At 38.3% G+C, this 144179-nt stretch overlaps 1 protein-coding gene across 1 annotated transcript; it reads left to right on the top strand.

The window, feature by feature from the left end:
- Positions 1-85841: 85841 nt before the first annotated feature.
- Positions 85842-142209, top strand: LOC141796221 (uncharacterized). Its single transcript, XM_074677208.1, has 7 exons — positions 85842-86240; positions 90851-91014; positions 91237-91382; positions 93414-93521; positions 93645-93927; positions 94149-94304; positions 142107-142209. Exons 1-7 carry the CDS (start codon positions 85842-85844, stop codon positions 142207-142209), a joined length of 1359 nt encoding a protein of 452 aa, XP_074533309.1.
- Positions 142210-144179: the final 1970 nt, after the last annotated feature.

Genomic DNA, 144179 nt, shown 5'->3' with positions numbered 1-144179 from the left:
AAATTGAGGCAAAATATTTTTTTTCTTTTTGTTTTTAGGTTTTGCAAAAGTGTATGTTGGTTTTATAGCTGTTGTCAGTTTGCAAATGGCTGATATATTTGACTTGATTTCACTCAGCTGACCATTATACTATAGAAAGGCTCAATTCAATAGCATTTCAGTTAGTACAGAGTGTATGTGACTGAGGCTGGTGACTCACAGTCATGCACATTCACTCCAAGTCAGTCAGTTGTTCACTAAAAGTACTGAATGGCAGCTCTGAAACAAATCATTCACTGACTGTTGTTCACTAAACATACTGAATGGGAGCTCCACCTCTCTCTTCCTCTCTGTCAGACAGTCAGTAAGTGATTTATGTCTATATCTGAATGTACTAAACAGAACGGTCAGGGGAAATATATGTAATTTTTTTTAACAGCTTTCAGTTTGCACTGTAACTTCATCCCACTAAATTTACATCTCACCGTCTTATTATTCACCAACGGGGATTTTCAGTATGATTGCAAGCAGAACCAAACGTTTGACCACGTTTCAGCTTATTCAGTTCTGATTTGCTGGCAGAGCTGTGTAAAAGTACTGAAAGATTATATGAACAAAACTTTTGGATAAACTAAACTGATACGAATGATTCAGTACACTGAAAAGAACTGCTTTACCCATCACTATACTAAAAGATGATGTTTGTCCATTGTAACAATCTAAGATATTAAAAGAAAGAAATATGATACATTGTGATCCATAAAAAGCTTTAGGCAGCCTGTTGATGGACTATGTTTAATAGAGTGACATTGACACGTCCCACCTGTGGTACAACAAATAATCAATGCAAGTGTATTTTTTTCAGTCAGTAAGAGTGGTGTCTTTTCCCTTTCCTTTGTAATGCAACACAATCATATATATATATATATATATATATATATATATATATATATATATATATATATATATATATATATATATATATATATATATATATATATATATATATATATATATATATATATCCTGAGTTCAGCTTTTAAATTAACACAAAAATCAAGTTCCTGTAAACACCACATTTAATATGGCAGTTTAAGGCAGTACAATGACATGTATAACAGGAATTCTCTGCGAATGTACTGTCCTCAAGCTATGATCACAATATTTGAAAATAAAACCAAAGCAAAAATACAAAACCTTTTTTTAAGCTTGCATAATTGTCTTGCATGCTTTTTAAAGTTCACCCAAAGGAAAAATTATTTTATCTGATTCAGAAAGAACATCTAGAGTGGTGTGATCACTGTACTCGAGGAAAAAAAGGTAAAAGCTCTCATAGTGAAGAGAATCTCACCAGCAGAGTTTGGAGCGTTCTAAAAGTGCATTATATCCACAGGAAGAGGCCCTGCTTAGACATGAAATTGACTCCTGCTGTTTGCAACTTCTTTCACTCAGCTGGAGTCCTTCAATCTAAAGAGCCTGGGGTTTCCAAAGCCCTCTCCCCTTCTGGAGATAAAACTGTGGTCTAAACAAACAGAAGCGCTGCCCCAAAAACATCAAAAAATGCTGAATTTATTCAAAGCAGCAGTTATTTGCATCATCTTTTCAAGTTGATTGATCACGATAGTGTAAAGTTTATGTTTTTAATTTAATAAATGAACAACACGCAACCTGGCATTTTTCATTTTCATCATCAGCTCGGGCTGTATGCCTCATAATTTCTTTCAAAGCTGTTAGCGTTTAGCATTTCAAATGCCCAGCCTGCTGATGAAAACTCACAATCACACAAAGTGATCACTTTGAAATGAATGCATGCACTTTAACATTGGCTTGGTGAATTATTTATAATGAGGCTTTGCTTCTCAGTCAGATTAGCATCAATAAGTGAAAACACTAAAACGGACATTTTGCCAGAATACCTTTTAGTAACCATGTACACAAACAAGTGCTACAGTGCACAATGAAGACTTTAATCAGAAACAACTTAGTGAAAAACCTATTATGAGAGGATGCACTTAAAGAGCTCAAAGTGCTATTACAGATATTTATGTGAGAAGATGATTCACTGTAATGCACTTTCAACCTCCCCTTCAATGGGCTCTTGAAAAGATCTGTGAAAAAGGAGATAGATATTCTGGCTTTGCTTCTTAGAACAAAGCCTAAAATGAAACCTGAGTATATGCCAGAGCATGACAGCAAATTTGCTGTTTTCTAATTTGAACAGAATCGTGCAACTTTTGCTTTTAATCAATATGTTTGCTTTGTTTCCTTAAACTTGTCATAAACTATGCTTAAATTAAAATTTAAATGGTTGTTCTTATATTTTGAAATGTGGCTGAAAAAAAGGGTACATATTTTCGAAAAGACAATGGTGTACATACATACATACATACATTTGTGTGACAACTTCAAAAAGGGACTGCAAGTACTTTGGTGTCACTGTGATTTAAAAACTTGAGCCAGACATTTCCTTTAAACCTGTTCAACTATTAATGATGTAGTTTTGCACCTCCTTAGACACTTCTGACTAATTAAACTATTACTCCATCAGATGAAACTCAATTTACCACTTTGTATGAACTTAGATTACAAATTAGCCACTTTTAGGGAAGACAGAAAAGATTCAGTAACAATATTACATGTAGGCATTACTGAAAAACAGTGATATTTTACAGATATTGTAATGATGATTTATTGCAACGGTTCTAAGTTGAGTTACTTTTTTAAAAACTTTTGCTGTGTACATTTCATTCCTTTGATATTTGCAAGTTCTGCTGCTCTCTGTGATCACAAATCTGAGCAAGGGTCTGTCACAAAGCAAAAGAGCCAGACAAGAACAACAAGAAGTGGTGATAAAAAGAAGGGTTCTTAGTGTACCTGTTGTGTGACAAGGACTGTGTGAAAAAAGGAAAGAAGAAAAACAGGCTTTGAAAAAGTATAGGGCTGTTGTTTTTTTATTATTATTCCACTGCTCTCTTGTAAATATTATGACTGCAAGTAAATTGTTAACTTCATCCTCAACATATTAAAACGCCAGTGAATAACTCGACTTTGCCCAGTTATAGAAACACATGATTACATTTAGACAGAAATGCGCCTTCTGACATTTCTATGCCTCTGGTGAAGGCCGGGACTGCACAAACATACTCTTCATACATCACTCACCAACTTGACTGTGGTTAAAGTGCATCAACTTGAGTATAAGACTACATGAGGGGGGTTAACAAAGCCAGCTAAGAGCTACACTTGAGCAATAAAGCTTGAACAAGTGAGGGTTTCATTCTAGCAGACCCTTGAAACACAGTGATTAAAACACTGTGATGGTCAAACCTGATATGAGTGTAAAGACCTTGAAGAAGGTACATGTCTGATATGTCTGGCTGTGAATTAAAAGGCACAGAAAGCTTGAAAGCATGCAGAATATGTAGCTGTTGAGAATTAAATCCTCATGGTGTATGTTTTTTAGACCCTCTGTCCTCCATGACTTCATGCCATTGATCAAAAAAACTTTCATGCATAAATATAATGGAGGTTGTCAATTGTGTCACATTTTACAATGTGGGATTCTTGAATATATGGGATTTCAAAACTCACATGAACAAAGTCCATGAGAGCACAGTTTCCCTGAGATGGTCATTTAGTGGCTGAGTGGGGAGATAATAATGTTCTTGAGACAAGAACAAAGACAAGAGAGAAATTTGTACTTGGTTCACCATCTGACTTTCATAAAGCTGCCATTGTTATTCATCACCAAGAAACCAAGAGTCTTCTTCTGAATACTTGGGTGTTATGATTGAACATTTGGCACCCTAGAAAGACCACAGAGATTTTGTCTTCAAAAAGACAAAGCAAAGATTGTTTCCTCTGCAGACTAAGCTCTTTTGGGATGAACAGACAAATCTGTCTTCTGATTTTTACTTTGTGAATCTGAGTGTCCGACAGTTTTTTAACACTGTGGTGCAAGTGTCTGTATACCACCTTAAAGTCCAAGTTGCTGCTCTAGATGAAAACCTTGTCCAAGGTTGTGGGGCAATCTCTCCAGAGATTCAGCTTACAAAGACAACATGTAAGAGCATGCTCACAATTAGGGATGCACTGATCTGATCCTGGTATCAATGACACAGGCCTGATCCATAGGGCAGGGTTATACTGTCCTAACTACAACTATGTGCATTATTGACATCAAGCATTGTTAGTTTGCAGGGCTGAAATAACATTAAATAATATCACCACAATCAGTTTTTTGCCTACAACTCTGATGGCAAGTTGGAAAATGTGAAAGTTTTAATCCCCACTTATCCACTCTGAGATTTACAGTCAAGCTTTAATTTTGTGTTAGTGTTAGATATTTACTTACAACATATTAACACATGGATAATCCCATAAAATAAAATTGATGAAGTCAATTTAAATATTTGAATTTCATTTTGGTTTACAAAAGTTAAAAAACCTGAAGTTGCCAAAGTATAATTCTCAGTTTCATGCTCATATTAAGGAATAGGGAATGTTACATTAATTTTGATAGTGGATCGAAGTATTGGTAATTCTGCTTCACAATGTCTGGGTGATACTTCTATTCCTCTGACATTCTTGTTAGTTTTCTCTGTACCACTACTTTTGGACTGACTTTCTCTTCAGAGCCTTTTTTAAAGATTATAAATGTGACATAGGATTACCATAATACTCCTGTCCTCAGAAATTAAGTCCTAACCTTTCTCTATGTTATTCTACTATGATTCATTATTATTTTGGCATTTAAAGGTTTTTAGTTAAACATAGATAGCATTATGCAGTCAAAGAAACAAGGGTATGTAATTATTCCGACTGATTGTATACCAAGTAGTCTTTATGTCTCACTTTTCCTCTTATAGTAAAAGATAAATATGACATGACTCTCCCTCAATATGCAAAGGGCGGGTTATATCTAAGCAACAGACTCTAACTGTGGCTGTTAGGCAGAGGCAGCTGTGTTTTATAATGCAGTTTGCATTCTCTGTTCCCCATTAAACCCATTCCTCGGGACAGGCTCGAACTTGTGACCCCTCTATTAGCCTTCATGCACCCGGCCTGGTGATTAGAGGAACATTAGGAAATTAAAGGCAAATTGCATTTCCACAGAAACAGACGGAGGTGCTGCTGAGGACCCAACATGCATGGAACCTGCTGATGTGCAGACTTTCCGTCCCTTTCATCGGCCAATGTGTGATGCTAAATGTCACCCCGCAGGTAGCAATTTCTCAGGTGGCACATTCTGATAAAAGAGAAGACCTATTAGTGGTGCCAGAGTGTTTTAATCTTAGAGTTGAGTTACACGTAAGGAAAGACTGTAATGTTATTTCAGCCCTCAAACTACTCCTTCATATTAATAAGATGCAAATAACTTCAAAACATGCAGAAACTGTGTTAACACACTCTGGGGTTTTAAGAAAATATGTCCCTCATCTGTAAATAAACTGAGCAGATAAAATGTGATGATGCTGCTGTAAGAAACATGTAAATCGATCCCCAGCAGGATTCATGTTTCTCTCAACTTGGAAATGTGCTGTAAGCATTTTACCAACAGGTAAAGTTCTGCTGTAGAAAAACACTGTTCGTGGCACCAGTAGAGATTATCCTGTAGACCTTTAACTTTTTTGTTTTTGTTCTTGCTTGAGATTGAAACTAACACAACAGTCTAACTCCTGACCCACGTAACAACCCATGTTTATGTTCTTTGGCTGCCTCCACCCACTGATGCAATCGTACCAATTCATGTCAAAATTGCTGCTCAATATGGTGACATATTATTATGAAATTAAGTGTACAATACAAATTTGTGTACACCTTTTGATAAAAATTTTAGCAGCCCCAAAGATCAATGAAAAGTATTTCTGCAATAAACATTTCATTAATATTTCACAAAAACACATTTCTTTTTATTATTATTATTATTATTTATTATTTATTATTATTATTATTATTATTATTATTATTATTATTATTATTATTATTATTATTATTATTATTTATTAATTAATTAATTTTTTTAATGCATAGCTACAGTTTGTTTTCCTTTCTGGGTCCATTCACTGAAGTGTTGATTGCATGATTTCACAACATTATTCAGCAGTCGACTTCGTAGATTCAGACACTGTAAAAGTTGTCGCTATGCCTGTGTTAAGCTGTTGACATGCATTTAAGACTGATTGTAAAAATACAATAACTAAAACATTACTATCTGCAATGATAAACTGCTTAAAAAATGTTAACATTAAATCTATCTACTGAAGTTTGATTTAACTAACTGACAGCTAATGAAATTTGAAAACAGTTTCAGTTTCATTTTCTGAATCCTCATTTTGATAATGTTGCAGTTGGCTCTTAAAATCTTCTTCTCTTCTACAAACCCTTTAATGAAGTTGTTTTTGTGGCTTATATTGTGTGTTTTTTGATTATTATAAAAAAAAATGCATATTTATATATATAGTGATAAAAAAAACGATATAAAATATGATATAAAAGGTTGCACTGAAGAAAGTGTTTAACCATTTTTCAATCATTCACCGCTCCCATGTTGTCCTCTGGCCCTACCTGCTGTGCGAGCTTTATGCAGGAGCTTCTAAATAAATGACCCTTACTTATATGCATAAACAGCTTAATTTACATTTAATAGTCTCATGTATTTGTGACGATGTGTGTCCTTAAGATAGTTCGGTTGCATCAGTGTTAAGTTCATAAGAAAAATAAGTGCTATGTAAATTGCAGAGACAATTTTACACATGCTGTATAGTCTCCAGTCTATGTGACCTTAAATCTTAAGAGCCAGACTAGATTTTAACTGCTGTCATAAATTTGGAGTAAAGCACCGGCAATTTTAGCTTACATAATTTATTCTCAATTTTCTTCCCTGATTATCCATTCTCCTTCTGGGATAGCTTATAAGACTTATTAATATTTTAAATGTTGCCCTAGTAAAGATAGGGCTCATAGCTCATCCTAGGATGGTAATGAAAGTTGCCCTATGAGTCTCTGAGTTAAGAGCCTGTATGACACGCACACATTCTGAATGAGGAGATGCTTTTATAAATGATTTATCAATAGCAAAGTTAAATTCATTCAAACCAAACAGTGTGGCTTTTATACTGCAAACAATTCTCTGCCTGGCCATGCTTCTCGAAAACCCTGCTGCTGCTGCTTCTGCTGCTGCTTGGTTCCCTCCTCAGACTCACAGGGAACAGAATATCTTAAGTTGTGTAGTTCTGTGCTTTTATATTCCACTGAAACTAATAAATATGTATTTTTGTGCTCTTACTCTTGGCCCATGTTCAGTGCCTAGAGATATGCGAGTTGTGCGGCTGCTTTGACAGTGTGACAGGTTTAATGCTGGAGGATTGTCAGATGTCTCTCTTGCCAAATATTGTCCTCGGTATCTACTCCCAGATTTCCCTTGAGCTCACATCTTCACAAAAACAAGCCCCACACAGGAGCACCACCAAGGTGACATCTGTAAACAAAATGTCAGGGACTCATATCACCATACCTTTCAGCCCCTTATAGGTCCTCTTTCCTTTTAGTATACATTAATACAATGATTGGATAACCATGGCAACCATCATGCTGCTGCTTTTTTTAAATCAACACAGTTTTTTCTTACCAAGCTCTCACAACTATAAGCACTATAAGTATGTACACTGATTTCCTGTTTAACTGAAATGAAGAACAATTCTGTTCGTGAAAACGTGCAGGTCAGGGTTTTTTTTGTTTTTTTTTTTAAACAAAAGCAGATGCTTCTTTAACAAGCTCTGTCGCAAGGAATCCATCCATCCATCCATCCATCCATCCATCCATCCATCCATCCATCCATCCATCCATCCATCCATCCATCCATCCAACCCTGAACACATGAATCCATCATCACTCCATCCATTCAATTAATACAGCCTTCAAGTCACTCATTAATCCATTAAGTCTCTCAACCAATTCATTCGTGAACTTATCCATCCATCCATCTATCCATCCATCCATCTCTGGGCGAAGAGTGACAAGAGTTGGCTTGGTTGTTGCTGGGCTAGTGAATTTGTTCACATAGTCACTGTCAGAGGCTGTGGGTGTGCTGCTGCTGGCACTGAGCCAGAGGAGGAGGAGCCTAGTTTCATTTAATTCCATATGTTTGTTTATTCATACAGGTTAAAGACATAACAAAAAAAAAAAAAAAAAAAAGATAATTAAGTTTCACAATCTGTTTAAGCAAAAAAAAAAAAAAAAAAAAAAATTAAAGAAACAACTCTAAATTTTTATACCTTGTTTGAAAAGGTGTTGGATGAAGTCAGAAACTTTGAATGAATGTTTGAATGTTGTGTTTCCTAACAAGTTATATAAAATCCTGCAGACCCTACCTTTAAGTGTCAACATTGTAGTGCAGGCCGTCCCCTTTATTTATTTATTAATTTATTTTTATTTTTTTTTATTTAATCTAAGTCAAAACAGCCCACTGCACTGATAAGCAAGTTTTTAAGCACTGGTTTAAAGCCAGTGAATTTAAACTGAATAGGGTTGAAAAAAAAATAAAAAAAATAAAAAAGTTGTGGGTTTTCAGCAGCATGTTGAGAGTGAGCAAAATGAAGTCAAAAGGTTACAAGTGTAAATACAACCGAATCTATTATAAACATAAAAATGACTTTAAATAGAGCCCTGTGAAGCACTTATTTGGTTTTACATCTTTAATGGGAAATTCACAGCTCTGACACAGAAATTTCGGAAAAAATTGTAATATTTTGGTTAAAACAGTTGCTACTACTCTGTTTTACAATACAGATTTTGTGCACAACCTGCACCTTTTGTATAGAGCAGTGTATGTCATTTTAAGCTATTGTACATGTGCTGGAAATTAACTATTCTGCTGAAAATATGTTTACGGTCTAGCACGCTGTGAACAGGATGCAAAAAAACTGAAAATTGAAAAACAGAGCAGATGTTCTTACTGAGTGTGCACACTTAAGTGGTTTCAGCACATCCAGAGGGATCTAGATGTACATGATTTCAAGCATAATACAGTATTCCTCCATGGGGAATATTATTCATATATTCAAACATTTTATATTCATCTTGACTTCTTACTTGACAGTAGTGAGGGGTTTTATCTCATTTCCATGAAACAAAAGGAACAGGAAAGCTTAAAGAAGGGTGACACTACAAAAACGAAGAACAGAGGGTGCATTTAAGTTGTGAATGTGAACAATTAGGAACAGATGGCTCCTTTACACAAACTTTAAGTTAAACTTTGTTTCTGCCTCTCCAAGAGTAACCTAAAAATACATCAAATCCGCACCTGCTATAGTGATGCAGGTGGGAACAAATAAAAGGAAGCCAGGTTAAAGGGGGGCTGACAGATTTGTAACATTGCTTATTTTATACCCTGGAATACATTGCATTGGAACAGATTCACCACCCACAGCTGTAGGCAATGTTAATAATTTGTGCAGCAAAAGATGCAGTCAGTTTCTGTATATCACAGCAACTGTGGGAGACACTGCAAGGGACTTAAACTCTCATTGTGAATGTAGTAGTTACCTCTCCAACAGCTCTTATTGATAGACAAACAACTGTGAGGAGCACCGCCACTTTGTCACACCCTGTCCATCAAAAAATAATCACTCGTCTTTGATGCAAGACACCAAGAACAAGGGCAGGAGACTTATTTTGAAAGCAGTAATTTATATCCATCTTCTGAACTTTGAAAGACACCCAGAGACTTAATATTTTTTCTTTTGTTTTATTTTTTCCCTACCCTGTCCCCATTCATCAACCCCTCTTCTTATAATCTCTGGTGAGCCCAGAAGGACAGGCTCTGATAATGATGATTGACCCAGTATGTGGGTTTCAAGCAGCAAACTACTCACAGATAATTCTTCCCCCCTTTCTCTGTTCATGATTAGATAGCTGGCACGTGGTGACTCGTGGAGTGCCCAGAAATTTGATTGTGCTAAAGCGATTGGGGTGAGGTCGGGACTGCACAGACTCGTGGTTATCACCACGTGGGGATAAGTGAGGGCTTCAAAGTAAATCAAACTGGAAGGACCTTGTCTCTCCTTAACATGTCCCTGCTGTGATTTGAAGTCATTTTATGGGGTTTTAAGACACATCACGGGAGGCTGTGTACTTCTTCCTCTTTCCATTTTTTCCTCAATGTGCACAAGGATATGCCCATTCAAAATTTTGTACTTGGCTTTCATGTTTTCAATGTTTTTCACAGCACATACCCAGCAATGTGCCCAATGTATTTTAGTGTTAAGTCTCCCTATCTGCTCTGGAGTAGCATCTAATAGCCAATTTCATGCAAGAATGATGAAGACAAAAATGTAGGGTTATTAGGAGGAAAGCAGAACGGTTAGGTGTCACACCTCAGGGATCTTTGATAAGAAGTGAAAAGGAATAACTGTGGGCAGTGTAAGTCAGCGGCGGGGGCTCCTTCTGTCTTGGTGATACAGTAAACAAACCCACAACAAGGCAGAAGCATGTCTCTCAGATTAACACACACACACACACACACACACACACACACACACACACACACACACACACACACACACACACACACACACACACACACACAAGGCACAAGGATTGACAGCCCTATTTGTGTTAGAGCTTACCCACGCGGAGCTACGGACTGGGTTGACATTTTGAATGTTTACATCAAAGCATGAAAGCACCGTGCCTGCCTAGATGACTGGTACACCCATTAGCCTCTTTACATATGTCAACATTCCCGAGAAGAGGCCCACAGAACAAAGGAAAACACTGCTGAGGGTGCTTGAAAAGAGGGTTCTTCTTCAAAGTAGACAAATGAAAGGAAAATGGAGAAAACACATTTAACAAAAGAGACGCATTATAAAAGCTTTTCAATTTCTCAGCATGAAAAGCTTTACTTCTCTAACCCCTCCCCAAACTATTTGATGTCTGTCTAATACTGATTTAACAATCTTTGCTTCTCCGCTTCTCTTAGATCAAAACACAAGTATAGAGCTGTAAATGCATGATTGAGCCATTGTTTTTTCATCACAAAGCATCAGTCATACAAAGTTCAGGTCTAGGAACTATATTTGTTTAATTCTTGACATCACTTAAGCTCCATATTCACTTTTGATGAGCAGAGTGATCTGATTGAGGCTGGACCTACACTGTGCTAACTAGGGTCAATTCTGGCCTTAAGTTTGATACAACCAAATTTGATGCCAAGCAGAATTAGAGCTTAATTGTGCGTCTCACAGTGTATGGGGGGCACAAGAACAGATCTATCAACTGATATAACTTCCTCACTCCCAGTTTTTACAAACTGCTGATTTTTTTTTTTTTTTTTTTAAGGCCAGCTTTATTAACAATTTTCAGTGCTCTATGGGTTAAAAGACAAGAACTCATGAAACACTGTTTCAGTCTTTTCTGGCCACCAACAGCAATTTTACATTGCTAATCACATTCACAAAACATCAACATACCAATGGCAGAGGTTACAAGAGTAGGGACCATCGGTATTAGCTAACGTCATTATCAATCAATCAATCAATCTTTATTTATATAGCGCCAAATCATAACAAATGTTATTTCAAGACATTTTACAAAAACAATTACAGGTCTAGACCCATAAATGTTAATAAAATTTTATTAGCAGAAACCCAACATCAAGACAAGATAAGGAGTCTTATCTTATCTTAATCCACCATGAGTACATTAAAACAAATTCAAACATCTCTGAACAGGAGTGGGAAAATTTGGGGTTCAGTGTCAGCTCAAGACTGAAACTGCAATAAATGACATTGAATTACAGACTTTTCAGTTGAGAGACAACCAACACTACAACTAAGCCACAGACACTATGACATTTAACTAGGGATTTGCTACTCTTTTACTAACTGAATTCTGCCTGAATTACGGAGAACCTATTAACATGATATCAAATAGAACCATGTTTCATGCAGTGGAAGTGTAGGGGATTTTCCATGCTGGACATGAACACAGCATTGCAAGTTTTTACAATGAGAAAAATACACGTTAAATTGAAAAACCTTGAGATTTTTTTATTAAATAAATCAATATTTATCACCACATAAACATACACAAAAGTACCAAAAAATGGTACCATTGGGTACCAATACCAATTGTCAGATACCAGGCATGTAACGGGATGCTGAGCCCAAAACATAATAAAACTGTAACAAATTGTCACATTTTGGGCAAAAAGTTACATATGAAAAAAAAAAAAAAAACATTTTGGATTGTTGTTACAAATCTGGCTCTAGTAAGACTCAAAACATGCAGCTACACACATTCAGTTCTAACCAAATATTATCTGACTTGCCCAGAGGTTTTCTGATAACAGCAACTTTGCTTCAAAAGATATTTTCACCTACTCAGAAATCATGGGATCAATGAGCTATAAGGTTCTTTAAAACTATTATAAGGGATCTTTGAAAGCATGAAGGAGTGCTTACATACGCGGCTAATGGGATAATGAATAAACCATTCATCAGTCTGCCCCACCATCTTCTCTTGTTATTTTTATCCTCCATAGGCTCCACAGACCTTTATGCTTATACCCATGGATCACAGCTGTTGAATGACGCGTAGAATTGCAGGGGGTCTGGTGTAATTTTCTATTTAAGGTTGGAAACAAACAACACCTTTTTCAGTGACTCTTGGTGAAGAAAATCCTTAAGCCCCAAAGCTGAACACCGAGCAGGTGCTTTCACACCTGTTGTGTGTTTGCTTTTGTTTGATTCAGATGATAGAATAATACATCGTTGCATTTCCTCTTCTTTCTTTTTTGTGATCTTACTGCACTACTTTAAAGTGGGCCACAGCTTGCCCCATCACAGGGCTTTCCTTTTTACTAAGTTACAGCCTCCCATAAAAATTCAATGCAAGTGCTCAATCTTTGCATTAAAATATTTTGGAAGTCAATGCTGAAAAAGGAAATTTCTCCAGATTCCCTGAGCTGGATAAAAATACCTGAGTTAAACCAGCTTTTGAACCAATAAATGCTGTGATGTTGGTATACCTCTGCTGATGTTCAATGGGATAAAAATGGTGTGAACCCTAGCAGATCCCTATTGGAGCATGATGAGCAAATATTTATTCTATTCCCCAGAGTCCTTACATTTTCATCAAAATACTGTTCAGTTGGATGCAAGCTTCCTTTCACATGTCCCCAGCAGCTGAGGAGGAAAATGCTCCGTTTGGGAAGGAGGGAAATCAACCAATGACATTGACTGAAAGCAAATCAAAAGTGAATGCTTAAAACAAAAATGTAAGACCAAACAACTACCCCAATTATTATTATTATTATTATTATTATTATTATTATTATTATTATTGTTATTATTATTATTATTATTGTTATTATTATTATTTTTTTAATGAACAAGAACCTTTTTTGTTTTTTCTAGTGACTCGAACTGCAAGTATGATCACTTGAACAGCCATTAAGTCTACCATCTGACTTCTTACATTTCAACTATGTGTATATATTCTTCAGGATATGAGTGTGCACTTAAAGAGAAACAGTCCCTTTTGTTGTGGAATGGTCTTTGGTAAGACTATTAATGGATGGAAGGCATGGAGAAAATACTTGTGCTCTTGAACAGCTTTCTTTTTCTTCATATATATCAAAAATAAAAAGCAGTTAAAACTCAATCTTCAGGGTTTTGGGTGTGTCGGGAGTAGCATCTTTCTTGTGGCCCAAAGCAGTCATGTGGAATGAATCAATTTGTTTTTTAGAGAAAAACAAAGTAAAAATTGGATACTATTAGGCAGGGATAAGACTGATGTTGATTGATATTTCTTGACAAAGTAGGTGTTTTCAGACGTGCTCTACAGGTGAAGGCAATCTTTCTATTTCCAAACAGTGTAGGAAGCTGCCACTGGAGTGCCAAGAGGGTAAAAAGGTCAAGTGGTTGAGGGACATTAACAATGGTAGTGCAGGAAATTGAGGGTCAGGCAGGAGTGTTAGTATGCAGTATGCTTTCACACTTGTGTACAAGTGAAGAAGAAATTAATAGCAAACAATACCAAAATGTCATTTTAAATTTGGTAAATGTCAAAAATGAAAGGGATCACATTTTATTTCACACACTCTGGGCTCAGTTTACATTTAAAAGAACCAAAACTTTTTTCTGAAGGAATTTTGTCAATATTTTCAATTTAAACCATGATCAAGTAAGCAAAAAAAACACAGCAGTGGTAAATGCAGCATAAAACCACCTCATTTTGTATAGCAAGTGAGTGGGCACCTCTCAGTTACACAAAGAATAGCGTGAAATGCAGCTGCTGTCTGCCTGAGAGAGAGCTGACAGGATTTTAGAGCGTGGAGAATAGAAATAAGAAGTGCCATTGGAAATGGCTGCTTCCTTCCTGGAGGAGTTATTGCTGTCTTCTGTCTGCCTCTGATTACCTTTCCAGGCCCCATTTTACCAATTCCATTTCTGTTTAGTTTCCATTTATATTTCCAAAGATCTTCCTGACCAAATCTTTTAGATTTCTTTGAACAATTCGGGCAAACAACTGTGCTGATTGATGAAGCAACTGTAAATTTAGGACAAATGTAGTGATTGATTTGTGCTTTTTTCCAGGAGAGACAGCTTTCAGGTTGAAACTTACACAGATCTATAGTACAGTTGCTTAAGTGATGTTGAAGATGCTGTGAAAGTTTAGTAGAGAGAAAGGTAGTGCTGGGTATACCAGAAGAAAAAAAATGCTGGAGATAATGACTATTTTTGGTTATATTTTGAAGCCGACTTTAAAATGAATCTGTGGCGTATAGGCTTATTTCATGCAACTGTCAAATTAGCAAACAGTTTTTCTAACTCACCAGAGGTATCATCATAGGCAAAGGCACCCAGTCAGAGTTCTCTTGAACCTTGGCAAAGATGCAAATCTACAGCAGCAGCACGGCATGCTCTTTTTTTTCTTTTTTTTTTTTGTGCCCCATGGGGTCTGTTGTGTGCAGATGGTTAATGAAAATAACAGGGAGTTGTTATGCTACACATGAAGGATTTGTGTGTGGTGGGGACAGAACATCTTTGTCTTATCTTTATCTGTTTTTCCGTGGTACAAATTGCAACAAGGAAATACAATAAAATGCACCAGGTATCTGTAGCATGTATTCGGTCCAAGTACAGCCCAGGTGGTAAGGGGCCTTCTTTGGGGTACTGGTAGCATTCTCAGCTTGATCTGTTTTTTCCTTCCCTGTTATTTGCACTGCTGTATAAGTCTCAATAGTGAAAGCTGAAGTACTCTTCAAAATGTTGTCCGTTATCCCTCTATTTGGCATAGTTTGCGCAAAAAAAGTGAGAAAAAGTCTGCTGCTATGAACCAATTTTTATAAGTTGAAAAAACAGTTATCAATAGGAATTTATAGCAATATACCATACTTAGAATAAGCCATGACAAATTGTGAATTAAATGAAACAATATGAACATAAATGTAATTTTTAAAAACATAAAAAACAGCATACTTTACTTGTTCAAATGAGTGTGTGTCCACTGGAGTGGGAAAGCCTGATTGTTTGTCGTGAAACTAAATCATTGCAGCATAATTATATGCTGTGCTTTCTCACCAACCAGACCAAAAGTTCCCAAACTTCTTCAGCAAAATTGTTACTACTCCATATCACGTGAAAAGAGAACAGAGCAGAGGACACTTGTGAAGGACCTGTGCAGGTGGTGTGGAAAGTATCCATGCTCTTTTGCACTTACCTTTGCATGAAAGAGGACTCTTACTCTCAATTTTTTACATGAATTTTTCATCTCTCGCATAAGCACCTCACTTCAAACAGCTGGAAAGCACCACTAAAACTGTACAGCCCACAGGCAACTATCAGCTGTCAAACAACCTCTGCGCTCTCCATAGATCTGTCTTGAAGCAGTAAATGTAGATCATCACAAGGAGAGGGGGACGACAGGGTCACTTCAAGGAGGAAGAACATCTCAGGGGAGTGCACATATTTTAATGCCATTAATTACAAACCTTGTTTTTTTTAATCAATACATTTCTGTTAAAAAAAAAAGCCACGGAATACCTCTTCAAAGAGCTCATAATTGGGACAAATTAGAAAATTATGAAACTAGATAAACGCAGATCATTAGCTTTTGGGTGAGTGTTGCAGATGATATTATCTCATCTCTTACTGACAGCTGTAGAAGGATCTGTTAATCATTCATGTCCTTCTTGGAAGCTTATCTCTCTTCCATGTCTTCAGCTGTCTTACAATTTCCCTTAAGCATGAAGGCATCAGGGAATCTGAGTGCCTTCAGGTAAGAAAACAATTTCTGTTTAATTTGCGGTTTGAAGACTGCAAGAGAGGGTCAAACTAGCCTCCCAGGGATTCTTCTCATGCGGTTTTAACAGATGAAGGCAGCCATATGTTTTTCCTCTCTGTCAGCACTTGACAGAAACCCCCTAAGAGAACGTTGTTAACAACAGGTGAAGGGGAGCCCAGGGGAATAGCCTTATTGGCACAACAGAAAGATCAATTTGACTGCATCATTAGTATGTGGATCTGCTCTTTGGTAAGTTAATGGTGTTTGTAACATTGATACTCGGGACAGAAAAAACACAGTGGTAAATGATCGATTCCACTGCAAGTTAAGACCTTTATTTATGATTTCTAAAAAGCTGAGTGCCTCATATTGTGGTAAGGAACCCCCCCAACCCCCCAAAATGAAAAAAAAAAAAAAGGGGGGGGGGGGGGGGGGGGGGTTGTACAGATGGCAAAACGATGGTCCTTCAGTACAGATCTCTGGAGTCCATTCAACATGACATGTCTGCATATAACATTGGGCAGCAAATACCACCAACAGTGACCATACGTCCTCCTTTACCCAGACATGACCTCCTTTTTGATCACAAAATTATGTCTGTTTTTTTTTTTTTTAAATCCCTAAAATGTCCAGGTTTTTCCTCAGCTTGCTCCATGGACCATTAATATTTATAATAAAGTGCTGCACTGGGCCACTACCATTATTCCGATGAACCTACTTGTCAAGATGTTGAGCATGCACTCTGCATGCATCAAGACCTAGGCTGCTCCTTCTACCCGATCAAAACAGAAAACTTGCTCTGCCTGCCTGTGCTGTGCTCCCAGACAGAAAATGCCAAAGTGTAAATGCACTTTAACAGTTGAACTGCATAAAAAGTATCCCTCTTTTCTTTTGTAAAAAAAAAAAATAAAATAAAATAAAAAGAAGAAGAAGAAGAAGAATACCTTATTGTTTTTGTTTAACTAAGATTTCGAGGTGTTTTTTAGTTTTTGCACAAGAGAAATATATATTTGAGCAAAGGGTTACAACTCTTCTCCATGTGTTTAAGCATGTTGTGAGGCATTATTTATGTGAACAAACTCTAGAAAAGTTTTACTCCAAACTCCTGTTTCACCTAAGGATTGCCCACTTAGTGCTGACAAAACAGATGCAAAAAAAAAAAAAAAAAATGCCCAAAACACATTGCCTAACTCACAAGGTTCTCACAGAAGGTAAGATGCTGTACAAACTCGCTGCACAGTATTTTTTTTTTTCTTTTTTTTTTTGTGTATAAAATTTTCTTAGAATTTCTGTTGTTTGATTCTCAAAGCTAGAACGTAAGCTGTTTATGAAAAGTGAAATTTGTGTCATATCTGTCATGAACCGCCTCCAAAGTGGTCAGGACATTTCCGCTCTGTTTAGCTCACCATGCATGTGAATAGAATATACTGCCACCAGGATGAGACCAAACAGTGTAGATATGTGGCAACTCACTTCAGTTACAATCCAGTGCAAAACTCTGTGGGTGTTTTCATTGTTTGAATATTAATAGAGCAATTTTATTCCTGAATTAAACCTTGTGCAAGTTGTGCAAAATTCTTGTGCTTTTAGTTTCCAGAATCTATTCTCAGTGAATTGCCCTTCAGAAATTAGCACAAGAATCACAAAAAAAGACATATAAATCCTAAAATAAGTGACCAGAAGGAATAGCAACCACACATTAAAGGAGGAAATGACTGCAGTCATAAAATATTGAGCTACTTTACATCATTTGAAGATAGAATCCACATCCCTGACAAACTTGTAGGCAACTGCAAGTTTGCTTGTGCCCAAAATGAAAAAAGGGAAGTGGTCGTTGAAGAAACCCCTTATACCAGTTATGCCCTTATGAGCACCTGACAAGTTACGTAATATAAGACATGCCTCTTAGTTGTGTAACCCAAACAGTGTTGTCCTATTAAACAGACCCTGCCTCTGTTTTCTGTGATCTACTGGCTATTGACAACACTGAAATGAACTACTCTACCCTATCATCACTTATGACCACTACAGCCCACATAGCATTGCCACCTTCACAGACCCAGACTCCATTTATTTGAGCTTTCAGGATACCAACGTGAGCCTGCAGGCAACAGCACATGGGAGAAGTAACCTGCTATTAGCGCTTGTTGCTAATTTGCAATATTATTGCAGGTTTTAAAGACAGGAAGGTGCAGTAGACAGAGAACATTTACTTCTTAGATACACAAACAAAAGTGAAAATAGGATCCATGGAAACAAGCAATATGACTTTTTTGTTTGCTTCTTGTTTACTTTTTTATTAAACATATTGCTTTCACACTGTCTTTTGAACTAGTCAGAAACAAAATGGGACATAGCTAAAAGAACATTTTGTGTTGCAACATGTCTGGAAGAAACACACTTTTCAAAGTTTAACTTGTTAAAGTGTTGTTCATTAAAATGTCTGGATGTCACTACTCTTGCAACATGATTGCAATACTAGCTCTGTCATAGGGGGGATTTATCTGTGAAGGATTTGTAGTTGCTCGCAGTAAATGTGTGTAGGGCCATTATTCCAAATACTGCTCACAGCAGAAACCATCCAGAAGGAAAGAATTGATCAGAAGCCAATTCACAGAAAGAGCCTTTAGATGTGTATGCAAGTGTGAATGGATAAATGAAATAGACTTGCACCCAAGCTATGTTTTCTGGAAGCATCTCAGCTGTGAAGGCCTCTGGGCGAAAGGACTGGTTCAGCTTCCTTGCTTATACCCCCGAGTACCTCCAGCTGTAATGCGTGACAGTGTGTCACACTTTGCTGTTAGCCTTGACGGGGCATGCTTGCGAGACTAATTGAAGTGGATTCTTTGTAATTTGAATTGAAGTCTAGACATGGCCAGTCTTTGCCCTAAAATTGACTTTTGTTTCATTGGTGTATAACTGTATCATTCAACCCCTAGTCCCTCTACATTTATTAGGGTATTCAGAGGGGATTGGTTACTTCCTAAAAGTAACAACAAATAATATCTAAAGGTCCCTTATCATGGTTCTTTCAAACTGTTTACAACATGCCCCTTTTATCATTAAAGAACAGTTTGAATTCAGTTTTCTGTGGTTGATTTCATAACCTGTATAACCTCAGTTTTTAACCTTGGATGCTTGGATGCTGTGACTGACTTATCTGAAGAGGGAGGGCAGGCAGACGCAGAGGCGGAAAAACACCAAACAACCTAAAAAGTAGACCAAATTTAAATGGGAGAATATAAAGTGGAATGTTACTTGAATAAACTTTTAAATAATTAATCAGAAGGTGATATTTCTTATTTCAATCCTGCTGCTGTTGGGGCAAAAAGTGATGCTAAGATCCTTTTATGAGGGTCAGTGAAATGCAAAGTTAAATGACTTTGGGGTCGAGTTTCCTACATCTTCCCTTGTCATTTGTTTTCTGCCTGCATTGTCAACAGACCTTTCAAACCATGATATCACATCTTGTTTTTGTCTAACATAAAAGCCAGTATGAACATAACCCAGAAAGAATGGAACAAACTAATATAAAGAAAGTATTTTTAAGAAAAATTTACATGAAATTTGTTTTAAACTAATAGTTTGACCCATACAGTCATTGGTCCCCACCCTTGTTTTCTTCAATTTCTAGCACATTTTGATGCCTACCCTAACCCAAACAAAAGGACATTTTTTCATGTTCAATTCATATAGTTGTAAAAGCATCAATACTGATGTAAATTTATACATTTTGATGAATAAATGTATTTTTGTGAATTTACGGGTTTGTTTTTGTCTCTTCAAGGTACAAATTGCCTTGTTGCTCCAGCTGTACCTTAGTAGGTACATAATTGGTACCTTTTTAATTGGTACGGTTTTGTACCTGTACATAAAGGTACATATTTGTCACTAGAGGTACAAAAATGTTATTTTAAAGGTACAAACAATAAGGTACAATAATGTTCCTATGTTCAGAGGTACAATGTTGTACTCCACTAGGGTACTGGTGGAGCGACAAATCTCCCATACCCTTCTAGATCCATACCTGTCCCTCTTTTTTTTAGTGTGTGGTACAAATTTATCACTGAAGAGAAAGTTTGCCCAATCATCAACTGTTAAGTCCTTGTGATCTCTGCCAAAGAGTAACCAGGCCTTTCTATGCCTCTCGTTGATGAAGGGCTTCGTCCATGACTTGTGCAACTTCAGATCAGCAAAAAGTCGGTTTCAAACTGCCCTTGCTGAAGAAGTGACATTTCTTGACAGTGCCCACTCATTTTTTTAAGTCCCTGGAGGTCTGTTGACTGTTTCCGGCATAGGAACAGATGAGTGAACGTTCATCTTGTGGGGTACCATTTTCAGCTTGCCTTTTCATGGTGGAATGAACGGCTATCTTATAGATCTTTGGTTCATTGGCTACCTGTCTCTCACTTGTGCCAGCTGCCAGCAGTGCAGAGATGGCTGCCTTTGTTACTTCACATAATTCTGTTGTTTGAAGCATTATGTGAGAGCAGACAACTTCTGGGATATGCTACAGCATATCCCAGAACCATTATTTCCCTTTGCATGTGCAGTGATGCTTATGGCATCTAATGGCCTCTTAAATATCCTGGGAATACAATAAAGCTTAAGCAGTAGAAACTGTGTTACCAGCTGCATTTTTTGTCATGTTCATTGTATTCTTTAGCTAATATACCTTTAGTGGTACCAGACATTAAAATGAACAAGAAGTTGAAGAAAACAAAGGTAGTCTAATTTTTTTTTTTTTTTTCCCATGGCTTTTTATGTTTCACATTTTGAATCTTTTGCCTTCAAAAGCAGCTTAAGGTGGATTGACTTAGATCAATTGCACATAACTTCCCCAAAAGTTAAAGTAAAACATTCAAAGCTCCCCCTTGTGACTGACTGCAGTAAAGGTCATAAAACCAATCTCCCTCGTATAACCAGATTGCATATGAGTCAAACTAAGCGGTAAAACACATCTCAAGTAAATTTACTAAAAAAAAAAAGCTTCATGACAACCATGAATTAAAATAAGATGGGGGTCTTTCTCAATCTTTTTTTTTTAAAGCCAATGCTTCTAACTTTTTATTGTTACTCAGATTATCAAGTTTGAAGTCATAAAACACCCCGTAGTCATTTTTATTGCCTAAAAAAGGTTTACCTGCAAAGAGAGGGATGTCCATTTTGAAGTCTGTGTATATTTCAGCATCATTTTCAAAGTTAAATTAAATAAGTTGTTCGAAATATGATCTCACACTTTGATTCAATGAACCGGTTCGGGTACAAGCTACCTGGGGCTCAGGGAATTCTGTGGTCACATCCTGAGGGAGAGCAAGGCTTCACCGTGTGGCACCCTGACTACTTGTGTGGAGAGGTGGACCCTGGGGAGAGCCTGTGCTAATTGGCTGGGTGGTTAGCTCTGAGGTCAATTGTGGGCCAGGTCTCCAGGTCACTAGAGAGGCTGGTGCTGAGCACAGAGCAGTAGTTGTGCTCCCTGGGGGGGCTGGTTGCAATTGCGCTCATCCATCAGTTCAGTATTGATCTAACGAGCAGGAGTCAGCTTGAGCATCAGGGTCTTGGACTGACAGAGGAAAAAGTAATTTTTTTTTTGCCTCCCAATCTTGTTTTCTGCTCATGTGCATAGTACAGCTGAAAGGTGTTTTATGGTGATTCACTTGTATCACTATCTAGAACGTCACACTTGTCTATGCCCCTTTTCAGGTTTTAGTTCATTTCTCCAGGAGTGAATACAATGACTAAAATACCATCCAATTCAGCCAATAGGGACTTTTGGAATTATATTTTCAAAAGGAACCACAGGAAAAGAGCCCCTGAGACTGGGACAAATCAATGAGGATAAATGCTGTTGATTCGCTGACCGGCCCAATAAATGATCAAACAGGGAGCAGATTTGCTGTCATAGGAAAAGTGTGCATGCATTTTGTCATGCAGTCATTTCATTGATGATAAGATGGGAGACTATCAGTTTTTGTTTTTGTTTTTTTGCTTGAATTGACTAAGTTCATCACAGACTGCATAGTTTTAAATTCAGGCTCAAAAGAAAGTCAAAAAAGTCAAGTAGGAATGTTTTAAACTTTAATCTCTGGTTGAGGACGCCAACTGCTGTTTGAAGGTACAGTGTGTGAAATTGACGTTATTTAACAGTATTTCTCAGCTCTGTCTGTTTGCAATTTAAGTCACCATGATTAGACAAAATCATCGTGGGTCAAGGATAGCTTAAGAAGCTAAATCACCCAGTTTCATGTGAAACCTGTAGTAGCTTCAAACTTTTTGTGGCCCCCATCGGCAGGTTATTTTTACCCATTGCAGTTCATGACAATGAAAGAAGAATTCCAGATAAGAGAAGGTAAGGAGGTCATTCTAAAAGCTCCAAGGGAAAAATCAGGTGATCTGCACCAAAAAATGGAAACACATCATTATTTGTGAGAGTATCATGTTATGAATGAGTAAAAACTCTACTGTGCCCTAGCTTCTTCATCAATCATATCTAAGTCAGTTGAATAAAATCTGAGAGATCACGCAACAAAAAGCAGCTTGCATGTGTTTAGGCCTCTTTTGAGCTCTTTCAGTGTCATCTTTGCATGGCTGGGTTTTTGTGTATTCCTGCACATTTTCTTACCCCAGAATCACAACTTTACAAAGCTCTGATGGTCTGAACCAGTGAAGCAGCAGGAAATGTTTACACCAAATTATTAAACCATCGATTTCACAAAAAAAGGCTGCAAATTGTGACATGCTCTATAAAACAAGAATGTGTGCAGCTTCAACTGTGTTTTAGGCTTCACACTGGACGTCAAGAGAGGCTTAAGATTTCTAGCAATCTGATAAGTATATTAAGTTTGGACAAACGTTTTTGGGCTTTCCAAGCTGTAAAAGACTCTATTCTACTACTGTCAGCTGTCAACCCGTGCTCACTCATCTCTCTGTTGAGGGTCTGTGTGCGTGTCTCAGCTGGATGCATGTTCTTGGGCACTGATAGTCCTTTTGACTTGACAAGAACAGATGACAACATGTCTTTGCACTGCATGAAACAATTCAGTAGATACTGAGCAAAGCTTATGGTACTGGAGTCACACAGGGAAGGAGGAGTTTGATGCTTAGATCAATACTGTTGATAACCCAACATTGATTCTCTTTTCTTTCACCCAGTAACTAAGATACATTACTATTTTGTGAGAGGCAGATTCCAGTGGTTTTCTCCGTCACCATGCTGTTGGTCAATCGCATTGGTGACAATAAATGAACTATTGTCAGTGACAAGGAAATGATTCTCTGTTTTTTCTGTCCCTTTGATGAACTCAAAAGCAATCAGCCGATATCCATCCCTCTTCCCAATGTGGGCAGGCAGAGACTCGATTAACAAGATGAGGCTGCATGGGTGTAAGCAGGTCAAAGTGTAAATAAATGACCTGATCCAGACTAAACTTGTGTTTCCATTCCCACATAGATGATTTGTGTTGCTGTTGTTGTGCAGCATTATTGTGGCCATTTGTCTGCAGGAGAGTAAGACAGAGCTCCATGTTTATGCAGGTCAGATGATAGATTTAGCTTCTAATGGTCTTGGAGAAGCTCATCTTGTGTGCTGCGGCCTTTGTATCTAACTCATTACAGAGACAAGATTGTTAAATACATCATTTTTGCCACATAGACATTATTAAACATGGGGAAAAAAGGTCTGTTATATTCTCAAGTTTTACAAGGATCTATGTTCAGTTAATTTAGTTTTATTCTACTTTTTCACTCTTAGACAGTTGGATCTATCACAAAGATAAGACGCATTTGAGAGTATGAAATTTTAGGGATTCATGAATTATACTGACATTCTGATCTTAGTAAGAGAAGTGGTGCCCCGACATTGAGGAACATGTATAGCTTAGTCAGTCATAGTGACCCTGAAGTGTTCATATTATGATTTTCTTATTACACGGGTCTCTTAAACTGGCCTAACAGATCTTTTTTTTGTTTTGTTTTTTTTACATTATTGGAGTACTGGAAACAGGTGTTGATACTTTCCGCAGCAAATATTTGTATGCAGTTAGTGATGCATCTGGATTTTAAAAGGACAAATGGAGAGAGGTTTTATCTGTGACACTAGTCAAACGTGCAGGACAAACTCAGCAAATAGAGAAGAGTTACCATCTGTCGACAAGGGGTGCAACAACTAGGGTAACCCAGAGTTTCTCGTCGGAGCTTTATATGCATTTCAATGTGCACCATGAGTGGCAAACAACTATAATGGTTCCAGTCACAGTGTTTATACAGTATGTCAAAGAGAATAAGAAAAATATACAATGCATTCATTGAATGAAATAAAACATCCTCAAAGAACACTTCTGCATTCATTTGTTCCCGGAAAAAGGACACAAAGAGTAGTCTAAGGTTAATGGTAAGGTAAAAACCATGAAGTGGTTCTTTCTAGACTAACTCTGAACACTTCTGTGTCACACTTGACACTGAAGTGAGCATATGACAAGTGCTCCTGTAAAACTGTTAAAAACCTTTCTCTGCTGGATAAAAAGTATAATGTCACTAAAATTTCCACTGCTTTCTTTTCTGCCACTTGATAACCAGAGTGGTTCTTATGAAGTGTTGGCCTCAAATCAGATTTATCCTCTACTGGTTTTGGGTCACCTTGAAATCATCTCTGTCTTGTGTAACTTACCAAAATAAAAGTAGCCCCATGTTATTACTGCTTTACTGGATACTGTTGGTTTACTACTCTTTTACATTCCTTTTAAGATCTTACTTAAAATAAATAAAATAAATTTAAGCTTTTCAAAACTTAGTTTTTCCACATTTTACATTGCTACAAATGTGATTGGCATTATTAATAGATAGGCTGTGGTTAACGGTAGATTAATGGTTCAGAATAGTTAAACTGCAGTAAAAGGGTTTTCTTGATAACATTTGTTATGTAATAAACTGTCATTACAGAAATCAAAATAAATGTATCAGAAGGGAAAATTTAAGGGCAGTCTTTTATCTAAGTTATCCCTTTGTGTGGTTTATGTAAGGGGTTAAAATACAGCTATGGATTGTTTTGATTGAAGTTTTATATTATATATGGATATAGATTTTCCCCCTTCATTAAAACTGTTACTAAAAAGGTTAATTAGGATAGTAACATTATATTATGCTCATGTGTATGCCTCCTATGCATATTTAACCACACAAATAAACAGAAATGTGAAATATCCATAAGCTTTCAGTTTGAATAAGTCAGCTCTCTAATTTAAGTCACTTAAACATGAGCTTTTGGTTTGTCACATTATCCTCTTCTGATTCAATGTGTCAGCTTTCCAAGTCATCTGAGAACACTCTCACAATGAATAGAGAGAGATGTCTGCAATGCTGCTCTGATAGAAACGAAAAGAAATGTCACACAAAACTCAAGCCTCCCTGGCGTCCTGAGTACTTGGTTATTCCAGATTACAGACCAGAAGGGAAGATATGTTAAAATTAATCCATGAAACACTGTACATATAGCGTTTCAAGCTACTTTCATCCAAATGCTGAGACATTTGTGGAAATTACAGGTTTTGAGTTGATGTGCAGAGAAACTTTACTTGCAAATGTCATTGGTGAAGACTCCAGTTCAAGTATGTGTGGTGAAATTTACAAGCTTTACCCACTCTAATAAATCAAAGCTATCAAAAATAATGACTGAAAACCACTGCTTTAGTCTAATGGATTTGTCAAAATGAACAAAAGAATAAGGCCTATAAACAAACACAAAAAACCTTTTGTTAGGAGCTAAGAAGCAACAGCTCTCTTGAAAACATTGCTTGGTTATTGTACTGGAGTAGCTGTGCTGCAGCAAAACTTAACAATGCAAATTTAATAAAAACTGTCTCAATCTCACAGGAACACATCAAAACTGTTTTTTTTCTTTACCACAGATGTACAATCATTATTTTCGGTCTTTTTGCTGTTTTTCTGATATATTTGGGTCTTTTTTAAAAGGGTATTATTTGGAGCATGAATTGTGTCCATCTACTTTTTGCAAATGCACTCATTTCTGACTTTAAAAAGGAGTTTTTTTGTTGTTTTTTTTTTAAAGGAAAACACTTTGTCATCTCCTGAGCTTTGAAAAGCAGGGCCTACTTTAATAGGTGGTTGTAAACCTGATAACCTGGTGAGCTTTATTGTCAGAAAGACCAGTCTTTCAGCCTGATTTTTGCAACAGCACATGAATATAAATAAATAAATGAGACATTCCACGCTGAATTAAAGTTCTATCAGAAGCCTCAGACTGCAGCTTTCTTATTGCAGCACACATTATGGCCATCACATCTCTGGGATTACAGCAATTATTTATTTATTTACCTTTATGGAGAGCAGTCATCAATCCTCTGTGACGAACATACAGTGTAGTCAGCTCCCCTAAGGCTCCATGTCCAATGAAATGTACCATATACCTGTCCTCAGTTGCTTTCTCCCTCCACCAGTGGCCATTTGCAAGAGCTTGAAGGCAAGCTAAATCATTCAAAAATATACTTGAGCCATTTAGAAATGTTTTCATGGCCCTTCATGGTTTTTCTCCTCTTCTGTGTGCATGACTCAAACGCAAGCATATTTACTGTCAGGCTTGAGATTAATCAGCTTTAGTGGTGTATAAATGCCAACATGCTGTTATCACTGTCAAGCTGATAGGGAACCAAGTAGCAGCACTTGCTGTGTGGGCAGTTCAAATGTGAACTTACCTTGTAATACAATACTCTGTCAGTACACAAAGGCTTATGACTGTTTCTTTTTTAGGTCAAAAGGAAAAAAAATCTTCATGGTTAATGGAAACACTTAAAATCCTGCTGAGACAACGTTGCCAGTGCAAAGTGTTGCCGATTGCTGAGGCCACAGATGCAGTGCCTGACCTGGAGTTGCCTCCTTGTCACAGGGCCAGAGGGAGCCTGAGAACCAGGTGGCCAGCTAACTAAATGTTTCCCAGAATCTTCCATTATGCAAGCAAAAGCATGTGACTGAGCTTAGCCACTTTATAAACATATTCACAATATTTAGTGATAATTGATATAGTCCCTCTTAAGGTTACTGTGTTTCTTCAGTTGACTCATTTGGTAGAAGCAGAGTACAAAGAAATTGATACTTTACATTAGTAAATGTATCAGTAAAAATAACCTTATTTCACTGAATATTACGCTCAATCTGTAAATACATTTTTTTTCATCACTGGTCTTGGTTTTTACATTAACAAGGCCTGAAATTGAAATAACCAGAAGACTTAACAGCAGGCTTTGTTTGGATTGGAACAGATTTTGTCAAGGACACAACATATTTCTTTGTCGCAACATGTTGAACATAAAGATATCGAAAGAAAAACTTATCCTGCCAAATACTTTTCCCTCCTTTTGTAATATTGCAGCAATAAGCTAGATGGTTTGTAAGTAAAACTTAGGTGTAGGTATGTAAAATGTCAACTGAAAGGGGTGTGAGCGATAGTTTTGATATTTTGAAGAATCTTGCAGGTTAAACCCATTCTGCAATGTCTAAGACAATTCACAATTGTACAATTTTACAACTTTACAATTCTACAATTTTATTTAGCAGACCCTTTTGTCCAAAGCGACATACAACAGAGACATTTCACTTTCACAAGACCTAATGTCTTACAATCAGTTTTTGCCATAGATTTTTTTCTACATAATGTGTCTGTTATATATATATATATATATATATATATATATATATATATATATATATATATATATATATATATATATATATATATATATATGTATAATCTCTAGTACTCGAGTTTTCAAATAATTCCCTCATACTAGTATGAGAGAATTATTCATCTCTAAATTATGAAAAATAACCAAATTTTTAGCAAACACCAGTGATGGTCCATCCCCAAGGAGCACTACACTTGAATGTCCTATTGTGTTAAGGCAGGGGGCTGAAGGGTGAAGGGCTGAAAAACTTTTGATTAAATCAAATTTGAAAAAATAGCATTTGTGACCCACAGCTTTTCAGGCTGGGCAAGAATAGGAAACTCCTAATAAAACACAGATGACCCTATTTGATCTCAAATTAACCGTTCCACTACCCTTTGTCTGTCACGCTTTGCCTTAAGGGTATAATTGTTTCTCTTGTCCTCTAATGCTGTCCTGATACAGCCCCTTAATTCATGAGCTAGTATTTTTGTAAACTAAAAGTTCAACTGCACCCTACAGCCATAAAAGATTATGGCTGCTCTGATTGCCCAGTCTATTTCGTATTATCAGAGTCTTACATGCATACCCCCCCCCCCTTCATTGTGTTGTGTTTTTACCAGACTCCACTCTCCTCTTTCAGTCAATCAAGTCTAAGTTTTGATTATTGCATATGAACAGGCACTTGTTTAATCCAGATAAGAGATAAAAGCAAACACTGCATAGCATCTAGTCTCATTAATCAGATGCCTATTACACCCTCATAGCTAGTGCTGTTGACATTGCGCTGTTCTCTCATCTGGGTTTCTGTAATCTCTGATTGCACATCAACAAAGCATTGTTTTTTTCACAGACCTCGATATCATCTGCAAATCATAACATACATTCACAGCAACATTATACTATGATTAAGTCTGCAGTTCTTATTGGATATAAAAAGGACTGAACAACGTACTTGTCTTTCAGACTGTGGTGGTGATTAAAATCAGGAGGCTTTCTTATTTCTAATGAGTGATGTCATTGCTGCCTGTCAGATTAAATTGTGTCTGTGCTATGTAAAGAGGAAGTATCATTAACAACGGTCTGCATGATTGATATTGTGAGTAGTGACCTGGACATGATCATGGCTTTTGTTTAGTTTAGGGTCTTTGACAACTTCATAGCCTCAACATTTCAGTGACTTAAAAAAGGGGGTTTGTTTATTTCGACAGTTCTAATTGATCAGCCATGAACTTTCTGGCAGTTTGCACATCTTGTTAGGGCCCAAGCCCCGAAAACAGGCAAAGGCCCTCTTAAACCTTTAGGATTATTATCTTCTTTCTTTCTTTCTTTCTTTCTTTCTTTCTTTCTTTCTTTCTTTCTTTCTTTCTTTCTTTCTTTCTTTCTTTCTTTCTTTGATATTGTAGCCTTTTTGTGTAACTTGTGGTTACCTTTAAAAACCCTCTTGCCCCCCATGGCTACAAGTCACAATTAACCTTGGGCCTTCTGGTCGAAGTTGGACAGCTTGGACATCATAAGAGTACGTGAGCTGAGTTTTTTTTTGGGGGGGGGCTGCATGATCTTCAAGCATTAACAAATGCACAGTGCGGCTCTGTATATTTCCAGGGGAGGAGGTTTGTGACTTGTTTTTTACTTGTCAACTCTCAGAACCCTTGCTGATGTTTCCTCTTCATGCAGTGCTGGAGGAAACCAGAAAAATATACAGTACACCCTGCAAAACCACAAAAGCTACATTCCCTTTGGAGCAAAGTATGCCTTTTTTTTATTTTAACTTTTTTTTTCTTTTTTTTTTAATATCTGAACTCTCCCTGTCACCACATACATGCTACAAAGAACAAATTTGAGCTTTGAAAGTTCAACAGAAGGCCGTTCATGATTGAGAGCAAGTTGACCTTCTAAAATTGACCTAAAAAATAAATCAGTGCTGAAATAAAAAAAGATAACTATAACAATAAAAACAACAATAACAATTATTACAATAATTTAAAAAAAAGAAAGAAAAAGAAATAATAATAATAATAATAATATTTGTGCTCCTCTGTGTGTTTAAAACTGCCCTGCTCTTTAGATTTAATCATTTTTTATTTATAAAGACACTATGTACAATATTGAAGATAAATGTAACCATTTGATGCATAGTACCAGATTTAGGTTCAAGCTAATTTACATATATTTCAGGTTAGAGGCACAAATTTGTACAAAAGAATGCACTGATAATCCAAAAATGTTGAAGTATTTATAGCATTGACAGAACATACAGCTGTACTTCAAGATTAATCTCAATGTCAGTGGCATGAGCTTCGCAGGGATAAGCGGTTATTATTATTTTTTTTTAAACAATGAATGGAAGGAAGTTAAAGTGAAAGTGTAAAACTACTTGGCACAACAACAACAAACAAGCAGGATGTGACGTGTAACTCAGAAATGATTGGCTGCCTCCTTCACTGACCATCATTGAGTCTGGGTCAATTTCATCTCCTGTGAAGTCTCCTAATTCTTTGCTGATTTTGTTTATTTTCCAAGAAAATTAAATTACAAAAAAATCACATTGTCTTTTAACAGTGAAAAAAATAGTGTTATTATCAAGGATACTCCACATCCATCACAGACAATAAAAAAGAATAACACTTTATCACATTTGTCAATTAAAACTAAAATGTTTGCTTTAGAACAAAGAAATTACAGGCAGTTTCTTCAATGTGACTCTTGTCATCTGACACTGATTTTCCACATGGTGATCACAAGTTGAACAAAACACAACCACTGTACAGTGCTGTAAAAGATTTGAAAATATCTATTGATGACTCAAAAATCCTATTTTCCATTTTCTTCAATGCCCTTGTTTCAGGCCCAGGTGTCTGAAAGACTTCAAGGTACCGGGCGCTTCTAACTCACAAATGACCATTCACACCATTACAGCCTGCTCTTCCGAGGATTTTGACCCATCCAACCACCATCAAAATGACAGCCCTGCCATAAGCTGAATTCATTTAGATTCCACTGAGCCCAGCACTGTAATTGAGTATGAGGAATGGGAGCTATAACCGTTCCCCATGTTCCCTTGTCCACCCCCTCACCTGCCATCTATGTAACTGTCCATCTATTGTCCCCATGGGAATCCTCTCCATCATTGCTGGTAATGGCTTCAGCTTGTCCAGATAATGGCTTAACTGAAGTTGGGTTGTAATATCTCAACAGGTTGGGATGAATGGCAGTTTTCAAATGATGCATACAGGTGTATGTATTTTTGGACATCCTATGTATGAGACGTTTGTGTCTGTTTCAATATGAAACATAATCAATGAGAGTACCAATTTATCTTCTGGCTATCATAAACCTTGTAGGTCTTCTATATGTTGACAAGACTGAGACTGGATTCCACTTAGCTAATCGAGGAGCCATCTATTGACTAAAAACCACAGAGCTGCCGTCTCAGTCAAACTTGAGCTGAAAATCAATAAACTGACCACATAATGGAATAGGACAGATCATGAATCGACCATAAAGGAAAAATCAACCATGTGCTTTTTAACCTTTTCTTTTAACCCTTTCTTTCATTTGAGGAAGTTCCACTGACATATGATTGTGATACTAAATCAGCAGTGTTGTCACAAAATACACAATACAGGCTCAAATAGTTGTGTTTTTTAGTTATTGATTGACGTGTAACCCTAACCACATGGAGATGATAAAAAAAAATCACAAAGCTGTTGAAATAAATCCACTGTGCCACCATAAAATCCCCTCACTACACCAGAGCTATTAAATTAGGTTACCTAAGCAGCCTTTGACCATGTTAAGCACCAATCATAACATGTTGGTCATCTTGTTAGAAAGCTATTTGTGTGTCTGGAAGACAGGACCTGGACACTATGAAGCCAAGGACACGTTATGCTGAAGGACAGCACTCAGAATGACTCAAATTGACATAAAACCTAATTAGTGTTTCCTGTATACGTCCATGATTGAATTTCTCAAGGGGGGGTGGACACTGCAGCTCTAGCATCTGGCATTGAAATGGTAATAACACAACTAGGTAAAGCTAAAAGAATGAACATGAGAGCATTTGCCTGAGTGAATGGTCTTATCTGATTCTCTTCTCCATGTGGCCAATATGTGGTCAATATCAATTTTGTCCAAATTGCTGCTCAAATTGTTTTGACTCTTCCCCTGTGCACTCAGAAATAGATAGGCAGTTTTGTTTCATTGCCGCTTGACAGCTAGTGGCATTTTGTTTCTCTATAAGAGCTGTCATTCTGTCAAGTTTTAAAGGTAGCAGAGCAGGGATGAACGTGCCGTGGTGCGGGCTGTGTATGTTGGACACAAAAGGGGGAGGCAGGTCAGATTGTTCACAGACAAACACACAATCCTGTTGAAGGGCCAAAAAAAAAATAAAAAAAAAACCTGGTTAGTTCCTCAAGACCAAAAAGGATCTTATTAGTGTATTTTGTTGTTGTTGGATTGAATATTCTAAGATTAAAGATGTTCAGAAAACCTCTGCAACTACATGCTATCAGGTTGTTTTAGAGTGTACACACATGGACGGGTCACAGCATCAATACATTAGTCAGGTTCTGGATATCTGTGTAGCTTTCTTTAAGACCATTTGTTTTCTTTATGATCAAGCTTTTGTTTTTTTGCTCCATGTAGAGCTCTTAAAAAGCACCAGAGTGTCTGAGGGACAGGGATAAAACAGGGCTGTAACAAGACAAACACAAGGCAAAAACAAAAGACAATGCAGCGGGGAGTGCATCCACTTGATATTCTGTTCTTGCTGGTTTGGCATCAGTTTTAGAGGTCGCAGCGCCATATCAGCTTTGCGAAACAAACTATTATAACATCCAAGTTAAGAGGTGACATGATGTGACATGATGTTAATATCATTTATCTCAGTTTAAAGGTTTGAGATGAAAATAATAATAATAATAATAATAATAATAATAATAATAATAATAATAATAATAATAATAAACTCACATATGTTGCAGAAAAAAGTACTTTTAAAATAAAGTTAAAAATGTAAGAAGTGCGATTGTTGCAAACACTACAGAGACAGCATCTTCTTTAGTATATCTGTGATATTGTGTGTGTGTGTGTGTGTGTGTGTGTGTGTGTGTGTGTGTGTGTGTGTGTGTGTGTGTGTGTGTGTGTGTGTGTGTGTGTGTGCGTGCATACGTGCGTGTGTGCGTGTGTGCGTGTGTGTGTGTGTGTGTGTGTTTGAGAGAGAAAGAGACGGATTGGTTTAAAGGAACAGAAAGCAGCTTAAACTGAGACATAGGGCAACTTTGATGGGCTGAAAAAAGGTTTTTGTACTGCTGAGTATTTACTGGGAGCAAAGTGATTGACAGGTATGAGTGATGGTAGAATAACAGTGAAGAAGCTCAGCACAATTCAATGAAATGAAAAGAATCAATTTTTAAATTATTTATCATTATTATTACTTTTGGATACTTCTGCTGGAGCTTTGAGTCTGAGGATACATTTGTGCAGACTCAATACATGACTGGGTTGGGGGAGGGGTAACAATGTACGCAGCTTGCATGGTGAGTAATCTTTGTCCCATTTATTAATTGTCCTCTAGCTGCCACCCTGCTTTTGTGTTAAGATAGTGGTTGTTATATAATGAAGCCGCTGTGTTACAGCCCAAATTAAGAAAATCAAATCACAGGTAGCTTATAAGATGCAGATTTCAGAAAAGACCTGAGGCTGAATCATGAACATATATAATCATGTCTGTATTTGGTCCTCAAAATAACATTTTAATTTTTGAGCAGATACTTCAAGAGGGAGCGGTACCAGCTTCTAGACAAATCTTTGCAGCAGATGTGTAGATGAACAATGAAGCTCTGTTCTGCTTCTCCAGCAGAGGCGTTGAGGTTAAACAGTGTCTGCTCCTTCATGTATGAACAGAAATGTTAAATGTTAAATTTTTGTTCATTTTTGCAGAAACTAATTTAGCAGAGTCAAACATACACTTCAACATATCTTTGCCACAAAGAGAGAACTAAGTATAACCAGATTTGCAGTGGATCCATATGAGAATCATGTATCTCCTTACATCATTCTGCAGTCCAACATACATCTACACATCATTAGGTGGGATTAAAGGATGGCCTTTCGTGTCATCTTCAGAGGCTTTCATTGTGCTTGACTGGCAGGACCTCTTTGCCCCCCTCATGACCATTTGATCTTCAAAAACTCCACCTCCATGCCACAGCACAAAGAGCACTCTGCTCACCTCCCCCTATCCTGAGTGCTTTCACCACTAAGGGCTTTCTTCTTTTACCATTCATGGAGCCTACAGTGCACAGTCCATGCCAAGGTGAGACTGGTAGAACATTATGCTCAGCATGCTTCCTTTATCCAACAGCTGTGAATGTGTAATATTGAAAGAAACACAGCTGGTGAGAACTCACAGAGAAAACACACTGATGCATAGGTGTTAGACCATGACTCCAGGATTTGTTTACAGACATCATACAAAGTAGCACTGCTCTCAAGGCTGGGTGACTGCAGACTCAAACTAAAATGAGAAAAAGTGGTCAAGTCATGAGGTGTCCTCCAATTCAAGACCAGACAGTACAGCCTTGAATAAAGAAATGGCTTCAGGGGAACAGTACACACTTGAAGGCCTTAGACTAACAATATGTGACCGAACTGTGTCACACAAACTTTGAGAAATCAGGCAGGATCAAGTGTTTCTTTATTATTAAAGAGTCTCTGAATGGGGTGCCTGCCCTTACTGCACGTATTCATCATCTGCTTTTACCGGTGTGAAGTGTTGTTGTGTTCCTGTTTGCTACTTTTTTTAATTTCTCTATGGGGTCCAGGTCTGGAGAGTTTTCTGGCCAATCAAGCACAGTGATATCATCATCATTTAAACAGCTTTTGGTATTCTTGGCGGTGCGTGCAGGTGCCAAATCCTGCCAGAAAATGAAATCAGCATCTCTATGAAGCTTGTCAGCAGAAGGAAGCATGAAGTGCTCCAAGATATTCTGGTAAACGGCTGCGTTGACTCTGGACTTCAGAAAATAATGTGGACCAACATCAACAGAAGACATGGCACTCAAAATCATCATTGACTGTGGAAACTTGACACTGGGCTTCAAACAACTTGGATTTTGTGCCTCACCACTCTGCTTCCAGACTGTGAGTCCTTGATTCCAAAATGTAATACTAAATAATATTCATCTGAAAAGAGACTTTTCCTCTTGATGCACTGACTCCAGCTTCAGTCTCCTTGTGTCCAACAAAGTGGTGGCACAAAAATCTTTTGGATTCATTCTCCAAGCGCTTTAAAAAGGAGTAGATAAAAAGTCATATTGCATCTCTGAAATACAAAAGGTTGAATTTAACTTACTTTAACTGAACTTAGAATGAAATTACCCCATAATAGTTTAAGGCTATTGGTGGCTTACTCCTCTTCAAAGATGGGCAGCCTTTTGTTTCCAGTGCTAGAACTGTCTGTTCAAGCTTTTTTGTTTTTATAGATAGCCATATTTTACACTTCAGTGGATTTCACAGTTTAACTCTGGCAGCACATTGTGTATAGTGGGCTGTGCCAACCAAAACTGGCTCATTAGCTCGCTCATTGTTTGTCACACGTTGATTAACTCATGGTGGCAAGTCACATGGGTGTCAGGATTCTTGTTGGCTTAACTAGTAGATGAATAGTGGCAAGCCTGATACGTTCCACAGCTCCTATTATCCTTTTTTCATAAGTTCACATGTGACTGGCAAAATGTCAAGTCCCTCACACAGTAGAAAAAAATAAATAAATCAACAGTCATTGAACTGTTTACACAGTATACCCTATCAACATTTACACTTGATTTCTCCTCCAAAACAAAAAAAAAATCAACATGTCAACAGCTGTCCCGCCAAAGCCGAGCTTCAATATTGGAGTCAACAAAAAAAAAAAAAAATTGGGTGACGTCAGGTTGGTAATTTGTCAGAAGCTGCCAAGCCAGGTGTTAACCTGTGCAGCACTTAACGGATGGCTACATTTTTTAGTTGACTTAAAAGTTGAGGAATAATGATGCTCTTTTCTTCAAACCCCCACTCCAGGAATAAATAAATAAATTGATTGAAACAAACAAACAAACAAATAAACAGGGTCAGGTCAAATTGCATGCTGTCATATTTTGGAGTGTTTTGATTGTTGTCAGACAAGGAGATGAATTTCTTCTTTTACCACTGCCATTTTATATTTTGCTATCTCTTACACTCCTTCCTATTTTGGTTGCTTCTTACTCACTGTTTTCATCCTTCCTTCTTCTCACTGGGCATCCTCTGTGACATGACACGAGCCTGAATGACAGCCAAAGAGTAAAAAAGAGAGCAGTCTCGGCACGGAAATTGCAGTGCCACAACAGGAGGTTTTCACAGTGAGTGCATGACATCTCTCCTGTAAGAGGCAACTTTTCTCTTTGTGAACAATATTGCAGCTTGAAAGCAAAACCTCATATTTGCCAAAACAATATAAGGGTTGTGAGCAAAGTTCATTCACTGCACCCAATTACTGAGAGCACTCTGAGGCATTTTCTGTACTCAACTGTAATTTATTTTAGGCCTGGTACAATGCCCCTCACATAAATCACTTGTTTATGTGTAGTTCAGGGTTGAAATAAAAACGTGCACAAACGTGACATATGGCATACAGCTGCAAAGCCCTGCTCAGCAATTACAAAAAATAAATGAAATAAATAACTGGAAATGCCTCACTGCCTTGTCATAGTTTGGCAAAAGCACTTCACACACTTGCCTGGGAAAATATTTCAAATTCCAAGAAATATGTGTCAATTTTTTTGACATTTAGAGGGGAAAAAACACTCCTACATCAGCATGCCTGTGTGTCTTCTTTTCTGTTCATGGCCTAACTGCACCATGTAGCTTTTTATAGCAGAAAGTTTCTAACCTTGAGTGGTGAATCCTTGGCATTTTCACTCCTTTATCACCATCTAGCTTTATTCACGGGTTTCAACAGGGATGGTTCTGAACTGGATAAATCATTTTGTGTATCCATCCTCAGTGAACTGTACTCTATAGACATACATAATACAGCCATGTCTGAAAGTATTACACAGCTCTCTCATGTGGAGCACCAAGAAAATTGCCTCAGGTGGAGACAGAATCCTCCTCTCATTGAGAAGCAGACAATTTGCTGGGAGAGGCTGTGTCTCCATCCATGACTTGAATGTAGTATACATCATTTCGAACGCCCAAGAATTATGCTTTATATCACAAGAGAAAGAAAGAAAAGAAGAAAAACAGAAGTTAGAGGGATTGTGTTTGGTGGTAGAGTTGTTGCGGCAGATTTAAAAACCCCACAAGGTGGTCATGATGCTGATTTAATTTACAAAAAACAATTTTGAAAATCATGACAACAGCTCCTTTATTGAAAATTGAAAATAGTTGATTACTGCCATTTGGAGATAGTGCTGGGTACCAAACTTTAGTTCTTTTATGGCACCGACCGAAATGCCTCCGTAGTACAGAGTACCAACATGCCTTGTCTATCAGTGCCAAGTTTCAGTTCACGAAGGGTTAATCAAGTGATCAAGATCTGATAATGACACCGGTGATTGGCCATGGTTGCCACATGCTGGTTGCTGCCAATTTGGTGGCTCTGTTGATGTATTTACTGACGTTTTGGACCCCTCTAGCATCTTTACCCACAAATATAGCAACTTTTCTGGAGTTTGTTGACTGACGTGAAAGCATGTTTTATCTCTGGCACACACTACTTCTTCACGAGCAGCAGCTACTGAGCCCCTCCCATATCCAAAACACTAAAACAGACAAGTCCTCCTTTAAAATGCAACAGTTCCCCTCAGAATGTGGTGACACCATGGCCATCCATACCCCCAAGCATGCTCCAATCCTTAAGCCCAGTTTGTTTGGCCAGGGTGACCCCAAGTGTGCCGTGTTCAGGCACAATTCACTTCTCTATGATCCATGAAGCATGCTGCAGAAAAGAAGAAAAAAAACTGTCACTTGTTTGCAACTGTTCTTTTGCACAGGCAATTATTTGTTATTTTTTTTCATAATGTATAATGTTATTTTCTTTTTGTTAAAATAGCCGTTATAAAATTGGTATGGAAAAAATTGTTCAGGAACTGATATCAAAGTGAGAGTATCAGTACTGATACTTGTATCGAAAACTTTGTTGCCCAGCCCTACATAGAGATGTGTCCACAGTTATAATTACCTCCAAAATCTTATAAAAACAAGTGACTCTAGTTGTTACAAATCACATCAGACTGAGCCTTTACATGGTAAGTAACATGATACACTACTGCATGAATCTTCACCGCACCTGTTTTTTTTTTTTTTTTTTTCGTTTTTCTATTTTTTCTTCTTTGCACGGTCATGTCTGTCCTGATAGCACTGCCATGTTTATCCCAAGCTTGTTCCATCCATGTCCACAGCTGGAAAGACTGTCTATTTTTGCAGCAATCTGATGGATATCAAGCCAGACTTACTGGGCCAAGTGGCACCTTTGCTGCTTGAAAGGAGTCCATAACATCTCTTTCTGAAACACAGTTAGCCAGCACAGGCGAAATGGATTTCTGGGAAAAGACTAAATGAGGAGATAAGGTTGAAAGCTTTCAACATTAGCTATTACTCTGCCAGACCCTAAATTGCTTTGGGCAGACTGTTAATTTATTGAAGATTTGTGTTTGTTTTAACATATTTATTCAGAAAAAAATAAACAGTATACACTTATCTAGAAGCTACATGCTCTTGTCCCTTAAGTGGAAACTCTTTTTGACCTTTTTTGACTGAACACTTCCACCAGACTGTAGAATACAGTAAAGTAGTCTCTGTGACTCCACACATCTGGATGCCATATTGGAAATTCTGAAATCAGTTCACCTTTGGCCACTTCATCGCTGTCATTTTTGTGAAATTTCAAACCCAGATCTTACTGTAGACTCCTGGTCATCAGTACTAAATTCAGGCTTTCAACATGCTCTTTGCATGAAACGAACATAGGCCCAGAGAACCAATTTCTACACCTGCACCAAAGGTACATTCTCTGAGGTTCCTGATGTCATGCCGTCATAAGTGCTATTAGATTTATCTGTCGGCTTGCACAGCTGTCTGATAAACTGACAGTCGCCCTTCTGAGAATCAGACCATTTAGACCATCATAGGGTCATTGCTCTGATTTGTGTCATCTTGGTCACTTCACAAGTCAACACAGCCGCACCAGTATGGAGCTTTGTTGACAGCTGAAACTGAGCTGTTAGCAGCTTGTGTCTTTTGGGAGACTTTGACAGTTATGACATCATCACATGCAGTTCCAGTTTGGGTCTTGGTTACAGGTTCCATTTAAGACTACACAAGAGACTGGAAATGTCTTTAAAAAACAGTTAACACTACTTTTTCTTAACCATTTTTTACAGAAAATGTTGTTTCCTGCAAATAATAAGCTCAAATCTATTTGTCATTTTCTTTTACCGTATGCTTGTATTTTTTCATAGAAAAACTGAAATATATAGTGAACACTTTAAATTGATTTACCTTCAGAGTTTGCAAAGTTTTTCTTAGCCCCATGGAAATATGATCCCTCTGCAATAGGAAACAGCTGACCACAGAGCCCACAGTTTATCTAAGTTACTATTTGCTTATCCAGTATCTAATTAAAACAGGAAGTAGTTCCCCTGTGGCTTCTGCAATTGAAAAACAACCCTAGAGAAGCTGGTCGCTTGGAGCCACAATAATGTATTACCAATGTTTGTAAGCCAATACTTCCATTAATTCTCACAGCAGCATTAACATCTCCCTTGCTGACTTCAGCAGAAAAACATTAACTCTTGGCACCATGAATTCTCAGTGACTCTATGTTCCTTTTTTTGCCCTCCTTCAGAGTGATCGGCTATGTGTGCATTTACATAGTAAGCGCCTGTGATTATGTGAGTAATGTGAACTTTAGTGTTGAGGCCCCGGAGAGAACTCTCGACAATAATAGAAAGCAACAGCAAAACGAGAAGCAGGCTACCTGGAGGTAGAGTGGGCTGTGGTGTACAATAAGTAAAATGACAATGGCTCGGCTCCACCTCGGTGGGGGATGGGGTTACAGACATGGAGAGAGTGTTATGCAAAGGCAATAGAGCATAACCCCGTATTACAGGTTGGATTAGATAAGTGTGGTGCTTCAGTTGACTGGCAGATTCAATTTGCTCCGTGGTGTTGCAGAGGCCTGTCTCAAGAATGAGGGTGAGAAGTGACTACATTCTGGCACAACATTGAGGTAATACAGATTATACTCCACAGCTGCTGAAGAGAGGTTGGAGGCTATAAAAACTGCAGTGTTGAAAATATCCATATCTCAGCAGCTTTGAAAAAAATGTCTGACAAGTTTACATTTAAACATTAAGTTCACTTATTAGCCTGTTGCTGGCATTACATCAGTTTTGATTTGAGTAAATGCACCAATATGTAAGCAGCTGGGCTGGTACTGTTACTTAATAGAGACATGACAATTCACATAGAACAAATATCACCTTATTAGCCTGCGGACATTGTGCCCATCCCTTAGTTTAAACTGCAGCAGAGTTTACATACGGACACTGGTGTATGTAAATTTGATAATGTTGACAGATATGGGGGATTTTATATTTATTTATTTTTATACTTCAAGTCTCTGCCACACAACCAGGATGTGTCACTTTGACAGATGGGTGGAGAAAATGAGCATTTGTTATAACCAACAAAAATTCTTAGCTTGTCTGTATATCTCACTTTAGACGACTTTTAAAACTCTTGAAAAGAGACACAGTGCGCTGTGCTCCAGAGACGCATCCAGTATGAATTGGTGCACACCTGAAAACTGTGGCATGGCGCTGTATGTGTGTGTTAGGGGTTATCCAGTGCGGATATCTGTTTCTCTCTGAGTGGATGCAGATATTGTGGGTTGAAGGAAAGACATGCAATTTCATAAAGGATGCCACTGTTTCTTTCACAGTCCTTGGAGCAGTCTTACCGTTTTAGGTAAGACCACCAAACCTTTATAAATCTGACAGAAAAGTCACAAGCATTGTATAACTCTTTTGGGGAAGATTGCAGAAAGTTTGAAGTTGACACATGTCACAGAAAATAATAGTCCCACTGTTTAAAGTAGTAGTCTAATCCATTATAATCAGTGTTAGGCCAGCTAGCCCCTTCTTGGGTCTCAGTTTATGTGATTTGAGTTTCTGCATTTACTCTGAGTCTAACTGTGGTCCGGGCTGCAATCTCTGGTTACCACATAGGCTCTGAGCAATTGAAGTTATTAGCCTGCCTATTTTAGAGCATTACAGTAAAAAATATAAACACACTTGACTGCAAGTCATTTCTGTTGGCAATGCCTCAGGTGGAGTCCACTCATTTAGAAGATTTGGGGAGGGAAGAAAACCCACAGCTCACCAAACATATCATTATAGATAGATGCAGGGTAAAAGGTCTGTTGGAGCTCAGGGCATGCCCTGTGGCAAAGACTGGATATAATTGTCTCGTCCTGAATTGAGATATCTGATCTTTGACAGACCTGTGTATAGGAGACTAAAACAGGAGAGTGGGGTGTAAGAGAACAGCAGGAGAGAGGTGAGGAAATGTTTTTAAAACTAATTAGAGTGCTGAGCTCTGAACAGGAAACTCATGGGCAATCATGACAAGTTAAACTGGACTTTCTTTATTAAAGAGCATAACATAGCATGTTGCATATTATGAGATAAAATTAAAAGGAACAAAAAAAAAAAGAAAAAAAAAGAACAATACTGAAAGCCATCTTTAAATTCATTTTGATACCTCAACCTAACATGTATGTCTGACAGTTGGTGTGACACGACTAATGACTAATCATTAGCAGGGGAAGCTAAATGAAGGCAAGAGGATCACCAAAGTCAAGACACAAGCCTACAGAATCCCCAATAGGTATGCATTATACAGCCATCTGTGTCTGTACATCAATCTAATGAAATGACATACAGGACGTCTGTGAAGGAGACATTTAATGCCTTGTCAAAACATTACCCCTGTGACTGTTCTCCCTAACTTTGACGGACTACCTTGTCAAGGCATGGAGCGTTTTATGTCTCCCATCTGCCTCTTCCTGCTGACAGGTGGCTGAGTCAGACAGTCTGGCTTGAGAACGGATGCATAGCCCTGTGTGCAAACACACACTCACTGACCCATTTTTCTTTTATTTGTTCACTTACACGATGCATAGCTCATGTCATATATCACGAATGTGGGCTATCAATCTCGTAACCTTCAAATTCTGTCATAAAGCTATGATTATCTAGCTATACTATCTGTCTTAATTAAGAATAAACATCAAATGGATCTTCTTTAAGTACAAGTGTTGGGAAAATAACTTTAAAAATTAGTTTTAACCAGTCACCAGTCCTTGAGTTAATGGTTGTTTCCTTGGCCCTGTGAGCTGTTTGTTCTGTTGCACAAGAACACCCAATTTAATGTTTGTAGTGCACAATGCAGTGCACTGAATGGGTTAAACATTTACATATCAAACACTGATTGCAAACGGTTTTAAATCACAGAATCTTTGGTAGCTGCAAAATGTAGAAGACTTTAAGGTACAGCTTAGGGCGAAGATCTAAAAGAATCAGTCACACTAATGGTGTCCCTTAGCAACTATTGACAGAATTACTAAAATAATTCATACTGCTGTTTTCACTCCAGGAAGAAGGAATCTTTTTCTTTTGGTGCTGAAGTGAGCATTTTTACCTTTTGGGGAAATACCTCAACAAAAGTTGCATAGAAGCCCAAAAATATATGGTCATGACAGCCATGATATTAAGAGGGTAATTCATTTTGACTTTGGGTGTTGAAGTTGTAACATATTCAGAATATATCTTACATCCACTGCACTGAATTTGAAATAAATTAGTTTTAGGCATTCATGGTTTCCTGACAGTTGCTGTTTTGCATATTTCAATTACACAACAGTGCTATAACAAAGTTCTGCTGTCTCTGTTCCTTTGTTCTAACACACTGATCCAACGTGACACATCAGGGGCGAAACAGCTTTGCCCCACCATTATGTCCCAGTACATTACACATCGCAGACAAGGCATGGAAGGGGGACAAATACCCCTTAAACTGGCAAAATGAAAAAGACTTATATATCTAAGTCACCAAGGTGATCCAATGAACTCTCTCTTGATGTCTTATGACGTTGAAATGTGTGGTAATTAATGTATTTTATCAGTTCGGGAATGAATGTTTCAAAAGTTGGTACTTTTGGAACATTTACCATGTGTCCTGCAGGGTGACTTTTATTTAGAGTATGAAGCATTGTTGTTCTCTCGACTACCTCTCCTTTAACCCTTTAACTTTCACTTTCAATGCAAGGGATATGAACTCTATATAATTTTTGACACTTCTTGTGTTTTTCTTTTTCTTTTCTTTTTTTTAATTTTAAACTGTCAAGACAACCAAATCAGGTTTGCTCAGTTTAAAAATATTTTCAATGAGATATCGGGACTCAAAGGTACATAGCCACATGCACACTGGCTTAATACTAGCTGTTCAGCATTTTCATACTCAGCATAATTTCATGTTCCTGTATATGTCTTCTGGAGTACAGTTTTAAGGAATAACAGGTTTATCTAAAGCCTCCTGTTACTTATTAATTCTGGCATATTTTACTGTCTTTAGTTATAAGACATTTCAAACCTGTGACCCCTTAACTTGGTTCAAATTAAACCATGCCTCAATCTCTTCTCTTTATGTTGCAGGAATGCTGTTTTGTACGATATTCGCCAGTCAAACCACTTTGAGGTTGTTTTGTGAGTCCTTTATTTTGTTTGAAACCAAAGAAAAATGGGTGAGTGTAGAGAGAAATAACAGTGATGATGATTGCACTGGGGCTCCAGGTTTTGACAGGTGAACATGACCACAAGAAATAACACTACAATTCCACTAATGCACGTGTTCACACCATGTTTGGGCTTAGATGAGAAATTGAAGCAATTGCATCCCCTAATGGAGCCTATGACAGGAATGATATTGCACCCCAGCTGTTATTTCTTCAGCAAGTTTAAAAGAATGTGATTTGTAGCAATAAATGCCTGGCCTTCTATGGTAAATAGGAGATAATGCCTCAACCATTTAAAGGCTGAAGGACTGGAGCTCTCAAGACTGTCAACCTCAGAGCACATCCAGGTCCTCTGGGATGATGAGCCGAAGCAATCTCTTTCCTCGCTGTCCTCTGCTTCTGATCCCCTCCCCACCATACCCCACACTTTACTTGCCATCCTCATTTTCTTCCCCCTGTGTCTTATCCTCCTCACTTACTCCTATCCCTTTCTCGTACCTTTTATTTTTTCCTTGAGCCTTTTCTCTTTTGCCCTCTTATCCTCCTCCTTCTGTATCTCTTCAGTCTCCCCACCACTGGCTTTGTATTGTGGCTGCCAGGAAATGAGAAAGGCACTCAATTACTGTGCTCATTGAATCATTAATGTCAAGGTTGTGGTGCGCGCTCTGCTGCCCGACAGGCAACGGCTAACACAGAGTGTGCCGAGTAGCAAATCTTCCGTTATATGTCCCAACAAGACAGACATGCTTTGATATGGGTCTCGCTGATAACAAAAGGCTGGGATGGAAATCACTGCAGACAAAACGATAAGAGCAGTATTAATGATGGACCTGGCGAGGTCTGTATACACAATGATAGCATGATTTGGGCCTCTTACAGCAGCCACAGAAACATATCAGATGAGAGAATGGCTTGGTAGAGAGACTCATTAAAATGTAACCTTGTAAACATGTCCTGTCTCTGGACATGACGGAGCTTTTAGACTACTTAGACACACATGAAGCTTTATCTGCTGATCACATGAGGTGATGTGGACTAAAAGCTGTTGCTTGGACAGTATTCATAACATATTTCAGTTACAATAGGTATTTTTATGGGAACAATGGATCGAAAAAAGACTGTTCAGTCTATTCTGATGGTGTTGCACACGAATACAAACCTACAGAGTATTTTCATTCAACTCTGCAGTTCCCCTCATCTCTACAGAGAGTTTCAGCATCTTTTAACTCTCCATTTTGGTTTTTCTCCACAGAGAGAAGCTGTTGTCAGCAGAAAAGCTTTCAAATCCCACTGTACCTGCTCAGCACCAAACTGCAGACAGACAAAGTGAGAGTCAAGCCAGTGAACACTGTGGTAAAGTATTTTGTCACAGGAGTTGTATGAGAAAAATGGAGTCTCAGCAAGGCCTACATCCATATCTGTTCACTTTAACACAAAGGCTTAAGTCTGAATTTGAAGTTCAAGTTTATGTCCAGTTAACACATCAATTCAACCCCATATATCACCATCCCACAATTTGACTAGGAACAGTTAGGTCACCTACGATCTCAGACTGGAACTAAGAAACTGTTCCTCACATTTTAATTATTGCCAGTTTACTATACATACACACACCCACCCACTAACACACACACACACACACACACACACACACACACACACACACACACACACACACACTATATATATATATATATATATATATATATATATATATATATATATATATATATATATATACACAGCTCTGGATTGATGCTACCTGAATATTTAAGTTTTCTTCTTATGTTGTTACCTTGGGACTGGAAGCTTGAAGCCTCACTGCCAAAGGTTAGATTACAAAAAACTTGTTACGATGATTATTGAAACTTTATTAATGAGCTTAACAAGGGGACACTGTGCTTTTATCAGACTTAAGGCCACAGCCAAACTGGGCATAAATCTTCAAAGATGCATGTCGAGATTACATACAAAGTCAATGCAAAGACGCATTTGGAAGCAGATTCACCCCGGCCAGCGTGTTGAACGCGTATGGAGCGTTTGGGGCATCAAAAGCCTGCATGCTTGAGTTGAAAATATTGATCTTTCGACGCAAATTCGTGTGACGCTGAGCCAATCAGCGATGACACCCCCCCCTGGTGTCATTGATTTGATGACGTGTGATGCTCCCGCCACCTGCTCCAGCTCCAACCCAGCCAAAAGATGGAGAAGTTGATTTCTGCGGTGTCATCATCCAGAGTTATATGATATGACATGTGTACCCTAAAAAAAGGAGCAGGCTTGGGTGAAAGTCACTGAGGAGACAGGTTTTGATGGTAAATTCCGTAAATCTTTGTTTCCAGTTGGATTTGTCTGCACGGGTCATTACTGAGTCCGACTGTGTTTTTCTCAATGGAGTTTTGTCGTAAAAGATGGAAGAGCCTCAGGGACACCTACCCAAAAGAGAGGAGGAAGGAGCAGGAAAAAAAGAGTGGACAGTGGCAGAACCAGGGAAAAGATGGAGGTACTCTGCAGTCCTCTCTTTCCTCGACCCCTTCATTATCCCCAGTCAAAATAGTCTAGCGTACAGCCTCGGGCATCACACATGGTGCGTCACAGGTGTGACACGTGTTGCCGTGGCATTAGTCTCTCTCTGTCATCCCTTAGCGTTTGCATGATATACGGCTAAAAATAAATCGCTATAATTTTCCTGGACTGTGTTTTAGAAAACTCTTATTTCAGCCTCAGTCTGAAATTCTTATTTTTGTATGCTGTCTCTTTAAGGTTCTTTGCTCCACAAACCTACTTCAATCTGATTGGCCAGCCCCTCTGGAGGTCTGTTGGGAGCACAGCTAAGGGAATATCTTGTGTTTAAAGCTAGTCCCTCCTTGGCCTTTTTTTTCTTTTTTTTTCTTGCTGACTCTCCCACCAACTGTTTTAAAACAGTCCATTCAATTTGTTCTCTACATCAGCCTATATTTCTCTTAATTCGATTGAGAGATAATTAGAAATATTAGGTGTGGGAGAAAAACAATAAAAAATCGTTATATCTGGATTTTTTCGTTTGACAATATAAAAACCAGGATTCTTGGTCAAATTATCTTTTTTTTTTCTTTTTTTTTTTTTTTTTTTATTTCACTCTTTGTTTATAAACTGGATTGGAAAAAAGTTACCACTTTTTTCCAGCAGTAGGTGAAATGTTTCTCTCTGACTCAAGTGATGAGCATTTTATGGGAATATATGGCTCCTGATATATGTAGACATTATTATCATCATTTAACTTTTTCACTTGGTCATGTAATAAAAAGGAATATATATATATATATATATATATATATATATATATATATATATATATATATATATATATATATATATATATATATATATATATATATATATATATATATATATGCAAAGACAGTTAATATCAAAGAATCACAATGTAAATCAAATCAGCACCCCAAAATTCGTAATACAATCAAATCGCAAGAATATCCCTAAGTAATATATTTGATCAGTCAGACGTATTTTGCATACCATCACCTTAACTGGTGTCCAAGGATAACATATAGGTGACAGCACAGGACCTTCATTTAAAAATTAATGTACAGCCTTTATACAATGTTTTAACCTCCAGGTGGTCCTGTCCATTATCAAGGTAACGTAATATACTGTCAGTTCTTTGGCTCGTCTCCAAGCTCCTATTCCCAGCCACCTATAGAGACATGACGGAAGGTTAACTACACATAGATCTGTACCATAGTCCTGTCTTGGCTCCCTTTGCCTCTTGTTCAGCTGTCAGCCAGAAGCTGTGCTTTCATGCTTAGTTACTTCTCAGAAAACTGGATAAATACCATATGAAACAATCAGGGCAGGGAACATGTCTTTCAGACATTTATAAACAGTATTACTTTTTTTAACTTTTCACATGGATGTTTGTCAAAGAAAATTGTATGAAGATTAAGTCGGGAGCTGAAAGGGGAAGTTGCTGCTGAGCCAAATCATCTAGATCACTGAAAATAGTCAGAATTTAGATCACTGCAAGCATTGGGGTTGCATACCAGGTGAAGTAGAGGGGTCCAAACCCTGCTTTTACATGGAACAATGGATCGCAGACAACATGAACAAGAGTTTACGGCCTTTCTGGACAATCAGTTAACTGTGAATTTGACTAAATCTGTGTTTGGATTAAATCTTAAACTGGCATCATCGGGATACCTTTTGTTCCAGCTGCTTGTAATTGTAAATGTTAATGCTAACTGACATTAATTCTGAACAGGACTAACAGATTGAACATTAGCAACAATACAACACATAAATAATGCACGATGACCTTCTGCAGTAAGCTGCTGCAACTTTTTCGAGCATCTGAATGAGAAGGTTCATACTCAACATGAGTCATTGCACGTCAACAAAAATGTAGTGAATGACCTCTCTTTCACAGTGAGAGACAAATGCAGAACCTGTCAAGCAGTGCAGGTCATCAGACACAAGCTGGGGCGATGGAACAATGTAAAGCTAATTGATGAGGATCTTATGGGCGAAAGAAAAGTGTACCAATGGCCAGCAGCCATAAATACCTGGGTGACCCTCCATTTTATGTGTATAAACACAGCAAAGGTTTAAGCTCTACTGCAGCGATGTCAAGGTAAGGGAGGAATGTAGCCTAAACCAACCGCTTTGCTAGGCTTGATGCTAGCAAAGCTTACTTCGATTATGTAAATGTGTGAAACTCAAATCCTGATAATCCTGTTGTTAAATGTCTTAATGAAACAGTTCTGATTGTATGGGTCAAAAACACATGAGTGTGCTCCACATGGAACTTATCATGTGTCCAATGAAGGCAACTTTTATAGTAGTTTGGAATGACATTTCAAATTTTGTGTAATCAGTGTAAGACTTTAAGGGTACAAAGTTTTCTCTTACTTTAATGTGAAGTTTAAAAAAATTTGTTTGTTTGGTTGAAGCCCTTAACGCTTTTGTTGTGTGCTCAGTTACTGTTGTTCCACACTGTGACTGGCTTCCTTCCCTGAAAAAAATGGAACAACTTTCAAACCTTACCAAGACGCTTCCCAGGTCTCCAAATTTATCTGTAACAACACATGAGACAACCAAACTTATGTCCCCTTTAAAAAACATGCTCCCCACACCACAGCTTCTGAAGTAATGATTACATGATGCCGACAAATTGATTAAAAATGTTGTCACACGCAGAAGAGACTCCCGCTGTGTTGTGGGGGTGTACCAAGAGGACCCTAAATATTACACTGATAACTTACCCAGAACTGCTGCCAAAATCCTGTTTGGAACCAGGACAGAACACGTAATTACACACTTGCTCCTCTCATATAACCATTCGCCTCAGACTTGCACTGCCTGTCTGGGCCTTGTGCTCCAGCTGAGCTCACATAATCGTTTCTAAAAAGTCAACAGATGGTGGGTCTTTCTCCTTCACCTCCCATGACTCTAGGAGTTGTCTGAGGTGTGATGACCAATCTGAAGGAATCACCACCTTTTATTTATTCATTAATTATTTAATTTTGAACCAAGCTCAAAATATCACTTGCATAACAACCACTATCATCATTTCCCTCCTCCATTCTGCAGAGCCATGCCCTCATCACCTCCCACCCACCCAGGGCCTTTGTACCCCTGTGCCATCTACGGCACCATCCAGCTGAAATAAAACATTTAGAGCGAGATGAGAGGGCTGTATTACAGTGACTCATTCTTGGCATGAGTATCTGCATGTTCTCTCTCCACCTCTTCCTGCCCTCTTTAACTCATGCCCTTGTCTGTGGCCTTCACAAATTGATGCATTTTCACATTCTCCTGTCTTCTGTTCAGCCTCTGGGGAGCAACATCCCCTCATCCTCACACTGCCTTCAGCCCTATACCAGGACTGCACTATATGTCTACTGGGTGTGTTGCTCCTCTATCCTTGTAGTAACCTTTGACCACCTGGCTGCAATTCTACAATGTCCCAACTCTTTAATGACATCTTATCCACACACAAGGGCTGAGGAGTCACTACTAACAAGCCATCACGCCATTAAAATCTATCTATTCTGACAATGCCTTTCCTGGCAGAAACATCTACTCACTTTAAATATGTGGTTAAGTTCTTCCCTCATTTCAATACTCCTTATCTGTACACTATTATTACATGATGCACTCTCCAGCCAGTATATAAAGAGGTAGAATGCAAACACTATGTGAACATAAAGAATGTCTTTTAACCAAAATTGGTTTCAATTATAGCTTCCATCCATCTTACTTTGTACTAGGGAGGGGTATTGATAACTGGCTCCAGTGAAAAATCTATTAGAAATGGTTCAATCCATTGACATCATGGGCCTTAATGCTTTATCATTCCCTTGTTGATTCTGGGAACTTAATGAAATTTTGTGGCATGGGAAAAATATAAGGGGAAATAGAATTGAAAGATGCCCAAAATAAAAACAGGTTAAAAAAAAATAATAATAATGGGCACAAATATTTGCGCGTGACTGCAGGTACTCTGCACAAAACATTCAGTTTCTGGGAGCCTTGCACTGATAATGTGGGATATATTCATGCAACACTTCTGCATAACTCACAGAGAGTTTTCACAAGGTTATGTGAAGTGCAACTCAGCAGACGTGTCAGTGTGGATCAGTATGTCTATACATGTTCTTCTCTGTGTGCATCGGGGCATTGAAGGCTACTGTTGATAAGGAGACCATAACTTTGACATGCAACCGTCTTAACTTGTCAAACTTTATTTAGTGTTATGTTTGGTCAAAACTGCAGAAATGTAACATCTAATTGCCTGTTCCAGCATGTTTGCCCTGCTTCAACATGTCTCCGTATCAGAGCTTGAGAAAGCGCCAACTGTCAATCATTCGACTTCAGCTGATGCTGACATGGGTTTACTTGCTTGCACTATAAGGATAGAACATTCATTTTACAGGTAAACTTTCATTTTTCAAGTTTATTTATTGTGCTGTAAGACAGTCATTTTATTATAAATCGTAGTACTGATCCTAATTCTTTAGATAAGGGTGCCAGTTATGTTAAGCAAGACCGAAGAATCAGTTCTTTGAGGAAGCAGTGAAAAGACAAGCATCGGAAAAAAAAGCCACTGGGTTTTTTTTTGACTGTGAATTTTCTTCTTATATCATGAACTAAAGTCATATTGTATCACTACTATTTCTTATCATTAGCCCTATATCCTATTTCATATTGTATTGTGAGTCAGCTATTTCGTTACACCCCAAGTCGATTCTTTACATTACGCCAAAGCATTTGGACCTTATGTCGAGTGTGAAGATTTTACATACTTTTTAGTGCTATCATATTTAAAGCATTAATCAGACCCATCATCTTTTGGAAAATTTGAATTTTTTTTTTAACTCAATTAAGCTATCTGCTGTGAAGAATGACTAGAATTCCCTGAAATGAAAGGAGTTTTCTTTTCTGCTTCAGGGCTTTAGGACAAATTAAAAAAAATGCCAAGTGCATTGCAACAAACTCATGACCCATTAATATCATCAAGGACATGGTTTTTACAAAGGTTTAGCAAATTGCTTCTCCAGTTGCATTGTACAAGGCTCCAGCAAGAAGCACAAAGCTGTTTTTGTTTACATGAACTGTTTAAGATGTTTAATCGAAATGTTAAGTTCAAAACTATTTTCTTCTTTCTTGAGTCTGTTGGCTCACCACAATAAAACACGATAAATATCCACAGCAACACTGTAATTAAGCTGATATAAAATTGTAATTGTTTTACAGCACTACTCAAAACAAAATTCAAGTCAGTGGTATTTCAACAGATATATTCTATCAATGGACTTTATTAAGCCCAAGGGAAATGTATGATTGCTCAAAATTAATCAAAGAATAGACATGTGATTAACCTGATTAATTTTCTTAATCACTTGACAGCACTAATATTAATTAATAATATAACTTATTTACATTCAGATGTGTCCTAGTGTTTAATTATTAAAAAAAAATCCCTTAAGAGTCTATGTTGTTTCTAATAGGCAGAAGGACAGAGCAAAGCAGCTTGTTGTATGAGGGGTTGTGTAGCTACAAACCTGTCAGAGTGCCCATGCTGGCTGGTCATTACTGAAAGCAACGGGCATGTGAGCATTAAGCCTAGACCACAGATCAGTGGAGGAGGGGGGCATGCAGGAGTTCATTGTAATGTCTTGACCTCCAAATTCCATAAATCTCTGACAAATCAGGCGTTGGAGTGTGCCAAGCTAAATCCACAAGTGGAGACTTAAAGGTGTCACAGGGTCTGCTGTTGACAAGAACATGACAAGACTTTTGAGGCAGACAGTATTTGGATTGTCACAATATTAAAAATCTGTGTAAATGTTTGTACAAAATTTCATGACAGTTGATCTAAACTAGGTTTGATTTTGACAAAAGTTTGCTTACAAATTCATATGACAGCCAAATAAATAAATTCATGGACAAATGAATGATAGATACAAAAATACCAAATCCAGGATCTTTGATTAAATACATCACGCTGTCAGGACAAATTAGCCCTGACTTTATAACTAAGTTACATCAACACAAACACACTACAGGGACAGTTTGTTGTTCTTTGGTCCATTTATGTCTGTCTCCATACAAATATTTACAGACTAATTCTTGTGAGCTTGATTTTACCCCTTTTTTTCATCAATACCTATTCAGAAAATTCAGCACTCAAACCATGAAGTATTTGTAAATCAAAACAAAATAAACAGCAATTTATGTGGTCTGAATAGACCTGGCATGAGAGAGATGTGATGGAATGATTCCTGCTTTGAAGGAGGGCCTCTAAGAGCCCTCAGCTGCTATCATATATAATCGAGTAATGAAGCCAAACTTCGAATCAGGAGCTGTATTTTTAACACCATTCCCCCCTCAGCTAATTGATATGCCTGGAGGATTTTTTTCTGAAATGTTTACCTCAAAAAGTGCAAACAATTACTGCCTGGCACTTCTATGTTGACAGCTGTTTTGACCTTCTACCGAGAATTTTATTGCTTTCCATTTAGGCGCAAAAGTCTCCAGTCATGATTTTTTTTTTATAGCAGTTAAAGACAATGTCTCTTTTTTTCTAGTCTGTTTAGTCCCCCAATACTAATAAAATTACTCTTTTGGTGTTGTCTTCCATTTTGACAAAAATAAATAAAGAATTGTTGTGAGTGGACGTAGGGTTGCCTTTCCATTTATTTTACCATGTGACATGCAGGAGTGACGCAACTCATCGCTGCAATCTTGCCCAGGTCTGACATTATCTCCCGCCAACATTGAAAAAACCTCTCTTGCCCATAAGGAGATATAACATTTCTGTAAAGTACACAGCACAAGATGAAAGACTGTAACTCTGTTTGGGGGGGAGGTAACAAGACATAATAATCTAAGTAAGCGATGCAAAATGTAAAATTAAAAAACAATCCAGTCAGTTGTTCATGACCTGATTAAGACAGACTTCTTAGCAGGTGTTGATTGTATGCTTTGGAATGGTCACCACTTGACATTTCAACAAACAGCAACACATACTTTACTATGTGATTAAAAGTTTCCAGTACACATCATTTGTATTAAATACATAAGCTAGATGAAATGCTGGCTTATCAAATTGTTTTGTTTTTAGGGTTTGAACTGTCAATTTCTGTCGCTCTCAAATGATAACATTCCTTGACCTTAAAGTGGGGGTGATGTGGTGGGTGTGACAAAAAAAAAAAAAAAAAAAAAAAAAAAAAAATCAGTATTTTCAGATATAGATATCAAAGAGACAGAGACACATTGTCTTGTTTTGTAAGATGAAAATAGTTTATATATAATTAAACTGGGAATACATGTTTTGTTGAGCTAGGTCTGACAGCTGTTTTTGAAAGAGGGGATATTCAGCTTTCAGGTATTTTAAACATGAGAATGAAATAATAATATGCAATAATACAGATACTCCTCTTTTAGCTACATCTCTACTGTGTGCTGTCTCTAGTTTTTATATATATATATATATATATATATATTATTTTATTTATTTATTTATTTAGAGTTCTTAATCTTTGTCCTTTCCCAATTAATCAATTGCATTTGAATAATTCCCTACAACAAAACATTACTGACTAAAAGTGCCCTTCTTTCTATTTTGTCAAAGTCTGGAAGGGTTCTGCTCTTTACATAAAAAAAAGAAAAAGAAAAAGAAAAAACATACAACAAAACAAAAACATTGTGGATCACAAAACCTGTGATTCGTCAACTGGATGGCACTGAATTTCTAGCATTTTCAGTATTCCACAGTTGCCATACATCCAATCTCCTCTGATAAAGAAGGCTTGAGAAGGAACTGAAAACCAGTATAGCATTAATTGCACGTCTTTAGACTTTAGCACTCCACCCTGGGTGACAGCACTCAATCAAAGTACTATTTCCATATGCATTTTGCTATAGGGCAAGGAAAAATGTCAGAGGTAGAAATGCGACTTAAAGCTTTTTAATTTATATATTTATTTATTTATGCAATCTGTGTTAAATAGGAACTTACTCTTACTGATTGGTAATCACTTGGACATCTTTCCTGATAACCAAACAATACAGAAAGGGAGACAGCTTACCTTTACTTTAAATCTACTTCATATTTTGAGCTATGATAATATATTTTTTTATCCATATCTTTCTTTTTATCGTTGATTGAAAAATATTTTTGCGTGTGTTGCAGTGAAGATCATCAAAATGCTTTAGCTTTTACAACCGCCTAAACATTAAGCAGCACAGGATCACTGAGAGCCCCACTTTGCCTCAGAGAGTATCACACTTACCATAAAAATCCCTGCACTTAGACCTTCATGTTGCTACAAGGTTCTTCTACACCCTCTCTGACATCACATACACTACAGGAAGCAGCTCGGAAGTTACGGACACTGACAGTCAGATTTAGTTTGTAGTACAGGCCCTCTGAAAATGAGACAGTTTCAATTAATGAAAACTTTATGAACCATGTTTGGTTAATGCTGTCATTAACTGTACATGGGTGAATGATTAGCAACCTCTTTCACAAGCGTGTGCCTCCTTGAACAGTTAATTGTGTTAGCAAAATTGCTAATCATATGTTAAATATTCATATTTTGGTGTTTTCATGTGTATTCACCCCTGATGTCATGACTTGTTTACAATTTATGAGTATGTTCCAGTGCCTGTATGCAGCAGGGCCCATCACAGTGAGCTAATGTGGGGAGAGGTGGTTTCCTCCATGATGAACTGCTTCAAAACTGATCCCATTATTTCCAGGCCTGTGCCTGGCAGCGGCTGTAAAAGACATAAAGTCTTGGTGCTTAATCCTGTTAGTGCTGCAAACCTGACACTGCTTATTGGCTCTGTGGTGGTGTGTGAACATTCAGGACCGAACTGTTTGCCCTCTAAATATACTGTATGGAATTAAATTATTACAGTCATATTTTAGTGCCAATACACTGATACGGCCTGTTTGCTGAAACATGGGTTGGAAAAATACACTTTAGAATCCTGTGAGGTCTGATTCAGACCACTTCTCCACACTAAAACATGTGTACCTAATTGAAAATTATCTCAAAGATTGAAGAAAAAGTTGCATCAAAATTTAAATGTCATCACTATCAAGGGAGCAGTAAATATTTTAGTGTGTCTGTTTCAGTCTCCTTGATAAAGGGCGTGTGCTGATGACAAAGTAAAGTTACTCTGCAGGTGAAGATGGATTGGCTTGTCAGCTGGGGGGATCAGACGCAGCTGAAGTTTGGCAGGTCTTTGTCAGGACTGGGATCAGGGGACCATGCCAGAGGAGGGACACCAGTGGTTTAAGGTGGTAGCAGAGTGGAAATAGGATGGTTATATTCACTGTGGCGTAAAGACCTCACACTATGATCGCTGAAACAGCTATTTGTCAGCAGTGGGAGCTTGAGAGGCACACTTTAAAACACTATCAAGGTCTTGTAAAGTCAGACTATCTCTGTTACAGTACAGGCCTGCTCAGAAAGTGCAGGAAAACTAACAAAATAAAAAGAAGTTTAGTGTATCAAATGTAAAAGAATCATAGATATTAGTTTAATGCAACAAGAAAATTACTGATAAAGTTTTAAAGCCGCCCATTCTGACACAGAAAATCACAACATCTCACTTGAAAATAAGTGTCCTATTGCTGGGGATAATGGAGCAATCTGCATGGTAATGGATGTATTTGGAACGGTAAGTGAGGAGTTAGACAAAGCTGAAATGGGCTGTCATGGTTTGGTAATTGTCCTGGGGAAAGCACACAATTGTTTCACATGGAAGATGAATATAGCGTTCAAGAGCAGGGGACTCTCAAAGACAAAAGAGATATGTCTGAGTGCATTGACTCTCGGATAAATCAAGTTTGTGAGGCTTGAGCTTTTAAAAATCCACTTTGTCGCTTTAGTTTTATGTCTGCCAAAACAAATAGAAAGTTTAAAAAAAATGAATAAACAAATGTAAAATATTTGAAAACACTGTCTTGTTTGAGTCATTCATCTTTTTGGTGAAAAAAAAAATCAAAAATATTGAGAAAAGTAAATCTTCACTATTACTCTCATCTCTCCGGTTTTAGACATGGAAAGTTATCAATTAATGAAGTCATTTTTAAACATTGTTAAACAATTAAAGACAATATTTGTTCTCTCTGGGATTTGGGGGAAGTGATTTATATACTTTTTGTTTGTTTGTTTTATTACTTACTATTGCAGTGCTGTTTAAACAAGTCAACACAAGGCAAAACACCTGACACATTCAACACCGCTCCATTGCAGACATGTTATGTCTCAACTTTCCCTTTAGAACATACAGTCAACATCTAGTTGAACTGATTTCCTGTGAAGACTAGAAAAAGATCATTAATGTGACTACCTCAATAAAGTGAAAGGGTTTGCTTCGCCACTCACTAATCAGTTTAATCTACTTTTTCAGTTTACTCTATTCCCCTTTCAGGATGAATCTGCTCCCCTGTTTAAATCCTGAATCTTTCTTCTGCTGTATGCACCATACATCCCATACCAGTTGTAATCCTGAGATCTGCCTTTCTTTCAGTCTGACATGGTGTGGAGTCTTCCCCCATGCTTGTGTCTCACCTATGAAAGCTAAATCTGCTGTTAGACAGCAAGAAAGACGTCAACTTCAAAAGTCCACGGTGGCACCAAAAGAACTGTACTTGACTGATTTTGAGTTTAATTCTGAGTATGATTCTGTCTCTGTAGTGTGATGCGTAAGAGACATTATCATCACTGTGTTCTCAGGATAAATCGGTTGGCTGGAAGTGACTTGTATGCACTGTACAATTTAAAAAACACAAGCATTATTGTTGTACAAATAAATAAAATTCTGGCATGAAAATCTGATGATCACAATGCACCGCGTATTACCTTCAGCCTCAAACGCACAACATACAACTCACACAATGCACAGTACTTTGTCAGATTTATTTGGGTTAAGAAAAAATTGCAATCCAATCATCATCATAGACCAGATCAGTTTTTTTTTTTTTTTCAGTAATACAGCTTTCTTAAAATGATTATAGATCACTGAGTTGCTGTCAACCGTAATCAGACAATGTCTAACTCGACAACCCTGCATGCTCTCCTGCTTGAGTTGAATGACGTTTCAGTGAGTGATAACCTATTCAATCATGATGGATCCCTCTTCTCTGTAGGCATTTGTCACACATAATCTGTACCAAGCTGTGTTGTACAGGGCTGTCTAGACTGTTGGAGGAAACTCCTCCCACAGACTTATGGGCAAGAAGTTTTTTTCCACAAATCACCTCAAAATTGATGCTTGTCAAAGCACCAGCAGCCAAATCTGTTGGACAGATTAGTTTGGGTTACTGGGTTGTCTCTTACAAATTGGGTTTAATTAAAGGAGTCGTGAGGAGTTTCTAAGTGACCTTGAAAAAGTCTCTCTTCTAGATATATACCCGATTGTAATCCATTGCATTCACACAGCACACTCTGTGGTCCACCAGTGCCGAACACCAACAGCTGTGCGCGACTGTTACGCTGCAAGTCTGTTTTTGCTGGAGTGCGCTGCAGAAACACATCGATTTCTGCAAAGCAGATCGTACCAAACAGGAAATCAGACACAAAAACGATCAGAGTCTCCACTCAATTTAAAATAAAGCATCATGTTCTGGCTCCAAATCATAAATCTCATCCATGATTACCAAAACTCACTGCTGGATGGCCAGAAGTAATCAGCAGGTCAGATCCAGAAAAAATCTGATGTTTTGGATGAGGAAAAGTTTATGTTTGAGGTGAAAAACTTCATAATTCTATACAACATAACTCATCTTTTCTGTCTGTACGAAAACAAACAGAAAGGAGAAGGCATGGACTGAAGGTGCTGAAGTTTGGGGTGGTCAGGTGGGTTTAACATGCTAATCAATGAAAGTAAGTTGTCTTGAACAAAGAAAGTTTGTTTTGATCCAGTCTCTATTTAATTCCTAAACAAACACACACCTAGCTAAAAGTAATTTACATCAGTGTGCGTGAGACTCTGGGCCAGTAGGTGGAGAGGCAGTCCAGTTCAAACAGTTCCACCTCATAGCATCTTTAAGTCAATTGTGGGTGGTGATATTGGGCATGACTTGTCTTAAGCCTTGTTGGCACAGGGTTGGTATTACTTTGGGAATGATTGTAGAGGACGTTTTTGTTTTCAATATCTTGCAAATGGACTACATGTGTAGTTAATTAAGAAAAAGGGCGCCATTGGCCCTGCAGTTCAAGCGCATGGCCTATATGCAGAAGCTATAGTCCATATTGCAGCTGCTGGTTCAGCTCCTGGCCTTGAACATTTGTCTATTTTCTTCCACTCTCCACTCTTGACATGTCATATTTTTCAAAAGGTGTCCTTTCAGACTTACATTCAGATTGTTTGATACTGTCCCTCTTGTCCCCCTGTAGCAGATTTACATTATGTAAAGCTACAAAGAATTTTTTTTTTTTTTCACCGATGTTTTAGAAAAATATTAATTTCAGCCTCAGTTTTCAATACTGTTTATTGGTTGTTCTTTGCTCTTTAAGGCTCCCTGCTCCATCCCACAACCCTTATCCTCTAATTTGCCAGGGCCTGTTTGGGTAGATCTTTGGGATTTTGAGGCCTGGCCCCTCAACGTATCATAAACCAATTTCGCGATCCTTCTGAGCAAGTCTAGTTAAGATCTCATTTTATTTTTGTTATGTACTGCTTTACAGCAGTGTACAGACAGGGATTTCTGCAACATATGCGTTTGTAGCTGTTTGGTCATGGTTTGGACATTCATCATTGTTACTTTATGTCCTTGTTTAGAACTTGATCAAAATAACTTTTCCTCGTTAAAATGACAGTGTCATAGTAGACATTAGAAAGTAGCAAAGTTTAAAGATATTTATGGTGACAGACTTATTTTAATCCATTTCCATGTTGGCTGGATTTTACAAAATGCCACATGAATCTGTGGCACACACTTGCAGGACTGATGAAGTTATTCATTACATGCATATAGGACAGATGCTCTTAACAGAATAACCATAGTAACTGACACAGAAACTGAGTTTTTTATAAACATGATAACTAATCCATTAAAGAAAACAGAGTTTAAAGAATTCCCTGCCAGGATGGTTTCTGCAGAGTTGAACCACTCATTACACATAAGGAGACATGCTAAAGTGAATGTGAACCTTTCTGATGTATGTTATTGAAGCCTGCAGTTGTTGTCATGCATTATGTTTGTACGGCACATGTTGCTGCCAATGACTGTCCTCTTATTTGTGCCTGTTTTCAAAAGCACACAAAGTGTAATCACTCTGACCCATAATTGATGGATTTAAGAAATACAATACACGTGATCCAAGGATGTTGCTTCTAATCACACACACACAGAGCCACACGTTTGGAGCTAGATACTTTCCGCGGTTCTTTTTCTCTCCAACCTAATTACATTTATTTTACAAACAGAGCACTGTAAACAGTACCCAGACATTATTCCTTTGAATAACTATGGTTCTCAGCTCAGTTCTCATGTACTTCAGCTCCCTGAAAGAGGGCGACCGTAGCAATTACAGGAAAATCAATGGATTTAATCACTGCAGGGGTGGTGGAGGTGGATGAGAGGAGGTGTTTTTATGGCATTTGTTGTGTTTGGTCAGAACACCATGTCTTTATAAAGGTGCACAACAAATTCAGGAACATGGCCGCTAAACAGCAAGGTTAGCTAAAGCCTGCAAACCATGAGTGTTCCCACGAGGTTTAAGTGGGATGCATGTAGTGTGGCTCTAACAAGCAGATTGTTTTGGTCCACACTGAGGTCATGATTTGTTTATCATGATGGTTTACATTTTCGGAACATTTTAACCAAGAGGGAGCAACATGATCACTTTTTTGTTATGTAAAAAATGTGAAACAAATTTGTTTTAATTGATATTTGTGTCTGAAATTTCCTAACAAAAGATAAATAAATAATAAATGTCAATCAACATTAAATCAACAAAGTCCTGTTTTCAGTTTAAACAATCAAAGCTCCTCTCCTGAGCTGAATGCTTCTCCTGGAGTAAATGGTGAGACTCAAACATTTTCAGGTCCCGCTGTTCTGCTGGACCAGAGGTTAGTGGTAGCAGCAAAGTACCACACAACTGTTAAAGCCCTGCAGTTACAATCACTTTGGGAACATAATTACATAACTAAATGGCACACTTCTTGTTCAGTGATTTCCTGAAGTTCTCATAACCCGTGGTGTTTATAGAATTTCCGAAATGTCCGCCCACCCTGGCCTGGACTACAGTTAAATACATATTAGAACATGATTATTTCCAGGGTTCCAGTGGAGTCTACTTATAGTTATACAATGAACGAATTGGCGGAGCTCATTGTTCCCATAGTAGTCCTTCTGCTGTTTTCCGTAATCCAGTGGGTTTGATGTGCTCCTCTAATACCATTAGTAAACTCCTTCTTAAAAGATTATCAATAGTGATTTTCAGGTCACATCTCACATTAACTTGTGTAAAAATAAACTTCTGAAATACAGAAACTAGGTAGCAAAGGAATCAATATGGCTGCATGAACAGAACAACATCACTCGTCTTTGTAAGTTAGTGGGCACCCACGAGCTGAGTCACCTCTTTTGAAAGAGACTTGTGTTACATGAGTGATCTTAACTTTGTTACTTCCTATTATGTGTAAAGCTCTAAAATACATCTCGTACATAATGACTGATCAAAATGCTTGATGCCTAATGGCAACACTATCATCCAGTGTTATGATTGACATGACAGTAGTGACTGCAAATGCTTAATACCTTTGGCCAAATGGAATGACATTGCATAAACATGTCAGCCTTCAGTCTTGGGTGAGGTTCTCATTTTACGTTATCATTCCCATGGGTTTCCAAAAACCCTTGACAAAAGACTAAATTATTAGCATAGTATTATTTCTGCTTGCGTAGTACATGCATATTACTGAATTTTGCCTGTGTTTTAGGTGGTTGAACAACTTGTAGTATAAATGAGTTACGTGCATTTTTTTTTTCTTTTTGAACTTTTTTTCTGCCAAACGTCACCTGCACAAAACCTAAACAATACTAGACAACTAATAAAAATCGGTTTTGTAGGCCAAGCTTGTTAAACTTCTGTTTCTTCCCACCAGCCTCTGTTGTTTTCTCTTCCACTGTGAACTGCCTCTGTGGGAGGTGTTCATCACATGCCAGCAGCCCAACAAGTGAAGCCAAAACCTCTCAGCCACCCCTCCAGGAAAGTGACTGTAAGTGTCAGTAGGATTTGATTGAAAATGCAGCTGACTTTTTATTTTCAGTATCACAGTTAAACATCTTGATTCATCTACTGGAATGCATGAAGCGTGTTCTTATAAAGTTTTAAATTCATCATGCAGCCCAGTTGCATGTTTTCAAAATTTGAAGTGCAGTATGCAGCACCAAGCTTTTATAACCTGTCACATGTTGAGCACAGCAGTCTCATGTGACTTCTGTACATTTTTTTGTATGGTAGTTTAAAGTGAAAACTACCTCTGTACATGTTATTAGAAACAAAGTAAACTAAGCGGCTCTTCACATCAAGAGCAGTGTAATACTACTGAGTATTTGTGAAATGTTTTATGTTAAACTGTGCTCGAATTTTGAGCCAGAAACAGAATAAAATCAGCATAACTAACTTGTTTAAGCTGCTGAAATGACCAGCACTTGAAAACATCATCAGCATCGTTAGCATCTATTGTGCTAAAAACAAACTTCCTGTAATGAAAGAGCTTCATGGATTCAAACTAATCACAACAACAGAGATGGTGGGGATATTATGCTTGTGCTGTCCTTTTATTGACAGTTAAATCGAGTTGTTGAATTAAGCAGGTTACATGTGATACTTCACCATTAGTGCAAAAAGGTACTTTGAGGCCTTAATCTTAATAAGCAATTTTAATATGATAAACTGAACATGACAAACATGATTCTGACTGTAACATTTAAGTGTATCACACTAAGGTTTCAAACATAACTTTATTGACATAAAGCATGGTACTGTTTTTTTTGTTGTTGTTGTTGTTGTTGTTGTTGTTGTTGTTTTGTTCAAAGTATCCTGCCCTAAAGCTAGGCTCTGCAGGATACTTTGTACTTGATAGAAAACACAACATTCAAACTGGGCTCCTCCTCCTTGGCTCAGTGCCAGCAGCAGCGCACACCCACAGCCTCTAACATTGACTATGTTAGCACATTCTGTAGCCAAGCAACCACCTGCAGCATCTCGTTTCTACCTGGGTAAGACTTGAGAGCTGTGCACCTGACTTGTCATGTTAGCACAAGCTAATCACAGGTATTTGACACATACCTGCTCAGTAGGAACCCAACTTGCATCCCTCTTCATCCTACTCTCATCCCTACTCAGCTACTCTCCAAGTGCCAAGTCGAGCCAAGCTTCACCCTTGTTTAATAAAAAACCTTTTTCTTTATTTAGTTGCATTTAATGTATTTATGGTTTCTCTCTGTGTGCTTCATTCACTGTCCTAGCTGCTTGGGATAATTTCTTCCAATGGCTAATCAACATGCAATGTTACTTGTACACTGGGCGTGCTGTGACTACTGCGCTTACTCTCCACGCAGAAATGTCCCTATACAATCAAACAACATACAGGCTGAGGAGAAGGTTGAGGCAAACACAGACACTGACAGACATGTATAGAGGCCCAGAAGAGATGACTGAGCAGGATTATCTCTGTAAAAGTTGACGTTTTATTTTCTAGAAAAAACATGCAGACTCTACCTTTAAGCCGTCATCAGTCTCATCTCAGACATTTGGGTTGCACCAGTTCCTCCATCAAATTAAAGCACTATTATTGGTATTGGGCAGAAAGAAACACTGTGCTGCTAATTTATTCTCTAGTCTTAAGCTTTTGTTAGGGAAGCTCATGCCCCTCCTATTCAGGCATGCTGGAAGCTGTTTCCCTGAGGTGAAGTCAAATTTTAAGAGCTCATTTCCAAATCAAGGCTGATTGCTTGTTAACAATACTAGACAAACCAGTACACCTTACTTTCTCATTAGTTTTATAGAGTTATTATCTATCTTTATTTATTTTGTCATTCAAATGGAGATACTTAAATGATTTCCGAGGCTTAAATGGAGGCTTTCAAGAGTTTTGTCTGTCTTTGACTCATGGCTACAGTCCTTTGAGTACTTATTCTCAGTCTTTGATGCTGAAGCCAAGGAGCACATTTACTCTTTGAGTAATCTTTTTTGTTAATGTCTAGACATTGTTGACTGACAGTGTCCCCATGCTGTTATTTTTTGCCCTCTTTAACAAAAGCTTAAAAAAAGGGTTGTTCAGCTTAGCCCACTCTATCTGTCAAATGAGCAGTTCAAGCCAGGTGAATGAAGCTGAACAGCCGCCACTACAGCTGCTATATGTGCTCGCTCTTGTTTGCAGCAGTCACACTCTGCTGAAAAGCTGCAGACACAAGCTGTTTTCAGGCCTGATGAGCAGCAGGAAGGCCTATCAGTGACACACAGATCAAGTGGCTCAGGGGACACACCAGGGACCGGCTGAAATGACCCGAGCTATACCAACATTTTTGCAAAGTTAATGAGCTGATACATGGAAGCACAAAGCATAAAAGGACATGCTGAATATTGGCAGTGAGAGTCACTCAGGTAGTCAAGATGGATTTTAATTGCAGGTTCCATTCTGTCACACAGGTATTAAGATTGATATCATGAACCAGGACCTTTTTTTTTTTTTACCCATATTTCCCTCTTAAATCCTTAACTTTTCCAGTCTAACGTCAGGTTTGTTGTTATTATCTACTGTTTCTGAGGACAAATGTAGGTACTGCATAGGCTTAAAGATTTGCTGTACAGAAAAAAGCAGGTATTTCTTGGTTCTAGAGATGCACAAAATGTCCTTTCTAATCTACATGAGACGACTGACTGAAATGCCAACTTTTTAACTGAAACAACATGATTAGAGCTCCCAGTAGTGATTAGACCTTAACCATTTTCTTTGGAAGGGCTAGGGTCTGATAGAAGGGTCAAACAATCCAGGACTTTCAGTGACGCCAAAGTACCACAGAAAACCTTACTGTCGAGTTGTTAATCAATCTCGTGATGCTCTTCATCAACTTAAACACAGGCATTTTTTTTTTTACTAAAACCCAACCAAACTGATCTGTGACAAAGACAAACAGTCCTACTTCCAAACAAGTTTTCATACCTTGAAACCCCATACCTTACACAGATACACATTATGGATGCTGCTAAAAGCCAAGCCTGCTAAGGGGATCTGTCACATCTAGTCCCCAGCTCTCATCCATCAGTCAGCTTGTCAATAATTTTAAAATCTTGATTACATTCCAGAGAACTTTTTGAGATACCTTGTCTAGTTGGCTCCTGTGGATCTTTGCTGCAAATTGCGGTGGGCCTGCAAGACTCAAACTGCTGCACATATAGCCATTAGTTTCACCTTTATATTCTGACTATAATCTAAAGGTAGGGTTTACAGGATTTCCCTTAAAAAAATAATAATAAAAAAAAAGGAAAAAAAAAATTACAGGGATAATCCTGCTCAACTGTCTCCTCTGGGCCTCTATACATGTATGCCAGTGTCTGTGTCTGCCTCAACCCTCTCCTCTGCCCATATGTTGATGTTTTGGTTGTATGGGACATTTCTGGGCAGAGAGAAAATGTGGTTACCATCACAGCGCACCCAGAGCACTAGTGACTTTGCATGTTGATTAGTGAGTCGAAGAAGCTACCCACGTGGCTATGATAATGGATGTAGCACAGAGCAAGAAAACAACCCAAGTGGAATGAAACCCCAAACTGATAAAGTTTTGTCTCCTAAACGAGGGTAAAGTTTGGCCTGACCATTGCTCACTTTTGGGCACTTAGAGAGCAGCAGGGTGAAGAGCAATGCGAGTTGGCTTTCTGCTTATCGGGTATGTGTCAAATACCTGTGATTAGCTTGTGCTTATATGCTAAGTAAGGTGCACGGCTCTCTAGTCTCTTACACATAGAAACGTGATGCTGCAGGTGGTAGCTGGGCTAGTGAATTTGATAACAAAGTCCTGATCAAAGGCAGTGGGTGTGCGCTGCTGCTGGCACTGATCCGAGGAGGAGGAACCAAGAATGTTGTGTTTACCAACAAATTCCTTCAGACCCTACCTTTAACATGTTTAACTGATAAAAAATGCTAAAACCAAAATTATCAATCCAACCCCTTATCGTTATCTTAACTGTAAATGCTTATATTGTTGTCTTCAACAGTTTTTAATATGAATACCAGTTTATTACCACATTTTGATATGACCATATGCATACTTGTGTTGTTATTTAACCTCTCTGTTTTCTCCTGAAATAGAAATCTCTTAGGATTTTGGTACTCTCCATAGCAGCACATTAACAGTAGGGTTCAACAACTCTTTTGTACTAAAAATACTAATCTCTGCAACATTTACATTTTGCAAAATTATCCCACAGGTCAGACAGGACCCTCCCACAGGCTGATTTTGGCACACAGGTCATTTGTTTGACACCTCTGTTCTACATCATGGATCCAAGTTCTTGAGTGCATTGCTTTGACAACGTGTGCATGCAGAGATACACTTGACACCATATTTCTTGCAGCTGCACCACCAGTTGCCTCAGTCTCCCATTACAGTTAAAGCTTGCAAATTGGAGAAGATCTTTAGGAGCTGGCACTTGTTATAACTGTGAAGTCCTACATTCATCAATTGTCCCTGACTCTTGCATCTGGTCCCAGGTTTGGAGACTGGGACAGATGAAATGCTGTGCTTTTACACCAGTTAGGGTAAAAAGAGTCACACACAGATACATAGTAAATTGTACTGCTTCTTCAGTGGCAAGAATGGATTGTTGAAGACACTCTTAAGCTCAGTCTGAGCAGCCACTTTGTTGAACACATTAAAGACATCAAGATTTTTTTTACTCATGGGAGTCCCATGTCTTTTATATTGGGGTGCGATAAAGGTTTGTGCTCTAGCACCACCTTTGGTTGGTGATCAGACAACAGCAACTGTCTAAGGGTTGAGGTTGAAGGCATGTCCACATGATCTGCAGATCTGACAAGGATAAAGTTTATGAACTACACTGAAATCAAACTCCAGTTATAAAGATTATCCTTTGTGTGTGTGGACAAAAACTGCTTGCATGGCTTGAATGCCATTCTTTACTTTTGCAGTAATTTCACAGAATTCTGCGCTGCTCCTTTTTGTGTTTATATCTCTGTCAATAGAAATCTTGTTTAATATAATCAGTGTACTTTAATTTAAATCACTCTGAGTCAAAGGCAGTATGATACAAAACACAAGAGCAGAGCAATAAACAACAGTATCATTCCTTTGAAGAGCCTTCTTATACAACTTACAAACATGAACACTTGTAATGTCCTGCAGCTTGCCGAACAATCGACAGTCATTCACCTGGGAAGGGCTGTCTGCAAATGTCAGTTTGCAGACCAGATAGCTAATTAGCTGCTCAGCTACACATTTAGCAGGATGTAAGCATACCTGCAAATGTCAGTTGTGTCTGGCTGGATGATGGTGTGGTTTGTACTCTTTCATGGGGTAAAGAGTAGGTTGACTACCTTTCATTTCAATGAAGTCAAATGAGTACTGAAGTAGCTGGCCAGCTTTTGTCAATAAAGCCATGAGCTCTGCATTCTCAGCCAGCCTAGACAGTGAAGTTCTTACTTTTTATTGAATTGATTAATTAATTCTCCCCTTAAAAAAAAAACAAAACAAAAAAAAAAACATATGGAAGAAACACAAAGCAGCGAACATTCCAGCTGGACTATATTTCTATCCATTTGGAAAATATCCTGAAAAGTGTTCAAATTATATTTCTTGGCTCTTAGTTTTGTTTTGTTTTGTTTCATTTTGTTTTTCAGACATATAAAGGGGGGATTTCTTACATATGGATTGATGAGCTGGGATATGTGCCACCAGAAAATGAATCTGAATTGTGATGCTGAATTTTAAGACAGCAGAATCAGAAATTGTATTTAACATTTTGAAAGTGTATTTTACCTTCTTGAAAATTTAGTAATAGTAATCCAAAATAAATAAATAGATAAATAAATAATAAAATAAAGAAACACTTGCACCCACTGTTGTGAGAGCATGACTCTTACCAGCGTACGTGTTTGTTTTGAAGAATAGGAACTGAGATTGGACCTTCTTTTTAACCCCATGTTTCTTTGTTTAAGACAACTTTGTATCAGATACAAGACAACAAGGTTATGTGTTTATTAACTTTGTGTTATTGTTTGAATAGTGACAACAAGAAAACTTTTTTTTAGCTCAGTTTGTACCCCAGTTAAGTAGCTGGCTTTATTTGGCACTACTCCATACCTGGTCCTGCGAGACATGTCCTTAACTTGTAATGTTAGCAAATCTTGGTTATGTCCTGCCAGTCATCTACCAAGGAGAGCAAATGTAACCTCTCTCTACATTTTATTGGTAGACGCCTAACCCTAACCCATCAAGAAGGGTATTTCTGTGTCCTTGTAAGGCACATGATGCAGTCAAAAAAGGTTAAGAATAACATCAACAGTTTAGCAGTCAGATGAGGTGGGTTTTTTCTAGATAAGAAAAAAATGTTTAGGAAATAAATCAAAAACAACACAAAGGTCGATCTAACAAAAGAAAAAAAAAAAAAAACAGCTCCACAGCAGGCTGTTACCAGCCACACACTCTTAGTAAATGGCTGGCTGCTCCTTTAAAGCACACTCTGGACCCACTCTAATTGGAAAACAATTGGTTACAAGGAAACCCCAAAAACAAAACAAAACAAATCCCACTAAAACATAACAAAACACTGAGTAATTAAACTGTTTAAAGCTGGAAATCACAATATATACATACTAATTTTAAATAAAAGCATAATCAAAATTAGGATTAACTCATTTTGCTGGGAGAACACACTAGGAGCTCCACACTGACCACTCAGGTACAGGTTATGGCTATCAGGTAGCTGTCGAGGAAATGGGCCTCTCAGCTGGGCATGAGGGAACCTTTTCATAGTCTATGCTCACACTGCAATTAATAATGACCGGAATCTGTATTTTGTTCTCACTCAATGTGACCAGTATCTGCTTTGTTTTTGACAGTCTGAACAGCATAAGCAACATTGAATCTGACATTTTTGAGTCAGATTCAGGCCACTTTCAAATGTGGTACTGAACCAGAAACTTTTTGGGATGCAATGACTTTGACGTCATTCTGGCGCAGAGGTCAAGCTCAGTGAACACAAACATGGAAGAAAGTGGAGATGGAGATGGGAGCACACGGAGAAAAGAGAAAGTGAAACTAAAGTACACGGTTCTGGTGGTGCGCTGTGAGAAAAAAAGGCGGGGATTATACAGGCAGCTAAACAAGCCCAAATAAGCAGCCACACTTTACAGATCAAGCCCCAAAACCCTGGGGCCATGTTGGTTTCTGTAAACACAATTCTGTGCATAACATCATTAGTTTACTTTTCTTTTCTTTTTCTTTTTTTTGATGACTTTACGCACAGGACTGTGTCTGCTGAAACCAACATGGCCCCATGTTCAACTGAGCATGTGGGTTACTTCACGAGTGTGAGCAGTCACATCACAGTCCCGAGACGGCCACATTTTAAATGTAATGTGAATGAAACAAAATAAAAACTTGGAATTGCAAAATAAAAATTCATGGACATAGCCATAGGCTCTCAAGTTTGAACAGACCACTGCAGTATAATTGCTGCATGTGGGTTGGAATTAACTTACATTTTTATCTCACTGATATCTTTCTAAAATCTGAATTGTAAAGTCTATTCGTTCTTCTGATTCAATACCAGATTGCCTTTCGGTGAAATTACACTCCTATTTATTGTAGTCTAATACCACAGGTTCAATGTAGAAAATACAAACACTTCTATAAAACTTCTCTCTCAGAAACAACAAAACAGCATCTGCTCCATGTGTTTACAATGCAAATGAACAAACACATTCTTTTTTTATACAGAGGAATGTCAATAATTGCTATTTTTTCAGTTTCCTGTGAGCAACCACAATCGGGTTCCATGCTGAGCACAGTGCAAGTAGTTTTCCACACAACAGCAGGGCACAGTGGAGCTAGTTACCCTGAGGAGCTGGAGGTGTGAAGCCTGTCGCCTGCAGCTCTTCATCTGATGGCGCTCTGTGACTGCTCATTCTTGTTCCATTATGCCCTGCAATATTTAAAACTTATTTGCTGTCAGATAGGGGCCAAAACAACTTCTGTGAAATGTTGCTTTGTTACGTTGATGCATTTCTTAGAAACCATCAGAGTCAGTACAAACCTCAGTGGCTATTAATAATCATGCCTTACTGTGGCTTTACAATAAAAGAACCAACTTGTTTTGCCTGTTAAATAAAATGCAGCAGAGCAATGTTTGTTGTGTAACAACATTATACTACGCTGATACTTATCCAGCAACACTGACAATTAACATTGCATAATTGCATAATTTCAACCTCAGTTTAAAATGTTGCAAAGAAAATGTATCAAATGTTAAAGAAAAAAAAATATTAATAAATAAATAAATACTCATCTTAGGTTTGATACATCAACGTGTGAAAATAATTGAGACAGTGACATCAAAACATTAAAAGGATATGCAGTGCTTAAAGAAAAACCTAAATGGTCATCCCAAAATAATCAGGTTTATTTGCACCATGATTTGGTGGAAAATGGGCCAAGAGGCAGTCTCTTAAGAGTAACGTGGATGGGAAGAGGTTCAACACTTTGCGAGGGACTGTGTGAGCTCATAGCTCAATAATTATAACAGGAATCAAATACTTACAACAGTTCAGCCACCTCAAAACGTGTGTGTGTGTGTGTGTGTGTGTGTGTGTGTGTGTGTGTGTGTGTGTGTGTGTGTGTGTGTGTGTGTGTGTGTGTGTGTGTGTGTGTGTGTGTGTGTGTGTGTGTGTGTGTTAAATACCCGCCTACATGTGTACAAAGACACGGCTACCTAAAAAGCGAGCATCTGTACAGGGGTGCTAAAATACTCTTGGCATAGGTAGATTTCACATCTGGGAAGGTTCTATTAATTCTGAACAAGAGGTACAAGTGTGGCAGAGAGGTCTGGGTGCTAAACTAGCTTGACTGCAGTCCTGGCTTTCCACCCACTGAAAACATGCAGCCCATCATGGACCAAGATATTAAGAGAAAAAAAGAGACACCAGCAGACATCACAATATTTACTGAGTGTTCAAAAAGGAAAAGAGGTGAAATGCATTCAATGTGCTTCTGTACCAACTTTTTGACACATATTTATTTTACATATCTGTTGAACCTCAGGTGTGTTATTTTTACACTGTGTTTCACTGAAATAAGCTTTTAATTCAACCATCAAAAACGGTTTTTATCAACAGTTTACACAATGCCTAAGGTTTTAGGATTTGGAGTTCCATTTTGTAATCAGATGTTATTGAGCAAAGTTTAATGTGAAAAGATAATACAAATGGTAATTCATTATTTCACCAACTGTTATGGAGATCTTTCAAAGGAGTGTAATAATAGGATTAAATATGAGCCCTCTTGTCTTGGAATGCCACTTTAATTTAATGAAGGTGTAATGGAGAACTATGATCTAAGAATGGACTTAGTTTTAAATCACCCCAAAAATAATTTGAGAAGTTATTAGTACAATAACTGACAGTCTTTCTCTTCAGTGTCAAGGACACAAAAGTATTTAACATTTTTTTTTTCTTTTTATGAAAAATATCACAAACAGAACATTATTCATACTATGAACAGGGCAGCTGACAACCAGTGAAAGTGTATATGTCAGCCTGGAAAGACAGCTGGCAGGAGGGAATTGACCCCACTGGGCCTCACATGGGTTAGTTCCTGAGGATAGCAGTGGCACCTGCTAACAGCTTCCTCACAATCAAACACAAGTTACAACCAATACAGAGACAATACCCCTTGAGTTTACAAAAGCAGGAGTGGAAGATTACTCGGCAAGACCAAAGGTTGGAGTTTCAGTGGAGGACAGGGGCACAGGCCTTTCCTCCAAAACTAGAACCTCCAACAACAGCATTAAATAGATGAGAGCACCACTAAATGACAGGCAGATAGAAAAAAAAAGTAGCAGATTTGACCTTGTGTCTGGAAAAATGTAACAACAGTCAAGGATCAGGTAACTAGGTAAAGAAGTAGTGCGTAGTGAAGATAATGCAGTCGCCACAATGATCAGTACTTCTTGAGAAGTTAGTTGTGAGGGTTGGCTGAAAATGAGCGATAGGTACAAAACCACAGAGTGTGGGATTTCAGTGGCCCTGTCATTGTCATGTCAGACTCTTGGGAAGAGAGGCAAACGGCCATGTGCTATGCTAGGAGGTAACAGTGTTGTTACTTCTTGGAGTTTGCATAAATGGAACCTGGATCTGTTGATTGGCTTGGGCTGTTAATCGGGGTGTTCTGACAGTAAATATGATGGATAGTGAGCTAGCATGGAGGGGGGTTGCTCCTGGACACCAGATATACTAAGCCTCCACGGTTTTGTGGGCTGAACTTAAAAAACACCAGGGGAAGGAGGTACCCACTTGATAACCTCAGTGGTGGGCTAGTTCTTGTGGCCCAATTGTCTACAAGTTTTGAAACTTAAGGAGTCGTGTAGCAGGCTATATTAAACTTGTCAGTAAAGGCAGGAATGTAGTTTTTCTTGACTGAGCGCTTGTCATCTGTAAAAGCACAAGTACCATGGTGTAGCTTAAACCATACATACTCGTTCTGAGGCTGTGTGAGGAACCCAGTGGGGTTTTACTGGAAAAAAAAGAACAACCAAAAAAACAACAAAAACATTTTATCTTTTTTACAGTAAGAAACATTTTGTAACATACTGGCCATCTTAGATGAGAACAGCTCACATACAGTGAAGTTGAAAGCAGAGGAAAGTGACAGTAAACAAAGATTAATAGCACAAGAAATCTCCTGTGAGAGTGATTATTAAACATAGAGAGGCTTATCTATAATACAGTTACTTCAGAGTTGTGCATTAATGTTGGTGCACGGCAGGTTGATGCAAGCTGATCGTAGAGACTCCATAATTCAAAACTTGTGTAATGTATAAATCATCTACTTAAGTTGTAATATTACATTAGTAGGTTGTTTTGATTCAAAGCGGCGCAGTCTGCCAAATGATAAGATTAATTTTGTGTTATGAACTATAGCCTCGCTCCCAAATCTTTCTCACCAAATAAACTTGGCAAAGTGTATGAACTCCTCTCTTTCACTTAAGTGCTAATGGAAAGGATGAGTAAATCAATAATGCAACATAGTATTTAAGATAATCCAATTCAGGGCCCCACTTTGAGCCAGAATCTTCTTTGAGAGGCAGCAAAGCCTGCAACAAAAGGAAGAGGATTTTTTTTTTTTTTTTCATATTAACACTTGGCAGGCTCGTACAGAATAGGATGTGAAAAGGCATGCATGAAATCTTAAAAGCGACTAAACATGAAGGAATTCAAGTCTCTTTAAGGTTTAATTCCCACACATTTGTGAGACATGTGAATATGGGGAATCACAGATTCTATGTGATGACAAATCATTCATGAATAGTGATTTCAGGTCCTTGTTTTACCCTCTACTCTTCCACTGTCTTGTGATCTTAGAGAGTAGTAAAATGCCTCCAAACGTTAAAAGATTTCCTGAAAATGGAACCTTTTGAAGTTCAAATGCCAAAAGGCGACAGGGGTGAGTCATGTGAACAAAATCCCTCAAAAATCCTGTTTGATACAATAGCTGCCATCCCTTCTGCAACCAATTGCTATGGATTTATGTGGCAACTGCAGGAAAGGTCATAATTAACTGTGCTAAATTATTAACTCTCATATTCCATTTGCACTTGACCACATGTTTTCCCCTTCTGTACAATGAGCAAGGGTTGAGCGCTATTTTGTTTTATCACAAATCCTCACTTCATTATCATAATGCATTTGCAAATCGGGCAAGTGTTTTAGTAATGCTTGAGTTTGTGTCTGAGGGGGAAGAAAAAGCTCCTGCATTATAATAGTCCTTTCTGCGTGGATGGAAAGAAGAGACAAGGCTCCAGGGTCAATACTTGGTATCATCTGTGGCTTTCAGGGAGGCTGAAAGAAGTGATGAAAGGTAATTTTTTCTGTGTGGCCGTGAGTACATAGAACCCCAGCCTGTGGCAAGTGATCAGATCTAAAGCTCACAGGCCTTATAAGCATCAGATCTTTACATTTACCATCTCCCAAAGGTGATTGCAGCAATGAATACTCAACTGGTTTCTCCTGTATAGCGATTATCCTCACGTGCAAAGCAGCCCCATATGAATCTCTGGCCTGTTTAACGTACGCTGAAAAAAAGAAAAAAAAAAAAAAAAGGAAAATGTCTTCCCCATTGCCGCTGGGTTTAAAAAGTGCTCAGGGAACAGCTCTCCACTGTCACACTCAGCCTCCCATGTGAATAGAAGAACAACATTAGTTAAAGGCTTTTCATTATAAGGCTGGTCATGAACAGATTCAGTGGAATCCATTAATCCAGGAGAGCTACTCGAGACTGAATGAAATCTTGGCAGATTTACAGCTCCTTTAAGCTACCGTTTGCTTAAGCACTTTTGTAATATCAGCTTAAAACCTTGCACATATGAGCCCTTTTGAAGACCTGAAATGTTTGTTTCCATGTGTTTTCTAAAAAACATATTCAACCATGCAAAATAACAGGTCTATAAATGGGCAATTTCCACGAACCTCTCTCCTCTTTGATCAGAGCAGCAACTGTGCACAACGGTGTGCAGAGAGAATCTGTGTGCAGTGGCATTTATTGAAGCGAACAGCAATATTTTACTCAGTTCAAGATCAAGAAACACAGCCGGCGCAATTGGGTAAGAACCTGTGATTACGGGCCCCATTGGGGAGGGTATTCACAGTTGGAAACCAGGCATTTATTGTGAGAATTTAACACATTAAAACATTCCTGGTAGCTGTGCTATATATATATATATATATATATATATATATATATATATATATATATATGAGGAGGTGAGGGATGTGCGTTGTTATTTACCTCTGGTGACATCTTTTGCGAAAAAGGTGTTTCCTTTGCCTTGCCGCAAAAAAACGTCAATGTCCAAAGTTCTGAGAAACCTCCTGATGAAAGCGTAAAAACTTTTCATTAAAATTTGAGTGTTTCCTTTTTTAAAAAATTTGGTGTTTCCATTACCATTTTTATTTTCATTGCAATACTGAGGTTTTGCACGGTTCTAGGTGTAATAGAAATACAGCTGTTGAAGAGGTGATCAGACCAATATTGGATGTTAAACAAAATAGAACAGAAACATTATCCATAACACTGAAGACAGTACCTTAGAAATACCATAATATTGTGGTGTCTAGAGTCAATGGCTGAAATACAATAGGCAGTGTATGGGCTTTGTCCGTATTTCTTTTTATGAGACTGCTACATTTTCCCTGCTGCTCTTTCAGCAATATATTGTGTAAGTAGCTCTGTTTCCTGCTTGTCAATTAACTTGTCCTTGAAAGAAAAAAAGCCATGCAGAAAAGCAGCTTCAATAAATTTGCAGGTTGTGTCAAGAATTAAGTATCAAACAAAACATAGTTTTCTTAAGTGTCCTATGTATACAAGTAAGATTTTTGTCAGTTGGTCATGGACACCAAACTTTTTGTGGCTTCAGCGATATTTTTACTACTTTTCTCCTGTGTTTGTCTGGAGATCCTACAAGTATTCATGGCTGCATTGTTTACATGTGAACTCAGCTGTTAGCAACCTGTAGCATGTCAATGCTAACTAGTGTAAGGATTGATGATTTCCCTCAAGGTGAGGAGGGGGAGGTGAGGACGACGTGCTGGTTCTCGGGTGGGAGCTGGGAGGTGACGACGTGGACCTGTCCTTCCATCCATCGTTGGGAACGTGGGATCTATTTCCGGTGGGATGGACGAGCTAGCCGTGCTTAATGCTGACGGTGCTTACATCAGACGCCGGTGCCACATTGGAGGAGCTTTGCCTGCTGTGAGCAGACAGGATCCAGGAGACAGACTGAACAGACTGCTGGGGAGGCTCAGTCCTGGACCCTGTGGAGGTGGAGACTGGCTGGGCTGGAGAGTGGTGGACGGATGTCGTCATCTATTTTCCTGTGGACCTTTTCGCACTTTCTCTACACTTTCTTACTTTTGTTTTCTTAAATGCTGCTGTGACTCCTGAATTTCCTCTCGGGTATTAATAGAGTATATTCCATTCTATTCTATTTGAAAACAGTTTTATTTAGAATCCATAAATGTTGCTACACTGACACAAAGAGCAATTAAACTGCAGGAATAGGAGCCACACATATGCCCAATTGTATTTTTGTTTCTATTTCATAAAACAAGGCAATTTTTCCTGGGTTCCTCTCTAAATGTTTACTGTTCTTCTCAGCGAATCTGTGCCTCTGCACAAGATATTGGCAGAAACTGAATATACCAGAAGAGTCTGCAGGTCATCACTATTGGCTGCATTCTGAGGTAATCAACCTGTGGTGAAACAGCCTTTATCACAAACTTCTGAAGTGATTCAAAAACCTCCACCTCTGTAGCTCCCTCTTTCTCAGCGACTGGTGTATGTGTCAGTTCAGAGACATGACCAATTATTTTCATATGTCCTTGTCTGTTGTTCGACAACAAAGCGATGTGTCTGGCATGTCTGCGCTTTTGTATGACACACCAGGTGTTGTGAAAGTGTGTATATCGCTGTGTCTCACAGAACCTTGCACTCCATCTTTGTTAGGCCATTTTCTCTTTATTTCCAAAGACAGCTGACAAAGGAGGGGAAATGTGAAGAGAGGGAGAGAATGGAGATGAGATTCAGCCAAGTGTTGCAGGTCATGGCCTGCACCAAGGACTATAACCTCTGTGAACAGTCTGAGCACTTTTGGCTAAAAAAGCACTCAGACATAGAATCCTTCAATCAACTTAATTATATTCAAGTAAACACAACTCCCCTTTCTCTAGGAAAAGACAGAAAAAGAAACAGAGACAGTCAGAGCAAAGAGAGAAAACAAAAGTTCAAATCCTGGGGAGAGAGATGTGTAATGATATTACATATGAGTCTGCATATGTTTGTGTTCTTTTAAGCAGAGTTTACACAACAAGACAGCCAGGCAGGTTTTGGGCCTCTTAGAGCCCAAAATATAACAAAAAGGTGCAATAAAACCCGAAATGTAGTAACTGATCCAAAATGTAAGAAAAGTGTTCAGCCCAAAATTTAATAAGAAAAAGTAATAAAACCTGGAATGTAATAACTTTTCACCCAAAATGTAAGAACTTGTTACATTTTGAGTTTTATTACTTTTTCATATTATATTTTCAGCTGAACACTTGTGTTACATTAGTGACCAATTATCAAATTACAGTCTTTATAACATTTTTAAATTATATTTTTGGTTGTTACATACTGGGCTCTACAGAGTCTCCCATATGAGTCCTGGTTATTTCATGTCTTCTCAGAAGACAACTGCATTGGTCCAATTTGAAATACTTATTTAAAGCAACTTATATGTTTTCAGGCAGATGCTCAGTTGTGTTTTGGGAAACATGGCTGAAGAGAAATTACAGCTAAGCAAGCTGGCTGAGAAAAAAGAAGACACACAGCTGTGGCAAATGAATTCAAAGCTGTGAAAGACAAACCTGATTCCTGGCAACATGACGAGTTTAAATGTTGGGTCCTGAAAAACATACTACAAATCCACCTAAGAGAGAAAAAAAGTTAATAGGTGAACCAGATAGCTTCACAGCTGAACACATGTAGATTTAAAGACATGATTATCCATTAATTACAGTTTGCTGTAAGTGCATGGTTTGATTAAGAAGAAGCCTTATTTCTGCAGTGACTATGTGACTGAAGAAATTGTTCTTGTTTCTATGGATGCAATAAAACATCTAAGTGTCCATGAGATGATTGTGGAGCTTTCCTTTTGGTAGTATGTTTGGAAGTATCTATGTCTATTGTCTGTCTGGGTTCTGATTGTGCTTTTTGTATTTCATACGACACAAGCAGATATTAAAATCCTTGGTAAAAGAAGGTCCCCTCCACTGTACCACATTTACCCTCTGTAGTTCGGAACAGACACCCAGAACAATGGTTTTTAGCTTTCACTGCAAAAGCTGGAATGTAAATAAATGTTTACGTTTATTTTTTAGTAAAAAAATGTCTTATTAGAATTATTATGAGCCACATTCACCTGATGAGTCCTGAAAAAAAAATCTTGTTTCAAGAAATTAAAAGACAAAAAATATGCCTGATTTACATGTAAAGAGTGAAAAAAAAGTTTCCAATGGGGTAGAAAAATGTACTTGTTTAGTTTTTGTATAAAGATATTGTTGTTATGTCAGATTTAAAAGTGTTCTTACTTCATTGTTAATTCAGGCATGATTTTTGTCTTTTAATATCCTGAACCACTTTTTTTTTTTTTTTACTTCTAAGGCATATGTGGCTCGTGTTAAGTCTAATTAGACTTATTTATTTATTTAACCAAAAATAAAACATACACGCTTACAATGATTTCAGTTTTTGCAGTGCGGAAGTAAAAGGTAATGGGCAGGAGTTGAATTATGCAGAATCAGAGCTTGCTCCCTCACACGGGTCCTTTAACAGTTACTGTGTGAATGTCACACTTAATCTCACTCTGTTTGACTCAACTGTCCATACGTGTGTGATATTAAGATTAGCTATCATGGCGTACCCAAAGCAAACTCCACTGACATCCTTCATGTGGTCATTAATGATAAATGATGACAGTGTGTTTGAATTTAAATCTTTGTGTGGGCTTACATGGTCCCACATGACTATCCTAAGTAACTGATGGTTGAGTCAGGCCGAGTACCAGTCAGGCATGATTAGATGATGTGAAGCTCAGGTCAAGGTTAAAGCATTCTATCAGTCGCAGTTTAAATTGCAGCGAAACCCTTCGCCAGTGTCTGCCAACATGGAGCAGAACGTGAGCTCCTTCTCCTGACATGACCTTGGTTTCATCCATTTTTCATGAGACAGAATTACAGAAGGAGGAGGCCACGGCATTCTCATAGTAATTAGTCAGCAAAACCATGGCCAATTTCACCCCTGTTCTTACACACTGATTCTTCCCTGCTGGATTCTTCAGTGGATTTTACTGAGCAAAGTGTGGTGGCATGTCTGAGATATCAAAGAAAGGTCTATGTTTGAAAATAGAAAATAAGGGGAAATTAGCATACATGAATTTTCAATATGTGAGTAATGTACCCGAGCCTTTATACTTATTTTTAACATTCCACATTTCTGTCTGTGTCGGGTATGAAAATTAGCAGCAATTTGGGAGAGAAAAAATATGGAGTGGGATGCATTTGTTCAGGCGAGAGACAGCGAGAGAGAGAGAAAGAGACCCACACACAAGGTCTTTGCAAGCAGAAGCTGTCAACCAGGGATTAGCAGAATGAGCAGAAAACCGACAATAGGCAGCAGCTTATATACTTTAGAGGACAGGATTTCAATTTTAATCCACTATAATGTGGAGGAAAGAAACATTAAATACAATCACCACTAGTAGGCCTAAATACTTACTCTAAGGATGCTTATTTTAGTACCAAACAAGTGGAAAAAGGATGAAAAAACTTCAGTGTGATAATAAAAAAGAGTATTTGTAAATGCAGGAGGAACATGTTGGGCTTTATTTCTGCAACAAATGAGAGTTTCATATTTTTGTCAAACACAGGCAGATGTGATGGGCGAACACACATATGCTTACAGACTGTGAAACATCATCCCCCGAGTCATTACCTGAAGAGAGTGATGTAAATGTCAATGATGCCCTTTCCTTTAGCATGTCCAGCAGACCTCATTCTTCATTCTGGCAGTTCTGTTGGAACCACAAACCTGGCAAAATTAAAAAACTCAGGAGGTCGTTAATGACTCATGGGTCTAATTCTGTTTTATATTCCACATGGCCAAAAACCCATTCCCCTTTTGAATTCAGAAATCACAGGGCAAGGCTTCTTTTTATCCCCTCCATCGTTTTTTTCTGCATCACTCATAGGCTTAATTAGCCTTTTGTTCTCAGATAATAACCTTATAATGTTGCCATCTGCTCACATAAGCCCAGTAATTCACAGAGTGCAGCAACAATATCAAATACCTGATATTCAGTGTGGGAAGGGGAGTGATACCAGGAATGGAGAAATGCAGCAGGTGAAAAAAAAACAAAATGACATTTTGAGAAGTCCTGCAACAATTTTAAAATTGAGCAAAATACTACTTTTGTTTCTTTTAGTGATTTACTTTCCTTTTGAGAAAAACTTTTGGCATGAGGTCAATGTTATAGCTGGAGTTAAAAACACTTTATTAGACCAAAATACAGTCTAAACACACTAAATAAGGGTGCATTTTGCTGACAGTGCTTGTGCAAGCAAAAGCTTATGTCCTAGCATTGCTTAATGCTAGGACTTGATGGAAAACCTAACAGGGTGACAAAATGGTATTGTGAAAAATCTGCAAAAAGACAATTATTTCATTGAATGAGAGCTGTAAAGACAGACCCAAAAAATGTTTGTCTAATAGATAAAAACAAACCTGTTGAGGTTTATACAGGTTATGAGGAAAAATGGTTGCTCGAGACAAGGCAGCCCTCGACAAACGCGTCCACAAACATCAAACTTGGGGTTCCATAACTAGTCAACAAACAAAACAATGCCTGTTCAGAATTTTACTTTGGTTTCAGTCAGTGTTGTGACTCATTACAAGCTAACTGACTACTGGCTGAGTGACTGGTGAGATATTTAACTATGTCTCAAAGAGGCTTTACAGAGAGAGTAACTGTACCCTATAACTTTAAACTTTTCCTCTCACCCTGGTATCTATAAAACGAGAACCTGGAGTGCAAGGAAATGCATTTTATCTACCATGTTTCTAAGTTGAAACTAATTTCAAAGCACCATAAGGTGCAGCACAGCTTCAAAATGCTGCTGTTATGACAGCATGACATCAAGGCTTACAGTGTTGACATGGAAAATGCCTTGCTTTCAAATAAAATTTGTTTTCCGACATAAGTCAGCCTTGCAGCATGGGCATACTGGTCTTCTCAGCACAGCCGGGCATATCAGGTTCCATTAACGTCACCATGATTGCTAAACCACTTACTCATTGGCTCGCTGATTTGCTTTGAAATTGTGCAAAAATGCTCCAGCCGTGCTTTTAGAGTCTCGACGCGAGAGCATCTGTTTTCAGAAAGATCAGCACACAGACAGATCGAGTTTGATAGTGACTGCTAAGTACTTCTGTCCTTAAAAACACTCTGCAGCCTCTGAAATGAACATCCACAAAGGATACTTTCCTATTAAGAGGTAAGGAATATGCTCTATAAACAGAGTTAAAATCTTCATGAGCTTCCCTTCTTTGACAACATTCTCCCCTTTTTACCTGAGTCAGTCAGAGTTTACAGGAACATCATATGATGTGAAAATTACGTGTTGCTCCACAAATATACACATTGCAGATAATGTGGTTGCTGCTCACAGCATCACCATTTAGACAGCATTTTGGCAGACAAGCTCAACTCTAAAAATGTATGCCATTGCTAAATTAGTGTAAGGAATGCAAATTCATGTTTTGGGAAAATCTTGTTGTCAGTGCTTCTTATTTATTTGCTTTTAGTTTTTTACTTTTACACTTTTTGAATCAAAATATTGATGCTGATTGTAAAAAGGTTCAGATTTGATTTAAGATAAACCAAGAAAGCAACTTGTAAAAGTTTTTAGGGATGTTTTGCAGTAAAAGTACAGCCCATTGATGTATGGCGGCTGAAGAGCATTGAACTGATGGTAAAGGTGATCAATGTCAAAAAGATAAAAAAAAAAGAGAAAGAAAGAACCTATGTCTAATGGTCAAAACTCTGACACAGTAAAAAAAAAGATTTCATTAGACCTGTTCACAGGATGGCTCAGAGTCCTGATCATCCCAGAGTGAAAAGATAGTGAGAAAGAGTACAACAATATTTTTAAGTACTGAGACAGAAGAAAGGGAGGAAAGGTTAATTCCTGTTCAGTTCAGCCCGAAGACAGCGCACATTACAAGGGTGCTCTCTAACCACATGGGAGACAAATTGGATTCAAGGCCCCATCTTTCATTAAGTCACCTGGCTGGGCTTTTCACTTGCCAAATAAATCAGCAGCAAACACTAGAAGGGAGAGGGCTGAGCAGACACTTATGGTCTGCCTTCAGGTGCAAGAGGCTAAGAGTGCTAAAGCCTATATCTCCAAAAAAGGAGTTTAAGTGCAAACAGTGTGAAGTTATATGAGGGTCTGTTTGTGAGACTTCCCAAGACGATATCAAGGCAACTCAACTGTGCAGAGTTTGGGAAGGCATTTCAACTCTCAATCAAGAAGCTTTATCAATTCCTTGGATTAGAAGTGACTCTATGCAGTCCAGTTGCCTTGATTTTGAGTCCTTAGAATAACCATGAACTGGATGAATGACAATCTACGTAGAAGTGGAATGTTCTCTATTTATTATATGAATGAAATATTTAACTTGTGCATTTCCTTGTTACTTTTTATGAGGCCTGATGATTGTGTCAATATACAGCTAAAACAAACCCCAATTAACCCAGAATGAGCAATGCTCAACGAAAACACAAGTGCTTATCTTGAGAGTCAAGTGTTGGCAATGCCGTATATTTGTAGCACAAAAAGTAAAGGCAGCCTTTCCGAGTTCAGAGGAAACCTGAGGTACTTAAAGCAGTTAGGAGAGCAAGTTTGATGAGGTCCAGTAGTCCTGTTCAGCACAGATACAATATTTTGAAGGGGACACCCAGATAGAGGTCTGGGGAAAAATATTGATGACTGAAATAATCAAGTGGTGCTTGCCCACAGTAGAAGCAAAGAAAGCCCAGAAGAATATCTAAATGAACAGCAGATCAGCCATAAAAAGACAGGGTAACCTGCTGTCATATTATCGTTCTGTTTAAACATAGTTGGTATTTCATTTTTTTGGCATGATCCAGCAGTTCTCGAGTGATCTTGTGATCTCACATATCTAGCTGCCCAGGGCTGCGTCACTCTTCGGAAAGCCAGCAGGGTATGAGGCGCACTGTCGATTGGAGCCAAACTGTGGTGCAGACAGAACCTGGCACTCATACGTGCTTTGGAATCAAAGAGTAAATGGAGCAGCAGTCAGGACTGAACAATACTGTTGGTGTGTTTGTTTACACAACATGCCTTTCATGCTCCCACAACACCAGTGCTTGAATAAATTCACGCACTGAGACAGAAATGTGATGATGTTTGAGTTTTCCCTAAGGCTGACCTCCCCAAAAGCCTTTTTGCACAAACTGAGTGAAACAGTCTCTCACTGTTAAGGGGGTACATCTCAGAGAGATAGCAGCCTTTCTTTTCTGCAAGTATGGTTGGGGACACAATGCACTGACTGATTTAGAGTGTACACCTGTTTGACAGCAGGGTCGGCTACCATTTACCAGTTTTTAGAGATTCCATAATGTGGTCTAGCTTTCACTGAATCCTTTATCCCCCTGTTTTTGTACAGTTTAAAATAACAAGAACAACAGTCATACTGTCTTGTTTGGAAATTTAGGCTTTCAAAGGTGAAATGCTTACTGTGGCACAGATTCGTGGGCAAACATGTCTGTGTTTCATCTGTGTATCAGAGTTTTAGTGAACACTGATTACAGTCAAACAATGTTTCTTTCAGCTTCCCTGCTGAAAAAAAAACAGTATTGATCAGCTAAAGATGATTGCTGGTTTTAGCTGGTCTCAGCTGGTATTAGGTTGGAAATAGGTGGTTTACCCCAGCTGGGCAAGCTTGTCAGGCAGGGCTTGCTGGTCTCTCAGTATAGTTGGCCAGCTTGGTATGGCTGGTCACCCAGCTGGGCTAAACTGTTGTTTGCTGGTCAAGCTGGTTAGCCAATTGGCTAGATGGACTGACCAGCAAACCCTGACTGGTAAACTGGTTATGATGGTTGGATTGCCTGCCAGTATGTACAGCAAGACAAGGCGACGATGATGTGCATTGCATCATGACGTGTTCCATGCATCTAGATGTTTTCTATGCATTGTTGTTTTGATCAGTGTACCATGTAAAAAGGAATTACTTGGATTGCTCAGGCATGTAAATGGGTTTTTCTGAATGTCTTAGAAACTGGAGTATTGACCTTGGCTACATATAAACGTAACCAATGATGTACCATCACCACAGAACAAAAAGTAGAACAAAACAGGCCAATAAACTCCCATCAAACAAATAGACTTGATGAACAACGCAGCTAGGAGTTAAAGCAAGGCTAACTTTAGCTAGTGCTAAAGAAAAATCCCAAAGTGTCCTTTGGACTGCAGTGACTGTTTTAGTGTTAAAGATAACTTTGTATTGTTTCCACCAAAATGGCAATATGTTGCCTCAGAAATGATGTCAGCTTACCTTACAACAGATGTAGACATCTCATTCATTTTATTCATGTTGAGTTGATGGCGTGGCACATCTTTATCCACAGAAGACACTTTTCTTAGCATTTTAAGCACATAATTTTTCCTTAAATGTTCTAAGCAGTGTGTTCATTTTTACACAAAAGAAGGTATCATATTCTTGAATTTGCCTTATGTTTACTCTTTAACATCAATGCTACTCTGCTACTCAAGGTTTTTCACTGTTTTGTCATGTAGTGTACCTTTCTAATAACTTTAGGATGAGGTTTGGCTTGTTTTTTTTCTTCTCATTCTTATAGAAAGCCATTGAGGTGGCAGAGGGGGATGACTGGAAAATAGTCTAATGCAAATCATGGCTGAAAAGAAAGCAACAAGGTAATCTTGACTTGACTGAAGCAATTATTAAATAAGTCGCAGTAATGTAGTTGCAATTGTGTAAACAAACATGTAGTTTGTGCTCAGCAATCTGACCACGATGCGCCAGTAAATCTCCAAAACATTAGCAACTTTATTTTTATATACCAGAGCAGAATTAGAAATACTTAATTGATCCCCAAGGGGAAATTGCTTTTCCTTCGAGCCTCTCCCATTCAAAAAGTGCTTAAAAAGAAAGTACAATCATATAAAAATATAAGATATAAGAAAGTACAAGATATAAGCAGACGTGCAATGTGAAATTGAATATAAGTATGAACATTTACTGAGAATATGGTCTAAAAAATAATGTCATAAATGACATCATAAAAATATAAAATATTAGCTTAGCTAACACACCTAGTTGACACAGAATCATACTACCATTTGTTTGGAATCACCTCTTCAGTCTCCTAACAAATTGAAGTCCATTAATAGCTCTATTTAAGCTCTCAGTTCTCCAGTCAGCCTTTTGAGAAGACTTTTAGTGTACAAAGCCTTAATACTTAAAATATTTCTTTATTTCAGGCTTTGGTTGCAGATTAATTTGTTGTGTTCACAGATTGTGTTCTGAGACTAATCATTTTGAAATAATGTGTAAAAATTTTACTTTTTCAAGAACGACATTGGAGAGGACATCTGGCTCAGAGTGAAAGTAGGGAGAAAAATCCACCCAACACCAAAGGAGTCACTCTTTGTCAAAGAACTGGCAGTATCCGTATAGGGCACAGGGAACTTGAAGGGTAGAAGTGTGCCTGGGAAGGAGTGCCCCACAAAAAAGAGTGAACCAAAGCCTCCCTTAACTCCAGCCAAGCTGGCAACCCTCAAAGGTGTGGTGCACATCTCCCTACACTGAGTTTCATCTTAAAATGAAAATTAATAAATAAATAAAAATAAGTTGTGTAAAAACATCCAAGGCAGCTAGGTGATGCAGGATACCTGTGACTTTGCAGACTATTGCGACTGATATGAAGATAAGCTCTGGTTGCTGCATAATACACTGCTCAAAAAAACAAAGGGAACACTAAAATAACACATCCCAGATCTTAATGAATGAAATATTCTTATTTAGTACTTTGTTCTTTATGTAGTTAAATGTGCTGACAACAAAATCACACAAAAACTCTTTAACCCATGGAGGTCTGAAATTGGAGTCACACTCAAAACTAAAGTGGAAAAACACACTATATGCTGATCCAACTTTGATGTAATGTCCTTAAAACAAGTCATAATGAAGCTCAGTGGTGTGTGTGGCCTTCACATGCCTGTATGACCTCCCTACAATGCCTGGGCATGTTCCTGGTGAGGTGGCGGATGGTCTCCTGAGGGATCTCCTCCCAGGCCTGGACTAAAGCATATCTGCCAACTCCTGGACAGTCTGTGGTGCAATGTGGAGTGGTTGATGGAGCGAGACATGATGTCCCAGATGTGCTCAGTTGGATTCAGGTCTGGGGAACAACGGGCAAGTCCATAGCATCAATGCCTTTGTTTTGCATGAACTACTGACGTACTCCAGCCACATGAACTCTAGAATTGTCTTGCATTAGAAGGAACCCAGGGCCAACCGCACCAGCATATGGTCTCACAAGGGGTCTGTGGATTTCATCTTGGTACCTAATGGCAGTCAGGCTACCTCTGGCAAGCACATGGAGGGCTGAGTGGCCCTCAAAAGAAATGCCACCTTACACCATTACTGACCCACTGTCAAACCGGTCATGCTGGAGGATGTTGCAGGCAGCAGAACGTTCTCCACAGGGTCTGCAGACTCTGTCACGTCTGCCACATGTGCTCAGTGTGAACCTGCTTTCATCTTTGAAGAGCACAGGGTGCCAGTGGCGAATTTGACAATCTTGGTGTTCTCTGGCAAATGCCAAACTTCCAGCACGGTGCTGGGCTGTAAGCACAACCCCCACCTGTGGACATCGGGCCCTGATACCACCCTCATGGAGTCTGTTTCTGACCGTTTGAACAGACACATGCACATTTGTGGCCTGCTGGAGGTCATTTTGCAGGGCTCTGGCAGTGCTCTTCCTGTTCCTTCTTGCACAAAGGAAGAGGTAGTGGTCCTGCTCCAGGGTCGTTGCCCTTTTATGGCCTTCTCCACGTCTCCTGATGTACTGGCCTGTCTTTTGGTAGTGCCTTGATACTCTGGACACTACACTGACAGACACAACAAACCTTCTTGCCACAGCTCGCACTGATGTGCCATCCTGAATGAGCTGCACTACCTGAGCCACTTGTGTGGGTTGCAGACTCTGTCAGACTCAAATGACAGAGGGTGCCAGAGAAAAAAACTTGCATATGGGGTACAGGGGTGATGATAAATTCAAAGCAGCTAGCACACAGAGGAGGTCTATTCAATAAAAAGGAAGACAGCCTTCACAATTTAAGGTGTTGCTTTCTCTGTAAGTGCTTTGCCAAGTTTATCTGGAAATTTATCTTTTTATCTTGTGTACCTTTTCTGTGACCTGTATAAAAATCATTTAATGTACACAGCCTGTCTCTCTTGCAAATGCAAACAGTCTGGTTCCATGCCCTCTCATGTTGTTTTTACCATGCATGCATAACATGCTGGAAATACCCAATTTCAGTCAGCTGTAGCAATGTTGGTTTTAAACGTCAGTTTTTTTTTTTCTCATGAAGCTCCCCTGCTGTCAAAACAGATCACAAAGGAAAAGCATTATGTCTTGAGTTATATTGAGGGAGACTTAATATAACAAAGTGCTGATAGGAAAAGTCAACCGAGGAAGAGATCATGAGTGATAGGATGAACCAGAATGTGTTTTTGGGAGGATACATGTGGGTGTGGGGAAGGGACAAAGAAGCGGAACAGATCAGGGTTTTCAAAAGAAAGCAAAAAGATCTAAATCAACAAATGTGCAAAACAGTTTAAGTTAATATTCTTATACAAAAGTAAGCTGCAAAAAACAGGTCTTGGAATTGTAGAAAATCCAAATACTGGTTTTGACTGGTGCAAAAAGTAATAAACCAAGGTGTCCAGAATTTTTGTAAAGAGAAGTTTATTCCACTGAAATGCGTAAACACTGTACTGTACATTATGTACTTTAATAGCTGCACTGTATGCGAGGGCTTGCGAAAACCAATTGCCAAAATATTTTTGCGGACCCTACAGTGTCTGCAGACCTTATTTTCTTCTTCTTCTTCTACTTCTTCTTCTTCTTCTTCTCCTCCTTCTCCTTCTTTATCATCATCATCACCATCATCATCATCTTCTTCTTATTCTTTTTCTTATTCTTTATCTTCTTCTTCTTCTCTTTGGAAACCATGCCAAAGACCCTTTGGCATGATTTCTGGTAGCCTTACTCTAAGTTGTTTCTTGTAGGTGCTCTTCAAAATCAAATAGCCTTCCGTAAAGTGTTACCAGGACACATTTTGCTGGGGCAAACAATTATTTGATTTTAACCAGGGGAGTAAGCATTTATTCTTCTAATCTTTTGGCAGTTTGTGCCTAATTCTTAAACCTTGGTTAATAAAAATTGCTAGTGATGTGAAAGTTTGGGGACAAAAATTAGGTTACAAAACAAAACAAAACAAAATCTTAAGACTGGAAGAAATTACAATAATTAGTGTTAAACACTAGTGTGTTGTAAGTAGGTGGTAAGGGGAACTTAAATGTGCAAAAATTATAATAAACTCCCCCCAAAAAACAAGGGCAGTGCCAATTTGAAAAACAAGTGTTGGAACTCAAACTGGCTGTTAATCAGGTGATCAAATTCTTCACCACTTTTACAATTTTTTTTTTTCTTGTTGACTGCTGATGGAGTTAATATTGACTCTTTGGGTGTGCACTCCATAACATGTCAAGCTTGTGACATTTTATTTTCTGGGACATTAAAAAGATATACTTCACCAGAATGTTTCTTACAAAAACAATTGCCAATCATGCTTTGCAGAACACTATAAAACACTTGCTCTTACTCACAGATGATAACTGTATCCAGACTGACTGCGTGATTCCAGGTATGCATTGGCTTTGTCTCTTTATTATCTAACACTTGGTCATACTGAGGAAAAAGAATATTAAGACAAACGGACTGCCCACATTATCTGCATCGTTTTAATAATCAAAGTCAATGTCTGTGTATATTATTTGTATGGTAATATATTTTTGGTTTAAGGATTCACCCTGGTTTTCTTGATTTTTGTATGTGTTCCTGTATGTCTTGTTGCTCATAATTATCCATGCCTTTTGTTGTAATATGCTTTCACTTGTGTTTTATCTGTTTATTTTGTAGTTCTTGCTTTCTGTGTTTCTAGATTACTTTTGCCTCCTGCCCTTGTATTTCCTCCTGTTTGATGGCACCCATTAGTTTCACCTATGTCAATTCTCACACGTGTTCATTTACCATGTGTATTTGGTAGGGCTGGGAGAAAAAAAAATCCCAAATTGATATATCAAAATTGTTTGTTTAAAAATTCAAATTGTTCATCTTAGTCTTTGTTTATAAACTGGACTGGAAACAAGTTACCACTTTTCTCCAGCAGACGGTAAAATGTTTCTCTCTGACTCACATGATGTGCATTTTATAGGGAAATATGGCTCCTGATATAGTCTGTAACCTTTTTCAAATGGTCTGGTGTCAAAAAGTAAACTAAAAGCTGCAAAAATCGTAAATATCAAAGAATCCCAGTTCAAATTGGATCGGCACCTCAAAATTCTTAATAATAGCAAATCACGAGAATACTGTATCAGCCGGGCCCTAGTATATAACTGCTGCCGTTCCTTCATTCTCATTTTCCCTGTGGTTTTCTTTTCAGTGTTTCTGTTTTTTTTTTTCTTAATGTTTTTAATTAGATTATTGCATGTATCTCAAGTTGGGCCCTCAAACCATCTGTGTTTGTTAAACAACTGACAAACAGCTAGACAAACGCAACTAACACACCTATTTAAATCAAAAGAACTATAACGGCACTACAGAATGACAAAAGTAACGCGTTACATTGGAAGTTACAGAGAAAAGTAGTTTCGTTAGGTAACGAAACAAAAAATAAATGTTACTTCCAAACACTGGTTTTAACAATCAATCAGTAATCAATGATTCGAAGCACTTACTGGACATGCAATTCAGTAAGATGTTAAGGCCATCTGAGTGTGAGGTGGAGAAATTCAGGGGAAGTTTGGAGTTGGGTCAGAGAGTGACTCAGCGTGACCTGTGTCCTATGAAGCGGAACTGTGGTGTTACCTGACACAGAGGCAGAGAAATGAATCCTTTACATCAACCAATAATCAAATCAAAGAGTGTCAGCAAAGTTACTAATGATCCAATCAAAGAGTTAACGAATAAGAACTCAACTAAGGAAAACTTGATGGATTTCAGGCAGCTACAACCGTGATTTTCTCTATAAAATGAAACAAAACCCCAAGTATTATCAGGATTCTGCAAGGACTTACCCTGCAGGTCGGACCTCAGCAATGAACTGCTCCCTTCACAGGAGTTGGGGTTTGAGAGCTTAGAAGGGAACACAAAGCTGATCGTACCACTTCTCATTTTAAGTTGTAGATTACAAATCACTATCCTAGAATTAAACATCAAGGTTTTCTTAGCTCTCGCTGCATCACAGAAGGCTGAGGGAACTTTCCATGTGTCCAGAGACCGGCCAAAGACCAGGCTCTCTTGTGGTCACAAAAGGAGGAATGCTGGCCAGCAGTACCCTCCCTTCTCCTCCAAATTAAAAGGACTGAAATAGGACTGATTTCTTAGGTTGGATTTTTCTGTTTAAAATTATATTTTTCAATTAATACATTTATCCTGTATGCTCTTTGCCCATGCTAAATTTGCAGTGACTCATTTAAACTGTATTTAAAGTTACCAAATGATTATTGAATTATTTCTCCTCATTTTCAGTCTTGTGTTTTACTTCTTTTTAGCAGGTTTTGAAAAGTTTACTTTTGCCTAATTTATGTTATTACTGGGATTAACAATCTAAGTATTACCTTTCATTGCTAAAACTTTTGATAGGTGTGGCTAACACTGGGGATTAACACAAGGTTTGTTCTGTCATTTTCCTCATGCAGCTGTTAGAAGTTAGTGGTGTCTCTTCCTCTCCAACATAAGTAGTCCTCATTAGGTTTTCCTCATCTCTTGACCCAAAGTGCAGGCTGAGGATCAAACCCTTTAAACTGAGAAGTGGACCAGTTACTCCTGTATGGGGGGTGACTCTGGATCTAACTCTGATGATCCTCTCGAAAATTTAATACTTTCTAACTACTTCTTGTATCATCTCATGAAAGCTCAAGCTTCATCAACCTCATGAAATTGCAGTCAAACGTGAATACTGTTCTGCTTCTTTTGTTAAGGTTAAAATGTCATTACATCTGTGTCTCAAGTAAATGTGCAAATATGTTTCCACAGAATGAATTCAGCAGTGGTCTTTGTGTTGCTAACTTCCTTGGGACTGGCAAGTGGCCAAAAGGGTAGGATAACTCTTTAAATGACAGAATAAGTATTTCCCAGATCACAGAGAGAAAGTTTTCATAGTCTTGTGGTACTAGGTAGATAACGATTTATTGATATATTCTTTATGTATACCTATGTTTGCCTTTTAACGCTGTGTTCACTGCAATATTTTAAAATCTTATCTAGTTGACAATATTGCAAGAGGTGGGAATGTGACACAGTCCTCCATATTTTCTGGAGCTGTTCCACAAAGGGCAGTTGATGGAAATCGTGCAAGTGACTGGAAGCAAAAATCCTGTACCCAGACAAATAATGACACAGGTCCATGGTGGAGACTAGACCTTGACAGGAGGTTCAAGATTTACAATGTCACCATCACCAACAGAGAAGACTGCTGCAACAACAGGCTTAATGGAGCTGAAATCCGTATTGGAGATGGTCTTGATGACAATGGAAATGCAAATCCCATGTATAGTATCACAACATCAATTTCTTATTTAAAGTCTTATTAATTGTTTGACCTATTGCTGAACTGTTTTACACCATGTGAAGTGTACAATTGCATTGTAAAAAAGGTTATCTAAACAACAAACTTTTCAGTGACTACAATGAATGTCTGCTTCCTTCAGTTCACTGTACTTAAGTGCAAATCATTTTTATCTAATTCTCTTTTCTCTTCCCCTTTCCCTAGATGCACAGTGATCTCTTTCATCCCAGCTGGGAACTCTCAAACCTTTCAGTGTCAAGGAATGGAAGGGCGCTATGTGAACATTGTGATTCCAAACAGAAATGAGTACTTGACTCTGTGTGAGGTGGAAGTGACTGGTGAACCTGCAGGTAACATTCTGTGAGTAGGTGATAGGCCTGGGGGATGTACCAATTTCATTTAATAATTTAAATTTTTGTTGGTGGATGATTTGAAAAAAAAAAAAATTTGTACCCTCCCCCTCTATTGCACACATTTTATACTGCATTTAGCACTGACTCTGCGTGTGTAGAAGCGTGATTCATCAGGTCACTAACGAAACAACAGAAACTAGAATGTCATAGAAATGGTCTTGTGTGTCTTTGACACCGAGCACCTTGACGGACACATGTTTCTTATTGTCTGTATCAACAGCCCACAGAGTTTAACACAAAACCAGATCTGTCATCAGTAAACATTCAAACCCCTTTCCTTCAATACCATGTTTTTCACATGTCACTTTTCAGGAGTTTAAGATCTTTCATTTACGAAGCAGGGACCCTTTTAGGTTCACTTGCAGATTATTATTGATGTGATTGATGCATAAAACCTGCTTCTTTTAAAAAAATACCTGCATCATTTTCAGATTTAGAAAGTTAAAAAATATACATTAGTTTTTCTTAGAACATCCCCACTCCACTGAAAAATTCCCTCTTATCGTGATATGGACGGATCATGATTTGTGAAAATAGACTGCAGGGAGGGAGACAAGACAATGCCAGGTTATCAAACAGAGCGGTGCTGCTTGGACAGACATGACTGAGAAGTTGTCTGACTTTTACCTAGAGAAAAGCTGAGACCTGTCTTTCTCTGTAACTCCCTCTATTCCACCAAATGAGCCCTCCATTCAGCATAAATCCATTTGCTGATGAGCAGACTAACAGAGCAAATCAGCATATGCTCTGACAAGCAGGGGCTGGTCCAGACTTTTAGACTCAGGTGCCCTGACCAGAGAACTGACTTGTGCAGGTGTAGTCATGAATTTGTGTTGCCCACACTGGAATAAAATGAATTTATTTTTGCTTATTTGTTTGTATTACAATTACAGAATTAACAGGCTACCACATTAACAAAAAAATTAAACTAGACTGAAACAAACCTTTTTTTTTTTTTTTCAAATCATGTAAAAGTAGAATATAACTGAACAGTGCTGTAGAGCACTTAACCAGTGTTGTACACGCTTTTCCTGACTGAATGTAAATAAGTCTGCCTCCTTTAAAACTACAAAGTGAAGTTGTTGAAACAAGAGAAGAGCTTAAGCTTTCATCTCAAGAGTCAAATAGAGGTTACTTTGAATAAAGTTTTTGATAAAATTAAAATGAAACTGGATTTGAGTTATCTCTGTCATGTGTACTTATTGTTTTCTTTAAAAGGTGGGGGAAAAAATCGTCAAAAATCATACATCAAATTATTTGTGAAAAATCTGGGATTTTATTTTTAGTCCATATCGCCCAGTCCTAGTAGGTGACTTGAATCTGTAGCTACAATTGAAACATCAGACTACATCAGATTCTTCTTGTAACAACATTGGATTCTTCTTGAAACAATGTCTAACGACAGCATGCATGTCTTTATATTTTTGCTCCAGGTTCCAATATTGCAAGAGGAAGGAAAGTGGAACAGTCCTCCATATTTTCTGGAGCTGTTCCAGAAAGGGCAGTTGATGGAAATCGTGCAGGTGACTGGATGCAAAAATCCTGTGCCCACACAAAAAATGAAATGGGACCATGGTGGAGACTAGACCTTGACAGGAGGTTCAAGATTTACACTGTCACCATCACCAACAGAAAAGACTGCTGCAGCGACAGGCTTAATGGAGCTGAAATCCATATTGGAGATAGTCTTGATGACAATGGAAATGCAAATCCCAAGTATAACATCACGACATCAATCTCTTATTTAAAGTCTTATTGATTGTTTGACCTATTGCTGAACTGTTTTACACCATGTGAAGTGTACAATTGCATTGTAAAAAAAGGTTATCTTAATAACAACAGGCTTTGCAATAACTACAATGAATGGCAACTTGCTTAGGGCACTGTACTAAAATGAAAATTATTTTTAATGTATTTCTTTATTATCTTCCACTTTCCCAAGATGCACAGTGATCTCTTCCATCCCAGCTGGGAACTCTCAAACCTTTCAGTGTGAAGGAAGGGAAGGGCGCTATGTGAACATTGTGATTCCAAAGAGAAAGGAGTATTTGACTCTGTGTGAGGTGGAGGTGACTGGTGAAAATGTAGGAAAAACATCAATAGCAGGTGACTTGAACCTGTAAACATTATCTGCCAACAAGATCGGGTTCAGCCTCAAACAAAGTCATTCAAACTCATTTGTCTTTTGTTTTTGTTAAGGTTTTAATATTGCAAGAGGTGGGAATGTGACACAGTCCTCCATATTTTCTGGAGCTGTTCCAGAAAGGGCAGTTGATGGAAATCGTGCAAGTACCTGGGAACAGGGATCCTGTGCCCACACAAATAAAGAACTGCGTCCATGGTGGAGACTAAAACTTGACAGGAGGTTCAAGATTTACACTGTCACCATCATCAACAGAGGAGACTGCTGCAGGGACAGGCTTAATGATGCTGAAATCCGTATTGGAGATGGTCTTGATGACAATGGCAATGCTAATCCCAGGTATAGTATCACAACATGAATCCCTGAAATGTGATTATTTGTTTGACCTATTGCTGAACTGTTTTACACCATGTGAAGTGTACAATTGCATTGTAAAAAAAGGTAATCTAAATAACAACAAACTTTGCAGTGACTACATTGAATGTCTGCTTCCTTCAGTTCACTGTACTTAAGTGCAAATCATTTTTATCTAATTCTCTTTTCTCTTCCCCTTTCCCTAGATGCACAGTGATCTATTCCACCCCAGCTGGGAACTCTCAAACCTTTCAGTGTCAAGGAATGGAAGGGCGCTATGTGAACATTGTGATTCCAAACAGAAATGAGTACTTGGCTCTGTGTGAGGTGGAAGTGACTGGTGAACCTGCAGGTAATATACCGTGAGTAGGTGATAGGCCTGGGAGATGTACCAATTACATTTAACAATTTAAATTTTTGTTGGTGGATGATTTGAAAAAAAGAAAAATTTGTACCCTCCCCCTCTATTGCACACATTTTATACCGCATTAAGCACTGACTCTGCGCGTGTAAAAGCGTGATTCATCAGTTCACTAATGAAACAACAGAAACTAGAATGTCATAGAAATGGTCTTGTGTGTCTTTGACACCGAGCACCTTGACAGGCACGTGTTCCTTATTGTCTGTATCAACAGCCCACAGAGTTTAACACGAAACCAGATCTCTCATCAGTAAACATTCAAACCCCTTTCCTTCAATACCATGTTTTTCATATGTCACTTTTCAGGAGTTTGAGATCTTTGACTGAAACATTTCTGAAGCTGGGACCCTTTTAGGTTCACTTGCAGATTATTAAAGGTCCCATATTATGCAAAAATCACTTTATTAAGTCTTTTAGTGAAATTTGTGGGCCTTTGGCTTTCCTTCAATCCCACAAAACCTGACATTTAATGGCCAAACCTGTACTTAGAAGTGCTTGGTAATGTCAAATCCTGATCTAAAACAAGCTGTTTAGAATTTCAGGGATTTGTTGATGTTGGTGATTCCCCTTTTTTGACAAGTCTGACCTGATTTGTCCAAAGGAGCAGATTGCTCTATCTTTTATTTATCGTGTTACATGTTCAGCAATGCCAATTTACTTCTTTTCCCTTAGGAGTACTGTGATCACTACAAGCCGTGGATTCTCAGACCTTCCTGTGTGATGGAATGAAAGGCCGCTTTGTCAACATTGTGATTCCAAACAAGAGGCAGTACCTGACTTTATGTGAAGTGGAAGTGACGGGATGAAATACACGATGAATAAATCATGCCTTTTTCATGCCTGATTAATGTCTTATTCAAGCCTTTTTCTTTAGAAAACTATGTCTTCATTTACTCAAGATAAGTCTTAACATATAGCTTCCATTGTATTTCTGACTGATTTTTAAATTTTATTTTATTTTTTTGCCAATGAAGAGTTTCTTGTGATTTTCCTGGGAAAGAGTACTTCAGTATAATCATCTGAATGTCCTGCTTATTCTAATAAAGTTGATTCTGGGGCATTAAAAGTACTGTGTATGATTTAAAAAAAAGTTTAAAGTAACAGTGTTAAAAGTTGGTCATGGGTGACAATAGATGTTGTATAAGCTAACAGTTTGATTTTTTGCTACTTCTCACAAAATATGGATGTCAAACAAAGGGGACCCCAATGTAGCTGCACACATTGCAGTGAAATGAAATCTCTTGAGATGATCATTTTTGTTTACCCTTTTTTACTTTGGTGATCAACCAAAATGACAATCACAAAGAGGACACCTTCAACTAAACAAAAAATCTTAGGAGGCCATTATGCTCAAGAAATTAAAATGTCACTGTTGGTAAAAACCAACAGTACTTAAAAACAGAATTACCTAAGAATTCACAATCAGTTTCTTCTGTCACTTTTTCTTTCTCCATCTCATTTTATCACAGTACACATTATGTCAGACCTATTCCTTGGACATTGCCATAATGAGATATGACACATCATCCATCAGTTTCAAAGACAGATTCACTTCCAACATGGGCGCTCTATTGCCAGGCTACTGTCAGAGGACGTCTGTAGATGTCCACCCCCAACTCTACTACTGTAACACACGAACACACGGATACACCTTTTTGGCTGAAGAGATATATCTCTAGGATAGAACAACTTGCTGTGGAAACACTCGTTCAGGATAGATAAAGGCTTCATTGAATAAAGTGTGAAGTTGTTTATCGTAAGGTGAATAATTTAAGGAGGAAGAGAGAGATGTGTTTCTAACATTTTCTCTACAGATTGCAGATTCTCTATCGATTGCAAGGTACTGGGCATTGGTACCAAATTGCTCCAAATGTGAAAAGTACCCATCCTGAATTGCCATTAATTTTTTTTTTGTTTTATTGACATCATTGTCATCATTTTATCTTTCCTGTCCCCAATTAGATAGTTATAGACATGACAGTAAATATTTTGCAGTTTGGGACTCACTATAGGCGTTTCCCAGAGAGCCACTCAATCCCCGGAGAGCCTGAAAAAGTGCATTTGAGGGGCATTGTACTGTTATTTATTAATTTATTTATTCAGTTGAATTTGACAATGTGGTATTGTTAAATTAATCTCTCTTCCTCTCTACATTGGTGAAATATCAGATAAACTACTTTGTGAGGAATATAACTTCCTGCCACAAAAGTATTGTTTAAAAAACCCTGATTGTTACACATAACCATCCATTAAAATGTTACCTGATCGCATCATCATATCTGTAACAGTTTCTTGTTTAGGGTTCTCATCAGCTGATGCTCGTGGAAACCATAGGTAACTGTTTTAAGGTGTTTAGCTACATTTTCAGGGGCTAAACAGAAGATATTACGTCACTGTAAATTTTAAGGCTCAGGGCTTTCAGCTGCTTCTTAAATGTACAGTTGATGGGGGCATTCACCTGCTTGTAGTAAATACAACTTGAGTTAAGCTGTATTTTGGGATATTTCTACAGCCATCGTGATGACAATTAGATAGAAAAAGAGCCTAAATCATTTAGTCTCTCCTCAAATTCAAGCTTGTGTTGGAGCAAATACAGAAGCCATATACCCACCTTATTAAATCCACAAATCTCAGAAGTTTGTCACTGGTTCCCTTTTGGAACTGGTTTTCTGCATCCAACCCAATTTAGAGACTACTTTTTTAGAGCTAAAGGCAGTTAATTGACATAACTTTTCTGTCTTTTCATAGAAAGTACATTTAGTGTCACTTTTACAAAGCCTGCAAAGAATAATCATCAAATACTACCATTCACTTAAAGCCCTCCCACCCCCCAAAAAGATCACATAGTTTGTAAATTATAATTCAGGGTCATTTCTGTTATCTTTGGCCAGCCTCTGTTGCTGCCAAAACTTGGCCATTTAACAAATTGCACCATGAAGGTGAGGCAGGTGCAAAACATGAGGAAACATCCCGGAAAACACCTATTTCAAATTTCAAGAAATTTGTGTTGAGCATGCGTACTCCAAATACAGAGCTATAGCATGGAAAACTGTAATGGTGTCACTGAGGAAAGAGCAAGATTTTTTCTTTTTCTGCTGGAGAAATAGACATTTATAAGAAAATATAACCATCAAACACCTGTTATTAGGCAGTCATTTGCCAAAGATTAGAGCAAAATGTCCAGAACAGGTAAATGCATGAAACGTTTCTGAGAGCCAGCAGAGCAACTTAAAAAAAATGTAACATGCATGAGCACCATGTCTGCTGTCTTTAAACAGCTTAACAGGTTTGGGTAATCCTGCGGTCAGGGCCAATAATGGTGGGGTCTACCACAATCAAATTTAATGCTCTGTTGGGGCGTGAACCTGGCTCGTGGATACCACTTATCTTTTCTTTTCTTTTTTTTTTTTCCACCATTAATGCAAACAGCCAGTTTTTATCGCTAACAGCTGGACGTGCATACAAGTCCCGGTCCCTTTCAGCTTCACATCTTCTGTCAGCAACATCAAAATTTATTTTTGTTGCTTTTGAGCTTTGACTGCAATAGTAACTGGATTCTGTTCACTGTCATCATCAAGCAGATTTACACAGTTTGCTGATAGATGTCTAAGAGATATTCCCTTATAGCTTTGGCTTGACAAAAAACAACCCCTCAATTTCAAAGATAGCGTCTGAGTGGCAAGTTACTGCTTTCATTCCAATCACTATGTGGCAGCTTTTGTTGCAAGGCGCACATTCCTCTCATCAAGACCTCTGCGAGTCATTGACAGTTTAAGTACATTTGCTTTCTCAGCAGCACAGAGTATGTCGATATGTCCCGTTCTTTGGCTAAAATGTGATTCAGCAGGGCTGATTGCTGATAGCCTATTGCCCTAAAGCTGCAGCTGATGGTCTATTAAAAAGAAAAAGCCTCCCAGAGGAGTCTGCAGAACATTACCGAGCAACTTCACCGTGAGGCCGAGGTCTGTCCTCCTGAGAAACAAAGAGAGAAAAAACACTTGTCTTTCGAGGGTTGTCTGATTCTTTTTTCTTGCTGCTTCAACAGATATGTTTTCACTTTCATCATATATAATAACATGAAGAGACATACCAATAGAAAGCTCCGCCGGAGGCATTTTTCTTTCATTTTCAGTATTGATTTTTGTAAAGGTAGAGTACAAACAGGAAGGTCTTGGCAGCAATAATAGAAGTAGGGCCAAAGGGACAATGGCAGATTGATAAAACATAAGACCTTTTAATGTTCCTTATACCCACAGGATAATAATGTATGCTGTACCCTGCTGTATCAAATTACATTACAATGGCCTTTGTGTCAAACTGTGTAACTATTGCCTATAGATTGTGCCAATAAAAAAGTTGCCATTACTAAAAGCTGATTCACAGAAAAGTAGTTTTTATCTGATTATTAAAATGTTTGTGTCATTTTATAAAACTGTATCAGATATACATTTATGAGACTATGTTATGTAAATCAGCTCTGCACAGAGGGAACCAACTGCTGTTAGTACATTTGGTGTATAGCAGAGTGACCAGATGGTTGCAAGTTAGTAAATTGCTACAAAACAGGCTTTCTGGGGTTTATTAAAATGCACATAAAAGCCTGCAGGGAAAAAAAAAGTTTCAAAAGTGACCAGACAGAGAGGGAAACAGTTTGAGTCCATCAATATGCAACCACTGAGCCCTCTAATGCAAAGTGCTGTATGGTATCTATAGGCATGGCTCATCACTCACATGAATATAACAATATAACCCTGCTCTGGTTTACTTCGTGTCTGCACAATCTGGAGGAATCAGGAGGTCAGGAGCAGGTACCTGTAGACTTGTAAACAAAGGAGATAGACAGCCTTGTGAGATTTATTATAAAAACCAAAGTCACTTCATAAGTGTCTGTTTGATGATGTTTGCATGGTTGTTTGTTTAGTCATGGACCCTGTTTGGCTCAGGGGACTCTGTTTAAAACTGTCTGCCAGTGTTAAATTAACTGATAAGTACAAACACAAGGCAAAGTGTTCTTTTTTCAGTATTAAATTAACACTGACAGTTCTGCTTGTTGAACAAAATATTGACTCAAGGGCCTAAATGTTTATTTAAATTAGACATTTCATCATTTCATATTCAGGAAATTATCAAAATTAAAAACATGATGGTGTCTTGTGTTTATGGAAAAATCTGTGTTGACTTAATAATGATAGTAATTATTTGTTTCACAGAACTTTGAAGAGAAGATGGGTGCAGACATGCAGATACACAAGACGATCAAGGTGACTATGGGCTCTAATTTCGTAGACCAGGCGCAGGACGCACCTGCCCTGCGCCAGCCTTCGCCGCGTGGACAGGGCGTGACCAGCGCACTTTGTACGTTTCCTACAGTGCCAAGAGAGGCGCAGTCAAGGCGCTGAGGAGCTAAGAGGTGCACGTCCACGCCACTCTCTACGCAAATGGCAGAGAGGGAGGAGAAAAGCCATGAGTGGGTTAAACACAGCCGAGCGCTGTTTTCACCAATCAAATGAGTTCCTCTCCTCACCTTTAAATGCGCTGCAGCCGAGGCGCAGTCTGATTGTTCTGAGGGATCCCCGGCACCGTGAAAGGTATGCTGCAAAGACCCGATAGCGGAGACGGTCAGAGCCGCTGTCCCTGCAGCAGGAGAATGGACAGCAGGGCACATCGAAAGACACGAAGCGCGTCAACTTGTGGGCCAGCTCCGGGGACAGATTTAATCTGTTCCTTTGTCATTAATAGGAGTACATAATTAAGAGACAGTTACACAGCTGGCTTGTCCATTCACAATACTTTTGATCCACCTGCACTCCTGGTTTGTCATCGCAAAATAGCAAAACCTTTGTTGATATATTGTATACTCTCCCGGTGTTTCCGCCTCATCCTCCTTACAATAATGTACTCCATCTTTTTAGATCACGTTAAAAATAAAGACTAAAACAGAGAAATATAGGAAATCACGGGTTAATCCTGAGTGACATACATTTATTTTGTCTCTTTTTACTTCATCTTTTCTCTCCCTCTTTTCTTTAAATTAAATGAAATGAGAGAACCAGATATATACTCAGTATAAGATGTTAAGGCTGTTTATTGTTTAACTGTAAGATGTGCATCAAACTCCCAGCTGCCGTCAGGTTAACTTTCCATTGTGACAAGCGGCTGTAATCTGACATCAGATGTGGCGGGAAAATTAATTTAGATATAAATGTATATGCTAGTTCAGACTGTTGCATTAAATAGCGATTGCTGTGATTGTTTACTGCATAAAATGTGCCTGACACTCTGGAAACCTGCCTCTGAGGCTTTGATCACATGTGCGCACATGTGCGCCTGTCACCAAATTACAGCTGCGCAGGGTGCGCTCCGCTTTGCGCAGAGGATAGACCAGGTTGGAGCTGGCAAGCTGTCAGCGCACTTTTTGGGCATGAAATTGTAAATCGAATAGCTGATATGTTTGGATATTGCTGCATTAAATACCTTTAGTAGGCAAAATGAGGGGCCTACAGGTCATTAAAAGGAGAAAACGACCCATTATCATGAAGTGCTTTAATTCAAACTCATTCTTTATCAATGACTTACCTGCACATTATCATTTTGAACAGAAATGTCGAATTTCAAAGTGGTTTTATGCTTCTATTCCCAAATTACAGCTGGAAATTTGAAATTCTCTAAGACGTCAGACAAATAAATAAAAAATAACTTAACACAAGTTTGAGAGATCCAACAAAAAATGTGCTTCACTAGCTTTTAAAATACAGTACATTTGGAAATCAATGAATGACAACAATAATATTCTAGCATGAAAGATTTTTTTTTTTCATTCAAAAGCTTACACATACTGGTTTACAGTACCTAAGCATTTTTAGTAAAAAGCAACATATTGTTAATTTAAAGTGAACTTTGCTGCTACTGGCATGGAACACAGCATTGTTTATTATTTTTGTTTGTTTGTTTGTTTGTTTGTTTGTTTGTTTGTGTTTCCCCAGCACGGATCATGGTTTTCTCATGTGAGCACTGCAGAGCCAACATCCCAGCGCTCCAAGAGATAGAAACGAACAAACCTTCCTATGCACTTGTGCCAGCAACAGTTTCAACAACTACAGAGAAGACAAACAGATGAAGGTTGTAATGGAAGTGGTTAAGGACACTTGAATAGATAACATCCAAAACCTGCATGCTCTTAATAAAAAATCAACAGTTATTTGTCACATCAAATATTTCCTTCTAAAATTGGATCTATGGAGGCTACAACAAGAGCGAGAAAGCTGTGGGGTCATATTTCAGCTTTGATGCCAAATGAAGATTTTAGTTATATTCTGCTTTATTTTTCAATTCAATAGAAAATAATTCTACTTTAATCTGAAAGCTCTCAACAGTTAGGAGAAAAAACATAGAGAACACCTTAATTTTGAGGATTTTTTTTGCTTTTTTTCCCCATACAATTACACAACACTGCTGTGATAAAGACAGTGTGTGAAGCTTTAACTTACAAAGAAAAAAAAAGATAAAAAGGATGTTAAATTCTCCAACCAGACAAGGCACAGGAAGCCATTGATTTTCTGTACAAAATAGTGCTAAAGGTCACAAACAATGTTAAAAAAATATGACACGCTAAGGAAGAAAGGGGGTTTAGCCCCAAGGAAACACTTTTTCCTCTTTATATAACAAGAATTGTTCAATGGAACACACCACTGCAGAAGAATCATCAAGGTTTTCTTCCTTGGCCTGTTCAAATATATCCATCAGGTAGGACTATGTTGGCAAGTCAACCAGATGGAAACCCGCTTATGTTTTCCTGGGTCAAGATCATTGTGGGGGTTTTGTTAAATCATACTCAGAAGGTTCAGTGCCTCTGCAGATACTGCTGTTGCCTCATTAGAACACAGGCTCCAGCAAGTGTTAAATTCCCCTGAGGAGGGAGGTTCTGGGGCAGAGGCCAGATGAGCACAAGCTATTATTGGGCAAATAAAGACCCTGTAGCTTTGGGATCAGTATGTAACAAGGTATTCATTCATTTCAACTGGGGTGACAAACAGAATCAGTTTTGTTGTGTTTGCTCTCATTTACTTATTTTTCCTGTATCAAGCATTCTACGTAACACTATTTAGCTGCCGTACAGAATGAAAAGAAGACTCTTTGTTCTGCTTGTGTAAAATGATAATCATACAATCTAAAATAGACTGTTTTTGTTTTTTTTTTACTTACTTAATACAGCTAAAAGTTGGCCTCACATTTGAAATACACCAGAAACATCTGCAGTGTGACTCCATAGAGCTGCATCTCGAGGAGTTCCCATGCTTCCCTTTCCATTGATATGTCTCTCTTCATTCATGTTGGGCTGTAAAACCTTGAACCTGTTGACTCCTGGTCTGGTTCTATTCACTATGTCCATTTGTCATTGTAGTCAAACTAAATACAAACTGATTTTGACATGGTTTATTTCATTTTGAAAGTCAATGGGTGTTTTTAGGTAGTTTCTGGTCATGGCATCCTGTGCTGGTCAATCTTTCCTACACTGGATTTATAAGTCACAGCTCTGCATCCATCAAAAATAGGATGGCTGCATATTACCTGCAACACAATGGACCAGATGTACTGCAACAGAACGCATCCCATGCAAATTGACGGCTTGAACTGAATGAAACCTATTTGATCCGTTTGCCATGAGGCACTGCACAATCTTTTTAACCTTGACAGTTAATCTCAAACCCGAGCTCCAGAAAAGTTGGAATGCTATTTAAAAATGGAAATAATTCAGATGTAAACTATTTAAAGTATAAAATCAATTACTTAAACCAAAATGAAAATTTAAGTCTCTTAAGTTTGGTTCCCGAGCCCCAGGTGTCCTCTTCATTTAATACAGAAATGATTCCGTAATGGAACCCACAGCATGGACTGAAATCACCTTCAAAGGAAGATTTCTAAAGTAAGTTAGTCAGAAGTCAGTCTGGAACGCTGAGCTTTGGGCAAGAGCCCATTTAGATGCACTTTGGCAAACTAGAAAACAGTCCTGGGATCTAAAAACTAAGCAACATCCTTGTTACTATCATTATAATGTTTTACAAAGTTAAATCTGGGGCAATTTTGCCTTTATTTGAAAAGAATACTGAATAGAGAGAGTATATGTGGGAAATGTCTTCATCTTGCAAAGGTATATGGCCGGTAGTCGACAGCAACGAGGACCATCAGCCTCTGTGCATGGGCATGAGCTTAATGTGTAGTCTGAATCCATGTACCTGTAATTAGCTCAGTGTGCAACCACTAATAGCACATAAAAGGGTTTCAGCATCATCTGAAACGGAATTTGGTCGCTCAGGACTCAAAGGGGAAAAGTAAGCGTTCTTAGCAATACAGTGCATGCTCCTCACACTAAATTCTCACCCTCAATAGTGAGTGATTAAACGCTAAATATACCCTAATGTGAGCAACTTTTCATTGTCAACAGAGACTGCCAATTTTGAATAATCCCTCAGCTCTTAAGTTTAAGACAGATGACTGGGTGTGTTCATCACTAAGATTAACATTGTGTGGCACAAATGCAGTTTTCTAAGCAGATACCTTGTAGGGGAAATGTGTGGTGGTGGTTCTGAGTAAGAACAGCTTTTAGCATGCATACACACACTTAGCACTGTACTTATCCGAGCAATCCCACTGAGCAGTTTCTCACATTAGTGAAGATATAAGAGGTTTGACCCCCCAGGCGGTAGCGTCCTATTTAACTGAAGCGCTGACAGGGCATAAAGGTTGACAATTGCTATTTGTTTCTCAGCAGGAGGCTTTGCAGGTGTTACATCACCATCTTAAGAGCTGAACAACTTCCAACATAAAGTGTTTTTCAAAAAGCAGATGTGTTTTTTTTCCTTTCAAAAGATGGTTCTTTTATTAGAGTTACTCCCTGTCACTGTGTGGAAAAAGTCATGTTCAGCATACACATCAGCTCTAAGGTTTCATTCTTGCTATGCAGACATTATAAAACTCCTCAAGTATATGAGAATAAATAGACATGCGGGCTGATACCTGATTCTAAAAAGTGAATCACCACAAGTAGACCTTATACAGATTCTGAGCGCAGAATGATTTGCCAAGAGGAAAGATTAATGTCTGAAATCTGTATTAAAATGATGGTAAATGTCTGAGGCTGAGGCCTGTAATAATCCTCTATGACTCTGGAATATCTACTATTTCTTTTTACAACACGTTGTAAGAGATTTAATTTGGTATCCTTGAGTGTGAGTATAAAAAAAGGTTTAAACAAGCAGACACATAAGGGAACTGGAACAGCAAATTCAGCGCTTTGCTCTTGAGCCAAGTGGTTGTAGAACCAAATGGCTTGCAGAGTTAGACAAATAAGCCCCGAGGCTGACCTCAGGGCTGCCTGGAAATGATCTACCGCGGCCTTACAGGGACCTAAATGTCACAGACAGTCATGGGTCATGGGTGCTGTCACCATGAGACACGAGAGACTGCCTCTTCTTCATCTGAACAACCTCCCCGCGAGGTGTCACTTGGGTGGTTAGTAATCATGTCCTGCCACAGGTTTGTTTACACAAAGCTTGTCTACTTTTGTTAGCTTAAACCAAGAGGAAATTAGCCCAATGTAGTTTACAAAGAGCATGGGAAGATATCACTTAATTTCAGGGTAAAAACCACAGTTTAAGGGGTTGCCTCTGGTTGTATGTTAGCGACATGAGTGTATGATGTCTGGAATGATAAGTAGAGAACAGCACATTGACCTGATTCTCTGCTGACATGTACAAGCCTTAAAAACATGAGAAAAGTTTTAATTCCAGTTTGTGTTCAGATGCACTGACAGGGTATAAAGCCTGCAACAGTGACAAATGTTTTGTCCTAATATTGTCATTTGTCTTGTTAGTGTGCGCAAGCTTTGGTGCATCTTTTCCAGAATGCCGTGATGTGCAAGTTCCACATTTATGGCATGTTGTCAGAGCTCTGTCGCGTTGAATATGAATACACAAATCAATGCAAGTAATGTGTCATAATCACTGCAATACATCAGAATTATCCCTGAGCAGATGATGACCGATAATAACTTTGAAACATTCAGCAATGTGCAAACTAAATGGAGGTGTAATTCATTTGGACTGAAGAATCAAAAGCTCTTACCGTGTTGTCCTTTCCAAGACACATTGAAAGAAGCATTAGGCTATAGTACTGCAATTACATCTGACAGCAGGTAGTGCATGCAGTGTAAGACTGCAATGGCTGGCAAATGGTAGCTTTAAGGCCAGTGAAGACTCTTTCTTTTAGCTGGGTCCATCATGCTTAGCTGCAACTGTAAAACAGCAGGAATTATATATCTGAGAAGATGATTTTCATATATGCTGAAAAACATTATCTTTGAAAATGTTGGTCCTACAAACTTTTCACATCATTTTGCATGGTTGCAACTGTAATTTGAATAAACATCACATATACCAACCTTTCCCAAACTATGGGTTGCGACCGTATTTGACTGGGTCACGAGTTGGTGGATTAAAAAGTGCCACGTATTTGGGAAGTAATCATCTGACCTAAAACTGAATTGAAGAATGTTAATCTCGCTGTGCGGTGTTTATCTCAGGTGCATGTCTGTCTGTCTCTCACTCTTTCTCTGTCTCTCATCACTCTATTTCCATTCCTGCGACAGTTGAGTTTACACAAGCCCTCTGGCTGTCCGTCCGCCCTGATCAGAGACAGACAGAAGAATAAGTATCCCTCTCCTAACAGCGCCATGCGTGATGTCTTGATGAAAATATAAAGCTGGCATTACAAAAACCCAAAGAGGTGGAGAAGACAGACTTTGATGTATTTTCTGTTGCCAGGTGCTTAGTAATGAGTTTGAAATTTAGGGTGGTGGTCTACACAAGGCCACAGGCACCCTCCCGTGTATCTTGGGTGCCTGCAGACACCTGACATATACAGGAGAATCGATAGAGTTTTTACGATGCGAAGGAGGCATTTAAGAGAAAATTAACAAAAAACGATTTTGTGTGGGAACATGTCTTTAGTTTTCATCTTTGTCACTGTCTCGAACTTAAACTCTTTATTTAAACAGACCTGCCAGCTCTCCTGAATTTTGAGGGAGTCTCCAGTTTTTTAACCCTTTATTCCACTGTACTCCCAACGTAGTTTCTCTCGATTATCCCCCTATTTTTAAGTGTGGTCCTGTGATCTCTAATATTGTTTTGGAGTTAAATCAAGTCCTGTACTTGCGCCTTATATTGAAACCTCAAAAAACATCCACCCATCTCCCTGTAGTTGGTGTGATCCAAAAAAGGACTAGACCCTCTCTACTACAGTCAAAAACACAGAGGGCTCTAATTTCGTGGCGCAGCACAGGGGGCGCAAGCCTGGTGCACCCTGTGCAGTGCTAATTTCATGCAGCGCACCACCGTGCGCTGACAATTTGACAATTTGGTAGAGCATCTGCGCAGAGATGGGTGTGACTGCGAGCCAGGGGGAGTTGACGGCGCATCATCGGGAGGTGTCGGCAGATTCACGTTGGCACAGTGACAATTTCGTGCCAAAAACAGTGCAGAAAATGTGCTGAAAGCTCGCTAGCTCCAACCTGGTCTATCCTCGGCGCAGAGCAGAGCGCACTCTGCGCAGCTGTAATTTGGTGACAGGCCCACATGTGCGCACATGTCAACAAAGCCTCAGAGGCAGGTTTCCAGAGTGTCAGGCACATTTTAATGCAATAAACAATCAGAGCAATCACTATTTAATGTTACAGTCTGAACCAGCATAGACATTTATATCTATACTAGTGACCTGGTGTATAGTGACATATACTGGTGACCTTAAAAAAATCTATTAACACTATATGTTATAAGTTAAACTCCACACTTACTTTAAAAAGAATCCAAGAAAAAGCTTAAAAAGTTTGGGAATCCCTGGCATAATGAGACCCCGATACTGTATTCAGTTACAACTCGTAAAATAATGACTGGCTGCTAAAAACTCTGGAATGGGCTCCACTGTTGTTAGGTCAGGGTCAAAATAGTCCAGACCCAATGAGACATGGACTCTACCAGACCTCTGAAAGTGCTCTATAGTATCTGGGACTGAGACATTTGCATCAGATTGGCTGTGAGGCAGGGTCCCTTGGTAGTCAATTCAACACCTTAAGCTTGTCACAGTGTTTCTCCACAGCTCAGTTGTGATGCTCATATGAGGCACTTGCAATGGTGAATGGGCACCCTGACCTGTCTTCAAATGCCTCACACCCAACAGTGTTTGTCAATTTTCTATCACTAATGTTTTCAGCAATTTGAGCTCCAGCAGCTCCTCTGTTGGATTGAACAATGGACAACATGCACATGCCACCCCCATCGATCAGCCTTGGTTTGCCACGACCTTGTCACTGGTTCACCTGTTTCCTCCCTCATACCACTTTTGGTAGCTACAAAAGCACAGGTTAGGAAAAAAAACACAAGAGCAACAGCTTTGGAAATACAAAGACCCATTTGTCTGACTGTCAAGTTCCCACCTTTACCCATTTTTCCTGCCCCCAACACATCAACCATAAGGACCAAATGTTCACTCGCTGCTCAGCCTATCCAGCACGCTGACAGGTGCCATTGAAAAGAGACAATCGATGTTTGACACTTCACCTGTCAGCAACAATGGTTATCAATTTGGAAAAGTGAAAAAGAAACCAGGGACAACCAGACCACGCACATTACATCAACTCCCAACGTAGCACTTCTTTTAACTTGAATCCCAGTCTCCAGTATGTGGAGAGCACAAGGCTTTAGGTTTACTGTCAGAGACTGAAAAAAGTTTCAAAATTGTGCTATACTTGTTTGGTAACCGATTGATAAGTGGGATAATGTTAGTAAGTGGTTTATTATGGAAGGCTGGGAAAAGCTGGAAAGGCTGGAAAAGACTCTTCCCTGACAAGTCTCACTGTACATTTTCCCTTATTGGAGCTCTGTCACTGTGACAATGAGAGAAGCAATTGATTGAAAGAATTATTTCAGTTCAGAACTTATCTTTTGTTCAGTACCTGCTATTTTGTATGAGTACAGATCCAACAGACTAATGGATGGATGGATAAAAAGAAAATGTACTTTTATTGATCGCAAGGTTATGCACTGTTTCAGAGCTGTCCTAACAGCATAGTATAAATACCACTTATCCCAGAAACATGGGTCCCATGTAAGTGTTTCGCTGTGACCACCTTCTTTGCATTTATCATTTCCCTTATGGTTTTCAATGCAGAATTAAAGTGGAATGAAATTTGAAAACTGTTTTTATAGACCAGGTAGGTAATCTGAAAAGTCAGCAAGATTTTGTGATGTACACATATAATTACTCTCTATATTGTTTTATTTCTGGCTAAGTATAGATAGATAACTTGGGGCTGGATATTTTGCCCTTCTCTGGTAAATATTGGAGGTTAGCTTCCACTCTTCTGAACACTGACAGAGGATCTGAGAGATATGCTCTAAATGAAGCAGGAGCACAGGGTCACACAGAGGATGAGAGGCTGAAAAACAATAACGCATCTTTCTCCCACGGACTGTGAAACTGATTCAACCTCTGCCCCTTAACTCGTTCAGAGCGTGCTGCTGATGATTAATTGATTAACTTGTGGGAACAACAGTGAAAGATTTACTTTGACCACCATGACAGCTTATATGTGAAGAGAGAATCCGTGGCTAGCTTTTCTTTTATTTTCTCTTTTATTTTTCTTAAAAAAAAAGAGAGAAATCATTGCTTTGGGTCACCTTCCTGTCTTTTCCCTGCCTTCTACCCCACAGTAAGTAAGCCAGTAGCAGAAAACAGCATCTGGCAGAGACATAGAAATATGCCAAGCAGTCTCGAGTGCCTGTATAACAAGTGAAAAAGACTGTTTAAAAAGTAAAAGCACAAGCAGAGAGAATCAATGTTTGATGATGTTTAGCACACAGTACTCTGTGTTTACATGTGAAGAGCTGAAATTTATACAGTAGATAAAATCTTGATGTAAATGTACGCTAGCATATGAAATCAAGTTAATGGTATAGAGAAAATTACAGCATTTAACCTAGAACTCCTCAGTGCTTTTTTGCATAGATTGTGGACACAGCTGTCAAACTGTCACCATGTAATATTAATACCAATTAAGACTTTACTCCAACACCCCCGGCAGTTTACCGTGACCACCCGTCATCCAGTCAATCAATGAAATCAAAGCTGTGTACAGAAGGTATCCAAGGGAAAGGTTTCAAGGATTAGCATTAGTGAATACAAATGAAAGTAGATCTACAGTGTAACTGGTAAAGTAAGCTTTTTAGAGCTAGATCCATGAGACACTGATGCTAATTCACAATAAATGACACTTTCACTGTCACACATTCTCGTTTTAATGACTTCTTGATGCATTGCCCTTCAGCTGTTGTCTCTACCTTCAAGTCCTTGTTGATCCACGTGTCAATGAGAGTGAAGAAAGAAGATTACAGATGGCGTGTAAAGATGAGAAGCATACAAAGAGATGTACACTGCTTTTCAACTGCCTACATGTCTGCTTCGGTGTGGTAGAAATTTCTCCTTAAAAGTTTTGGATCTCTTGTACGGGGTGTATTTCCTGTGTTAATGATGCCAGTTGCAAATCAATTTTCCTTCACATTTCTAATGAACAAGAACTCAAACTGGAAATGTCACAGGATTTTGATAGTGCTGGATTTAAATTTTAAAGTAATGTACATCTGGTCTTGCATGGCGTCCTTGCAACAAGCATCATCAAAGAGTGTGAGACACAAGTCTTCTAGTTTACACCGTTTCTGTACTTTGTATCAGTTGTGTCTAGCAGATGGGACACAGTTCGTTGGACCCTTTTTGACTACTGTGCCCTGTTTCTTCTTTATTCCTGTCAATTATGTAGGCACAGATAAGGAATTATATTCTGAAAGAGTTTCCTGTATACTTTCTCATTTTAACACAAAAATTCAACTCTATTGGCTGAAGGGATATACACAATGGGTGTGTCCCATGAGGAAATGTTCATTGATATTACATCTAATTGTATAACAAACTGAAAACAGTGGTGCGTTCATTTACATACAAGGGAATTTAATAGAATATTAGAGCTCCTGTGAGGAACATCGCATTTGTTTTGATTTCAGCACCCATTGACAACAAAGTAATGTCTTTTTTCCTTTATAAAGTAGTAAACATGTTGCCTTATGACATTACGGTTTATCATGTATTATACCTTGATTCAATACAAACCACAGCAATCTGTAGTTCTGTACAAATCTGGGTTTTAAAACCCATCATAACTCATAGTAATATGCAGGTAAAAACAAATCAAAGTGAAATGAATCAGTGTGACCAGATGTTTTAATTTATCCGATTCCTAGTTATTAGTGGTTGTAAGTAATGTGAAAGACAAACTCTTCACAGCTTTTCTTCAAACAACTGTCTTTGTTTCTTTGCTTGAAGTTCTTTGTTAGAGTTTTCTACCTACTGTTATATAATTATACCACTAATCTCACAAACATGCATCCCCAGTGAGGATCTAGTCAGCTTATACCACCCTCTGAGCATTCCTGCCTTTCCTCACAGGTCTTCGATGAAGCATACAAAATTAATGACACTCTATTATTAACAAAGGGCTCCACACATTGAAGTACTTGCTATGTGTTAAACTTAGTAGTGGCGTAAATTGAAAAAGAAACTTATACATTTGATCTGAACAAAGACAACCAAAGAGAATTTTACTCCTGTCATTAAAGGTTACAAAAACAGAATGATAGATGGGTGCTTTTACCCTTCAAACAAAAGGCTTCATTATCAGCAGTGTGGATTCTTGGTATTAAACAGAGGTCAAACCTACTATGGTTGATGAAAGAGATAAAAGAATTAGATTGAAATATTAAGAGGTTTAAAAATAAGTCTGTTTGAGCCACAAGTTGCTATTCAAGCTTTTATATATATATATATATATATATATATATATATATATATATATATATATATATATATATATATATATATATATATATATATATATATATATATATATGTATGTATGTATGTATAAAAGCTTGAATAGCAACTTGTGGCAGTAAAAGAGGAAAGATCATTTCTTGAAACTATTGTTTTTTTTTTCATTGAGTTCCCCAAAATTTCTGTGAGGGACTGTGATTAATAGCATTTCAGTAGCCTATATTGCTTTTACTCCAGAAACAGAAAATACAATGGATCGTCTTATAACACATTTACGGTTCATTTGCAGTGTAACACAGCATAATGGACGCATTAATGTAGAAGTACGTTTGAAGTCTGGCCTTTCTTTTATAGTTTACTTGTTATGGATTAACCTGTTTAAACCTAAATTCTGTTGGCCATTACATTGTGAGCTACAGACCTGTGAAAAGGAGCTGGATGACCTTAGAACATAAAATAGGATCAGCTTATATCTTACGCATGTGTCTGATTTCTACAACAACCAAAAAGGCAACATGATGAGGATGTTTGGTGTTTATAATTTATTCTCCCAAAATCTAGTTAATTTTCTTAAATATTTTATTGATGTTTACTAAGGGACTTTAACTGTTACGATTCTAATGTGTGTCTGTAAGTGTCTTCAAAGCAACGATTTTAACAATTACAGAAGTACTGGTGTGACCTAGTGGTTGTGTAGCCTGCCCTATGAGATTAGCCCTCAGGGGCTAGGGTTGTCAGTACCTTTCCCATGCCACTCCCAACTCTCACCTTGATTTGAGCTGCATTCACTGTTCCGTCCTCTTGTAAAGGCATAAAAAGCTCAAAAAATAACTTAAAAATTAGTTTATCCATGCTTACATAGACTTGTTCAAGGTTTATCTGCAAGATTTTATGGTGACTTATTAACTATTCACTCCTTACAACAAGCACCAAGTATCAAGTTTTACTATGAAGTAAGTATAACTGACAGCAGACACGAGAGGGATAATATTAAGTAGGCAGTTGAGTGAAACTAAGCTAGATGACTTCTCATCTATTCTGAGAGTGAAAATGCATACCACATCTGCAGGGTCTTCTGTTAACTTTCACTTCTACATGAATGAAGTCTGGACTGTATTTTGTTTCGACTGAGAGCCAACAATTGCTAGTTCATCCCTTTCCAATGTTCTCTTTAAATGTCTGATATGCAGTCAAGTTTTTCAAACACTTGGAAGAGAAGCATGTTCATTTAATATTTGCATGGTCTGATTCTCACTGAGTAGAAAACTTTTAAAAATGACACAGCCCATCTGATTAAACACATGCTCAATGTGCGTTTTGGGATTAACTTGAAGAAGGAGCTCAGTCAGCAGTCTGTACATTTGTGTATTCAGCTCAGCACAACCATTGTGTGCTTATACCTTCCAAACCTTCAACAACAGATCAGGCAGAAACCCTCAGCCAGGCATAATACGAAGGTACTGTCATATACCTGATACTGATGTGTCTGTTGCCCTGCCAGGCTGATCTCTTGTAATCTAGAATACTCCTAATGAGCCTGCTCTTAAAAAGAAAAAAAAGCAGTGTAGTAAACTGCAGCACAAGTAAATCAAATGGCTTTGCTTTAACGATGGCAGGAATTCAAAACAGTTTTTTCATCCAGAATATCAAATAGGAAACTCACTCAACCATAAAGAAAGGCTTTAAATCTTCTGGTTCGTATCTAGTTCATACAATACTATAGAGCAGAACAGGTCAATTGTTAAAAAAAAACTGCTGATATTCAAAATGCAGATTTTAACTTTGCTTATTTAATGAAAAAGTTGGTTTCTGGCTGAGGTTGTGGCCAAACATGGACTCAATATGGAGAGATAAGAGTGAGCCTATTAATTATGATTAACAGAAACAGGTTTTATGATCATAGTTAAATTACAGAATACTATTCAATTATTAACCAGTCTATTAACCCTGAAATACACAACCATATTCAAATTTGATGCAGTTCCTTGGGCGTAGTTTCCTAGTTCTTCATTATGAACCAAGTCTACTCAGCAGTTAGTGTGCAGTTTTTGCTATTTCACAAACCTGCGAGCTGTTTATCACCTGTCAAAGTGATGATAATAAGTTAAAAAAGTGTGTTTTGGTGATTTACTTTCCCACATGGGTTGACAAACCATTATACTCCACAGTGCTTCTGCACTCAAGTTGTGTGCACATCTGCGATTGTTGATAAACAAATAATCCCTCTATAGAGAACCCCCTCACCACTGAAAAACAGGTCCACGGTGCAGTTCCTCCAAACTTTCTGTGTATCTGAGTAGCACATAGAGCCGACTGAAAGCAGAAGTACGCGACAAAAAGTTTTTCAAAAAGTAAGTCTTTATCACTGCTGGTAGTAACAGTTAGTTAGCTGCAGCCCCTAGCTAACAGCAGAAAGTCTCATGTAATTAATGAACCAGGTTCTCTCTGTTTGAAAAATGAAAACCCTGCAGCACACTCCTTAGAGTTACCCCCCTGTAGAGGAGCTGAGCTGTTAGAACCAACTATGTGCACATCTTACCTTTGTTGTTTTGTGATCAAAAGTTTGATTCCAGCTCTAAAATTGCGGCTACTTGGCTGACTAGTTAGTCCGAAAAGCATTTTGAAGGTCCTGGTTGTTTGAATATGGATTAAGAGTTTTATTAAATAAACTTTCTTCAAAAATACACATACTGTAAAACAGGAACTGAGCTTGTTTATGTGTGATTATTGTCAGTGGATAACAGTAATACACTAACGATAATCACTCCACCACCTGTATTGACTTGACAGGGCAGAGAAACACAGAGTGAGAAGGGAGAGAGCTCTACTGGAAAGGTGAGTCTAAAGGATCTCACAGAATAGAGCCATTTGTGATGGAGACTGTCTTTGAATTTAATGATACTCAATATGTATATAAAATATGAAACATTTCAGTCAAGGTACATTATATAAGACTTATTTAACTTGAGCTTTAATGTGGGAGAGCAATGATTAGAAAGTGGAGAGGGTCAAGAGATATATTGAAGCCAAATCACTCTGACCAGGATATTAATATTTATATTATTATTTTCAAGAGAACCTTCATGTGAATTTAATATTTAATTTAAAGTGATTGAGCAATACTTGTTTTCAATCAATTTAGTCACATATGCACCCAAAATGTAAAATGTGTGATTTCAAAGTACTTGCTTTTGCATGCGACGTTGGCTCAGATCCTGTGCATCTCCTGGGGACTAAGCCCCCCTCTCCATAAAACCTAGTGACACCCCTGAGCTCTGTCTTTTTGTATTTAAAAATAAAAATAATAAAAAAAGATATAAAAACATAAAGATTAAAAAAGCTTAATTTGGGGTTATTTGAAAGCCATTATTTACAAGCAATAAGTACTTGAAATATTTATCTCTCTGTGTACTGAATCTATATAGTATATGCATTTCACTTTTTGAATTAAAGTAGACACTAAATTTTATTCACTGTCATATGTATGTGAGCATTACCATATCCTTTTCCTCAGTCAGGTTCATGTTAAATTATGAAGTCTGCATTGAGTTCACCATCGTACCTTGCAACCCCCCCACCAAAAGGCTTTGTTGGACAGATTTTGAACATTTCCAGTACACTCATCATTGGCCACTGTCATTCATTAACAGACCCTCCCTTTTCGGCTGACTTCATTTCATAGATGCTCTGTGTGTGTGTGCAGCTGTGCAGGTCTCTCAAACTACCCTAGGGGGCCCACAACAACTATGTCAAAGGAGCATTTCAAATGTTGTCAAGACCATGACAGATAGCTTGGCTGTGTTTAAGACCCCAGGGAGGCTAGCATCCGCTCTGATGACAGTGATTAAACTCATGGTCTTTTTTTATTTGATTCTGAGCCATGCTTTGTTTCCCCTGTTTCCAAGTGTTTTATTGTTCTCTAATTTACAGGAAGGAACTTGCACCAGGGCTAGCTAACTCCATTGCCTGAACACGGTCCTAGTTAATTACAAAGGTTTACTGAGACCCCTTCTTAGAGAGATGTCTGCCCACATTACTGGAACAGTCAAAAAATAACATCAAACTAACCATAGGTTAAGCTTCCCTGTAAACACTTAATGGCCCAAATTTAAACATCAGATTCTGACATAACACTGACTTTTTGGAACTGCTCTATGGGACGTGACGTGCATGCCCATTTCAAATGTGGTACAGTGTGACCAGAAGACAAGAAGGGGCAGCTGGTCAGCACTGAGAACATTAGTTTTATCGAAGTGATCTCCCAATACAAATGCTTAGAAATTCCCAGCATTATTAGGAGACAAAACTGTCGCCACCAGGCAATAAACCACCAGATTGGGTTTGTAGGATCATCAAAGGAATGCATCACTGCTCAAGCTGTCCATGTATGGTTTATATAAGATGCATTGCAAATACATCAAATGGTTAGCAACAGGGTGGAAGAGGACAACAGATGAAGAGAATAATACTGAGTATGTGTTATATGTGCAACACAGAGAACATCACAGTTACACAGATGGCAGCAAGATGATTTTTTTCCTATAGCGCTTGTCTGCAGTTGCAAAACTTTGCCATAAAGTGTCAAACTATGAGAATGAGAGCAAAAGAGCAGGATAATCTGTGGGAAAGGGTCAGCATGGATCAAAGATTCACTGCTGCTCCAAACTGAAACATAGACTTTCACCGCAGAGACGTGGAAGTTCCCTATCAGAAAAAAGCATCTGTTAAAGTAAGTAGCATAGAAGTACTACGCTTATAGATCCCATCAATTCAGAATCATGACATGGGAGAGCACCATTAAAAGGATATGTTCAACGTAAGGCTCCAAGATGAGGGGTTGCAGCTGTGTCAGGATGAAATCAATGCACATCTAGGGAATAAATGGGCCAATCACTCAGACGGTCAGTCGTATCGAGCAGGTGGCAACCGTCCACGGGCCCATAACAGTCAAGAGACACATGAGAGAGTGCATATTATATGTAACATGAGACCATGAAAGCTGCTGTGCATTACAGGTGTGGCTCTCAAGTGCATAAAGCAGAATGTCAAGGATCTGATACCTGAGAGGCTCTATCCTCTGTTCTGTGTTAAAGCCTCCAGAAAGCTACTACCTTTTTTCATTTCATGTGTGAAAAAAAGAGACTAATGTTCTTGAGACATTAGTCATAATTCTAACTACAAAGCCATAAAGGTTGATGTGAAGACATGAAGAGGTTTGACCTACTTAAGCCCATGTTTAGACTCGACTCATTATGCAAGTAGATAACCAGTGTTACTCCTTGAATAACGTGAGAGGCAAACCTGAAAACTGATAACATAACTCTAACAACAAACATTTACCCACCCAAAGAGACCAAGGAATTCTGCTGTCATTATTCACAAGTTAATGTTGGCAGGTTTAGCAGGACACCAGCCACAATTTGTTCTGTGACTAATGAAAAGTCAAGATTGAGTCAAAAATTTCCCTTGACTCAAGACAGGTAAGTGTCCTACTGTATTTTACTAGACCTCTCAAGTGTCAGCGAAGAGTTAGACAACTGTTCTTTCCTTTTCTGTTTCTAAAAGGAAATAATGCTCTCTAAAAAGGACCCAGATGGCAAGATGGTCCAGAAAGCCTCCAAAAGCAAAGCTTCCTCAGTTTCCAGGCACACATTCCATCATGTGAGCATATGGAATAACACCAAGATGATGCCTATCTAATATCAGAGACAGGTTTTTCTTTCTTTTTTTTTTTTTTTTCCTTCTGTTTTTGTATCAGTTAGAGGTAGAGTCTGCAAAAATTTTTCCTCAGAGTACAATTTAAACTTTTACAAGAAGAATCATGCTCAGTCACTTCTGGGCATCTACTATACATGTGTGTCAATGTCTGTGTCTGCCTCAAACCCAGCCCTCAGCCTGAATGTTGATATTTTGGTTGTTTTGGGACGTTCCAGGGCAGAGCGCAGATGCGGTTACCTCAGCATGTGACATCCAGTGTGTGAGTGACTGAGCGTGTTGATTGGTGAGGGTAAGAGGCTATCCCAGGCGGCTATGATATAGAGCGGAGCATGAAAAAAAAAAAAAAAAAAAAAACAACCAGAGTGAAACGAAACACCAAACAGATAAACCCTTCAAGGGGGAAGCTTGGCTCAACTTTCACTCGCTTTCGGGCACTTGGAGAGCACCATGGGTCAAAGAATGATGCATGTTGGCTTTCTGCTAATCAGGTATGGGTCAAATACCTGTTTTTATCTTGTGCTAACATGCCAGGTCAGGTGCATGACTCTCAAGTCTCTCCCCCGCAGAAATGCAATGCTGCTGGTGGTTGCTAGGCTAATGAATGTGCTAACGTTGTCACGGTTGGAGACTGTGGGTGTGGGCTGCCGCTGGCACTGAGCCAAGGAGGAGCCCAGTTCTGATGTGTTCTGACAAGTAAGAAAAAAATTCTTGCAGACCCGACCTTAACTATGAGGGGAAGAGCCACAAACAATTTAGGATAAAAATTCCTCCTTTTTCATTAGAAACACTGGAATATTCACTTACACTCTGCTTACTGCCCTGTGCTTGTAAAAACCCAGAAAGAAAAACGAACAAACCTGACTTCCTTCCAAAACTAGCATCTATCGGCAATGAATTAGGAAGCTTAAATGCAGACAGATTAAGGTCAATGCTACTAGCACGCCTTGACTGTGAGTATGCCATTTGTAACAGGGTGGCCAATTTGCTAACAGCTTTCAAAGGAGGCCATTGAATCATGGAACACCTGTGTAGGATTGGAAAAGGGCAGCAACTGCTGTGTTAGACATTTGCCTGCTGAGGCTCAGATTTTCTGGCAGCCAGACCGAAGATGTGGATTCAATTTTTTCTCAGAGTCTAAAGCAAATTTATATCACAGAGCAATGTCTTGAAATATTTGTATAAAGCAAAATTAAATATCTAAGGCTGTTGTGAAATAATCTAATTTATTGTCATATCTTTTAGCTAACTGTCGAGTCTTGTCTGGAATAATTCTTACTTGACAAAATAAGAAATGACAAACTAAACAAAGCTTGTTAGAGTCTTTCCTTTTCCTCACAATCCTTTTTTTTATCCTGAGCATTTGAAGAGCAATAAAACTGGAGTACCAGCATCTCACAGATCAGGGCACACACTCACTGCTTTGTGCCAAACAAGGGTAGAATCGAGACTGAATTGATGGATTCATGAAGCAGCAGATGTTCTCATTTTAGGTTTTCTCTGTAGAACAGGGAACTGGATTTAGTGCCAGCATAGCAGGACAAGTTCAGGAGCATGTTAGCTAATGATCACCTCTGCACCAGCAGCCAACTCTGCATATTTCTGCTACACTTTCTACATTTGTGGCAAGGAAAATGTGGATGGCTGAGGGGCTGGATGCTTCAAGGCTGGATCTTTTGACTGATGTGTCACAAGGAGCAGACAAAGTCTTACACGGTTGTCCAAATGCACAGCCTGTAAATTATTTCTCAGTTCAAGTTCTTTTTCTCTGCAGTCCCAAAGTAGACTTTCAGTCCTTCAAATAAGTTGCATGCTCTGGGTTTTTAACCCCACTGACCATTTTAAAGATGACATGCAAGTTTAAGCAGGTAAAACATACTTTTGTTAAATACTAATTTCATGTCTCCAGCTGCGTCTGACTCAAATAAGCTAATACAAACATGTACATTTCTGCTGCCCTAGATATTCAAAACTGTGTCTAGACCATCAGGCTGCGACTGAAAATGCTAAACAGGTATTTTAAGCCGAGGAACTGACAGCAAACAGATCACAATACAACTGACTTTTATAAAGAGGTACCACAGAGTGTTGAGACTGCCTCTAGATTTTGTCTGACAGCCAGTTTATTTTGCATTAAGTCTTTTACCAAAGCATTACTCCGTCTCAAGTCCCTAAAAAAACGAACAACTAACAACCAACGCATTACTCCATTCATGGATTTTTTAGGTTAGTGTGCTTATTTTTTGTTTTAAAGCTAACTTGACTTTATTTTTTATTTGTCTGTCTTGAGGGAAGACCTAAAAAAGAACCTACTTTATAGACTAGTATTAAGTTTGTTACAGATATCTATTGTATTGTATCATATAACTTACTCCTAGTACCATGTTGTCAACCTTTATCTTTGACGTGAATGTTTATGAGATTTCATTCTGTTACCAACTGATTACAAAATGAAACCAACAGATCTGACATAGACGTTGAGTGATTTTTCAGTCTCTGTGACTTCTTGTTAGCCACCCTCTTATCTTCTTTGACAAAGTGAACTGGGTTGACTATAATGAGTAAGTTAGAGAATCACCAAAAATAGAAGAGCAGTACAAGAAGAAGACAGGAGGAAGGAAGCCAGTGCTGAATACCAATTAAGTGTCTCATTGTGCGCCAATTACTGGTCAACTGGACTGGCATGACTGACGACAAAAAAGGAGATGAACGATAAAACAAACAGGGCCATTTCACATCTAAGACTCATGTTATAGGCAGGAGCTCATTATTTCTGAGCTGTCAACTCCTACAAAATCTAACTCAATTAACAAAACCTCGCCAGAAGAAAAAAAAAATCTTTACGCACATAGTGACATTTCTAAATCAGCTTTTTACACAAACCAGCGATACAGTAAAAGAAAAAGAAAAAAAAAAGGAAAAAACAAAAACAACAACAAAAAAAGCCTATAGCACAGATCTTTGTGTGCAATTGTTGAACAGAGGCTATGTTAAACAAAGCAAACACAGTTTTTGTATTGTTGACAATAAAATAGCAGGAAAAGTCAATAAAAAAGTGAGGTAAAAAAAAATACCATTATATTACTGCAATGAAGCTGCTCATGACAAGTCATAATATAACTGTTTAACTTTCACTTCTTTTTACCCTTTAAATGTCACTTTTTTTAGTGCAAGGGATATGATTTTTAATTAATTTTAAACCCTTTAATGTCTCATCCAAGAAAAGCTAAAAAAAAGTTACAATGTTTTTTTATATTGTTGGAGCACTAGGATCAGCAACAACATAAACCAGAAAAATAATTTAAAGCTGTTGAGAAGACCCAATCAGGTTTGACTCAGTTCAAAATACTGTCAACGAGATAAAGTGACTCAAAAAAGTGCTCTATCAAATGGTTGAGTGTTGGGCTTTGATATTGAAGAAAAAATACTTTTTGCTTTTGTTCTTTTTTTATAGGAAAACACGGCATCACCAAAGTTTAAGAAAAGTAATCACCTTAACGTACAGTAAGGGGTCAAGTTGAAACATAATAAAGTTTAAAAAAATGAAATTTAGAAATACTTGCTAAAACATGAGACAAGTCATAACATTCCAAGAATCATATCACGAGAATGGAGTTTAAGAAACTGTATAATGTTAAAGCTGGAGTAAAGTCATCATATTACCTGAATAGGCCAAAAATGTTTAAACTTCATTAAAATAAAGTTTTAAAAAAAGACTTAACTCAATAAAAGGGTTAAGGAAAAGTCATCATACTGCAATACAACAAACTTGAAGTGGCGTTGTGATATTAAGAGAATAAATATCGGTAGGAATATCAGTAAGAATCGGTCGTTATGTTAGCCAAGTAAGGGGATAAGTTTAAGAAAAAAATAAAAGGGGTCGGAAATGTGGAAAGTCATGTTAACAGAATGAAGTCATAAAGGTACAGGAATGAAGCTGAAGTTCAGTCATATTTTGGGTCCTTTTTGACAAAATAGCTGAGCAGGGAGCTCTCTGTACTAAAAAGCAGAGTACCAAAAAATCAAGGATCTTAAAAGACAACGCATAAAGGCCAATTTTTTTTTCAGGTATTGGCTTTATTTTCATAGTTCTTTCTTTTTTCCTCAATGGGGCCCCTAATACTCTGTCAAAAATGTTGTCATTGTTACCAAGCAGAAATCAAGTGTTCGGTACAAGCAATACAATGCCCAAGAATAATTCACTGCAGTGGTTAGTGAAGAGAAATTACCATAATTACAGCTGAACTCACCAAGTTCTAACGACCAGATGCCTTCAACACTTATAATTAGCATAACATGGTTCCTTTGTCACTGTTTTCCCTTCAACATTATAAATTTTAATTTGTCATTGAATTTACTGTTCATGCCCAAGACTGTGAAAGGAAATACGTGCAGCATTTGATGGAGATATGAGCAAATGTTCTAAAATATTGTGAGAAAATCTGTGCCTTTAATCCCTACCTGTTGTGATTTTATTGTAGATTTTAAGAGATACTACATACCTATCAATGGAATTAAGCTGAATAGCAAGAATAACACTGGGGATTAATCATTGGCATGGCCAGTCAAAGCACAGACTTTTTTTTAAATTACATTAGAACAAAGATAACAATAATGCCATCAGAAACTGAGTTGATTGTATTTTATCAGTATGAGTAAAATATTCTGCAAGTAAATAAAACATTGCATGCTCTAATACTGAAGATGAACAGTTCACAGGGTTTAAATGTCATCTTCAGCTGGCCTGTTAGCACATGGAAAATTGATGGTACCCTTGAGCTGGTGATGAGTGGCAGCAGTCTGGGCGGTCTGGAGTTCCCCATACTGTACCCCTTATGTGTCCATCTGGCTCCTCCTGTGTGGTTGATTACGGTGCAACAATTTTGACAGCAGAGCGTGGGTTGTAGCAAGTTGTTCCTACATATCCCTCACTCAGCTGTGCATGTGAAACTGTGGTAAACAAGAGGTGTTCATGTCAAAGACTTTGTCCGGATCAATATGTGCTGCATTTTTGTTAGGTTTGGAGTACTTCGGAGATTGGTGGACAAGGATTGCTGTTTATCTGACCAAGGTTGTTAGGTTTGCTTTTTTCCCAGTACAAGGTACTCCTTGTGCTAAATTAAAACGTTGTATTATTCTCACTGCATGAACTCATGTTATACACTTCCATGCAGAAATATTGAAGTAACAAGAAGAACAAGTTTTTCATTTTTACTCTTTGTTTTTATTAAGATAGTGTAAGAGACCAGAGATTCAATCATAGGAGACAAGAGGAGCTAAGTATCCTGCATTAAACTACTGGTTAATAATTTTTCACCCCAATAGGTCCTTCAATATTGCAATTAAATGAAGCAACAACACATTTTGTCAACAGGAATATGCCATCTGTTGACAGAATGTGTTCCACAATGTACTCCAAGTATTACATAATGACTCTATAGCACCAAGGTTCCTCCAGTTTCATTACTTTGAATCTGTAAAAATTTTTAAAAAGCTGCATGTTATTCACACCAAACTATTTAACATATTCATTTAACATAAGGCTTTGTCAACATTGAAATGTCAATAAACTCCTGCAGTATTCACCCAGTGGTCTTTAAGGTGTGCATTGTCTTAATCATGGTGCATGCATTACCTGGATTCTAAGTGTCTGACTTCTTACTTGACTCGTAGCCCTTTTGAAGCTTAATGTGGCCATACAGCCGCTGTGGGAAACAAGCAGGGCATGTATATTTGAGAGAAGAGAGCTGAGAGCTGTCTCAGGATTGCTTCTTGAAAATGCAGAGGTGAATCTTGCAGAATCATAAGCATTGACCTGAATGCCAAGGATCAGGTACTGTAGCTGCACTGCATCCAAAACTCAGCAAGCAGACCTCCTGGATGTGCTTGGTTACTGCTGATCACAAGGAAGAATCTGCAACTCTTTTAGTTTCAGACAAGTGTAAATGATAATGAGGATGGACTGTCTTCCCAATCTGGATTTTAATGTTCATTTTTTCAGTCACCAGTCGATAAACTTTTAATGATAGTTTTACCACATTTATATCAATTAAAGAGCTGTAGGCCTATAATTTGTGCAGGGTCACCATGTGTTAGTCACTCTCACCACAAATCTTTGTTGTAATATAGTTTGCCCATGATATGTAAATAGGGTAGCAATTAGTACAATCTCTTCCATCCTTTGACTCCTCAGTCACCCTCTACCTTGTCTGTGTGTTGACAGTTTCCAGTGCCTCATAATGGTTTGCTGTCAGCCAATGCTGGAGGTGTCATTGGTGTCCACACATACTTTAATCAACTGTCACAATAAACACAGGTGCATTTGTCAGTGCTGTATATTTAATTCCCTGCAACTTCAGCTGCCACAGCCACTTAAAGATGCTAGGAGGAGGATCTGTTTTAACTGGACTGCCTCGCCACCTTCTGGCCAGCAGTCTCATACACACTGTCATGAAGATTTGACTTTAAGAAAAGTGTGTGTTCTTATGGAATTAAATGGAGGTTGCGTCGAAACAAATTTTAGTTGTTCAAGACAACTTTTTTTCCGGATACAAACTACTGAGGTAAGGTATTTATAAGTACAGTTATGAAGTGCTATAGTTTGAAACGAGACATCAAGCAAACGTTGTAGTAGCTGGCTATATATAGCGCTGCTGACAGACCAGTGCTCCGACATATCTGTAGGCTAACGTGACAACAAGCAAACACTGTCAGTTTGAACACAGTTTAGTAGCCATTTATATTTAGCCTGGATTCAAGTCTTACTTGTGGCCTAGCAACCTCTGGCCACAATAAATGTATTCAATGCAAACATGTTCAAAGCTACAGCTCATCAGTACTGCTTGAAGTTGGCTCCAGTAGAACCAGAAAACATACACATACTGATTTAAAAAAGATAACCTTTTCTCAATAGTGGCACACTGGTTAGCGGCCGCTCATAGCTAGAAGGTCAACATTTCAAACCCTGGTTAGGGCAAGATGGGCTGGTGTGGAGTTTGCATGTTCTCTCCATGCATGCATGCAGGAGTGGTTGTTTGCCTCTATGTCAGTGCATTTGCATGCAGTCAGTAGCCCTTTAATATTCGTAATACTAGCAATAACCCGGTTGCGCAAGGCCCACGTAAAGACCAATAACCCTTTTGAGAAACGGGAATATGCTCATATTCTGGGTTTTAAAAACCTGAAAAAAACAACCTTAGGGTACTCCTTTTCCTACCTGAATATTTGATTATGTTTACAGCTATTGGGATATCCCCATCAAACTTTAACATTGACTTGTGTTTGTGCATGTTCTGTTTGCAAAGAATCTTAGTCTTTTAAGTACAGGAAGTCCTCCGTGCTTCTGCTGTTGTTGTTGCTATAGATACAGCAAGATGAAGGAGAGATGACGCACATTGTGTCATGATGTTTTCCATGTGTCAAGATGTTGCCTGTGTGTCGGCATTTTTTTTTATCAGGATACCATTTTAACAGGAAGAACTCTGTTTGCTCATGCATATAAACAGATTATGCCAAATAATTCAGAGATCACAATATCGACCTTAACCTGAATATTGACAGCATGTAAACATAGCCTGTGTCAGCCTTGTGACTGGCTGGAGACCAGCCCAGGGTGTACTTCACTTCTCGCCCTAAGACAGCTGGGATAGGCTCCAGCCACCTCCTTATCCTGAACAGGAAACGTAAAAAATGTTTTGTTTTGTTTCCAGCAAAATTAACATGTTCAAAATCTGTCTTAAAAGGTGACTTTAGTCAGATAAGCCCATATCTCTAAATCAGCAATTTAGAGACTTTAAGAAGATATTAAGATTACTAGTTTGCCCAATCAGAGGCAGAGTTCTAATGACTGGTAGATGAGACTCCCTATGATAGTCGGCTTCAACACTCCTCATCAGAATCATTTGGTCTATGGTCCCCACTCTCACCTTGTTTCCTGCACGGTCCTGTCCTCTCTGAAAAAAAGCATGAAATTAAAGAAAGAAATTCAAAAGCCAGCATTCATTATAGTACATGGATGCTATCATGTCCATGGCATAGTGGCTTTTAAAACTGAGAAGGCAATGTTAATGTTAATCGAAGTATACATGTTTTAGAGTATGTATGCTGCCTTTTTGTGGAAAGACAGCAAGACTACCATAAATTACATTTCATATATACTGAAATTAAGTTTAATACACTAGTAAGCTCAAGGCTTAAGATACTGAATGGTTGTCTTTTGTGCTGTCTGAAGAAAAAGCAGGTACACCTCCTAGGTGAAAGGGGAGAACATAAAAACATTCCCTACTTCATTAATCTCATCAGAAGCCTTTTATAAACTCACCCTGGCTTTGTACAGCTGTCTTGTTTTCCTTGTCCTTTCTATTATTCAAAAAATAATTAAAAGAGACATTTAATTTATGATAGCCTGGTTGCAGCTTATCATAAATTAGTCCAATATGTTCACTAATCACTGTCCTGCACTGAATGAAGATGAAAAACCTTGTGTCACCAACATAAGGGAGAAATGCTGCAGCTCCAAGTTACACATAAAATGACGTAACCACAAGGCTTGAAGAGTCTTTCAACTGTGTCCCATAATGCCATGTTCAATAAAGTGCTTCAGAAATCTCAAGACCCCCTGACCAAATGACTGAGTGACTTAAACTGCTGCTGGTCTCAACTAAAACTCCCTTTCGTTCCCTCTTTATACTTTCCACTGCAGTCAAATCTCCCCCTCCAGCTTATTCCTCCTGGGCAATGTTGTCTCAAGTTTCTGTTCCACTTCATCTCCCTTCCTAGAATTTTCCTCTACCAGTCATAATCGCCCCTGACAAAATCCTTTCAAATGTATAGATCTGTGGAAAGTGGAGAGATAAAAGCTGTGGTGCAGTGAAACCCTGCTTGCATGATGCCTAGAAAAGCCTTCATAGTTTTTCTGCAGAAGCTGTGATAATATATCATGTGTGAGACCATTATTGTGGGCTTCAAGGGAAATATTACCTCTGCCCTTGATAATACCTTTAACAAGAAAGAGTTCTCAATCTGTCTTACTCAATATCAATAATATTTCCTTTTTAAACAGATAAAATATCAGCATCTTGCTCCTATAGGAAAATACACAGAGCTTTACGAAAGATGGAGCACATGACCTGACTATTCATTCAGGAAATGTTGGAATATAGATGAAATAACATTATACATTTTCTGTTTCTGCGCTTAAAGGGCAGGTTTTGACCCACATAGGATGCCATACATTGAATAATTCAGTACTTATATACATCTTGGTTCTCCATGGGGAGAAATATATGATGTCAAGTCTTAGAAGGCAGGCAGACAGCTGAATAAACTTGATACTACATTTCTAAATATTGGATGGATGTTTGTACATGCAACAGATCAGGATATAAAACTGTATTTTTATGACTGCTTATTCAGCATGTGAGCAGTCTGAATAATTGTTGTTAATTTTTCCAGGTTTCTGGAGTTTTGAAGTGAAACGTGAGAATGACAGCAGCATGAGCTGCACAGTTTGCATATTTTAACTGTGTTGGTGGCTATTAAAATAACAAAGTGATGGCTATGTTGAGGAACTTTTACTGGGAACCATTTACAACACATGCCTGGATGATCTTCAGTATGAGATACATTTAGCCTGGCAGATCTTGAGGTGAATGGAAGTGACTTATGGGAAAGAAACAAGCAGAAAATTCTGGTACTGAAAAAAAATGAAGCCAATATGAAACAAATAAAAGAAAGATTGCAGTTCCTTAAGTGACCATTTGAGACAGAACACAATAGCAGGCCACCCCATTAACACCTACTAGCACCTGTGTTAAAATAACCAATTCTGCACCAAAATTAAAGATGCTTACAACCTAGAATAGAAAATATGTAAATTATTATTATTATTTTTAATTAATTGTGTTTTAATGATACATTATTCTATTCATATATTCTCCATTTTGAGGATTTTAAGATGGAAATTTCAATATGCATTTACTACAGCACATGACAAAGTCAACTGAAAGGTACCACCTGTCAGATTGCTATCTTGTACCTGACAGATACTCATCATTCATAAATGACAGACAACTAACTAGTGCATGACAGACAGCTAGTGTGCACCTGACAGATAGTGAGATTGTGCATGACAGATAGCTAGCTTGCACCTAAGACGTGGCTGTCTGTTAGGAGGCCTCAAACCAACCCAGCTCCATCTTTTCCTGTCTTTTGGTTTTGTTGAATTAAGCTATGTTGAGGCAGCATTTCCACTATGGCTTTTGCACCCAGACTCCACCCTATAAACCTATGCGTGTTGTCATACACAGCGTCTATATCTTAAACATTCTTATAAAGAATCTGAGCAGTATTTTGGAATTAAACAATGCAGACTCTTTGAAACAACTTTATTTTGATCATGTCAATGTCAACTGCTTAGCTACCCATGAACTCATCCTTCATATACTTAAAGCCTTCCAGTTAGATTAATCTAACAGTTCAGACTGTAATGAAATGCTGTAATGAAACCCTATCTGTAAACAGAAGTGGTCTCGAGTTAACCTTCATCTTTAAAGCTATTAAAGAAATAACTAAAAAAAAGGATAAAAAACTGGTAATGCACCATCTATAAATGGATTAAAAGGTGACCTCACTGTGATTACACAAAATAGCCAAAGTCTTATGTATAATAAATGAGTTTATGAGGAGGTTAAGTAGCTGACATTAGAATTATATAATGATTTGTTTTGAAGAGTTTGTTATGTATTACTTTTTACTGTAGTGAGAGCTTAATTAGCTCTACACTTTAACTATCTGTGATGTTTTGTTTCCTGAAAAGGATTATTGGTTACCATGGGGAAACATTTCAAAGGGCTTTTGCGGTGTTTGAAAGTCCACAGGATAGATAATAGTGACATACTTGGACAAAAGTAGCACCCATCTACCTGCCGTGGGCGGCTGTTTATAATTTCACAATGGAAGCTGGGTTTATTGGCAGTTCTCAATCATACACAATTGAAACTGTAGGTAACATTTTTACAATAAAGAAAGGGACATTTTTGCCAGTTGAAAGAAATGGCCGTAAAGTTTTCCTCTGTTATCCTCACAATACTCAGCCTGATGCTTCAAACATGTCAATGACATGGTCTGTGTCTAAAGGTCTTTACACAATGAGTCCATTTTTTTGGATGCATTTCTTGCATGCATAATCAAACAAACAAACAAACAACAAAAACAAACAAATTGTCAAGCAAGGGCATCTTTCACACTGAATCTGATAAATTTATTTTTGTATTAATTGCGAAAATTTGCTGTATGAGAAAAATGAAATCATCAAGCAGTGGCTTTCAGTATGTCTGAGGTATGGGCACACACACGCACACACACACACACACACACACACACACACACACACACACACACACACACACACACACACACACACACACACACACACACACACACACACACACACACACATATATTCATGCAAACATACAAAATGTGTAGTAGAAATAAGTCTGACCAATAATACAGACTCAGTGCCATGATCTTAAGTGCTATGTAAGTTTTATTTATTTGTATAACACTTTACACAGCTAAAGCTCACAAAGTGCGGTATGTATTCATGGAAAGTGCCCAGTCTTGTCAAAGATAACTTTGCAAGAGCAAACAATTAGTTTCAGTGCCTTCAGGAGCAACAATTAGGACTTCAGCCTTCTAAGTATTAAGCCGAGGGAAGTTGTTACTTAACTAGTCATTGATTGTAAACAGTCGTGCAGTATGTTCAGCTCGTCAGTACCATCCGGATTACAGGAGTTATACAACTGAATGTTATCAGTGCACACATGTTAAGAGATGCCATTAAACCTACTGGTAAAGGTTCCAGGGAGGTTGAATAGAAAGGGGAAACAGAAATGGACCTAGTACTGATCCTTGAAGCACAACACATGATAAAGGGACTGACTCATAGGCGAGGGCCAGCAGCAACAGAGAAATTTCTACCTGTAAGACAAACCAGTCAAGAGGGCTGCCGGAAATACCTATGTGGTCATGGAGCCTGTTCAGCGAGATCTGATAGTCAACTATATCAAGAGCTACGCTAAGGTCGAGCAGAGGAATCGCTGAATGCCTTTGTCGGAGGCCATCATGATGTCATTAGACACTCTAAGAAGTGCTGTCTCTGTGGAGTGCATCTGACGGTAACCTGATTGAAATTTGTCAAAAATGTTATGTCTAAACATCATTGTTGATCCGGGGGATGGGGTTGACGGAAACCAAGGGAGCATTTTTGTCTAAAATAACTCAGCAATGTGAGTCAAAAGACTGAAGTATGAGCATTTTCCATGCCCCTCATCAATGGAAGTAGCTCTGAGCGCTCGTTATGAGCAGGTGCAAATTTTTTGGCTGAGAGATCACTCAACATACTTGAGGATACGACAGTATAATCAGTGCTGGGAGAATACTCAAAGAGGATGCAATAGTGATCAGTTACAAGCAGGTCATTAGAGCCAGTGATGTCCAGGTTTAGTCGATATGTAAAAACCAAGCCTAGGGTGTTGCCCTTGATATGAGTCAGGTCACTATAAAAAGAGTTTGCATGCCAAACCTTAGTCACTAGGAGTTGAAACGAGGTGTAAGCTTTCGAGCTCACCCTGTGGCAGGAGAAACAGTCCTTGTACACCACAGCAAGCCCTCCCCCACAGCCTGTGGACCTTGGGGCACAAATGTAAGAGCAGCCTCGTATATAAATATGTATTCTTCATTTTTTTTCCGGGTCCCTGTGAGAAACACAATATGTAGTTCTTTGGACAGGAACAATTGTTCAATATGAATGATTTGTTCCCCACAGAGTGGGTATTTAGCAATGCCAGCTTAATCGACCCCAAATCAACTGGGGCAGTAGTAGGTACAGGTGGTATTGGGCATGGAAACTGATTCCAATTAAAGTATGTCTAGCTGGAATCATATTGAGTGAGTTTATAATTAGAGCATAGAGAGAAAGGTATGTCCAATCTATTTGTCACTCTTGGAGGGATGCTCTCGGGAGTAGTCAGACTGCTGTGCGGGTGGGAGGAGCTACACCGAGTCAGGTGAAACAGGAATGGATCATAAACCTAACGCTCAAGGCTAAGAGGCATGACCCTTTCAAGTTTGGATGCTAACCATCTCTTTTGAAAAGTGTAGGTCTGTTTAGAAACTCAGCGAAGTTTTCCACAAGGGGATACTCTTGTGCATGCAAAAGGTTTTCCTGCTATATATGTACTTGATGGAGATGACTGAATTTAATAACCCCCAAAACACGGGGAGGGAAGTAGACCATAAACAACCACCTGCTTTCCAGTGTCCAGCAGAGGTTCAACAAAGCTTATAAAATCCTCTGATTGCTGTTTTTCAATCTCATTTACACCTGCCTCAATGACCAAGATGGAGACAGTGCGGAACTGATCACTCAGGAGCAGTGCTGCTGATTTAATGTCATTAACATAGGCACCTGGGTGACAGAAAGTCTTGCCACCAGGCACTGTCACATGTCTGACCAACGATGTGCCGATCACAAGCGTGTTGCATATGGGAGAGCGTAACTGACCTGTTCGGTAAAGGGATGAGCAGTGCAGCAAGCTCTGAACCCCGCAGACTTAGTGGCTAAGAAAAACCAAATGCCTATAGTCCGTACTCTGGTGCTTAATGTAGTCATGCTTAAGATTTAAGTGATGTGAAGTTTAAGATGGGAAAAAAAAATAAACAGCACCAAACAGTCCAACAAAGTAGCAGTAATCCACAGGAGAGTAGTAGCTTAGGCGAAAGCACGTAAAAACAGTGATACCCAAAAAGGTTAGCCTTGTGATACAATATTTGGAAGCAATGCTGTGGCCACAGTTCAGGATGTGCATTTTAGAAAGGCTGGAAAAGAGTGTATGTGTAGAATCATTGCATAAGAAACAAGAATAAATTGATCAGTGAGTCTATTTTTCAAGTAAAGCAGCTTTTAACATGTGACTAACCTTCAACTTCGTATAATTGTTTTAATCAAAGTTTTCTGTGAATTCCTCTCTCTCTCATTTCCCCCTATTCTTCTTCTTTTTTCTTTTTTTCTTTTTTTGCTTTCTTTTTTTTTTTTTTTTTCCCCAAATCCTAAAAGTTAAACATACTACATGAACCAATATGCTTCATAAGTCAAAACCGCCCTGCAAGATCCATGTAGAATGTTACACTTTTCAGGCTGGAGGTGCACTGAAGAGTTCCATGTGATAACAGGGTTTCTTGTGTGAATAGATGCTTGGTTCCTGTCCTAATCAACTCAAGCCTGAGGTTTAGATTACTTTTGCAATATTGAGAAAACAGGCTGAAGATAAAGCCTTGCCCATCCATCTTATTACATATCTATTGCTTTCAACATTAATAGGCTTAACCCAGTATAATCCAGATTTTTCATCTCTGCCTCCTAAAACATGCAAATCCTGTTTTTGAAAGAAGAAACAACCAGGGTGAAGTGAGGATCTTGTAAACAAGAAGTGCATTTGAATTTCTGAAAATGTAAAAAACACTTGCTGCTGCACTTGTAGTGGAGAATGGACTCCACTACCATCAGAGATGTTTTAAGCTGCTTTCAGTCAACTTATCAATGTTTGATAAAGCAAACGGTTGATAATGACACCTGCTTAAACAGCAGCCTTTACAAAAAAAGGTACCCCTCCAAGTTGTCCTCTCACTATTTAAGAGTTGTGAAGAGTTAATTCATTAAACAAACAAATCACAATGATCCATCCTGTGGCAGAAGCAAGTCCTGCATTTTGTTTGCCCTGAGGGTGATAGATTGTTCCCCAGATCCTGAGAATATCAGATACACCAGTTAGCTTGTTGATTTTTCTGAGAGCTAGGTGGAGCTCCACTTTGAACTGGGACAGTGGGGTCACTTTTTAAATATTATGCATGTCCCTTTAATCTAATGATGTTATCTCCATATTGAGACATTCAGGTGGGATTGGTTTAATTTTAAAACAGGAGATGATCAAGAAAACAACAACAACAAAAAAAAAACAGGGGTTGATTGATAGTTGGCCTGACTGATTATTTGGGGTTATCTCTAGTGTTTTATTCTACCAGTAGCCGAAAAATCAGTATTGGTCAACCTTCAGCCTGTTACAGTCCGTTTGCACCAAGTGATTATTTAAATTTATTTATTTAGATTTAGATTTTTTAGATTTATTAAATTCTGTTCTTTTTAGTGCGGCACGCTTTTTGTGGCATTTCCATTGACTAATCCCGGGATAGGTCCCCAAATTACCAACCCATACCGTTCACTTTTTGGGACCCTTGTGTTGTGTAGCCAGACTGATCCGTTTTGGACTGCTTGGTGGAAACAATGCTTTAGTTGGAATTTATTCTTGATTTGACATCTGTGGAAAAAAAAAGAGAGAAAAAATGTTTTTTTTTTTTTTTTTTTTTTTTTTTTTTGTGTGTGTTTTGTTTTTTTCAACTACAATGGTTGACCATTGTGAAAATATTCTAACATACACTAAACTGCCCTCCCTGATTGCTGTTTTTCTCCAACACTTAAAAATCCATCTGATGCAAGGAGAGATGGGGGAATGAACATAGCAGCACCAAGGTTACTTGTAGAACAACATGACAAGAAGATGGTGTGATGTATGTCTTATTTTATCTGCATATCTTTATTATTACAAAAACCATTAATGCTGCTCATATTGTTGCAATAGCTGATTACAAACAATTACTAATTGGCTCATTACAGTCAGTGGTAAGCTACTCTAAGCAATGCTGCTCTTATATATATATATATATATATATATATATATATATATATATATATATATATACACACACACACACACACACACACACACACACACACACATGTGTTGATCGTAAAGGAAAGCTTAAGCCTTGAAAAATATTCTATTGTTTTAAACATCAGAAAGTGGTTTCATACGTTCCTTTTTTTGCTATATAACATGATGCAGTCAGTTTTAATCTCAACACTTTGTGAATTGAATATTAATGAACAGAAAGGTGAAAATTCACTGAAATAATGCATGATTATTCCCAGTTTATGTGGGAGGCAGACACTGTGCCAATAGGTTTGGCTATACAAGCAGTGTTGTGCTTCATTACAGATTTATGTACTTTTCTCTGTAAAAAAGAAAAAGAAAATCACATTTACCAGCACATTACATCGGTAGCCAAGCTCATCTATACTGCTAAGCCAATTCCCCAAGTTGGAAGCAGTAATGTGTGGCAGGGATGCATGATTAATGCAGCAACATTTATTGATTTGGGTTCAAGCAGGAGGGCGGTAATAATGCAGACTGCTTTTGCCTGATTAAGTTTTGAATTAAAGAGAATTTGTTCTTGAGTGTTCATTGCTGATTAATAAACTGACTGAATATTGTTTTGATAACAGTCTCAGACATGAGTAAGGATGGTGCAGTCAAGGGTTGCAGTCTGTAATCACATTGGAAACTGTGAAAATGGTGTAACCCAAGGGTCTTTCATCAATGAGTTGATCTCTTGTAACATGCCTGGATTGTACAATTCATGGGTCATAACAAACACAGTCCAATAAAGCCTTGATCCTTCCAACATCAAACTTGTGGTGCAGAAAATTTGTAGCTAAATGAAAGTGGGAATATAAAAGGACAAAAGCACGGCTGTAATGATCAGGAGCTTTAGTTCCTAAGGAATTTGGTAAATGGGAGAACTTGGTCTGGTTTGACAGCATGGATGAATATTTGAGACCAAACCTTTGAACAGTAAGTTATACTGGTAGAATTTAACTTTGAGCTCAACTCTATGGCTGATGTTTTTGGTGTGAGCTTGTCACTTAAACAACTTGATGATTTTCATACTGCAGTGCTGAAGTCAGACTTACTGTGACTGGATACTGTGTAAAGGTTAATCTAACTAACAAATAAAATAAATAAAATAAAATAAAGTCACCTTTAGTACAACACAGGGAAAAGAAAACTAAAGCATAATCCTTTATTTAATAAAAATCAAAAACAAAACAAAACAAACAAACAAAAAACAAAACAAAACATGAAATACAAGTCTGACTACACTAGTCTCCACCTTGTGATATTTTACATAATTATCCAGCATACAGTGTAAGCTGCTACACCCTGAGAAATGTGTATTTGTTAACTACCTTTAGATTGTAGCTTTACCATTTACACACAGCAAGAGTAGAAATGGCTACCAAATTTGGTACTTTTATAGGTACCAACCATAGATTGTAAAAAAATAGATTTCACCTTGCGTATGGTGTGACGTGTATTCTACAAAGTATTTATGAACAAGCCTTTAATTAGTATTATAGCACCTGCAAAAGAGACCCTGAGACTTAATCCATGTTTTGATGTTATCCGTTCATTTTACCACTCAATACCAGCTACTCTCGGCCACCACAACAAAAAAGGAACATTTGGCTCTCTGATTCTAATTCAAGGGTGTCCTACAACCCTCTCAGAAAAAAAAACACAACACACAGACAGTGGTTGCTGAACTCCTGATCACTGCTGATATGTTTACTGAGCCTAGTTCTTCTCAAACACAAAATAACTCATCTTGACAGCACCATTCCCATTATCCACTCTGTTACGGTATCAACGTGAAAATTTAAGTTGAGAGAAATTATAAAACAGGAGTTCAGTGGAAGAGGGTGTTAAAAAAACTGGAGATGCCCATAGAAAATGGGAACGTTGGCAGGTATGACATATTCATGTAAGTCAAATGGTATGTTTTGGTACCTAAACGCATCCCATGTGAGGGAGTGGAAGTGTAGGTAATTTTCCACACTAGTCATGAATACTGCATTGCAAGTTTATCTATTGGAAAATAAATATGTTAAGTTGAAAAACTTTGAGATTTTATGATTAAACAAATTAATATTTATTACCACATAAACACACACAAGTACAGGAAACTGGCACTGATGAGTACTAATACCTATTATCAGGCCCTGGGCATTGGAACTGTATCATTTCAAAGGTGAATGGTACCCATCCCTAATTTAGGGATACATTGCTGACAGGGATGAGTCACATGTTCCAAATTTCTGATCCAGTCAGGATCTTTTTTAAAAGGTCCAAGCATTACTCTATTTTCAATTTAATGTGAAAATGAAGGCACCTTCGTATTTTTCATTCATGTTTTCCTTTAGTTCTGACCAGTTGAGTCTCCTTCTGAGCTCTACTACAGGCCATAAATAGAAAGGCCTATTTTCACCCACATTACACAGTAGAAATGACAGCTCTTTGCTGACTTCAAAGCCTTTAAAACCTTAAAATAGGAGTTACGGGAGGATGCTGAGAAAGGGCACATTTATTGCTGGACTGCTGCTGAGAATCATCTTTTATTCTACATGAAAGTTTGATTAATATTCCATATATTTGTGTGTGTGTGTGTGTGTGTGTGTGTGTGTGTGTGTGTGTGTGTGTGTGTGTGTGAGAGAGAGTGTGTGTGTGTGTGTGTGTGTGTGTGTGTGTGTGTGTGTGTGTGTGTTGTGAGTTGAGTAAAGTATGTCACCAAGCTAAACATTTATGAACAGCAAGTGTAATTTCTGCTCGTGAAACAGCACTTATGCTATCATTTAATAAAGTAGCTGAATCCTGCATTTGCTGTCTATGTGAGGTGAAGACTTTCAGAAAGAAGGTTTTTTGTTGTTTTTTTTTTTAATCAGGGCCTCAGTTTGGGATAATGTTTAACGAACCAGAAATAATAAGAGCCAGTAGCTCCTCAGGCAGCTTTTACATCAGTGCCTGCTTAGGTCATTACTTCCTGACTCTCAGGACAAGACTGAGAAGGAAACAACTGGCTGGCTGCATTGTCAACACTGAAGTGACCGGAACAAGACTCCTAGACTTCCCGTTACTTCTTTTTGATATAGAATAGAATAGAATAGAATAGAATAGAATAGAAAATACTTTATTTATCCCCGAGGGGAAATTCAGGAGTCACCGCAGCATTTAAGAAAACAAAAGTAAGAAAGAGTATAGAAAGTGCAAAAAGGTCCATGAGAAATTAGATGACGACATCCTGTCCACCACTCGTCCACCACTCTCCAGCCCAGCCAGTCTCCACCTCCACAGGGTCCAGGACTGAGCCTCCCCAGCAGTCTGTTCAGTCTCTGTCTCCTGGATCCTGTCTGCTCACAGCAGGCGAAGCTCCTCCGATGTGTCGCGGCGTCCGATGTCAGCTCCGTCAGCCACGTCCGTGAACAGCATGATGCCGCTGGATTAGCACAGCTAGCTCGTCCATCCCCCGGAGCTAGATCCCACGTTCCCAACAACGATGGATGGAAGGACAGGTCCACTTCGTCACCTCCCAGCTCACATCCGAGAACCAGCACGTCGTCCTCACCTCCTCCTCCTCAGCTCGAGGGAAATCATCAGGCCCTACACTAGTTAGCATTGACATGCTACAGGCTGCTAACAGCTAATTTCGCATGTAAACAATGCAGCCATGGTTACATGTAGGATCTTCAGACAAACAGAGGAGCAAAAGTAGTAAAAAAATACCGCCGAAGTCACAAAAAGTTTGGTGTCCGTGACCGACAATGAACCATACAAAGTGATGATCCACTCCAAATACAAAGATTACGAAAAAGAGACGAAAAAATTACAATTGCTATTCAGGATTAAAAACAGCTGTCAAGAGGTGTTGACCAATCAGAATCGTGTATTCAAAACAGCCTGATGATAACACTTAAACCAAAGGTTGGAGAGTTAGGTGCATGGACAGAATATATTGTGAGTGCTGGATGCAATATTAAAAGACCACCTGGCAATAATAAATAATTGAATTAGTAGTATTCAATCGCAAAATGAGATCTGAGTTCTGACAAATCATTTTTTATCCATTTACTTCCTGGATACTTGCCATCCAGTCCATTATCACTGCTGAAAGCACGTTTAAGGTCATTTTGACTCTCATACTTGCTCATTCCTGGATAAACATATCAGGGATATGCTCCTTTTTCAGTTTGATTGTTGATAAATAATGTTAATGATGTGAAAGGGTTGCACTCGTGTGTATAGATGACTTTAATCTTGCAGGACCCCTTCAGGAGTCATTTTTTTTTCTCTTTGGCTTTATTGTCCTATACACTGCAGTTTATACAAACATAAGCAGTTTATGATTGGGAATGATATATTGTATTTCTGCAAGAAAAATCACCTGCTGCAAAAGCATACATTGCATTAATAAGAGCAGTTTGAGGTTTATGTCAGTTTAATTTCATACCTTTGGGGGTGCAAAAGCCTTTGATCTGGACATTTATCATCCCAATACATTTTGCTCCTGCACTGAGCCTTAGATTAATGAATTGGCACAGCGAGAAGGTTTTTACCCCTTAAGACCTGACCTTCAAATGTGTGCTTTCCATTTGCAGCTGTCTCACTGTTCTACACCAGCATGTGGAGAATAAAAGAGCTTTATTTTATTGCTTCACACATTTTATTTCACATTCGTAGATGTTGACCATGTCCTGACAAACTAATGCACAAATATAGTGTTTTTTGACTACAGGAACTTTCCCTGGGAACTGAGGAAAAATCAGCTTTTGAGGAACTATTTGCTTTTAATCCCCAGGAACTAGGGTCTTAATTTCAGTTCTAGGGTACTTGAGCTATGCCTTGAAATAGCCCTGCCTTGGGGAAGTACTTTCCAGAGGTCCGGGAACTACGGGGGACAGGCCTACTTGCAGGATGTTTCTGATAGACCCACAGTATTGATTTTATCACTCCCACTGTCCTCATTAACATCACACACAGCTGTGATTCACTTGAGTTTAAGTTGGGTCTTCATTGTCTTCATTTCGATCCTAAATAACTGATTATAATCAAACTGAGCTTTAGTGTTAGCTTTTCCTGAGCAGCTAAATAAAAAAAAAAAAAAAAAAAAAAAACAAGCTGGAGATAGACTGGATGAAGTTAGAGCTCACAAACAGAATGTTTGAAACCAAGCCCAGATTACGCTGGATTGGTTTAGTCCCCTTGTCCAGGTTAGGTCTGGATTGGGTCTGGTCTAGACATCTGGATTTGGTCTAGGCTGGAGCAAGAAGAAATAGTCCAAATTCACGCTGATTGTAGCTGTTCCCTAAATCTTTTGTTACATATGTGACGGGTGTTTCTTCCTACAACAAAGACAATCAAAACCTTCTTCACAATGAAAATGCAGAAATTCAGTGGCCACAGGAACCAGATAGTTCCTGGAAGCTGGTTAAACGATATCATCATAGCACCTGATAGATCACATCTACAGAGTACTCTTCTTTTTTTGCTTGACAGATTTTTCTATCCGTTATGTGAGAAAAACAATCATGTAGCATAGCATCGTGCTTCCTCATGAGGTTTAGCCAAAATGATGGCAATTAGATAGTAAAGTGCAGTAAAAATACACACACTATATGTTTTGTCAAACAAAAGCAAAACCTTCATTATTGCAGCTTTCACATCATTGGTTTGGTTTTCAGGCTCACAGATGTATTGCTGTGTGTCACTTTCACATCTTGCATCAACATGACTCATCTCAAAGAAGAAAAACAGGTCATGTATCTGACCTGTCAAGCATCAAACTGCACACAGTTAAAGTTGGGAGTATGCCTCTGAATACAATGCAGCATTTAGCAGCCAAGGGGCAGGATATTTCTGTAAGTCAGTTGTATTACCTTGGCAGAGTATAATAAAAAGATTGACTGTCTATCTCCCAGTGGCCAGGGAATAAATAGAAAAAAAAACACCTTTGTCAACTTTCAAATGGGACTAAATATGTTATTTGACGGTCTTCAGCACATACCATAGCAAAAAACCCAGTCTAACTGCATGGCCTTGCACTGACAATAAGCTCTCACAGCATCCTATCACTCAGTGTGTATCGTTATGCACACATTTTCAAAAGCCTTTAAGTTGAATTCATGGGGCTTGAATTATTCAACACTACAAAATGGTCATCAGTGTTGGTGCACATTACTCAAAAGATTTGCATGACTAATAAATCCAGTTTTTACAGTCACATGGGGTAACCTAGATTCCATTTACATTAAAATGAGGACATGATGTTAAAAACATGACTGTGTATGTGGTTGGAAATTTGTCTTTTAAGGGGATGAGTAACAGAAAACAAATTAAAGTGTTTTTGTTTTTGTTTTTTAAATAACACCATTACAATTTTGACTGTGGAGTGTAAGTGAGGTGAAAAGAGTGTAAATTACACTGTGCATGCATGAATACATACATAAATTATCAATTACTAATGATGGCAAACTGTTGTGAATGCTGAAGTGTTGCTAGTACTCTATAGTAAGTCCAGGAGCATACCCAGATCACAGAAAACAGCATCTCTCCAAGCCATACACACACACGTACATGTATCTTCATGCTCTTTGCAACATTTATATGATTTTAGTAGTAGCATAGCATGTCTGTTCCTGGTTCAGATATTATTTTGGGCCCTCCTAGTTGCCCTTGACAGAAGCACTCAGGGGCATTTGCTCACAAAAACACACAACCACTCCAAACAATTTATGTCACAGAGTAGACTCACAGCACAACTCCCATCCAAACCAGCCAATGATCAGGACCACGGACAGCAGCCACTGAGCGACATTTTTCTAGGCTAATGTAACAGCCTGTCACAGCACAGCCCGAGCCCTTTGGAGCACAGAACATCTGAAACACGTGGGACAACAAGAAGCTGGCTCTGTTGACAAACATGAAGGAAATAGTTGGAAGAAAGGCCAGGAGCTGTCATATATCACACACAGATATTGGATTAAAGCTTGACAAATTTGGTCAAAACAAAAAAGTAGGCTTTTCCCAACATACATAACTGCACTGCTATAAATTTAAATTTCATCCAAGTCAATCACATTGAAAAACCTGCACTGACCAATCAGAAATTCTTGCAGACCTTGCAGTCAGCAGTCAGCAGAGTCAGTGACAATACTGTTTAAGTGCAATTTTTTAGATCTGCTGCCCCTGTCCCACCCTCCCTACTTAACATATTTTTTTTATCAGTTTGAGCTATAACCCTGAGCTATGATCAGGGTTAAGCTTTAATTAAGCTTGTAAAACTCGTGCAAATAACCAGTTGTCTGATTCTTTTTTCCTTTTCTTTCATCTTGCAACTCCAAACTTGAACGAAAAATTAAGCTTGCAAGTTATCATGCAACTTGAAGACACAAGCATAAGAGGAAAACAACCAGGATAAGAACAGCTTCTTTTATCTGAAACACAGAAGTACAGAAGCCCCAGCTCTTCTTTCCATTACTGTACTGATATCTAAGAAGAGCTGGGATGATGTCCTGCTTTATTCCAAGATCTTGCAAACAGTAATCGATCAAATGTGTCTCCAGGGGTTCCATTCAGGCCCACAAACAAAAATAAATTTTTCTATCATGCAATCTGTGGCTGGGTTTGTCCGTCTGTTGTGTCTGCAACGACCAAAAACTGACAAAAATGAAGAATACTTCTCAGTAAATTGTGATCACGAGTCAGATAAGGGGAAAACAACAGTAGTGAATAGACAGTTAATATTCACATAGGCTCATATGCAGTTACACCATGGAAACCATTGCATTTAGGAGAAAATGTCTTTTAAATAGCTGCCAGCTACAGTGACTACTATGCGCCGGAGGGTTAAAGTTGCTCCTCTAGCCAGGGATAATTTGCCGTTATGATCAATACACAATCTCTCATTTGACCTTGGTCTAATGATGACAGATGCCAACAATTATCACTGGCCATCAAAGGAATGTGCATGTAATGTGTGCATTGTGCTGGCTGCCTGGTATTGATAGAAGCATTTGAATTAATAGGAAATTCCATTATTTTTTGTTTAGCACATTGTAGTAATTTACATGTATGTGCAAAAAGCTCAAAATTTGGTTGTAGTCACTGTTTTTCAGCATTTCAAATTCACTTTAGATTGGAATGATCCTTGATTTCCACCCGGCATACTTAATTCGAGGTCATGGTGTGAATAGAATTTTCAAAGATTGATCATTTTTTCTAGACTTCCTTGATTTTGTTCACTATCCACTTAACAGAAACAGATGGTTTCTATTTTAATGTATTGACAATTTCCCTCCAGGAATGACCAATTTATTCTCATGACCTTCCTTTAAAAAAAAGAGAGAAGAAAGAAAAACATTACTTTTCATGCTCTGATGTCTAATTTGCATGACTCCAAACCTGTTTTGTCACATCAACAGTTTTAATGTTCACCAACCTGTTTTTAGATATCCAATTTTCTTGGCTTTTGCACAGCTTGCACTCACCAAGTAAAATAAATCATGCAAAATTTGTATTTGCTTTTACCTGAAAATGGATTTTATGATCCCATTCATATTCCAAACATAATCCTGCAACCTCTATTTGTTGACAAGCTATTTACGTCTTTGCAAGTTTTCAAAACTGTGAAGGTTAAATTAACAATAAAAAACAGCCCTGACACCTTGATCAAAGTGTACTTCAAAATGATCTGACACATGATAAAATCTTATTGTTAATTGTTTTGTTTTGGGTCAGCTTTAGCTTCAAAAATTTGAAGGGACTTTTTGGTCCTACTTAAATAAAACTGATAAGAAAAGGGGTTAGAGTGCATGTCTCATAGAATAGTTGTACAAAAACTAAGTTTTCCAGGAATTTCGTTTCTTCATACCAGGTCACAGAGGTGGCCATTGAGGCACTGCGAGGCTGTTTGTGGTGTACACACAACTCTGTTGTGCAATAAAGACAGAGGAAAGTTGCTGTTCACTCTATTTGTTGTGTGCAACTGGTAACCTACCATCACTATGTCACTAGTGTGATAAGTTATTCCATCATAAGTTATTGTGGACCATCCAACCAACTTTTTTTTATAAATCACTTTAAAAAAACTACAACTGTGAACAAAAAGTTGTACAGATGGGGAAAATAAAAAGATAAAAAGATATTAGAAAAAAAAGACACACATAAAAGAAAACATATTAAACACAATTAAAAACAAACAAGATCAGACAAAAAAAGTCATAGGTTAGTCGTAGTCATCAGGTTAAAAGCCAAGGGATGACAATAGGTTTTAACATGTTCAAGGGCAAATCATTCGACAATTGAAGAGCAGCATCAGAGAAGGCCCTGTCTTCTCTGAGATTCTTCCTGGACCTCAGCATCTGCAGGAGCAGCTGGGTGGCCGACCTGAGGGACCGCGAGGATGAGTAGGGGTGAAGAAGCTCAGAGAGGTAAGGCGGTACAAGATCATTTAAACATTTAATAACAAACGTATGACTTTTAAAATCAATTACAAAAGTCACAGGCAGCCAGTGAAGTGAAGCCAGTTCTGGGCTGATGTGCTCTCTTTTATGACTACCAGTTAAAAGTCATGCAGCAGCATTCTAAACCAGCTGCAACGAGGGAGCAGGGACTGACTCACTCCAGCATAGAGCACGATACAGTAATCCAAAGGGGATGAAGTAAAAGCATGGACAACTGTCTTAAAGTGCTACCTGGATAGAAAAGATTTGACTTTCGCTGACTGGCTTAACTGATAAAAGCAAGACTTGATGACTGTTTTAATCTGGTCCAATTTTAAAACACTGTCTAACTTAAAACTCGGAATGGCAACAGTTGTTTTGAAATAAACTGTCAAGGGTCCAAGATCATCAGAGGTGGAATCACAGGGGCCACTTGGTCCAAAGACTTTATTTTCCTTTCACTAAAGTATAGAAAGCAGAAAGGTCTGTGAGTCTCCGTTTGCACAATTAGGCATGAACCAGTTACCCTCCCAAAAAAATTTCAGGTTTCATCACCATCCAAATGTTAAATATTTCAGAATTTTTATTTTGGCTCCTCCAAAATGTTTCAGCTTTATAGTATAAATGTGGCTTGTATTTACTGCTTAAGCCTCACTGGACATAAAAACAGTTTTATGTGATTTGAAATACTTTGGACATTGTCAAAATTACAAAGCGCCTGGAAAATGTGATAAGTTCTTGAAAAAAGATTAAAAAATAAAATAAAATAAAATAAAAATAAAGAATCCTACAAAGTGGCTTTAATGGTCTTTTTAAAGTCAATTTTAAATCTTTTTTTTTTTTTGTCTTTTTAGAGGAGCATGAAGTAAAGACTGTTCTTTTAAAGCATAATCCACCGTAGTAATCCTGGGATTCATAATGAGACAAAGAAAAGATATACCACCCGCAAACTGCTAATCACCTGATTAGTAAAAGCTGTGTCTTGTAGCTCCCTCACTGGGACCACCGCATTGATTTTCACAGCTATAGAGCTTACATACAGCTGTGCATTTCCATACCACCCAAAGATCTCCACCCTGTGTGGTTCAACATATTGATCTCATCAACTTGTGAATGTCAAGGAAGTCATGTCAGCTGAACTGAGGTGAGATGCATGTTGTTTTCATTGCTTCACGGTTCAGACAGCTGTCAATCAGAAATTACACAAGTAGATTAATTTATGAGGTTTAATGACGTAAGACAGCATCAGTTATCTAAACGTTCATCAGTTGTCTTGTGAAATTTCCCCAACTGCAGAATTTGGACTTCTTCTGCATGCCTTTAACAAATAAAAATAAAATAAGAGCCTTAGGTGTATAAATATGATGCCACAAATGTGTTATCCCCATAGCTGTGCAATCACACCCACATAACTTTATAGGTCTCACTTTGAAACTCTTTATATGTTACATTGTGCCCTTAATTATGGAGAGTAATCATTCAAAGGTACAGTTACTTTCACGGTCTGGTTCAAATTAAAGACCGACCTGACAGGGGTACTGTATTTCCTAGAGCAGTGATGTAAAGGGACAAAGTAAAAGTACTATGTTACAGTCCTCAAGTTTTGGGAGGATCTATACTTTACTTGTGTTTCAATATTCATTGCAACTTTCACTTTTACTTTGCTACATTAAAAAGAAAAAGATGTTACTTTTACTCTACTACTTTTACATTGTCACCGTCGTAACCACAGTGACCGATAGGAGTCAGCCGATTTGCAAAAGTATCAACATGAAAGCAAACGCAACAATGCAAATGCAAACACCACAGTTAGAAGGCAAAAGCCACGACACAATGGAAGTCTGGCCACAACAGAAGTTGAGAGGACAGTTTTCCTAAAGGACACAGAAAAGTTGTGGAAATTAGTTAATGATTGTTTTCTTTTATAACTTAAGCTAT

This window comes from Halichoeres trimaculatus, unplaced genomic scaffold (genome assembly GCF_033239565.1).
Source record: "Halichoeres trimaculatus isolate MK-OKI-2021-1 unplaced genomic scaffold, fHalTri1.1 fHalTri1_scaffold_10, whole genome shotgun sequence".
In the NCBI taxonomy this organism is placed as follows: Eukaryota; Metazoa; Chordata; class Actinopteri; order Labriformes; family Labridae; genus Halichoeres; species Halichoeres trimaculatus.
The sequence above is the reverse complement of the archived record's forward strand: the minus strand, read 5'-3'. Positions and strand labels throughout refer to the sequence as shown.

Coding starts and splice junctions, on each gene's coding strand:
- LOC141796221 (XM_074677208.1), top strand. CDS start 85,842: ATGCTGGAGGATGTTGCAGGCAGCAGAACGTTCTCCACAGGGTCTGCA. Junction 93,522..93,644: donor GTGTGAGGTGGAGGTGACTG/GTGAAAATGTAG, acceptor GTTTTTGTTAAG/GTTTTAATATTGCAAGAGGT. Junction 93,928..94,148: donor AATGGCAATGCTAATCCCAG/GTATAGTATCAC, acceptor CCCTTTCCCTAG/ATGCACAGTGATCTATTCCA.